Source organism: Engystomops pustulosus, chromosome 4 (genome assembly GCF_040894005.1).
Source record: "Engystomops pustulosus chromosome 4, aEngPut4.maternal, whole genome shotgun sequence".
Lineage (NCBI taxonomy): Eukaryota > Metazoa > Chordata > Amphibia > Anura > Leptodactylidae > Engystomops > Engystomops pustulosus.
Genome location: NC_092414.1, coordinates 184,627,974 through 184,772,152, shown reverse-complemented (window position 1 = coordinate 184,772,152; position 144,179 = coordinate 184,627,974). Strand labels below are relative to the sequence as shown.

Here is a 144,179-nt window from a genome sequence, read left to right as displayed (position 1 = left end):
ATGAATGGCAGTCAGTATGCAACCCAGCTTTCTCAAGGTCCTGAAAAAAACCTTCGGATCAGGGATTAAACAAAATGTTTCTGCATCAGTGTAACTACAGCATTCTTAAGGTATGTTTGGTTCACAATGTATGAAAACAAATGGTAGATTTCCTTTAACTATAGCCTGTGCCAATTTCCTGGTGCAGATTATAGCGGGGCGGGGGGAACACAATACTCTAGCTTTTGTTCAATTTCCCTTTATTTTTTTAGTAACATAGTTTTTAGTATCAATAGATCACTCTATAACTTGTAGACTTGTCCTTTTTTCCTGCAGTACCGGCATAGTGTCACCTATACTCATGAGAAGACTGAGAAGACTGATGGCTGCCAGCATGAGTGTTAGGAGGTGCGTTAGCATTTCTGTATAACAGGTCATTTGTGGTGTGAGCAGTGATTCAACTGTGTAAAATATCAATCACTTTCTGGAGAAGTAGATTACTGCTTCATGTACTGGATGTGGTGTATGACAGGATATTGAAATGTCCTAGAGGAAAAATTTTGAAAATGACACTTGTGGTTGTTTCATACATGATGCGATTGATTATTGTACCTTCCCTAGATGAGAAAAGACTCGGGAAGTCCGTACAAGCGCTTACCCCAGAGAGGTACCTGGCAGAGTCATCAATCAAAGCTTCTGTCAATTTCATTGTAGGGTTACTATACTGTACATGGATTTGTAACAAAACTATATATTGTCTTTAGTGCATATCTAGGCAAAAAAATCTACTAGCCCCAAAAATTTTGTTTAAATTGTAGGAATGAGTGGACAGACCGGTGATGTTTCTGTAAAATAAACGTTTTATTTGTCCAACCAACTGCTCAAGTTCCTTCCTCTCCATCCTATTCTCTCTACAACCCAATCACATCTGCCGAAGCAAAACTTTGAATCTGAAATGCTAAAATATGGCACTGGAATCATAAAATAGCTGTGGTGACTGCATGTCCCAAACCCATCACCTCAGCCACGTAAACTAAACTATCTGCCTTAGGCCCCTTTCACACTAATGCATTAAAACGGTTGTGTGCTACCTATACCGTACCGACGTAATACGGGTAGCACACAGACACATTCACTACAATTGGCAATACGCTCATCCATTTAAATTGCCGTATTGCCCATCGTTCCATACCGTGAGCGAGACGTAAAAAAATATAGGGCATGTCCTATTTTCTTCTGTAGTTCTGTTCCGTACAGAAGCCTGGGTATGTTGGTTGGGAATGTTTAAAATATGTGTTCCATAGGTTGTTCACTGTATGCTTTCGTAAATAAGTGTAGTATCCAGGGATTTTGGGCTTGAGCGAGCTTGCAACATCATTTGCCAATCCATGGAACGTATACAGTGCCATACGTGCACATACGGTTAAAAAACGTCATGTATATACGGCCAAATACAGCACTAAAATAAGTGACTGACAAAAGCATACGTTCGTGTTGAAGGGGCCTTATGGTAAGTTACGATGTAACAACCACTTTGATTCCGGGAATGACCCACCTGCGCCCTTCTGTCTTATCGAATATGTTGATGTATCAATGTGCTAGAAAAGGACTAAGCTAGAGAAATATTGAGTCAGAGGGGCCACATGCTGCACTTCTGCCGCACAGGGTATGTACAAGCTTTTAGGTAAGCAAGGGAAAGCTCAGGAGTGATTCTCCAGCACAAGGTGACTTTAGACCTTTTATTGTGAAGTAAAGTGTGACCCTGCTTGTCGAAGATTGTAACCATCAAGCTTTTTAGTAGACTGTGCCATGAGAAGCCCCTATAAAGGGAACTTGTCATGTCCAAGCCCCTTAAATAAACTCAAAACAGCACTTTATAGGCAATGGTAATTGTTATGTAATGATGCCAGTGTGGCTCCAATGCGTTGGTGCTTCGGCACAAAAAATCATTTTGTTGCCCATCGTTTTCTTCTTAGATCCAGTCAAGGAGGCAGGAGAGCTCTTCGTTACAGTCAGGCTCTTCCACCTCCTCAGGGCATCAGGGTGAAATCCACCCCCTTGCACACCCCTAGTCAAAACTGTAAGCCCCACAACACTATAACTGGGCTCAAAAATTCTGCTCATGTGAGATTATTGTGTGCAACTTCGGCTGCTGGTGACAGACAGCTGGCACCGCGCACAATACTTGCACATGCGTTGGGGGCCTAGCATTCTAACTTTCCCTTGGCCAATTCCACCAATGCATCACACATGTCTGTCACTTGCACGACCCAGTTGTAGTGTCGTGGGGCTGGGGGCTGTGACAAGGTGTGTGCAGAAGGGTGGATTTTACTAGGCAAAGCGGCCGTGAGGAGGAGGGGAGCCTGGCTGCATCCAAGGTCTCTCACAACTCACAACATAATGGGCAATTAAAGGATTTTTTTGTGCTGAAGCACTAATGCATTGAAACCACACTGGCATCATTACACATCAATTACACTTATCTACCATACCTATCCCTATCATTCACAAAGAACAAAGTACGTTACAACCACCTGCGTCTTATGACTGCTTTAAGTTTTCAGTGCACGGAGGTCGGGGCTGATCCAGTTTTTAAAATCCAAAGACAAAACAAGGGAGTCCAGCATCCAGGCATAAACATTTCGAAAATGGAATAAAAACATTTCCTTTACTAATTCATGTTAAAAACATTGAAATGACACCAAAGCTAATGCTAGCTCTAGGGATCAAGTATTATATGCAACATATAAAAAGGAATTTATATGGCGATAATACACAGGTCACAAGATTATAAACTAGTGGCACAAGTTATAAAACACATCTGCCCATATTGCTGGATCCTTTATTACAGGACATACTAAAATCAGGATGGAGATTTTCCACTAGGAATTCTACTACATTAGGATTTATCTTGTCTCCTAATTTGTTTTTATTATCTAGGTATGACTGGTCACTGGTTAACCCTTACCGGAAGTTACAAGTGTGCACAGCCCAGATGCAATGTGTGCAAGAAACTAAATCTGTGTCATGGAACAGTAATGGGAGTACTTGTAAAATTTGTTCTTTTATTAACCGTGACACTCAGGGCCGGATTAAGGGTGGTGGGGGCCCCTGGGTGCAAATTGGTGGGGACCCTTCCAACAATGTTTTTGGAAGTATATAGCCTGCCAGCTCCCTGTAGTATATAGCCTGCCAGCCCCCTGTAGTATATAGCTGCCAGCCCCCTGTAATATATAGCCACCAGACCCCTGTAGTATACAGCCACCAGCCCCCTGTAGAATATAGCCGCCAGTCCCCTGTAGAAAATGGCCACAAAATAATAAACTTCATACTTACCTCACCTTGCCTTCCAGGCTCTTTTTCGCTCTTCGGGCAGCTGGCGGCCACTGAAGACACAGCTGCCATCGCTGGGGGAGATCGGCGATGCACTGTTTTGGCGGCAACATGTAGTGATCGGACACCAACAGCGTAACGTCATCACTTGCCACCGACGTCCCATCACAACCTGCTGCCGCCAAAACAGAGCATCGGCGACCTTAGAACCCTGACATCCTGGACCCCTATGTGCAATGTGGCCGGCCACAGCCCGCTGCGCGTCACACACAGAGACAGTCAGCGACTCACAGAGACAGTCGCTGACTGTTGGAAACTGGTGGGGGCCCCTTAAAAAGTGAAAGTGGTGGGGGCCCCGGGGCTCGAGCCCCAGCAGCCCATCCTTTAATCCGGCCCTGGTGACACTACATATATTGTTTATTCACTCTGCTTTATAATTTGTAATTTACAATATATAGGCAGCACAAAACGCCAATTACAAAAATCAGGTCTCGGGAACATACATCCAGTGCTAATCCTAATCCGCAAACCACTACTACCATACGTAACATTTCTACAGTGTCCAAACATTGCAGAGATACTCTCTTAGGAGACACTACATGTTTACAGGGTTACACCCCCCCAAAGGGGAGGAGATTGGGTTAAGGCTCTTAACCCAATCTATAAATTAGTTTTCTTTAACTCACATCTGGACAGTCCTTATCCTTTAATATACTATTTTATACATTTGTATACTATTTTGATTATTAATCTCTCATTCACCAATAGTTGCGGAGCCACCTACTCCAAGCACATCAAACATAGTTTTTTTCAAAATTATCATGAAAATTTTTCCACTTCTAGGAACCTGATTTAGTGGATATCAAATGTAGCACAGAAAACCCTTTATTCACTTGCTTTGTACTTTGCAGTTGTCCATAATTTGGTTCCTGTCGGAACAGGACGGTATTCTCTGTCTTCCCATTCTTCTCCTTCACTCCTCATCTTCAATTAGCCTCCGTGCTGAAAGTTGTGGCCTTTCGCTGCCTATGACATTTATCACCTCTTTCTTGTCCTCACTCATTATTTCCCAGAGATCGCATCTGGGAGATCATCGAGTTCTCGGGATCAGAACATGTATTTTTCTCAGCTGTCATCAGCAGGTACAATAACAGGTCTCCATCAAGCAACAGAATGGGGGTAAATGCACAGATAATAGTTTTTTTGACCTAACTGTCCTAATGACTGCAATGAGTCCTAATTATTGTTTAGAGTTCTTGCAGACTGAGGAAGATGTGTAAGAGCATGGGATTTATTCATTAAAAATCTTTCTGGTTTGTAGGTTTTGCTTAACCCCTTAACGACCTGGCCCTTTTTTGTTTTTTCATTTCCATTTTTCACTCCCCACCTTCAAAAATCGATACGTTTTTTACTTTTACACTTTTGCACTTCATAGTGCAAGTATTTAATATCCCATGGCGTGTACTAGAAAGCGGTAAAAAAAAAAAATTCCAAAGGCAGTGAAAATGGTGAAAAACGCATTCAAGCCATATTCTTGAGGGCTTGGATTTTACGGCTTTCACTGTGCACCCCAATTGACATGTCTACTTTATTCTTTGGGTCGGTACAATCACAGGGATAACAAATTTGTATAGGTTTTATAATGTTTTCATAAATTTACAAAAATTAAAACCTCTGTACAAAAAATTTGGGAGGGATTTTGCCATCTTCTGGCCCTAAAACCTTTTTCATACTTTGGTGTACGGAGCTGTGGGTGGTGGAATTTTATGCAACTTTTGATGACGTTTACACTGCTACCATTTTTAAGACTCTATGACTTTTTAAAAAAAAAATTTGAAAATGGCATTTTTACTGATTATTTATATTTATATCAATTCTAGGGAAAGGGCGGTTATTTGAATTTTTTTTTTTTTTATTCTAAATCTTTTTTTTTACTTTTTTATTTTTACTAATTTTTTGAAATCCTAGGGTACTTTAACCCTAGGTTGTCTGATCGATCTTACCATATACTGCCATGCTCCAATACTCATACATTACAATGTGCAAATTGTAACTTGTAATGAATGGGTTAAAACGAGACAGACTCGGGTCTTCGGAAGACCCGAGGTTGCCATGACAACCTATCGCCGCCCCACCAATGACATCACGGGAAGCAACGTCACCAAGATGGCGGCAACCATATACCGCCATTTTTTTTAAGGCAGTGGTGATCGGCGGGATAACACCAGCGATTGGTGCTAGGACCAATCACGGGTGTTACCAGCAAAGACTTAGTGGCTGTGGAAAGGGCTGAGCCCGTGAGCCCTCTCCATGCACCCGCATCCGACCCATGACGTACTATTGCAGCGTGTGTCGTTAAGTGGTTAAAGGGAACCATCGCATTAAACAGACATTCTGCTGGCCACATTTTACAAAGCTGAGGCTGCGGTCACATGTTGCAGTTACAACTGTACCGCTTTCAGTTTCGAGGTGGTTTTAGGTGCAGTTTTGGTAATTTAACAGGTGAAAGACATGAACTGAACGGGTGAATTTGATTTTGAAGAGGAAAACTGTTCAACAAACATCTTACATTTGTGTTACCTGCAGCAAACACCCGCCGGTAACACCCATGGTTGGTGCTGGCACCGACCCAAAGAGACATGTCATTTGGGGAGCACAGTGAAATTCATAAAATCCAGGCCCACATGAAAATTCTGCAAATGTGTTTATTTCAATTTCACTGAATTTGGAATTTTCTACCCGCTTCCCAGTACATGGCATGGAATATTAAATACCGTCTCTATGAAGTGCAATTTTTTACGGAGAAAACAAGCTGTCACACAGCTCTTTACATGGAAAAATGTTATAGATTTTGGAAGGTGGGGAGTAAAAAATGGAAACTTAAAAACGAAAAAGGGCCTTGGCAGGAAGGGGTTAAATTAACAAAACTGCACCAAAACCACCTCAAGGCTGATTGCAATGCAGTTTTAACTGCAACGTGTGACTGCACCCTGAAGGAGCTGAGCTAATTTACAGAATAGTTTTGTGGGAGAAAATATGTAGTTTTTATAGGGGTTGGCTACTTTACTTCCTGTTTTTTGTAATGTGTGTGTGTAAGTGTGGTGGGCAGGATATCAGGTATTTTACCAATTAACATCTATTAAAAGTTCTGCTCCGCTTTCTTATTATGTAAAGTGGAGCCTCCTGTCTTTTACCTCGTCAGCGAGACTGTCCATTCCTGTCCATAAAATGTTGGTAGATGAAGGGTCATGTGATGTCTATCTGTCCATGAGCAATCGCCAATTAGAGATCACATGACCCTCCATCGGTGGCCATTTTATGGCTGCAGATCACAAGAGACAGATCACAAGTGAACTGATACCGTATGTAGTGTCTGTAGGCACTACTCTTCATTCAACTGTTTACCCGTTTTGTTTGTGTCTCCCTAGGTTATTTTTTCAGGGGAAGCTTGGTGACCTCACAGATACCCATGCTATACTCTTATTCTCTTTCTGGTAGTAGAATGAGGCCCTTTTTTTCACCTGAAAAACATGGAATCTGGTGAGTGCATCACACATCTATATTATTCACATTCTCCTCTGTGATTGCAATGTTTCTGCAAGTCCGTTCTTCCGACATTCTTGCTGTATTATATGCAGGGTTGCTTGTCTCGGAGCACTTATATTCCGTCAGATTTTTTAGCAATTTGCCTTCATCCACTCAAACCTTTGCCATTGTGCTTAGATTATGTGCATTCAAGAAACACATTTTATGACAGATCATGTTCCCAACATCAAGAGTCGATATTAACCTAAGCATTTTCACTGCTCCAAACGCTCCGGTAAATCTAGAGGTGTTTCATTTTTGTGCACAAGTCCGCCCAGTGTACTGTACTAGAGACAAAACTTAATACCGAGGCCAGATACATCTGCTCTGTGATATTCAGGGCTCAATTTTTACTTTTGCAAATATTTATTCCCCTAATGCAGACCAGACTAGCTTTTTGATTAAGATATTGGATGACCTGTGTGTGTTTACTATGGGGCCTGTAATCCTCTGCGGTGAATTCAATCTCTCCATTAATCCTCTAATCGACACATCCTCAGGCAAACCCGCAGTGTCATATAGCAAGCTCAACAGACTGAAAATGTCTCTGCATTCCATGCATCTCTGCGACATATGGAAATTGCATCATCCTGAAGGTAGAGATTAATCTTTTTTTTTTATCCTATACACAATTCCTACATTAGGATAGACTATACTTTTGCACATCACCATTTACTCTCTTTCAGTCTTCTTTGAAATTGGCTCAATTATCACTTTAGACCATGCTACGATTTTCTGCACTTCGCAACCGGAGGGGAATACTGATCAAGCATGGGGCATGTCTAAAAAAGTGTCAGGAGCTAAATTTGATTTGCTCCTGACCACCCTTCATGACCTCCAGGCCAAACACAAACAATACCTACACCACCCTCCGAGAACTCATAGCAGTTAGGCTCAATAAGGTCATTGAAGCAAAACAACAAAGACTCTGACACTTGTGCTCCCGATTGTAATACAAGTGGGGGAACAAACCCGGTAAACTATTAGCTAGAGCCCTACGAGACAGGAAAGCTTGTACCTACATAGCCTTGGTTAGGAATCATACAAAAACCCTGAGGACTTGTCTTCTGAGACTGAGACTGACTTGTCTTCTCGCCGGCTTCTCTAGATTTAATGCGCCAGCGCTTCATTAATTGGCACTGGGCATTTTCAGAAAACGCATATAAGCCTGCCTCTTCCTGCATACCCTGCCGGATCTTCGTGCCTTGTGCCCTAGAGAAAGCTTTGTCTGACGTCCTCCGCTATTATTGTGATTTCCCATTGTGACCCCAGTTCAGTTCCTGATTATGCTCCTCCGCTGCCTGCCTGCCTTGACCTATTGCTATGTCCCTGACTCTGATACCGTGCTGCCTTTCCTGACCTCCTGCCTGTCCCTGACTACTATATTACCTGCCATTCCTGTTCCACGTCCTTGGCTGCCACCACGGACAAGTCACGCCTGTGGAATGACCTGTTGGTACCACACCACAGCAAGTCCAACCCGCTCAGCTGAAAACCCTGTGCCACTTAGATTCCGGTCCCAGTTGTTGGCTTGGGTCATCGTCTGCGGTGGTTCAGAGGATCCACTACCTCCGATCCTGACATAAACTACTAAATACTTAAGCAACCATAAGGTCAATGTTACTAAAAGTGTAGCAATATCTGCAATATATTCCAATTCCAGAATCCTGGATTGGTTTCATAATAGGACACACAAACTATGTGTAGAGCTGGAGGACCACCTCTCTCCGTCTCCCCTAACTACACTGCCATGGTCCTATACATATACACTCACCGGCCACTTTATTAGGTACACCATGCTAGTAACGGGTTGGACCCCCTTTTGCCTTCAGAACTGCCTCAATTCTTCGTGGCATAGATTCAACAAGGTGCTGGAAGCATTCCTCAGAGATTTTGGTCCATATTGACATGATGGCATCACACAGTTGCCGCAGATTTGTCGGCTGCACATCCATGAAGCGAATCTCCCGTTCCACCACATCCCAAAGATGCTCTATTGGATTGAGATCTGGTGACTGTGGAGGCCATTTGAGTACAGTGAACTCGTTGTAATGTTCAAGAAACCAGTCTGAGATGATTCCAGCTTTATGACATGGCGCATTATCCTGCTGAAAGTAGCCATCAGATGTTGGGTACATTGTGGTCATAAAGGGATGGACATGGTCAGCAACAATACTCAGGTAGGCTGTGGCGTTGCAACGATGCTCAATTGGTACCAAGGGGCCCAAAGAGTGCCAAGAAAATATTCCCCACACCATGACACCACCACCACCAGCCTGAACCGTTGATACAAGGCAGGATGGATCCATGCTTTCATGTTGTTGACGCCAAATTCCGACCCTACCATCCAAATGTCGCAGCAGAAATCGAGACCCATCAGACCAGGCAACGTTTTTCCAATCTTCTACTGTCCAATTTCGATGAGCTTGTGCAAATTGTAGCCTCAGTTTCCTGTTCTTAGCTGAAAGGAGTGGCACCCGGTGTGGTCTTCTGCTGGTGTAGCCAATCTGCCTCAAAGTTCGACGTACTGTGCATTCAGAGATGCTCTTCTGCCTAACTTGGTTGTAACGGGTGGCGATTTGAATCACTGTTGCCTTTCTATCAACTCGAACCAGTCTGCCCATTCTCCTCTGACCTCTGGCATCAACAAGGCATTTCCGCCCACAGAACTGCCGCTCACTGGATGTTTTTTCTTTTTCGGACCATTCTCTGTAAACCCTAGAGATGGTTGTGCGTGAAAATCCCAGTAGATCAGCAGTTTCTGAAATACTCAGACCAGCCCTTCTGGCACCAACAACCATGCCATGTTCAAAGGCCTGAAATCACCTTTCTTCCCCATACTGATGCTCGGTTTGAACTGCAGGAGATTGTCTTGACCATGTCTACATGCCTAAATGCACTGAGTTGCCGCCATGTGATTGGCTGATTAGAAATTAATTGTTAACGAGCAGTTGGACAGGTGTACCTAATAAAGTGGCCGGTGAGTGTATATGTCCCCCTTCTATTTAGGACATTTATATAGGATTCCTCTCTCTAGCCGTATAAGTCCCCACAAATGCCATGGGAATATACTCAGCTGACCCCCGTCTACAACACCAATAAAAGCCGTCGTCATTGCGAGCTTACTGCTTTTGAACTTTTGTGTGCGTCTTCTACTGAAATACCCTGTTACTGGACCATGGGTAAGCTACACTCTTTCTAAACTACCTGTCCAGCCGAATGGACGTCTGAATCCACATCAAAGTGAACTGTCTTGGCTCTCACCAAGTGAGCTGAACCCCTACAATATATATGTAAATTATATTTTTGTATCTAATGTATATATACTGAGGGGTTATTTATCATATACCGGGCACGAGGCTGAAGCCTCTTGATGTATCCGGCGTGGTGCTGCGCAGTGTTCATTTCTAACTCCCTTCACACCCCACTGGCGTTAAGGTGGTGGAGTGGGCCGAATAATTGCAAGTGCTAGCAATAAGCCCCAGTGTGTGTATGTGTATATAAGATGGGTATATACTGTATGTATGAGTATATAAATGTATATATAAATGTGTATTCATGAGTTTATAAATGTGTGTATGAGCGTCAAAGTGTATGTGTGTATGTATATAATTATTTACATGTGTGTGTGCAAATATGTATATTTTATTTAAGGGGATGGGGTGTCCATGCAGAAGTCTTCTATGGGGCCTAGCCTCTCCTAGTTACACCCCTGGAGGAGGGAGGAGGCGGGCAATAAGTTCTAAAAAGGGGCATGAATAATTAAAAGACAACAGTGATGCCGCAGAGTCCCTCGGGCTCATTTGCATAATTTTAAGAGTCAGTTTTAAGCAAAACAAGGGCCCTCCATCAACTTCTAAAAAGGAGACCCTGGAAGCCTAAAATTTGGGGTGTCTTCTGCTGTACCACTGGGGTCTAGTACTGGGTTAGAGCCTGGGCCCACTGAAGGGTCCTCTGGTGGCCAGGATGACATTGCCTTCAGTGATAGTTGAGATATTGTCATATGTACCAGTGTCTAACTGGTAGATGGGACCACTGGCACCTTAAAAGCATCTTTCTGTCATGTGGTAGGTGGCTTTTAAGAGAACGCTCACATATTTCATGGCAATTAGTGGGGGATTGTTAGAAAGACATACAGGGGTGCAAGGCGCTCATGTTCTATTTTTGTATGAGAGCCCTTGTACTCCAGGAATATAACTGTTCTCTTTGTGAATCTCCACCTTCCCACAGGCACCTTGTACCCATTGTAAGACAGATCAGACAAAGGCAGCACATAAACATGCTAAACAACTCTATAATTGCTGCCATCAGCCCAGCAGGTCGGATCCTGCATATTCCTATCACATTAGGGAGATCCTACTGTGAATGTACATGTGATGAGAAAAATACAAAAACCTATGAGCTACAGCTCAAGTATTCCTGTCATCATGTAGAAGAGACACAAGCAATCTTCCTAGGAAGACAAAAAGCCTCGTGTATAAAATGGGGGCTGATAAAAGGGCAAAGTCTGCCCAAAGCATTTATTAAGAATTCAGCTGTCCTTCTGTTTTACGCAAATAATTGATATTGTTTGTATAATGTTATACAATTTTCCGATATACTTTCTGTATCAATTCCTTATTGTTTTCTAGATCTCTGCTTGCTGTCATTCTATAGGAAGCTTTATTCTTTACTTCCAGTGAATAAAAACCACCCAGACAGTGGACACCAAAACTGCAAAAGTCCCAAGTATGAGTATGAATAGCACTTGTTCTGCACTGCGCATGCTGCAGCCAGGGATATCCTGCATACAATGGAGATCTATCCTTATATTTCTTGTAATATTTGACATATGACAATGGCCTCCATTTATCAACAATAGTGCAAGCTGCACTATATGCGGTTTACCTGTAGAGGGTGCAGGGAGCGACAGATTCATGAAATGTGTCACACGGTTTTTCAATTTTTTTTTCTGTTTTTTCTTGGTATACTTTGTTCATACCATAGAATTGCAGCGCACTTTGGACAGAATTGTAACGCGCGGTCCAACTGTGCGTCGGAACACCCCTTTAGGTGCACATTTTTTCTTTCTTGTCGGACACAGGGCAGCCGCGACACAAAACTGGTGCAGACAATACATGTTTGCACGTTATTTCTAGTGCAAATTTAGACAGAAAACAGGCGCAGACACTTAATGACAGATAAATGTGGGCCGAAGTCTTACTTAGTATGTTCATTGCTTGTTTGCTAGTCTACATTAACAATCCAAGCTGACAAAACTGTAAGTTTTTCAAAGTTTTTTCTTTTCAGTAGTCAATATTTCCCTATCAACACCTACCAACCTGTGCTTCTATCTATGACACCATTACAAACCAACTCAGATTAAATTAAAGGAAATCTACCATTTGTTTTCATACCTGGAGAATGCTGTATCTACACTGATGCAGAAACATTTCTTGTTTAATCCGTGATCCCAGTGGTTTTGCTCAATAACAATTATAAAATTCAGGACCTTGGGAAAGCAGGGTTGCATGCTGGCTGCTATTCATGAACAAATTACACGGAGCTTCCTGAACTGTCCTGAACTGTCCACGGAGCTTCCTGAGCTGGATGACTTATACACAGCAGCTGGAGGATGGTTCAGCAATTGATTACTTCTGCCTGTCAGGGACAACAGTGATTACATCATTCTCTGGTGCAGTGCATACTTAAAGGGGTTGTCCGAGTTCTTGAAAAAAAGCTAAAAGTGGCCGCGACAGGGCTGCTTAAAAAAAATAAAGTCCTACTTACCTTCCGGTGCCCTCCGGTATCCTGCTGTCACTCCGGTCCGGGCGCCATGTAAACAAACATGGCCTCCGGAGCAGCGCTGGACTCAGTTCCGGCCGGACGCGACAACCTTCCGGCCCCCATACACAATGCTGTGTATAGGGACGGATAGGCGTGCCCGGCCACAGCCGGCCGGAAGCTGAATCCAGCGCTGCTCCGGCGGCCATGTTTGTTTACATGGCGCCCGGACCGGAGTGACAGCAGCGCTGGATACCAGAGGGCACCGGAAGGTAAGTACATCTTTATTTTTTTTAAGCAGCCCTGTCCCGGCCACTTTTAGCTTTTTTTCAAGAACTCGGACAACCCCTTTAGTGTGAGAGGAGAAGGGCCAGTCACAGGAGCACAGAGCCTCATTATCAAAATTTTATAATTGTTTTTTCACCAAAACCACTCAGCTCATGGATTAAATAAGATATGTTTCTGTATCAGTGTAGCTACAGTATTCTCAAGGTATGTTTGGTTCATAATGCATGAAAACAAATGGTAGGTTTCCTTTAAATTCACCTTTTCAAACGTTTGTGGTAGCCTCTCCTTTCAAATAGACTTTCTGTTCCATGTACTGTGCATTGTATGACCACCTTGACCAATTCTCCTACTCAAGGAAGGTTCATGTTAAGCCAGTGTCAATACACTTCTGTGCATAATTTAGGATATTCTCTAATGTCAGCATTGCATTCCCTTCCCATATTAGTTATTCCCATACTTCTCAACAAGCAAAGTCACTGCTATTGACATGTAATTTTATTTCTCCCTTGTAACCCAATTACTTTATTCCTGGACTGATCTGTTATAAATAAGTATTAATAAAGTTTGTTTTAAATTTAGAGATCATTTCATTCATTCTAGGTAGCATTTGTCTCAATGATTAAAAAAGATCAAATGTTTTCTTTTCTTTTTCATGAGCTGCAGCTTGACTATAACCTAACCCTTTGCTATCTTTGTCTTGAAAAAGTGTTTTTTCTGCTCATACATACAAATTTAATTGATTGATGACACTTGGGACCTACACAGATCTGCTATCATATTCACCTAGAATCAATTCAGAGCAGAAACCATATTATTGATCAGTAGTGTCAGTCCAGTGTTGGGGTCCCATACTCTGGACCCCACTAGTTAACTGATTTTGCAGCCTCTGACACCAGAAACAACAGGGGGACCAGGATGAGGCAGGCTCAGTTACCATTTAAAGGGGTATTCCCAGGAAGTTTCTTCAATGTACTCCAGGTAACAAAATAGCACTCTAGTCCCACTCCCTACAGTCCAGGACGGAGCTCACACTGATACATACACTGACATCCTGCCTGCAGCAGCATGAGAAGTACTACAAGCTACAGACAGATAAGTACTGGGAGGAAGCCACAGGAGATCTAGTGTGTTGTGGAATTGCAGAGATGTAGAAGAGCTGACGTTGTGTGTAATATGCATCTCATGGATCTAATCCTCTCTGATCTGTCTCATCTCTTTTTCTATGTGTCAGATACTAGTCCATTGTTCAGAAGGTGTAGATGGAAGTGTATATAAACCTGTACCCTGATAACCTAAGATAACCTAACCACACTGTCATGAAGTGTCTGCTTAGAGAGTCCCCGCTCACACTCTGGAATCTTACATTGACCATCATTGAGTGATAGGAGCTAAAACAGCAATAAAACAGAGTATAAATATCAAGTAAAGGGTTAAAAATAATCTTTATTGTGTTAACATCACTAGGGGGTTGAGATTTGAGAATTTTCTTTCATGGGAAAACCCCTTTAAGTGTTAAGAGTTGAGCTGTTGCTTGTTCAGATGATTCTGATGCTGGAGGCAACTGTTATCATGTGATCAGTGGGGGTTGCAAATGTTCAAAGAAAATAAAACATGTTTTTAAAATCAATATAAAATCATCAAAAACATATTATGGGTCAGGGCAAGAGCAGCTGCTGTAATCTATTTCCCCTCACAAGCGATGCGGCTAAATTGTTAGGATTTTATAAGAAATCTCAAAGCATGTGTGCTTGACTTCTTAGGTTGATAAAATTCCTCATTAGTAATAATGTGAGCGCGTAGCTGGCTACAGCTAGGAGCAGTGCGGCCATGACAGGCAGGGCTGATAAGGAAGTAAATGATGGGTGGAGTAGTAGGAGGTTGGAGTTATGTTAGTGTGTGGTGTTTGGGGGTTTTAAAGAGAGCGGTGGAGCTGATTAGGGGTTTATATAGGAGTGATAAGAAGGGGAAGCCATACTTTTGGCTCGAGAAAATTGGCCCGTCCACCCTCCCCATAGTTGTTTATGTATTAGTGCCACTTATGTGATTTAGGGGAGGAGGTATACAAGCAGTCTTAAGTTTTTTGTGAGGAACGGGTACCTTATCAGGCTAGGGCAGTGGTGGCGAACCTATGGCACGGGTGCCAGAGGTGGCACTCGGAGCCCTTTCCGTGGGCACCCGGGCCATCACTCCAGCACAGAGTTTGCCAGCTAGGACTCAAGGCTTTCTCCTGTAATCCAATACAGCCCAGTGCTATTTTAAAGCAACATCCTCACAAGAAGGTGTGGATAGAGACAGATTATTGTTGAAGCTCCTGCTCTGGCTCCCCTCATTCTTCCCCTTCAGGGGACCCTGGAGGGAAGCTACAATCCAAATTTCTCCATCATCTTTCTATTGTATTGGTGAACTCAGGACGCCAATACGATTAAAGCCTCTGATACAGCAGGGATCAATAAGTTACTGCTTAAATTGTCATGTTGGCACTTTGTGACATATAAGAGGGTTTTGGTTGTAGTTTGGGCACTCTGTCTCCAAAAGGTTCACCATCAATGGGGTAGAGCAGTGATGGCGAACCTTTTCGAGATCAAGTGCCCAAAATGAGACCCAAAAACCACTAGCTTTTCCCAAAGTGCCAACACAGCAATTTAGGCAGTAACAAACTTGTTGCTACCAGAATTTTGGAGCTCCAATCCGACCCTGTCCACACCTTTTCTCTCTTCGGACAGGACCAAGCAGCACAGGAGGGGTCACTTTAAAATATCAGGGCACTACTTGGACTGCCCGAGACTGCAGGAAGATGCCATTTCTGGCAAACTCTGTGCCTAGGAGACAGCCCGTGTGCCCACAGAGAGGCCTCCGAGTGCCATCTCTGGCACTAGTGCCATAGGTTCGCCACCACTGGTAGGGTATAGGAATTGTGAGGTGAGGGCGGGTTCTTGAAAGCATATACATTTTAAAAGGTGGTAAGGTTGAAAAAGTCCAGATTTGGTAGATGTGGCCTTGGCACGCCGAGCGTATCTTCTGAGCGTTGGTATGGTTAAAAAATAACGTAATAACATGTTGAGTATTTGAATTGATGTTGAGTGAATTTTGGGCTGTTGTCAAGAACTTTGCCTTCTTTAGCATTTAAAACGTGTACAATGTTCATTTATGTTTCATGTTAATAAAGTTTTGTATCTTTCAGATTTAAAATAATAAGATTACAATAAAGCTGTGACCAATTCACCTTTCCAACAAAAGATTGTTGTCAGTGTCATTTTTTATAGAGAGGGTTGGGCAGGCCGTTCATTTTTGCCCTGAGTCAGCCGTTGCCTGGGTCATGATCCTCTCGAGTGTTTCTTTATTAAATGTAAACCCCAAAGAACCCCAGTTACTAATACTCCCTAAAGCTCCTGACCTAGTGCCCAAATAGTAACACTATTCTCCTTGTGACCCCAAAAAGTTATAGTGCCCCATTTTGTCCCATCGTTTCACGCACCCATGTTTTTTACTATTGGTAAAAATACTGCCTGCACTAATAACAATGCACCCAGATTGTGCACTCAGCACCCAGAGCAGGGCCACCCCTTGCTTCTCACAAGATAACTCTCTTGTTATATGACAGAGAGGGAAGAGGTCAAAGCATGAATATAGCACTGCTCCCGGTGCTGAGGTTTCACTAGGCCCCTGGGCGACAGAGTCTCAGTAGGGCCCTTTGCAGTGATCTCATTGACATTAAAGGGGTATTCCAGATATCAGAATAATTCATATAGAAATGGGTACTTAAAATATAAGCTAATATGTAATTAGTTATTATTTAAAATGTTGCTCCCTTTAGCAAAAAAAAATGCTGTTGACATACACTATGATAGAGAATTAAAATGCTACTGTCCCTTTAATTAGTCTGTTGATTTCGTCCAAGCGGAGCAAACACAGGACAGAAGATGGCCGCTAGTCTCATGGCCACATCACATGGCCTGCACCTGCCTGGGCAGGTCATGTGATCACCACTATGTTTGGCTGTAGTTAGTTGGTTGCAGTGCATCCAGTATGGCCAGTGTTGTGGTGATGGCAGTTACACACATCATTACTATGGTAACAGAGCAGGACATCATGTTACATCATCACTGGGAGCAGAGTATAAGACGGAGGAGGAGTTACTGAGAACTAAAGGATCATGGAACTTGTAGTTTCCAGTGGCGGCCATCTTAGTGATAACTCCACCTACTTTAGAGAGGTCATAAAAGTTTGTGAATCATAAAATTAAACTATTTAAGCTGCATTTTGTGACTAATGACATTGAGTTTTGTTATATTCATATATTTATATCATCATGGGTTTTTGCATCAGGCGTTCATATTCCCATAATACCCCTTTAAGAATTCTGAAGCTAAAACAGTCTCCTGTTCCCTAAAATATTTCCTAGTTTATCATACCAAACAGCCCCATCATGGTTATTTTATATAAAGCCCACCTTACCCCCTATGGATCCAGTATGTGGGCCCCCCCAGCAGCTCTGGGCCCCAGCACTTTCCCAGGTGTGCCCAGTGCTTGCGCCGGCCCTATATATGACTACAGCACCCACCTCTAGACTAAATTATAGAAACTCAATTACTGCAAGCTCCCAAGCAGAGGAGTAACTTGAAGGTACCAGACGCTCAACTACAATCTACCGTTTATAACATTTGATTTTTTATGTGAGGAAGAGATGCCTTATGGACCTAAGTTTATACCGTGCAACCCTCAAATTATTCTACTGTCAACTACAGGTAGCAAGAATGTTCTTTGCTAAATTTATGTCTATTTAGATCTGGATCTCTATATAAGAACAATGGGGTGTGATAGCTATTATGGTAAAATAAGGTCACTTTTTGTAATAGATTATCTAAAGTAATATCTAATCAACTTTAGTCAAAATGAAAAAAATCGCATAAAATATGTATTTCCTTCTCCTCCCCATTTTTTCATATCCATCTAATGCTATTTGGATATCACTTTGCAACATTAGTGGGAGCAGAGGCTGCAAAGTGACAATTACCGTTACTGTGATTCAATAAATGAAAACTATTCTCAATGCGTTTGATAATAACTAGTGCACCTGCACGTCATGTACGAACGTCACCAAGATGAAACCGCAAAATTTCTTAGCAATGTGTTCTATCCTTTGTCTTCCGCACATCTGGTGTCTGGCACAGGAATAATGACTTACTGCCTTAATTAGCCACCATCGACATTCATGATGGTCAGAAGATATAGCTCTGTCCTTACTGTATGTACCCTCAGAAGATAAAATGCAGTCTGCTGTTTCTAATGGAAATTCATTTACATAAATTCCGCACACGGATATTGTTAGGTTGGGGTGCTTTACTGCCTGGAAGCACTTAAAGTATATTTTTAGCTTTTTCTCGTTTAGCATAATAGTGAAAAACAAGAGCTTGAGTATTATGTCTGGTGGGTGCTTTTAGTTATGGGAGATGTAGATGTTCCTAAATTAGAACCACGTTACCAGAGGGAGATTAAACGATCTAAGGACTCATTCACACGGCCGTATGGGGGGACGTACATATGGCTGCATATACAGTACGTCCCAACAGACGGCAATGGAGGCGGTACAGTGCAACATATTGGGGGTCATTTACTAAGGGCCCGATTCGCATTTTCCCGACGTGTTACCCGAATATTTCCAATTTGCACCGATTTTCCCTGTATTGCCCCGGGATTTTGGTGCACGCGATTGGATTGTGGCGCATCGGCGCTGACATGCACGCGACGGAAATCGGGGGCGTGGCGAATGGAAACCCGACGGATTTGGAAAAACCGCCGCATTTTTTTAAAAAAAGTGTCGCGGGACTTGCGCTTACCTGCACCAGGAATAGGCCGGTGAACTTCAGTGCATTACGGCGGGCCTCGGGGAACTACCTTAGTGAATCGCCGCTGGATTGCGAATGGGCCGGGTAAGTAAATCTGCCCCATTGTGTCACCGTTCCGCGCCATACACCGGAAAAAGATGGAAAAAGATAGAACATGCTCTATCTTTTTCTGGTGTACGGCTGTGCACCGCTGTTCTCTATGAAGGGAGGAAGGGCCACCTCCTCCTCCTCTCCAGCACACGGCAGTATGTATGAACCCTAACCATGGTAGAGACTTTATGCTAGGGGATATATATATATACCTTTCTTGAGATCCATATATTGACTGTAACAAAAGTATAAAACTCTTGTGGGTTACGGTAAGAAATAGATTGGCCTTCCCTCATTAACTTGACACAAAAAGCAGGATATCTACTTAAAGGGAACCTGTAAACACCACACTATTTAATGGTTTTCACATGATCCAAAAGCCTATAACATGTGTGCTTTTGTCATGTTGGTGGGATGTGTAGATCAGATAATATAGGCATTATACTAAGTACTCGGCCCCTGCTTACGTCCCTGAACTCCAGGGGGCTGGGATTAAAATTCAAAAAATGTCTACTCCTGGATCACATCAGCCCACACGTCAAATTCCATCCCCTCCGTGATGTCAGCTCACTGCTGAAAGCGTTGCCAGCTCTCGTGCCGTGAACGCCATCTGTCTGACATGCGCAGAGAGAGTCTCGTCTCCAGCGAGATACAGCTTACTGCACAAGCACGTTGGTGACAGGTTCACTTTAAGGTGGACCACAACCACAGCCACTTCCACTGACAATTTTGGTTAACGGCTTCCGCTACCTGGCTGGGCCACAGTGCAAGTCAAGTAGATCTCATGATCTCAGGCTCTAGTCCACTCACAAACAAGCAGATTTAGCCATGGATGTAAATACTTTTTTCATAGCAGATTATGATATGGACAATCTGGGTTGTGTTACCTTTTCCTTCACAGAGACTTTGATTGATGCATTTCATAGGACCTATATGTTTCTGACCCAAAGCTCAGTACAGATGGACACAGCAGGGACAATAGATGTTCATGTTATTATGTCTGACTGTTTTTGCTGCTTTCTGGCCTAAAGTCAATGTAGATGTCCGGGTAGGATACAAAGGGAAGTATTCACATTGTGGAATTCTCCTAATGAGGTCTTCATCTTTCTCAATATGTTCTAGACATTAGTGAAATACATTGAGTTACAACCAGCTGTACACAAAAGTATAAATAAAATATTGCAAAAAGTCTATTAGGCGCTAAAAAAATAACAACTTACAGACCCCAATGGGACAGGTCTACTGTTATGAGGACACAATATCCATACAGATTGTAAATAGGTCAGTATTTCACAACTCCAGACTATCAGACCTGTCATCAGATAATAAATACTTTAACAAGGATGTCATATTATAAAGAGTATGTAGGTCACTTACCTACCATATAAAAGGACTTCTCCAATTGCATAACTAGAAACCTGGACCCCCAATATATCTCTCACTGACCTGAGGCACGAAGCCTGACTTTAAAACCCTCCCTCTCTTAACCTGACCTAATTGCACATTAAAATCTGATAACCCAAATACTAAAAACTAAGTGTAGCAAGCGTGTTATGTCTAGTTAGTGTTAGTATGTTTAACTGTTCTATTTGAATGTTACTGTCAAGTATTTTTGCATATCAGGCTACTTGTACATTGGAATACTGTCATATTTTACATCTTTTATGAATATTGTATGTATGTAACCTGATTTATGCACTCATTAATAAAACTGAGTTTAAAAAAAAAAAAAAGGACTTCTCCTAGAGGCACAGGACCATTAAAATCTCAAGAGGGTCAAGAGGATTCTGAATTTTGTGTGTAAATTGCATGTATGGGGAATATGCGATGTAATAGATTGTGGTGAAAAAGTTTGGAATGAACTTGTTTAGAAAAACTTCAATTTCTTCAATTGTCTGGAAATTCTTGACACTTAAAGAGAACCTGTTGTGCAAATTAAACCACCCCAAATAAATTTTAAAAAAAACATTGTTTCAGGGCTATGATATTCTGCTGTATGGAACATTGAGAGAGAGATCACTAGGCACTCAAAGTCAAGTGACCAGGATGACCTAATCTAAGGTCCTCCCACATCTGCAACATTTACCTCATGTATATATCTGATCAAATGAAATCACAGCAACCTACGTGGTGGATGAGCAGGAGTAGTAGTCCATGGAGGCATGCAGTGTTTTCATGTGATCAGATATATGCATGGTGTACAGTTAGGAGGCTAAAGGACCTGTGATGATGTCACCCTGGTCACATGACATGCTTAGAAGATGCATGGGACATGAGGAGGAGTAGATGGGAAGGGCTGGCTGAGCATGACAAGCCTTCTCTGATGCCAGGGAATAAAATATAAAGTTGATTTATGTGGTGACAGGTTATTTTTAAGAAGTATTCTGGAATGTGTAGATTAATAACCTTTAAGGATAATATTTGGTTGTCGGAGGTCCGACATCATGAACTTCCAACAATTAATAGAGGCCATGGCCTCAAACATTTGATTTCTAGACTCAGTATCAGGCACAACGCCATATGCATCCTATGTAGCAGTTTAGACAAAAATTGAGAAATGAGCTGTAGCTGGTCTTTTTTGGCATCAAAGACTCCTCTGGGAATAAGGGAATGGCAAATTGGTCATGCAAGTGCCCTGGGAGGATTTAGAGGTCTGATTTTAATGGCTTATGGGGTTCTGACAATTATTCCTTATCAGAATGTACCTGGGCAAGGGGTTCCCTAAGCACAAATTCACCTTCTGAATTGTTCTAATGCACTTAGACCCCGAACTATTACTTATGCAGAGTTTTTGAGGATTTCTTTCCTTTCTTAGTGTTTGTGTTTGCGCATTTCCATTCCATCTGATTATTATTTCAGTCAGTAAGCTGCACCAAATGTTGATTCTCTTTCATTGTGCAAATCCAAGTGATGATGATAGCGGATAACAGCACCTGGCAGATCCCTACTGTCTGCCCACCTAATGCCAATTAACTGATTGTGTTCCCTTGTGACAGTGCTTTGCATACAGCAGGTGCCCAAATTCTGAAAATAAACCACGTTTCATCATTCCATATATACCTTCACCTCTACCTGTAGCCATCAATTATTTATATATATTCATCACATAATGAAACCAAATACATAAGTTGGTGTTTTGGATATGTTTTTCTTCTGTCATCCCATTAACATCAGTAGAAAGAAAAACATTAATAGGGAATAAGTTGAATGATGGATGGAAAGCAATCATCTTCTTCTTGCCGTCAGCTGTTGCAATGCATCGCTTGAGACAAAAATGGAGGATTTTATTACAATAGAATGTGATTGATAGCAGTGAGGAGCTGTGTCATCAATACAAATGGCACTAGATAAACTCAATATCAAGTTTATAGGAACCTTGTAAAGTGTTGTTATCAAATAAAGGTTTTATCACAGAACTATAGCTATGATCAGTTTATTATGCCCACTCCCCCCCACCACCACCACCACCACCACCACCACCACCATTGTAAATATGTGTCTTACTTAGGATGATCTCAAACCTCACCAATTTTTCAACTTTTCGCTAACAGCTGGCACTGTTCCTTCTTCCTTTACACATGCAATTCTTAAACCCATCCTAAATATACCATCTCTTGACCGGTCTTCCCTGCTGAACTACTGCCCCATCACTATATATGTTTGCTTCATAGCTCCTTGAAAAAGATGTCTACCTGGAACTATCCCCCTACGTATTCTCTAACTCAGTCTTCGACAAGTTACAATCTGGTTCTCAACCCCATTAGTCCATTGAGACTGCCCTAACCAAAGTCTATGATGACCAACACATCTACTCTGCTCTCCTACTTCTTGATCTGTCATCTGACTTTTTATATTGTTGACCATTCTTACCTGCTACAGATGCTATCATCCCTTAGCCTCATACATCTGACCATTTCTGGGATCTCCTCATACCTCTCCAATGGCTCATTCAGTGTCACCCATATACAACCTCTTCATCTTGTTCCCTCTTTGTTGGTGTTCCACAATGCCTGGTCCCAGAGACCCTACCCTTCTCCATCTACATATCTGGTCTAGGACAGCTCATTGAGTCCCAAGGCTTTCAGTATATTCCTATACTGATGACCTATACATGACTCACCTAAAGAACATCTCTCGCAATCTATCCTTCCTCATCTCTGAGATTACAAAATTACTAGTCCATGCCTTCATTATCTCTCACCTGGACTCCTGCACATTCCTCTCCATAGTCTCCTAGCTAACTCTCTAACACCCCTAACTCTGCTGCCTACAACCCTCAGTAATCACACTCTTATGCTCCCTCACCCACCTTCCCATATAGATTGTGAGCCCTCAAGGCCAGGGTCATCCTCCCCCTGTTTCAGTTCAGTCCAGTTTTGTGTCTTGTACTTGTTTAACTTCTCAGAGGGGAAGCCAAGCATAGGCAGAAAATGCAGTGTTGGGGTGAGAGGAATACATATAGCATTTGCCGCCTAGTCAGAAGCACAAGGACCTAAACAATAACAATGTTTCTCCAACTGTTCTCTGGCAAGGTGACCCCTGGACAATCAAAGTCATGGCTAGTTACTAGGGGCATTAATATGAGGTAGAGTTAAAAACTCTGACCGGAGCTCCCAATGTTTCCAATACGTCTGCCTTCCAATATTCCTTCGATAAATCTTCAATTGTATTCTACCGATGGAAAGATCTTTTCAACAAGATGTAGGTCAGTATTCAGAACATCCTTATGGTGCGTTTTTTTCTTCCTTAAATCCACTCAGTAGTGTGGTAGAAAAAACTAGAAGAAAATACAAGCACCAAATAGCGTAGTATGTTCCTAAAATCTTGAATTTTATTCTTAAAAGTTATACTCACAAGAGCATATTAAAAATGCGCATGAAACAGTATACAAATGGGACATCAGCTCCACTTGCGTGGGCTTCCGGGGCGTGTGCCGGAAGAAGCTGATAACGACGAAACCCAGGGTCGGGTCATGCTACGCTATTTGGTGCTTATATTTTCTTCTAGTTTTTTCTACCACACTACTGAGTGGATTTAAGGAAGAAAAAACCGCACCGTAAGGATGTTCTGAATAGTGACCTACATCTTGTTGAAAAGATCTTTCCATCGGTAGAATACAATTGAAGATTTATTGAAGGAGTATTGGAAGGCAGACATTGGAAACATTGGGAGCTCCAGTCAGAGTTTTTAACTCTTCTTTTTTGCTGTTTAATGTGGGACTTGTTGGACCGGTCCTGGACTGTGGTGTAGCTCTCGTGGTGTGGAAGTGTGCTGCATTGTGTATTTGTTTTTATTAATTTGAGGTGTTGGCTTTTCGGCAGCCAATACAGCAATATGTCCGGGTTGTGCGGTGTGCACCCAACCCCAAACCTAAATGGGAAGTTTAGGTCCTTTCATCTCTATCTAAGAATTTATATTCTCAGGGATATTCCTGTAGATAGCCAGCAGTGTTCTAATTACAATTTATTACTTAGATCACCACTCATTGGCTTGTTTATGGGTTAACAATTTTATGGATACCACAAATGGGGTTTCCTCGTTCAAGACACCTCTTTATCGGACAGTTTGTGAGATGATAGATCTGGTTACGCTGGTGGAAGGGAGGACAAACTTCGTTCTTACAAAGCTATCGTATGTTCATCTGTGGTAGATGTCCAAAGACTTCAAGCAATGAAAAGATGCGGAAAATATATAGGGAATAAATTAGATGTTGTACAAGTTGTCCCCTACTTAAGAACACTCGACTTACAGACAATCCCCAGTTACAAACGGACCTCTGGATGTTAGTAATTTTACTGTGATCAGCTATAACAGTTATCACAGGTGTCTGTAATGAAGAGTTATTATTAATCCTGATTCTGATGACAACCCAACATTTTTAAAATCCAATTGTCACAGAGACCAAAATAAATTTGGCTGGGATTACAATTATAAAATATACAGTTCCGACTTACATACAAATTCAACTTGAGAACAAATCTACAGAACAATCTTGTACGTAACCCGGGGACTGCCTGTACTGTACTGTTCTGCTACAGAACATGCATGTCAAACACTGGAGGAACAGTGATCTGTGGTCAGATATTTTCTAATAAAACACATGTACTGGTGTTATCCACACACATATATATATATACTGCAGTTTAACAATGGTTAATCCGCTGGGTCCAGAGCTTTGTTCTAGATGAGCTTGTTGGGCCTGCCATGTATAATCAGATCCATCACAAAGAGTAGCTTTATTAAGGCTGACATTTTGTTACACCAGTCTTGTTCTCTCCAGTTCCACAGTGAGATATTCCTAATTTATTAAGAGCCATGAGCCTCCCCTTTTTCATAGCCTAGGATGTCGAATCAATGGCAGCTAGGAGCTGGTGCAGATCTGAGTTTTAATTTACATAATTTTGAGGTGTGAGTTGTGGTAAATCTGCTTGGAGGCAGGAGGTCATGTCCCATCAGACAGAGCCTAGCTACGAAAATTAGTATACCCTTGTGTACACATTTGTCACACATTTTAACATAAATACTGCTATTCAGGGCGTAACTATAGTGGTAACAGCCATAGCAGCTGTTACAGGGCCTGGCAGTGCCAGGGGCCCGTCCCAAAACAAATATAGCGTGGAGCAGCTCACAATTTACCACTTCACTTAGCCGTCGACTCGGTGGAGAAGATGGCAGGACCAGGCCCGCTGCTGTCTAATTCTTACATGTGGATCAAGCTTCTGGGCTACACGCAGTCTAGTCTGTGGCCTTCTGACCCCATTGAGAGTATAATGTACTGTATGTGTGTATATGGGCATATAATATTCTGCATACAATATGTATACGGGTGTATAATATCCTGTATGTATGTATATGTGTGTATTGATTTTGGTGTTTAATGTACACTATGCGTGTATATGGGTGTATAATGTGATATGCTGTATGCCAGTGTATATAATGTACACTCACCAGCCACTTTATTAGGTACACCATGCTAGTAACGGGTTGGACCCCCTTTTGCCTTCAGAACTGCCTAAATTCTTCGTGGCATAGATTCAACAAGGTGCAGGAAGCATTCCTCAGAGATTTTGGTCCATATTGACATGATGGCATCACACAGTTGCCGCAGATTTGTCGGCTGCACATCCATGATGCGAATCTCCCGTTCCACCACATCCCAAAGATCCTCTATTGGATTGAGATCTGGTGACTGTGGAGGCCATTTGAGTACAGTGAACTCATTGTCATGTTCAAGAAACCAGTCTGAGATGATTCCAGCTTAATGACATGGCGCATTATCCTGCTGAAAGTAGCCATCAGATGTTGGGTACATTGTGCTCATAAAGGGATGGACATGGTCAGCAACAATACTCAGGTAGGCTGTGGTGTTGCAACGATGCTCAATTGGTACCAAGGGGCCCAAAGAGTGCCAAGAAAATATTCCCCACACCATGACACCACCACCACCAGCCTGAGCCGCTGATACAAGGCAGGATGGATCCATGCTTTCATGTTGTTGACGCCAAAATTCTGACCCTACCATCCGAATGTCGCAGCAGAAATCGAGACTTATCAGACCAGGCAACATTTTTCCAATCTTCTACTGTCCAATTTCGATGAGCTTGTGCAAATTGTAGCCTCAGTTTCCTGTTCTGAGCTGAAAGGAGTGGCACCCGGTGTGGTCTTCTGCTGCTGTAGCCCATCTGCCTCAAAGTTTGACGTACTGTGCGTTCAGAGATGCTCTTCTGCCTACCTTGGTTGTAACGGGTGGCGATTTGAGTCACTGTTGCCTTTCTATCAGCTCGAACCAGTCTGCCCATTCTCCTCTGACCTCTGGCATCAACAAGGCAGAACTGCCGCCCACAGAACTGCCGCTCACTGGATGTTTTTTCTTTTTTGGACCATTCTCTGTAAACCCTAGAGATGGTTGTGCGTTAAAATCCCAGTAGATCAGCAGTTTCTGAAATACTCAGACCAGCCCTTCTGGCACCAACAACCATGCCACGTTCAAAGGCAATCAAATCACCTTTCTTCCCCATACTGATGCTCGGTTTGAACTGCAGGAGATTGTCTTGACCATGTCTACATGCCTAAATGCACTGAGTTGCCGCCATGTGATTGGCTGATTAGAAATTAAGTGTTAACGAGCAGTTGGACAGGTGTACCTAATAAAGTGGCCGGTGAGTGTATAATCATTCATACTGCTATGGTCAGTTAGTGTCAGACCGACCATAGTACAGAGCACGGGATATATGATGTATGAAGTCCCAGTTTCCCCCATTGATCACAGTTTAGTGTTGCATATCTAGAGGGTTCTCCTGTATTATATATCACTGTATTGCATGACATTTGTAAGGATAAGGGGGGCCACTTGCAGAAGTTTGCTATAGGACCCCTCCTCTCCTACTTACAGCACTGTGGCCATGTACCAAAATGTTCACATTTGTTCACAATGTTCCATATACAGTATATCCACACTCCTCTCCTTTCATCCATATACAGTATATCCCCACTCCTCTCCTTTCATCCATATACAGTATCCCCACACTCAGCTCCAGCTAGCCATGTATAGTATCCTTGTATTTAGATTTAGCTGTCCATTTATAGGATATGCATATTTAGGTCCTACCAGCTACTTATGGACCAGTGACTGGACCACAGATGGGGTGGAGATTAGAGCTGAGCTGACCCAACGATTCAGTTGGCTGACCTGAACATATTGCTGGATTAGCGACCCAACACCCATGGCTAGTTTGCTAGGATTGGCTGTTCAGCCACCAATCCAGCAATATGCCCTGGTCAGACGCCAAACACGACCATCGGCCCTGCAGTAGATCGGCCCTCCATGTAGATCCTTTGGATAAAATAATTATACCTATTTTTTGTGATATCTGGGGCACTTAAAAAGAAATTAAACCCAAAAAGCCCATTTAATTATGAATCCTTACCAAATATTTACAAATCATTACAACTTATAGCAATGAAACCCAATAAAGCAAGAACAGAAATACTGCTGGTTTCCACAAGATGGCAGCATTTCCCAGATATATGAAGTGTACATTGTAAGACACTAATATTATAGTTACTAACTACATTATATTATTATTAGAGATGAGCGAACATGCTCGTCCGAGCTTGATGCTCGGTCGAGCATTAGGGTACTCGAAACTGCTCGTTACTCGGACGAATACTTCGCCCGCTCGAGAAAATGGCAGCTCCCGCCGTTTTGCTTTTTGGCGGCCAGAAACAGAGCCAATCACAAGCCAGGAGACTCTGCACTCCACCCAGCATGACGTGGTACCCTTACACGTCGATAGCAGTGGTTGGCTGGCCAGATCAGGTGACCCTGGGATAGACTAGCCGCTGGCCGCGCTGCTCGGATCATTCTGTCTCTGGATGCCGCTAGGGAGAGAGCTGCTGCTGCTCAGGGAAAGCGTTAGGGTGTTCTATTAGCTTACTGTTAGGCAGGAGTGATTCTCAAAGAACCCAACAGCCCTTCTTAGGGCTACAATAACGTTCTACTTTTTTTATTTTAATTTGCATCTTTTACCATTTTGTGAGGAATTAGCAGGGGGACTTGCTACCGTTGTGTTTAGCTCTTAGTGGCACACATATCCATAGCAAAGACCGAAGTGGGAAAATTCAGTAGGGGTTGGATTTCTATTAGGCAATAACTCAGTGTCATCTCATCTGGCATAGTAGTGTGCTTCCTTTGATACTTGGCTAGAAAATAGCCATAGGAGAATACAAACAGCTTCTTGAAGCCTACAGTAGCGTTCTATATATTTGATTTCTGGTTGATCTGCTGGTGGCTGTAGTTTCTGCAGTGCATGTACTTGCCAATTCTGAGCAATTTGTAGTGAGACTTGCGACCGCTGTGTTCTGCGCTTAGTGGCGCACATATCCATAGCAAAGGCTGAAGTGGCAAAATTCAGTAGGGGTTGGATTTCTATTAGGCAATAACTCAGTGTCATCTCATCTGGCATAGTACTGTGCTTCCTTTGATACTTGGCTAGAAAATAGCCATAGGAGAATACAAACAGCTTCTTGAAGCCTACAGTAGCGTTCTATATATTTGATTTCTGGTTGATCTGCTGGTGGCTGTAGTTTCTGCAGTGCATGTACTTGCCAATTCTGAGCAATTTGTAGTGAGACTTGCGACCGCTGTGTTCTGCGCTTAGTGGCGCACATATCCATAGCAAAGGCTGAAGTGGCAAAATTCAGTAGGGGTTGGATTTCTATTAGGCAATAACTCAATGTCATCTCATCTGGCATAGTACTGTGCTTCCTTTGATACTTGGCTAGAAAATAGCCATAGGAGAATACAAACAGCTTCTTGAAGCCTACAGTAGCGTTCTATATATTTGATTTCTGGTTGATCTGCTGGTGGCTGTAGTTTCTGCAGTGCATGTACTTGCCAATTCTGAGCAATTTGTAGTGAGACTTGCGACCGCTGTGTTCTGCGCTTAGTGGCGCACATATCCATAGCAAAGGCTGAAGTGGCAAAATTCAGTAGGGGTTGGATTTCTATTAGGCAATAACTCAGTGTCATCTCATCTGGCATAGTACTGTGCTTCCTTTGATACTTGGCTAGAAAATAGCCATAGGAGAATACAAACAGCTTCTTGAAGCCTACAGTAGCGTTCTATATATTTGATTTCTGGTTGATCTGCTGGTGGCTGTAGTTTCTGCAGTGCATGTACTTGCCAATTCTGAGCAATTTGTAGTGGGACTTGCGACCGCTGTGTTCTGCGCTTAGTGGCGCACATATCCATAGCAAAGGCCGAAGTGGCAAAATTCAGTAGGGGTTGGATTTCTATTAGGCAATAACTCAGTGTCATCTCATCCGGCATAGTACTGTGCTTCCTTTGATACTTGGCTAGAAAATAGCCATAGGAGAATACAAACAGCTTCTTGATCTTGAAGCCTACAGTAGCGTTCTATATATTTGATTTCTGGTTGATCTGCTGGTGGCTGTAGTTTCTGCAGTGCATGTACTTGCCAATTCTGAGCAATTTGTAGTGGGACTTGCGACCGCTGTGTTCTGCGCTTAGTGGCGCACATATCCATAGCAAAGGCTGAAGTGGCAAAATTCAGTAGGGGTTGGATTTCTATTAGGCAATAACTCAGTGTCATCTCATCCGGCATAGTACTGTGCTTCCTTTGATACTTGGCTAGAAAATAGCCATAGGAGAATACAAACAGCTTCTTGATCTTGAAGCCTACAGTAGCGTTCTATATATTTGATTTCTGGTTGATCTGCTGGTGGCTGTAGTTTCTGCAGTGCATGTACTTGCCAATTCTGAGCAATTTGTAGTGGGACTTGCGACCGCTGTGTTCTGCGCTTAGTGGCGCACATATCCATAGCAAAGGCCGAAGTGGCAAAATTCAGTAGGGGTTGGATTTCTATTAGGCAATAACTCAGTGTCATCTCATCTGGCATAGTACTGTGCTTCCTTTGATACTTGGCTAGAAAATAGCCATAGCAATAGGATAGCATTGTTTGGTTTTAAAAACTCAAAAAAAAACAAAAAACACAAAAAAAAAAAAACACAAAAAAAAACAAAAAAAAGTAAAAAAAAAAATAAAGTTATAACTCTCATTTTAAAAATGTTTAACCCGAGGGCTAGGGGTAGAGGACGAGGGCGGGGACGTGGGCGTCCAACTACTGCAGGGGTCAGAGGCCGTGGTCCTGGGCGGGGTGAGACACCACCTGCTGATGAGGGAGCAGGGGAACGCCGCAGAGCTACACTCCCTAGGTTCATGTCTGAAGTTACTGGGACTCGTGGTAGAGCACTGTTGAGGCCAGAACAGTGCGAACAGGTGATGTCGTGGATTGCTGACAATGCTTCGAGCAATTTGTCCACCACCAGTCAGTCTTCCACGCAGTCCACCCATGTCACCGAAATCGCCACTCCTCCAGCTCCTGCACCTCAGCCTCCTCCCCCCCAGTCTGCCCCCTCCCAGGAAAATTTGGCATTTGAACCGGCATACTCTGAGGAACTGTTTTCTGGACCCTTCCCACAGTCACAAACCACTTGTCCGGTTGCTGCTGAGCAATTTTCCGATGCCCAGGTTTTCCACCAGTCACAGTCTGTGGGTGATGATGACCTTCTTGACGTAGTGGAAGTGTGTAAAGAGGTGTCCGACGATGAGGAGACACGGTTGTCAGACAGTGGGGAAGTTGTTGTCAGGGCAGGAAGTCCGAGGGGGGAGCAGACTGAGGGATCGGAGGATGATGAGGTGACAGACCCAAGCTGGGCTGAGAGGCCGGGTGAACACAGTGCTTCTGAGACGGAGGAGAGTCCTCGACCTGAACAGGTTGGAAGAGGCAGTGGTGGGGCCAGACGGAGAGGCAGGGCCAGAGCTGGTGCATCAGCGCCACTGTCAACTAGTGAAGCTCCCGTGGTGAGGGCTCTTGCGGCGAGGGCTAGATCTTCAGAAGTGTGGAGGTTCTTTAAGGAAACACCGGATGACCGACGGACTGTGGTGTGCAACATTTGCCAAACCAGGCTCAGCAGGGGTTCCACCACTACTAGCTTAACTACCACCAGTATGCGCAGGCATATGAATGCTAAGCACCCCACTCAGTGGCAACAAGCCCGTTCACCTCCGGCCGTGCACACCACTGCTCCTTCCCCTGTGTCAGCTGCTAGTCAGCCCCCTGCCCAGGACCCTGCCACAAAAACCCCATCGTCGCCTCCACGATCCTCCACAGCATCCACCAGCGTTCAGCTCTCCATACCGCAGACGCTGGAGCGGAAACGCAAATATAGTGCAACCCACCCGCACGCCCAAGCCCTTAATGTGCACATCTCCAGATTGCTTAGCCTGGAGATGCTGCCCTATAGGCTAGTAGAGACCGAGGCCTTTCGCAACCTCATGGCGGCGGCCGCCCCTCGGTATTCGGTCCCCAGCCGCCACTACTTTTCCCGATGTGCCGTCCCAGCCCTGCACCAGCACGTGTCAGACAACATCATCCGTGCCCTGACCAACGCCGTTTCTGACAAGGTCCACCTGACCACGGACACGTGGACGAGTGCTGCCGGGCAGGGCCACTATATATCGCTGACGGCACATTGGGTTAACTTGGTGGAGGCTGGGACCGAGTCTGACCCTGGGGCTGCTCATATACTGCCGACGCCGAGGATTGCGGGGCCTACCTCGGTCCAGGTGTTTCAGGCCTACTATGCCTCCTCCTCCTCCCACCCCTCCTCCACCTCCTCCTCCGAACTACCATCCGTGGGCACGGCGCCATCAGTCGGTAGCTCTAGGCACAGCAGCAGTGCCGTCGCTAAGCACACCGCCCAAGAGCTATTACAGGGCATCACGGCGCAGACTGATCTGTGGCTGGCACCGCTGAACCTCAAGCCGGGAATGGTTGTGTGTGACAACGGCCGTAACCTGGTGGCGGCTCTGCAACTCGGCAGACTGACACATGTGCCATGCCTGGCCCATGTGTTAAATCTGATAGTGCAGCGTTTCCTCAAGACATACCCCAATCTGTCTGATTTGCTCACGAAGGTGCGCCGCATCTGTGCGCATTTCAGGAAGTCCAGCCCAGATGCTGCCACTCTCAGGGCAGCGCAGCGCCGCCTCCAACTGCCCGCTCACCGACTGTTGTGCGACGTGCCCACGAGGTGGAATTCAACACTGACCATGTTATCCAGAGTTTACCAGCAGCGCAGAGCGATTGTAGACTGCCAGATGTCAACTTCCACCAGAACTGGTAGTCAGGTCAGTCAGCTTCCTCAAGTCTACAATGAGGAGTGGACGTGGATGTCTGATATCTGTCAGGTGCTGAGTAACTTTGAGGAGTCAACACAGATGGTCAGTGGCGATGCCGCCATCATCAGCCTCACCATCCCGCTGCTTGGCCTGTTGAAAAACTCTCTGGTCAGCATGAAGTCGGAAGCTTTGCGCTCGTCACAAGAGACGGGGGAAGAATATTCCCTTGTTGATAGCCAAAGCACCCTGAGGTCTGTTTCTCAGCGCATATCGGAGGAGGTGGAGGTGGAGGAGGATGAGGAGGAAGAGGAGGAGAATGTTGGCGAGACACAAGAGGGGACCATTGTTGAGTCCTTCACTGTTCAGCGTGTATGGGCAGAAGAAGAGGAGTTGGAGGAGTTGGAGGAGGAGGAAATGGACAGTCAGGCCAGTGAGGGGAGTGAATTCTTACGCGTTGGTACTCTGGCGCATATGGCAGATTTCATGCTAGGCTGCCTATCCCGTGACCCTCGCGTTCAAAGAATTTATTCCAGCACCGATTACTGGGTGTTCACTCTCCTGGACCCACGGTACAAGCAAAATCTTCCCACTCTCATCCCTGGAGAGGAAAGGAGTGTGAGAATGCATGAATACCAGCAGGCCCTGGTGCACAAGCTGAAACAGTATTTCCCTTCTGACAGCGCTAGCGGCAGAGTGCGTAGTTCTGCGGGACAAGTAGCGAGGGAGAGTAGGCGAGCAGGCAGCTTGTCCAGCACTGGCAAGGGTACGCTTTACAAGGCTTTTGCCAGCTTTATGTCACCCCAGCAAGACACTGTCACCTGTCCCCAGTCTCGGCAGAGTAGGGCTGATCTTTACAGAAAGATGGTGAGGGAGTACGTAGCTGACCATACCATCGTCCTAAATGATCACACAGCTCCCTACAACTACTGGGTTTCAAAGCTGGACATGTGGCACGAACTGGCGCTGTACGCCTTGGAGGTTCTTGCCTGCCCTGCCGCTAGCGTCTTGTCCGAGCGGGTTTTCAGTGCAGCTGGTGGCATCATCACCGATAAGCGTACACGCCTGTCGACTGACAGCGCTGACAGGCTGACGCTTATTAAAATGAATAAAGGCTGGATTTCTCAGAATTTCCAATCTCCACCAGGTGAAGGAAGCTCAACCTGAATAATTGATCCACTCCTCCTCCTCCTCCTCATTTTCCTCCTTCTCCTCCTCTTTGTACAGTAAAGCAGAGGAAACTGGCTATTTTTTGACAGGGCCCACTGGCTCTTGCTATAGTACTTCATGCATTTAATTTTTCTGGAGGGCCACCTACCCGGTCCTCTGTTTGAAACAATTTTTGTGAGTGCCACATACAGGCACTCAATCTATTCCATTTTACTGCAGGGCCACCTACCTGCTCCTCTGGTTTGAACAATTTTTGGGACTGCCACATACAGGCACTCAATCTATTCCATTTTACTGGAGGGCCACCTACCTGCTCCTCTGGTTTGAAACATTTTTGGGACTGCCACATACAGGCACTCAATCTATTCCATTTTACTGCAGGGCCACCTACCTGCTCCTCTGGTTTGAACAATTTTTGGGACTGCCACATACAGGCACTCAATCTATTCCATTTTACTGGAGGGCCACCTACCTGCTCCTCTGGTTTGAACAATTTTTGGGACTGCCACATACAGGCACTCAATCTATTCCATTTTACTGGAGGGCCACCTACCTGCTCCTCTGGTTTGAAACATTTTTGGGACTGCCACATACAGGCACTCAATCTATTCCATTTTACTGCAGGGCCACCTACCTGCTCCTCTGGTTTGAACAATTTTTGGGACTGCCACATACAGGCACTCAATCTATTCCATTTTACTGGAGGGCCACCTACCTGCTCCTCTGGTTTGAACAATTTTTGGGACTGCCACATACAGGCACTCAATCTATTCCATTTTACTGGAGGGCCACCTACCTGCTCCTCTGGTTTGAAACATTTTTGGGACTGCCACATACAGGCACTCAATCTATTCCATTTTACTGCAGGGCCACCTACCTGCTCCTCTGGTTTGAACAATTTTTGGGACTGCCACATACAGGCACTCAATCTATTCCATTTTACTGCAGGGCCACCTACCTGCTCCTCTGGTTTGAACAATTTTTGGGACTGCCACATACAGGCACTCAATCTATTCCATTTTACTGCAGGGCCACCTACCTGCTCCTCTGGTTTGAACAATTTTTGGGACTGCCACATACAGGCACTCAATCTATTCCATTTTACTGGAGGGCCACCTACCTGCTCCTCTGGTTTGAACAATTTTTGGGACTGCCACATACAGGCACTCAATCTATTCCATTTTACTGGAGGGCCACCTACCTGCTCCTCTGGTTTGAACAATTTTTGGGACTGCCACATACAGGCACTCAATCTATTCCATTTTACTGGAGGGCCACCTACCTGCTCCTCTGGTTTGAAACATTTTTGGGACTGCCACATACAGGCACTCAATCTATTCCATTTTACTGCAGGGCCACCTACCTGCTCCTCTGGTTTGAACAATTTTTGGGACTGCCACATACAGGCACTCAATCTATTCCATTTTACTGCAGGGCCACCTACCTGCTCCTCTGGTTTGAACAATTTTTGGGACTGCCACATACAGGCACTCAATCTATTCCATTTTACTGCAGGGCCACCTACCTGCTCCTCTGGTTTGAAACATTTTTGGGACTGCCACATACAGGCACTCAATCTATTCCATTTTACTGGAGGGCCACCTACCTGCTCCTCTGGTTTGAAAAATTTTTGGGACTGCCACATACAGGCACTCAATCTATTCCATTTTACTGCAGGGCCACCTACCTGCTCCTCTGGTTTGAAACATTTTTGGGACTGCCACATACAGGCACTCAATCTATTCCATTATACTGGAGGGCCACCTACCTGCTCCTCTGGTTTGAAAAATTTTTGGGACTGCCACATACAGGCACTCAATCTATTCCATTTTACTGGAGGGCCACCTACCTGCTCCTCTGGTTTGAAACATTTTTGGGACTGCCACATACAGGCACTCAATCTATTCCATTTTACTGCAGGGCCACCTACCTGCTCCTCTGGTTTGAAACATTTTTGGGACTGCCACATACAGGCACTCAATCTATCCCATTTTACTGGAGGGCCACCTACCTGCTCCTCTGGTTTGAAAAATGTTTGGGACTGCCACATACAGGCACTATCCAAATTAAATTGTCTCCATAGCAGCCTCCACACGTTGTCTCCATTGCTACCTCCAAAAGTCGTCCATATAGCTGCCTCCATACATCGTCCCTTTATCAAACGAGGTGTGTCAGGCAGAAATTTGGGTTGTTTTCATGGATTCCACATCAAAGTTGTTAACTTTGTCGCCACCCTGCTGTGTTATCCACAAAATATACTGGCAAACTTTTACCATTTAGGGATATTATTTCAGCGCTTCTTGCGCATCTGTTTACATTCCCCTCACCCGGCATATCCTAAACTTATAAGAACGCTACTACACTTGATCTTATACAAAAGGTTCTTAGAAGTGCTGTTTGGGGAGTAGCCTAGAGACAGGGGCTTGGATTGGCGAAAGCTCGCCTGGCAGCGGAACGCCAGCTCCATGCGCATCATGCGCTTCTTGCGCATCTGTTTACATTCCCCTCACCCGCCATATCCCAAACTTATAAGAACGCTACTACACTTAACTTGGTGCAGGCTGGGACCGAGTCTGACCCTGGGGCTGGTCATATACTGCCGACGCAGAGAATTGCGGGGCCTACCTCGGTCCAGGTCTCAAAGGCCTACTATACCTCCTCCCACCCCTCCTCCACCTCCTCCTCCTCCGAATTACCATCCGTGGGCATGGCGCCATCAGTCGGTAGCTCTAGGCACAGCAGCAGTGCCGTCGCTAAGCGACAGCAGGCGGTGCTGAAACTGCTGAGCCTAGGCGATAAAAGGCACACCGCCCAAGAGCTATTACAGGGCATTCCACATCAAAGTTGTTAACTTTGTCGCCACCCTGCTGTGTAATCCCCAAAATATACTTGCAAACTTTTACCATTTAGGGATATTATTTCAGCGCTTCTTGCGCATCTGTTTACATTCCCCTCACCCGGCATATCCTAAACTTATAAGAACGCTACTACACTTGATCTTATACAAAAGGTTCTTAGAAGTGCTGTTTGGGGAGTAGCCTAGAGACAGGGGCTTGGATTGGCGAAAGCTCGCCTGGCAGCGGAGCGCCAGCTCCATGCCAAGATCCAACTAACATAGTTTTAACTGCAGCACCTTTAATCTACTACTAGTTCACTGCCTCCATACATGGTCCCCTTATCAAACGAGCTGTGTCAGGCAGAATTTTGGGTTGTTTTCATGGCTTCCATGTTAACTTTGTCGCCACCCTGCTGTGTAATCCACAAAATATACTGGCAAACTTTTATCATGTACCGATATTATTTGAGCGCTTCTTGCTCACCTCCTTTGGTTCCTCTCTGCCACCCATTGGTTTGAAGCCTGAGTCCATTTAGGGTATGTCGCCATGCCACTCTCTAGCCTGCTGCCGCTGCCTCTGCATGCCGTCCCCTATAGTGTCAGGGTCAATTATTGGATGTTTTAGATGCTATCTAGCTTCATTCTGTCACTCTGTCATGGCCATGCTGTTGCCCATAATTTTGGCATAATGGTGCGATTATGCAGCCTCAGAGGCATCCATGCATGCTGCCCCTGCTGTTTCCTGTCCATTTCCGTGGTGTTTCCATCCTTTTCTGAGGTTCCCAGGTGTTTGGCCAAGCTTCCCTGTGCAGAGCCTTGGTCCCCTTGAAAAATGCTCGAGTCTCCCATTGACTTCAATGGGGTTCGTTATTCGAGACGAGCACTCGAGCATCGGGAAAAGTTCGTCTCGAATAACGAGTACCCGAGCATTTTAGTGTTCGCTCATCTCTAATTATTATATTATGTATAGCTTATACATATACAAGATATTTCCATAAAAAATCCTCTGTCAGAACATTGTTTCAGTAATAGTTAACCCTGCAATAAATTGTCTATTATGTATAATTCACTATATACAAGCACATCACCCCGAGTGGCACTGCAGAGACCTCCCTGAACTAGCAGTTATCTCTGACGGGACCAGCTCAGAATCTCATCATTCTCTTCAAGGAAATTGAAAAATTACCCTGAAGTCACTGAAATCAAAGGGTTTCTGCCAGAAAATCAACAGTCACTCTCTGCAGTGGTTTTTTGTCTCTTTCTATCAAAGGGATCCCTTATCACCCAGCTAATCCATTACACACCATCTATCACAATATTTTGGAAATTGAAGTTGACAGATCTCCATGGATGGGTCCAAACAGCGTTCTTTTTTAACCGGATTTACTAGTAGGAATAAAAGTTATTTCTTATATGATCTGTTTATTAAATGGAAACTGTCATTGGGATTTCACATTTTCACCTAATGACAGGTTCCCATAACCTTTTTTAATACTAATTCCCAATCTGCTTTTAAAATTACCATTATTGGTTATACTCATCTAAAATTACTCCTGGCTCACTGCTCCAGGGGTGTTCCAGTCCCTATGTCATCATCATTATCTCCCCACATATCTCTTAGCTCTCCTTCCTCCCCTCTTTTCCCTCATGCTGATGTGAGCTGACCATGTGCTGCAATCAAGTCTCTGTTGGGTCATGTCAGCAGGAGGGAGGGCAGAAGAGGAGGAGGGAGAGCTATGAGGAGATAATGATGATGACACAGGGACTCACTGCATTGTGCTGGAAGGGAGCCAGGTACACAATAATATACTATCAAAAGTGAATGGTACTAGTAATGTTAAAGGAAATCTACCATCAAACATGATAAACTAGGGCACCGTGGCACTGTGGCTGTGGTAATCTCCTTATATTTGTTATCCATGGTCATCTTCCTTCTAAAATCAACTTTTAAAACTATGCCAATAAGCCTGAAGTTGTTGGAGTTGTTAGCCGGTGAAGCTACACCATAGGCAGGCCCTGGTAACACCCCTCAGAGCCTTTCTGCCTCATTACCATAACTATAACATTTGTTTTTAGAAGTACAGAGGCCATGGATTAGCACTGTCATAGCGCCTGGATCTATGTCCTTGTAAGTGTCCTTGGTTTATCATGATGGTTTTTGATGGTAGATTTCCTTTAATTATAAAAGCAGATGGGGTATTAGTATTAAAAAAGATATGGGAGTCGGTCACTAGGTAAAATTTTAAAAATCCTGATAACAGATTCCGAACATTTGCAGCACTGGTGATAGAAGCTGCCAGTATGACATCAACAAATGTCCCTCATGTCTAAAAGCTATTCATACACAGCTACAAAAACCATCTACATCTATAATATTCCTCATAGTATTTTTTATGTGCGTTTTACTCATTTGAACTATACCAATAGTTTTGGTTTTTTTTTAAAAAAATCCTCTTCTTTTGTTGTGGAGTCTGAGATTTATTTTTCATATTTTTCCATCACTGATGCTGGATGAAGGTGATGGGGGCATTGCAGGATGAGCCCTACTTATGATTGTTACCATTCTAACGTACAGGTGCTTCTCAATAAATTAGAATATCATGGGCGCCGCCATGTTTCCTCCGATCGTTGCTCCCCCGAACGTCATCTTTCCAAGATTCTATGATCTATTGTTTAGGTTGTACTTTCCAACCTCTGAAGAACCTTTTCCAACCTTTCAGAGAACCTATGGAAGTTCCGCCTCGTGCCAGTAGATGTCACTATTTCTCCTTTTGGATGTTTATTTATCCATTTGATACATTGTACCAACTTTGTAAATGATAGTGTCCATATCCATCAATATTACCCTTACGGAGCCCTGGTTTAATCTGATCAATAGCCCAGAACCTAAGATGGATCATGTCACCCCCATGTTTCGATTTTACGTGCTCTGCCAGAGGCGTGTCCTTATGAGTGCCAACTGTACTCAGGTGTGATGATATTAGTCTTCACAACTCCTGAATTGTCTTACCTACTTAAATTTTTGGACATGCACATTGCGGTACATAAACAACACATGTAACTTTTATAGTTCAGTTTGGTGTTGAAAGCCATTTCTTCTTCTACCACATTAAAGTGACTATGTACAAGTCTATCTTTAATGTTTCTCCCCCTGCGATAAGTGACACTTGAATATCTAATAATTATTCCACAAATCTTCATCGGCCTGAAACAGCGGCCAGTATTTTCTTAGGATGTTAAAAATATCATATGCCTATGAATTATGTGGGCCAATACAACGTACCAGCTTATTCTCATCCCTCTTACCTAAAGGAGATCAGGGAGTCTCTTTTGGCAAACTTGGCTCTTCTTGTTTCAGGGTCCTCACAGGATACCCCATTTGCATGAAATGTTCATACAAGAGTTTAAATTCTTTTTCAAAATCCTCCTCTTTGGAGCAGTTTCTTCTAGCACGAAGATATTGGCCAACAGGAATTCCCCTTCTAAGGGGCTGTGGGCACCAACTACCCCAGTTTAACAGGCTATTAGTGGAAGTGTTTTTTCCATTTATTCTGTTATGCCCAAATCACCAGAATCACCAATGTTAATTGTAAGGTCTAGACAAATAATCCTAGATGGATGAATTTCCGGTGTAAATTTCATCTTCATTTCATTATTGTTCAAAATATTAACCAGTCGTTTAAAAGTTTCCTCATCTCCATCCCAGAAGTGAGGATGTCATCAATGTATCTGAATACCCAAAATAAAATGTGATCTGTTTAACAAGTGTTCTTTTCATTGAAAACATTAACAGACTCCCAGCACCTGAGAAAAAGGTTCACATAAGGAGGTGCACAGTCTGTGCCCTTAGCGGTACCTTTCATATATAGTGTGTTTAGTATTTTAGCAAGCAGTGTTGGGAGCAATCATATAATATTGTGATGAGGATCAGAGTGCCTTAGTCAGGACTTGGGTAGTGTCGGCACTGTCGGTGTGATTAGGAGCCGATACAAGTGTTTTGTAGCTAACAGACTCACTCCATCTAGCCTCATATGAAGAGACAAACAAGTGATGTGTTGTGTAGGAATTACATATGGAGTGCTTTATTACACACTACAATAAAATAGGAAATCAGATTTGGAAGTTTGCTATTCCCTAGTGCAGTGATGGCCGAGTGCCCAAACTACAACCAAGACCCACTTATTTATCGCAAAGTGCCAACACAGAAATTTAATTTGTGATTTATACTCCCTTCTCTGTCACCGCTTTCATTGATACCAGCACCCTGAGGACAACAATAAAATTTAGATGAGCATTGTAGCTTCCCTCCAGGATCCCATTATTATTATTATTATTATTATTCATCTCTGGTGATGGCCTGAGTTCCCACAGAAATGTCTCTGAGTGGCACCTCTGGCACCAGTGCCATAGGTTAGCCACCACTGCCCTAGTGCAGTGATGGTGAACCTTTTAGTGGCCGAGTGCCCAAAACCCCCCTTATTTATCGCGAGGTGCCAACCAAAACTTAAAGCAGTAACTTATTGCTCCCTGTTCTTCAACAACTTTCAGTCGTATTGGCCTCCTGAGGACAGCAACACAGTAGAAAAATGCATAAATTTGCATCATTTTAGCTTCTTTCTAGTGACCCTCTGTACACAGAGAATCGTAGGGCCAGCAAGAGGTCCTCCAAAGATAATGCAGCCATGTCTATTCATTCTCCCTCTTCCTACAGTCCCAAGTAGCAAAGTAAGTATCAAAGTATGACTGAAAGCAGCATCCTTTAAGTCGCTTGGAACTGCAGGAAGTTGTTTTTGAGTCTTGTCTGGTGTGCTGGGACGATGGCCCGGGTGCCCCCAGAAAGGGCTCTGAGTGCCGCCTCTGGCACCAGTGCCATAGGTTCGCCACCACTGCCCTAGTGTATTCTACTCGTGGACGTATTTGAACATCCATGATAGTGAACGCTATCATTTACAAAGTTGGTACAATGTATCAAGTGTATAAATAAACATAGTAGCTCTTCCATAAGGAGAAATAGTGACATCTACTGGCACAAGGCGGAACTTCCAGAAATTCTGTGTGGAAAGAACAACCTAAACAATAGATTATAGAATCTTTGGAAAGGTCACTTAGAGTGTATAGAAAACTGTGACGAAACTGTGGTGTCAATCATATATAAAACACCAAATCTGATATATACACTGTGAGACCAATTGCACCTATACACTATAATCTTCATGTATACACACATATCACCCCTTCATATGAGATATATAGATAGATAGTTAATTTTTAAGTAGTTAAGGAAATAATGAAAGTATACAACAAATCTGGATTTTTAATATTGTAAAAAATTAAATTGATGTTTTTAACAAAAAGTTTAAAGGGTTTCAATGAGGTCATTTAGACCTTTTATTGACATTGTGGGGTACATTTTTCATGACTCTGATGCCCCCTGCACGGCTCTGACAGAGTGCACTAACTTTTTTTGGTGCACCTTTAACAAATTTTACTTACCCGGTCCCTTGGAGTTCCCCTGAAAGTGCACTGTCCTATGACATTGCTCTGTGCCGTGATTCCCTAAGATCGTGCGATCTAAGATCCCGATATCCTGCATGTGTCCCTTCCCGGCTCAGGTCCGAAAGAGTTCACCTTTTTCTTCCTGGTGCATGTAAGTGTATTGGATGAGACACAATTTGAATCTTAAATCCTGCGCTCAGTCCAAATCAGTCGGAACGTCCGATGGCCCAGCTGCGCCAAAATACGACCGCATGCAACACAATCCCCAGTTAAATACCTGTCACAGCTGTGCAAATCCTGAAAACTGCAAAAATCCGACGAAAGTGCGATCCGCAGACCCTTAGTAAATAAGCCCCAATGTCCAACTGTGCACCAGAACACCTCTTTCAGTGCGGGATTTTTTGTCAATTCGGGAATAGAGCAAATATGTCACAGACATTTTATAAATACATGTACAAGCAGTTTGCATGTTCTTTTCAATGCAGTCAAAAAACTGGAGCAAACACTTAAATAAATGTGGGACAGTGGACCTATACCGGCAGATGACATGGCTCCCCAAACCATCACCTTAATTTCCAAATGAAAAGCAAAATTTACTTTCAGCTGAAAATAACACACTAGACCACTAAGCAACTGTCCAGTTCTTTTTCTCCTTGGCCCAGGTAAGACGCTTATGGCGTTGTCTATTGGTGATGAGTGGCCTCACAAATGGAATGTGACACTTGTAGCCCATGTCCTGGATACGTCTGTGTGTGGTGGAAGCAATGACTCCAGCAGCAGTCTACACTTTGTGAATCTTTCTGAATCAAGGTACCTTTTTCCTTCCACTCAACTTTCCATTAATATGCTTTGATATATCAGTCTGTGAATAGCCGGCTTTGTTAGCATTGACCTTTTGTGGCTCACCCTCCTTGTGGAGTCTGTCAACGACTGCCTTCTAGCCATCTGTCAAGTCAGCAGTCTTCTCCATGATTGTGTCAACTTCTGAAACAGACTAAACGCGTATTCACATTGACATATGCCTGCACGGCTACGGACGGAGGGCATACATCCAGCACCATGGAGAGGTGGAGGTGTGACCCCTCACCTCTCCATAGAGATCCACGGCGCATGGACGCAACACAGGGAAAAATAGGACATGTCCTCTTGCTACCACCAGAGCCTATACCCAGCTACCTCTTCTATTGCAGATCGTGCTTGACCAAGGTCGATTCAGACCGAAACGTCGCTAAAAGAAATCTTGTGATCTGTTGTTACAATATATGATTCTTACAAACTTTTGGTGGAGCTGTAAATATAAACTATATGATATGAATTAAAAGAAAATCCCAAAAAATCAACAAAGGATGTGTGCTACGTTCTTCTACTATCTTTTCCCCGTCTACAGAGCGGTCCATGCGGCCATTGCCGTCTATGGGGGACATATGTACTGCCGCAAGCTTGCTGACATACATACGTCCCCCTACGGTCGTGTGAGTGCGGCCTAAGGGAACTTTTAAAATGCTTAGGAAGACTTTGCAAGTATTTTGGGTTAACTATGCAAATTTTCTGAGATAATTAATGACATATATATCAAGTGCCGTAATCTCTGCTGTTGTGGTTTCCAACTAGCTGTAATGAGGTACATATTTAATTTTGTGGCGTTTATTAGATAATTTTTCTTTTTCTGGGACCATTTTGTGTCCTGAGCACCACAAATGTGTGCAGTGGTCAGAGAATCTGCTGAGGAGCCGCAGCAATGGCCACTGCTATAACTTTGTCAACTTTGTCCACCAGATTATCAGTACCCGAACTTCCACAGGTGGAGAGCTGTGACTAGGCAGACTTCTAAATGAAGGTTTGTATTCTGCTAGGCAAATTTCTCTGCCACTTTCTAGCACCAAAACATAAAAAAGACACATATTAATTGTGTCGGAGTTTCCAATCCACGAAAACCACTCCCCTTTTCAGAGCAGAGGCGGAGGAGGCCGAAAATCACATTTCTTCCACTAATAAATGGGTTGGAAAGTGGGATGCCATAAAAAAAAGCAGAAACCCCATAGTAAATGTCCCCCAATGACCTTTGGGTTTTCCTGTAAGCCATAATAATCAACATTGTTGAACTTCCTAAAGACTTTTATTACCTATTTTTCTAGTCTTTTTGGGATGACAATGGGTCTACATATCAGTACCGCAGTCACAGTGTATGGTCGGCATGTCAGAACCTGATATTGGAAGGAAGGTAGACTAGGATGTCTTGGTGGACACAGGGAGTGGGGCTTGAGGAGAATGGGGGACAGTTGGAAACAAGCTCTTTTATGACATATTCACTATTGACCACAACATCTTAGGGGTTAAACACGTATGACTGGCTATATCTCCAATCGCAGGGTGCAGCTGCCATTGCTGAGTGAACCAACTTTCTCTTGTAGAAAAAGAGGGTCTTATATGTATGATGTATGTATGATATGCTCACATATCTAACCTAACCCTACCACATACTGACCCCCCTATATCAGTTATTGAAGTTGTACATGTATGGGTGGAGCATATGTGTGTTGTCATCTGAATTAGTAAGTTTCACTGCTTTTAAGATAAAGCTACTTGTCTACTGAGGTGTCATAACCTCTGCCTGCTCACTTCCCTGCTTGGGTGGCAGAATCCGTAGGCACCGTGTTTGCCCGGTCTATCACTGCCGCTCATTGTTGGATGGAGTTGAACTTTTGTGAGCTTCTAGTAATAAGTGGGAGCGACAGTGATGTTTTGCTTTTATTGTATTTTCCACAATGACTTCATCTAGGAACCTTTAGATCAGTGTTGTGAACATTTAGCCGTGACCCCTAGAGCATTGGCGGATTAACCCTCAGACCTTTGACGGTAGACGCAGAACATAGAGCTCAGTGTGTCCTCTGCCAGAGGAATGTCCAAGGTCTTCCAATGGAAGGATGAAGTCAGGAACATGAAGGAATCAGTGCGACTGACCCCATATTCCCCTATTTCATGGACCCATTCCTTGCCATTGTGTATTAATCATGTGAGATGTGATGTTCAGACTTGGTTCATACTACTCAACATGATATTCTGTGTGGTATATATTCTATACATCCTGTGTTATTTATTATTATATCAAATTCTCAATGTTATATTATGTGACAAGTGGCCGACATGAGACAACATTCAAGTAATGAAGAAAAGCCCTAGTAATAGAGGGCAGAGATATTGAAATATCACCTAGACTCTAGTTCCAGATGATACTTAAAGGGGTTTTCCCACGGGATATGTCCTAACTTGTTGATTAGTGGGGGTCTCAGTGCTGAGACCCCCACATATCACGAAAACGAGGGGTCCCACAAACCTCCATCAGACCCCTTGTCGCTCCGTCAGACTAATGGAGCAGACGTCTGCTCCATTAGTCTGACGGAGCGACAAGGGGTCTGTGGACCCCTCATTTTCATGATCTGTGGGGGTCTCAGCACTAAGACACCCACTGATAAGCAAGTTAGACCCAATCCCGTGGATAGGGCCTAACTTTTGTTTGTGGAAAAACCCCTTTAAGGAGACAGCAGCAATCGTAAAAAGTAACTGATGGTTTGGGGGCTGCATTGTAGATGTAACTATTATATTCCAGGCACATTCTAGATACACCTCTGAAAACAAGTACTATAATGATATAATATAGTGTATAATTGTTGGGTAACCCGTAATATAGATCCAGCGCTAGGGAGCACAGTAATAGCAGTTTTGTCCTAATAATGGCACCAGGTTTGTGAAGCACCTGCTATTTTGTTGCCCATCATCAAACAAGGTCGAAACTAATGTGAGAATTATACTCGGCAATGTATACAGTGGTAAATGTATATTGCTTCTGTATCACTAGGCAGTTGACCATATTATAGGAACTCATTATTATCTCATGGGAAGTGTCAGTATAACTTTGCACAAAATCCCCCACCTCCATATCCTGGTCTACAATCCTCCCTTTTGCTCTAAATACCAGCCAACTGGAGTGACTCAGATATCCATCATGTCTGGGTGAACTGTGTTGACATCAAGAAAAATGGCCCTTTGTTGCTGAAGGTTATCCTAAGAATTACCACCTTTGTTTGTAAAGCAAGTGTAGGCATTTGTGGACCAGATACAATGTTTGCAAGCACTTTTGACTTTCTTACAGTGATTTTTAACCAGTGTGCCGTGGCACACTAGTATGCCGCGACACATGGTCGGGTGTGCAGCGGGGAAAGTTCCCCAAACTATGGTGCCCCCTGTGTTTTGTTTTCCGGCAATGCGCAGCGATGCGCAGTCACGGCTTCTTACAATGTAGGAGACGTGTACAATAACACATGCACAAGCTTTGAACCTCGCACAACAAAATGACGTCACCGAGGCCGGCGCATCATCCTGAGAGCGGAGAGACTCTCGCATTTGCCCACCGCCAAGGTAATGCCCACCAATAATGCTGACTATATGAGCTTTTACCTGAGTAGATGAACTGTTGGCAGAATACTCAGCATATGAGCTGGTACTTGTAGTACTCCAGCAGTATACTGCATATAACAATGAGAAATACTATAGTCATGAGGCTGGAGTACTACAAGTACTTCACATTGTACCCCTTTATTTTGCAGTATATGAGCCACATAATAATGAGCACCATATACTAAAAGCAGGGAGAAACTGAGAACTGTTGGGGAAGAGCTTCGTGTGTGTCTTTCCACCATTCCTGCCAGGATATCCCTTTTGTGTTTTTTGTGTTTATTGAAACAGGTCCAGGATTCACACTGAGTGAGTCAAATAAATTTAGAATCTATATTATTAACTATATGTATAATATGACTGTTTTAGTGTCATTTTGTGCTATTTTGGTTGGTGGTGTGCCCCAGGATTTTCTAAGTATAAAAAGTGCCGCGGCTCAAAAAAGGTTGAAAATCACTGTTCTAGGAATCCTAACTTTAAATATGCAAACACTGATGGTTTAACCTTAAAAGTACCAACGGAACTCATGTGGTGCAACCATTGACAGTCATTGGCCACTCAAAGCCTAAAGTGCATCTCATTGTCCTCAGTGTCAGTTATAGGGTAATTCTCTTTGCTTTGGATTGTGAGTGATTTTTTTTATTTCTAGTAAATGTGAAATGACCTACATAACTTTTGACAATCATATGGCATCACTCCCTAATCTGCCCCCCACAATAGTCTTCTTCACATTAGCTCTCAAAGTTCTTTCTCACCCCACTGGTAGGTTGTTGTTGTTGTTTTTACGCCTAGCAACCAGACTTATCCATATTATTTTAGTTCCATCTTTGCTTTATCCATGGAATCTAACACCAGTGTAGCTAAGGCCAGGATAGTCCTATGACTATAAGACCATAACACAAACCTTTAGAAGGATTCTAGGTAGAATTGTGTAGACTTAAGTGTTTTTTTTTATCTGTCAGATCCACACAAAATTGGACAATAAGGTTATATTTCTAAAAAAAAATATTGTTATATTGTTTGCATATTGAATATTGTTTAAATGGCCCTCGTTTTCCTTCCATTACTTCTCTACAAGGATCTTCAAGGACTTCACTGCAGGAAGGCCGTCAGGTTTATACTGATAACGTTGACCAAGTAAGGTGGGGAGAACGTGGAGTCACTTTTAGGCTGAGGTAAAGGTAGGCAGATTTTGTGTCATCAGAAATCCAGATAATAGGTTAGGACGGGTAGAACAAGATTAGAGTCAAGTCTGAGCCAAGGAACGCACCATCACAGGATCTAGAATGCTGGATGCTTCTAGAGGACCCACACAACCTACAGGCCAGAAGAAACAGCAGGGAAGTCACAGAGTGGTATGTTGTTCACAATGCTCCGCACGGAGCAGGACAATGACATGTAAGAACATGGTGTAAACTATTACATGGGCTTCTAGGAGGGGGAAAGAAATCATTGAGTCAAGGTATCGCTAACTGGTGTCGCTAGTGGTACAACTGCAGGGACACTTAGTGGGTCTATGCAAATGCAGCGCTGAGATACAAGTCCAAGCTGTGCCCCAATTAATGTCACAATGTAGTGTTTTATGTGTATATGTCACTTATGATTTGTAAAGCGCTACCGAATATGATGGCGATATATATACTTAAAGTCTATTATTATAAATAAAGATCATTATTATAAAGAGGATGCTGATGGCTGTGACCATATGTTGCTACAGCTCATTTTTAGCCTGACATTTAATTGAATGGTCCAAGTGTTGAGTTAATTTGTCACTTCTGGGTAGTAAATATAATAATGGTGAAACAAGTTTTAATACATTTTTACATATCGCACATGGTTTTACATTTAGATCTATAGAGTATGTATATAGAAAGTCTAGGAAAAGTGATGACAGCTGACATGCACAGTAGTTGGCAAAGTGTTGGCTTGTCTTCACAGATTTTCTCTTGAGAAGTGACAAGAGTCAGCTATTACTCCAGTTCTTCTGTATTTCTTTATAAAGACTAGTGGAATTCTTTATAGGCCATGGGTATAAAAATCAGACGCCTAAGGGTTTCCTAAATGTTTAGGAACAGTGTACGAGCAATAGAATGGTCCGTCGGGACAAGAACGTAACACCAGACATGATTGTTTGGAGGCCAAGCTTCTTTGTCTTGTAGCTGAGAGCTCCACTTGAATGAGGAAGGACACCATTGTCTTCATCAAAAGGGTTCTCAGCAGATCCAATTTCAAGGGGAAACATCGGCTTCACCTTAATGTGAGGAAAAGGACAAAAAGAGCTGATAACTTTGTTTAGCCTGTAAAGTAACTAGCACTGGTTCACACAGCGATAGGGGCAGAGGGCGACCTTGAGGGTTGTCACCTGTGTTCTAGTCCTAAAGGATACATTTCAGAGAGTGATCAATAGGAAGTCTAGTGTGACATATCGATATCTTTTTAAAGGGTTAATAACACCTTAAATGTTTGCATATCAGCATCTACAATCCCAGGAGGACTGTGTCTTTATAGAGCAACAAATGAAATTTGAGGAACACACTTCCAAAATTACCTTTTACCTCACCTTAATGTTTAAATGGAAATTTGGCAAATCCTTTTGTGTTGGAATTGTAAAGGTTTAAATAAAACATAAAATAAGCCTAAGATTCCAACTATTTTTATATACTATGTATGGAGGCCTTAGTTCTTTGAAATATCAGGTCAATGTTACAGCACCTTATAGGTTCGGGGGTTGGGTCATGGAGCTCCTGCTCTCCTTTATTCAGCTGAGGTCTTAGACCAACATAACAATCAATGAGAGCTCATGAATCAAATAATATCTAAAATCACCAACATTTAATAGATATGCATTTAAATTGAATACCAAAGTGCTGGACACCCCAGAAAAAAACTGAAAAAAAAACTATACTCACCTTTCCAATGCCTCTGTAAGTCCTCTTCTTACATCGGGCTGCTGACATCAGAGTGTGTGGTGGCTGGCAGTACACACAATATGATGGCCAGACTTTCTATATATATACAAGGGGCATGGGCTGGCTAGCTTATATACTATGGGGCATGGGTTGGCTGGCTATATACTGGGGCTAGTGGGCTGGCTATATACTGGGGGCATGGGCTGGCTGGCTATACAATGGGTAATGACTAGTTATATACTGGGCGGCATGGGCTGGCTGGCTATATACTGGGGGCAGGGTGCTGAATAGCTATATAGTGGGGGCTGGGGACCGAATTGCTATATCCTGGGGGCACGGGCTGGCTGTCTATATACAGGGGGCACGGGCTGGCTATATACTAGGGGACAGGGTGCTGGCGAGCTATATACTAAAGAGCATTGTCTTGCTGGCTATATACTGGAGGAAGGGGGCTGAATAGCTATATACTAGCGGGCATGGGCTGGCGGCTATTTACTGGGAGACAGGAGGCTGGATAGCTATATAGTAGAGGGCAGTGGCTGGTTGGCTATATATGGAGGGGGGGCAGGGGGCTGAATAGCTATATACTGGGGGGATGCTGCGACTTGCATTTCCCACCCTAGGCTTATACTCGAGTCAAAAGGTTTTCCCAGTTTTTTGTGGTAAAATTAGACTTATAATCAGGTCGGCTTGTACTCTAGCATATACGGTATGTTCTCATAATAAAAGACCCATAGAGAATATACAACAACATACAGTTTACAGTACAAAAATAACACAAATAATTAAAAAATATCCCCATCTGATATACAGGCAATGACCATGCTATGGTATTACCTGATAAAAATCTATTTTGTTGCAAAACGTGCTCCAACTTTAGGGATGCAGTTATCCCCCAGTCTTTTTGGGTCGGAGATCTTGACCTCAAAAAACTGGTTAAAAACAAAAGGATTCAATAAAGGTGTACATAAAAAATGTATATGGTGCAATTATGCATCACCCAATAAAAATTTCCATTCTACACACACTCAACAAATATTCCCCTTCTCCAAGTTCATCAACTGTAACATGCCCTATGTTATCTATGTGATTAGGTGCACAGCATGCATACAATACATAGGGTGCACTACATGTCCCCTTAAAGTCAGAATCGGGAGACACGTCTGTGATGCAAGTAAGAAAGATGCGGTTAACCCGTCCATGGTGTCGCGCCACTTCCATGGTGTGCGGCGTCCTACCAGAGCAGTACGGTGCCATGAACGCGCGGCACCGTACCGCTCCGTACCCCGTAAGAAGATAGGACATGTCCTATATTTTCAAGGCATACGGCGCCGTGCGTCATATATCCCCATGGAAAGGGGCGCTCTCCTCCTCTCCCCACATGCCGCTGTGTGCCCGCCGTGTGACGGTAAGGTGGGCAACCGGCGTCTGGATGTAGCCTTACCCTGTGTAAATTCCTGTACTTTGGATTATTTTTTAAATGTCTCAATGAATTTTGAGGGGAAATTATATAAAGGAAGCTGGATTTTTTGGTTTTTGGGCCCCATAGAGAATGTATCATTTAGTGAAACAAGAAATGACTGATGGATTTCAACTAATACCTTTAATATTCTATCATTTAGTATTTTGTACACGGTTGTTGGTTTTATTAGCTGCAGAAATTCTACCAGTTCCGGAGTCACATACTTTCAAATGAATTGACTAATGTGTTCATCAAATATAATTGGGATTTATTTTATTGAAAGAGACTTTTATATTTACAACATTTTTAAATGACAATATACAGTATAAAGTACATATACAGGTGGTCCCCTACTTAAGAACAACTGACGTACAAACGACCCCTAGTTACAAACGGACCTCTGGATGTTGGTAATTTACTGTACTTTAGTCTTAGGCTATAATGATCAGCTTTAACAGGTATCTAAGGTGTCTGTAATGAAGCTTTATTATTAATCCTGGTTCTTATGAGAATCCAACATTTTTAAAATCCAGTTGTCACAGAGACCAAAAAAAATTCTGTCTGGGATTACAATAATAAAATATACAGTTCCGATTTACATACAAATTCAACTTAAGAACAAACCTACAGAACCTATCTTGTACGTAACCCGGGGACTGTCTGTACACTTAGAAAATACATCATGAGATTAAGAATGGAAAGTAGAATTCCAATAATATACATATGGAGGAATGTAGACACCATAAAATAGTGTAACACCAGTCATACTGTATTTCTCCTATACAGTTCTGTAAGTTCATTGTACAATAAAAAGTAAAAGGAAGCTGAATAACATCTTTTATCAGGCTGATAGTTTGGGATTTTTACTTGTTATGAATGGAATGGCCTTGACCATTCGTGTGCTGGAATGTGGAAATAATCAATGTGATTATCAGTGTCCTGACCTGACTAATAGTCATGTTTTATTTTAGTCATTCATGAAATAGTTTTATACTTACAAGATGTGATTGGTTTAACATTATGAGAGGATGAAAGGAAAAGTAAATTGTTAGGAATATTATGGTTTCGATACTACTCAACACAGATAATTACCTATTTCCAGGTTCATCCTTGTGTCCTTATTTGATATCAAACCAAAAGCACTTAGCTGGAAGGGCTATGGCCAAGAAATAGATGGAGTATTCATTTTCTTCACTTTGCCATAACCAGGCTAGTTTAAGGCTTAAAGGGGTTGGTCACAGGTCACGTGACCCACTGACTAGAGATAAGCGGACCCAAACTTTCGGTTTGGGTCCGTGGTTCGGGTGATCCATGACATATTGTTGTATTGGTGCAGCCAATCCGGCAAATTGACACCCCTACTTACTAGCCAAGGCTGTGATTGACTGGGGGGCTACACCCGAACCACAGACCCAAACCTAAAAAGTGATCCTGCTCATCTCTACTCAAGACTTCTGTTGGATCAGAGGGCTTATTAACTTATGAATGTACTTGGCATGCCTCAACAACCCCTGACATGGTAGGCCTGGTCATGTGACATCACAGGAAATGCTGGTAAGTCATGTGACCCATGGATACTACAGACAGAAGAGAAACTACAGACTTAGGCTACATTCACACTAACATATGGAGGACGTATATACGGCCGACGTATATACGGCCGATATACGTCCTCCATACACGTCAATGGGCGCACGGCGCCCTACGGGAGTGGTACGGTGCAGCACACGTGCCCCATTACTTCCTATGGAGAGGGGCGGGGGTGAGCTGCGCTCACCTCCTCCTCCTCTCCCCGTACACTGCCGTTGCCCACTACAGTACGGGCGGGCAACGGCAGTGTGAATATAGCCTAAGGCTACATTCACAGGAACCTATGGGCGATGTACACTCACCGGCCACTTTATTAGGTACACCATGCTAGTAACGGGTTGGACCCCCTTTTGCCTTCAGAACTGCCTCAATTCTTCATGGCATAGATTCAACAAGGTGCTGGAAGCATTCCTCAGAGATTTTGGCATGATGGCATCACACAGTTGCCGCAGATTTGTCGGCTGCACATCCATGATGCGAATCTCCCGTTCCACCACATCCCAAAGATGCTCTATCGGATTGAGATCTGGTGACTGTGGAGGACATTTGAGTACAGTGAACTCATTGTCATGTTCAAGAAACCAGTCTGAGATGATTCCAGCTTTATGACATGGCGCATTATCCTGCTGAAAGTAGCCATCAGATTTTGGGTACATTGTGGTCATAAAGGGATGGACATGGTCAGCAACAATACTCAGGTAGGCTGTGGCGTTGTAACGATGCTCAATTGGTACCAAGGGGCCACGAAAATATTCCCCAAACCATGACACCACCACCACCAGCCTGAACCGTTGATACAAGGCAGGATGGATCCATGCTTTCATGTTGTTGGCGCCAAATTCTGACCCTACCATCCGCATGTCGCAGCAGAAATCGAGACTCATCAGACCAGGCAACGTTTTTCCAATCTTCTACTGTCCAATTTCGATGAGCTTGTGCAAATTGTAGCCTCAGTTTCCTGTTCTTAGCTGAAAGGAGTGGCACCCGGTGTGGTCTTCTGCTGCTGTAGCCCATCTGCCTCAAAGTTCGACGTACTGTGCGTTCAGAGATGCTCTTCTGCCTACCTTGGTTGTAACGGGTGGCGATTTGAGTCACTGTTGCCTTTCTATCAGCTCGAACCAGTCTGCCCATTCTCCTCTGACCTCTGGCATCAACAAGGCATTTCCGCCCACAGAACTGCCGCTCACTGGATGTTTTTTCTTTTTCGGACCATTCTTGGTAAACCCTAGAGATGGTTGTGCGTGAAAATCCCAGTAGATCAGCAGTTTCTGAAATACTCAGACCAGCCCTTCTGGCACCAACAACCATGCCACGTTCAAAGGCAATCAAATCACCTTTCTTCCCCATACTGATGCTCGGTTTGAACTGCAGGAGATTGTCTTGACCATGTCTACATGCCTAAATGCACTGAGTTGCCGCCATGTGATTGGCTGATTAGAAATTAATTGTTAACGAGCAGTTGGACAGGTGTACCTAATAAAGTGGCCGGTGAGTGTATATATGGCCGACGTATATATGGCGTATATACATCCCCCATACATCGCAATGGCCTCACGGTACTTTACGGGAGCACACGTGCGGCACCGTACCGTTCCGTAGCCCGTAGAAAGATAGGACATGTCCTATCTTTCGATGGAATATGGTGCCGGGCTCTATGTTAAGCTATGGAGAGCTATATTAAACTTCTTAAAGTAAACCTGTCACTGGGAATTTCATTTTTAGCTGGTGGCAGGTTCCAATATATTATGCAATGCTCGTTTTGAATCATTTTAGTATTTTATAAAACTTTATTTGACACTGCCTAGCTCCCTGCCAGCAGCGTGTGGTGCTCCTTCCCCACGTCCTGTCATGTGCATTGAGCAGGCAGGAGGGAGGATATTGTGGAGAAGAGGAAGAATGCATGAGGAGACTGAGACACAGGCAAGCAGGAAACTGCAGCTGCAGGGAGCCAGGTAATGTTAAATGAAGTTTTATAAAGTACTTAAATGATTCAGAATGCTGACAAAGGCACTTTCAAAATCAGCATAGCATAGGCTGTTGGAACCTGTCAACAGATGAAAATGACATTCCTGGGGACAGGATCACTTTAAAGATGAGCTGCTGTTTGTAAGTTCTCTCTCTCTCTCTCTCTCTCTCTCTCTCTCTCTCTCTCTCTCTCTCTCTCTCTCTATATATATATATATATATATATATATATATATATATATATATAGAGAAAAAGGAAGGTGGAGCGGCACCGTGTAAAAAAATTCGAGGGTGCAGGTCTTCGTCGGGGTCCGACAACCCCGTTAGTCGTAGCAGAAAGACAACAAGTGAAGCAGCACTCCAAATGGTTAAAGTGAAGAAGTGTTTTATTCCACCATGGATAAGGATGCAACGTTTCGTCTTGCTCTATGAAGACATTATCAAGCATGCTTGATAATGTCTTCATAGAGCAAGACGAAACGTTGCATCCTTATCCATGGTGGAATAAAACACTTCTTCACTTTAACCATTTGGAGTGCTGCTTCACTTGTTGTCTTTCTGCTATATATATATATATATATACGCAGTCCCCGGGTTTCATACAAAATAGGGTCCATAGGTTTGTTCTTAAGTTGAATTTGTATGTCGAAACTGTATATTTTATTTTTTTAATCCAGACCAAAAAATTTTTTCCCCAGTGACAATCAAAGTTTCAATTTTTTGCTGTAATGGGACCAAGGATTACCAATAAAGCTTCATTACAGACACCTTACAGCTGATCATTGCAATCTGGGACTATAGTAATGTATCCAGAGAGCTTCACTAGAGGTAACAGTGGGCAGAGGGGTCCGTCTGTAACTAGGGGTCTTCCTGTAGGGGACCGTCTATATATCCATATATATATATATATATATATATATATATATATATATATATATATATTTATATTTACTTTTTCAATAGATACTTTTTGAGGTATTTTTTTGTGTTTCCTCTTGTTCAATATCAAAATATCTTATAGTATCATCCGAGAGAGAACATCTGCAAATTCTTCTTACGTCTCTACATACTCTCAGGAACGATGAATTGAATTAACCACAATGAAAGGCGCAGACAGAAAATTAGTGGTTGAAATCTGAAAAACAAGGATGATTCCTTTGCATATTTACCGTAAAAAATTCTTCCTGGTTAGAATATGTGGGAAAGGCCCTACCAAATATATGTTCATTTCACAATCTAGACAATAAATGTGATGAAATCCACTGTCTGAAGATTTATCTGTAGAGAATGTGTCAATGTCATCCTATGTAAAACTTACTGAATGTACACCATGAGAAACGGCTCATCTCATCATGACGACCCCTCTATTAATAGACAAAAACCAAGTAATGAACTGATTCAGGGATCATTGACAATCAGCTATTATCTGTAGGGGTAACCACAGCCACCCACACATTTCCCTAAATAAGTGGCAGACTATTGCTTAGTCCATTAACAGGCTTGGCCCAATGGTTTATTTCTATACTTATATTATAGACTCATAAAGATGGTCCCTTACAGCGCCGGTTTTATACAAAGTGTGACCCTGGGCAAAACTGAAAGTGGGGTGCCACAATATTGTTCCTTTTCTGACACTCACAACTTTTTCTTTTGGTCGCTCATTGTGGGTGCGTCTTAGTAATCCTGCCTTTTTTTGGCGTAATTCCTGGTGCACAAATAGACAAGTGAAAAGCTGCTCTACCAGGTTCTATTTAACCTTCATAAATGTGATGACAGTTCAGAACCTTTTCGGTCCAAGCCAATTCATTAACCCCTTGCACCGCAATCTAACATTGCAGCGTAAATTGCCAAAAAAACTATAATAATAACTCCTTTATTTATATAGTGCACAGAGCTTGCCAAATCGATCCCTGTCCCCAATGGGGCTTACAATATAATCAGTACCAGTGTGTTTTAGAGTGTGGGAGGAAACTGGAGGACCCGGAAGAAACCACGCAAACAACATACAAACTCTTTGCAGTTGTTGACCCTGGGACTCAAGAAAATGTCAAATCCCATGAGATTTACTGGGGTTTTCCCATTACTACAGGTGACTGCATATCACTAGAATATGGCATTGCTTGCTGAACAGTGACTGTAACTGCAACCAGATCTTTGGCGCATTCATGCATGTGAACTCACACTGATATAATAGTCTCATTATAGGTAGGATCCCCAAATGACCCCAGTGGTTAAACCCCAGAAATCAGACCCTTATCTCATAAATATCATTTTTGGCATCACCCCTTTAATGCTCTTTTATAAAATCCATTATTTGAGGTACTGTACATACAATATGTGGTCACAATGCCAGCAGCAAATGACTAGTGTCCATAGAGTCAATCCGAAATAAATAGTCCACGGAACACCAACGCCCTGCGGATAGAGCCTTTAATTACGACAAGGAATGCAGACTGCCGCCTTTAAGTGCAATCAGTACATTGGGCAGGTTAAGTCTATGACAGGAGACATTACTCAGGGCCAGGTCATAGCTATAGACAATATAGACACTTTTGTAGGTGCCATTATCATCCTGTCCCCACTGCAGGCAACATCCTCTAAACTGTGCCATACATACATGCCTTATACATCATCAATATTATCACACATTTAAAGGGACTCAGTCCCCAGATTTTACACCCAGCTCCCTAATGTAGGGTATGAAATTTCGTTTTTCTCTCTTTTATGTGAAATCTCACCCAATTACCTATAAAAAAAAATCTCCTTCAAAGTCTTATGCAAATGAGCTAAAAAGAGTCAGTTTTTTCCTGAGCTATATCACTTTTAGAGGCTGGAGGGGGTGCGTCACTTCAGATACTTCCATCTTGGACTAGAACCCCATTACGCTTGTGGTTCTGTAGTTTATAAAACCAGAGATACATGCAGCATGATTCCAGGTACTATAGGACCCAAGGTATGTGCATCTAAAGTCAGGGCTCTAAAAATGACTCATCTCAAGCAAAAAGTTTCTCATCTCAAGCTCGACTCAGCACTTTGCAGCTAAATTTCTAGAATATTTCTCAGGATAAACAGATGAGTTTTAGCATAAAAGAGGCAATGATAGAAAGGATATTGTATACTCTACTTAAGAGAGCTGGTAGTTTAGTGGTGTAAAAGCTTTAAAGAACAAAGTTGAGAGAAAATTGATTGCTCCATATGCAGTCATATTTACTAACATCATATCATAGATGAGGGATTGAGGAGTTCACGTATATATTGTTTTATGGAGAAAGATTCAATGTAACTTTATTTGATTGTTTGTCTAAAAGCCTTCTTTTTCAGGCCACAGGAGTCAAGTGGGTGGTCCTACGCAATCATAGACTGCAATCATAACGGTATGCACTGCTCTAATTAACCGATTCCACTATCCCATGGACTTTTCCACTATTGGGTTGTGTACATTACCCAGAAACAGAATTTAGCATCAAGCTAAGACGATGACCTCATACAACAAATCACTCAATACAGGAATCTGTCCTATAGTCTCCTTCCAATACTATAAGGGAAACTGCAAACAACAGAATGGACCAAAATATAACCAAGCCTATGCCTACATGAAATAGGGATCCAATTATCAGTGATTTTTTTTTTCATATAAAAATTTACTTTTAATTAAATGTAACAATTAACCTTGTCTATAGTGTGTTACGTTGTTTAAATCCAGAATTCAGCATTGGGTGCATTACTAGTAACTTTCCACTAGGTGGAGTCTCAGCAATATAAATGGCTCCAGTTCTGTGCACAGGAGAAGCTGCTGGGGATTTACTGTAGGATGAGGATGCAGGTACAAAGTAGTGTCTCCAAACTTTTGTTTCTAAATGGAGTCAGATAATATAAGATATATCCATATCTTATAAGTATGCATTAGTTATATAGTGGTTACTATATCATTTATGTAAGAAATGATGTAGAGTATAATAGTGCAACGATAAAGGTAAGTGGAGTGTAGAAATAATACTAAATGGTGACTACATAAAGTGCCTTATAAGACCCCCGTAATACTCTGTACGTCATTGATATCTCTAAACTGCGATCAAATAGTAGCCCCCATTTTCTATAGCTTAGGCAATACATGCTTTGTCCGGATTGGTGAGCTCTTACTTGATATAAATGTTAATTTACATTTTTATTTTTTTACTTTAATTCTGTTTTTATTTATTCATTTTGTATATTGTATCATTGTATGCCACAGGCAGGTGGGGCTGGGGGGTACAGCAATCTAATAATGTAATTGCCCATATTGGATTCAGAGCCATGTACAGCAGTGACAGAGGAGATGAGAGGACTGCTGGGGGTGCTAAGTATTTCATTTGTTTTTGCATTTAATTTGACAGAAAATGTAAAAAGTGGGAACATAGGAGGGAGAGATCACATACAGGAATAAAGTAGGGGAGCTAAGGAAAGGGGGTATATAAGGTGGGGGCTAAAGAAATGAAGACATAAGGTGGGGGCTAAGTAAAGGGAAGCATAAGGTGGGGGGCTAAATAATGGGGCATAAGGTGGGGGGGGTAAAGAAAGGGGGCATAATGTGGTGGGCATAAAGGGAAGTTTAATGTAGGGGTGAGAATGAAACGGGAGCATGAGGTGGGGGCCACAGAAAGGGGGCATGAGGTATGGGCCAAAAAAGAGGGACATAAGGTGGGTGATACAGAATTGGGAGTATTAGATGTGGGACTACAGAATTGGGAGCATTAGATGTGGGACTACAGAATTGGGAGCATTAGATGTGGGACTACAGAATTGGGAGCGTTAGATGTGGGACTACAGAAATGGGGGCAATAGGTGTGGGACTAAAGAAATGGGGGCATAAGGTGGAGGAAATCAACAAGGGGAGCATGAGGTGTGGGACTACAGAAAGGGGGACATTAGGTGGGGGGGCTACAGAAAGTGGGCATAAGGTGGAGGGGCTATACAAAATGAGGATAAGTTGGGAGCTACAGAAAGAGGGGCATATAGTGGGGGGTACAGATAGGGGGGCATAAGGTGGGGAGCTACAGGAAGTGGAGCATAAGGTGGGCGGCTACAGAAAAGAAGGGGCAATAGAAAGGGGGACATAAGGTGGGGCTATAGAAAGAGTGGCATAATGTAGGGGGATACAGAAAAGGGGCATATTTACAGTAATGGAGGGGCAGCCAAATGTTTGCTATGGGGCCCAATTATTTCTTGTTCCAACCCAAACCAGAAAATAACTAGGTCCCTTAAGGTTACTGAGCCAGGGGCAACCACACCCTCGATCCCCATTTTAAAAAAAACTGTACCTATGTGACCTTAAAATTGACACAAGGCCCTATAATCATATAGCAAGTTTATTATGTGCATAAGAAATACAGTACATGGTGTCTACAAACAAGCTTGTGTACATTGGTGGATGAAGCGGGTGCTACTTCACCTCAGGGTGCTGCATGAATATGGAAACCTGATCACATTGGATAGAATTACCTTAAAATCTATTGCTTTTCACATCTTGTATACGTAACATTACACTGAGCCAACACATTTAGGGAGTAGAATAGTAGGGCATAATAGAGCATGATAGACCCTGTAGACCCTCGACATATCCAGGCAGTTGTCACATATTGAGGTCACTTCCTATCACAATTTACTAATGCTGTCTCTTTAAAAAAATAATTGTCAAATGCCTTCCCTGGTCTCTCCTTGGGGGTTGCCTGTGCCCGGCATGGAGCACATCTCCTGCTAATACATAGCAAAGTCACAGTAATTAAAACTCATTGATTTGTAGTAAGTCCCATCCCTGGGGCGTCCAGAATGAAGGGGCAGCAGCGCTCCCGTGTGTATTCCTGGAAAAATCTTTAATATTATTCATCCTGACATTTTCCACTTTAACCCTTTATATGGCGGCAGCCTATTCCGCATCACTCACTTGTTACCTTGTCCCATGAGCCTTACAATAAATTCCCAATATTTATTCCTTATTTATGGCTCAATTTTAAGCTCCATCCCCAACCTGACTGGGAATCCGAATAAAATAAGCTAAAATAATGATAGTAAATTAAAAAATGAATTATAATTATAAGAGTTTTTATGCTGATGTATGCAAGCCCCACAATGATCCCACGAAAAATGGAGTGGTTGGCATGTTCTTAATATACTCAACTAAATCTATAATCCGTGGTTGCCACTTCTGTTACTCAAAAATATTAGAACCAACCAAGGGGTAGGGGAGAAGAATACAAGCCACAATGAGACTCCTTAATCTAAAAGTGGTACACATACTTTAAAAAATCCAGTTTCTAATGGTAGTAACAGTAAAAACACCAGTCGTATTGATAGAATACCTAAACTCTAGTTGGCATGCCCTGGCATAGGGGCAACAGAGACATGCACTTTAAGGGAAAACTGTCACCAGGTTTTACCCTACTAAACTACCAACCCCCTCAGGTAGGGGATACAAATGTACTTTCTAGAATACCCTCATTTATGTGAAATCTCTCCCCAAAGTTAAGCAAATATGACTCTTCTCATCCATTTTTCATATGAGATGAGTCAAGTTTTGTGGTTGCGGGGGTAGTGTCACTTCAGAAGCCCCTATCTTTTGTTAAGTAGCACCTAAAACACACCTTTGGTGTCATATTAAAGATAAGGATCTCATCTTTTAGATTACATCAGGCTCATGACTGGAGATGCAGACCAGAAATCAAAGCTGCAGATAAAGATCTGGTTCCTGCCTATGTTTTAACTGCCTGTATGTCCAGTTCTGTACCTCACAGAGCCATAAATCTGATGGGAGTCTTATTTTTAATATGACACAAAAGGCATGTTTCTAGGTGCTATAGGGAGATGGGAGCTTCTGAAGTGACATTACCCCTGCAACTGAACTAAACTTGACGTATCTCATATGGAAATTGGGTGAGAAGCATCCTGACTTTGGGGAAGATTTTTTACAGGTCATTGGTTGTGATGTCACATAAAAGAGGACATTTCATACCCTACCTGAGGAGACTAGTGTTTTTTTGGGGTAAAACCTGTTGACAGGTTCCCTTTAAGCTCCGCCTATCTACGCCCTGGTTAAATCAGTGTCATTGAATGTAATCTTCATGAGACAATGATCCAGAAACGGAAGTATAACGTTGGTGGCAAACAACAATAAAATCACCCACGTTCCGTCTGTTTTTTGAACGGATGCCACGCCGCATTGAGATTATTTGAGTGGATCGTGCGATCAATCCGCTAATAACTAGAGCATATCCTAGTCGGAACCGTTTTTAATGGATCAATCACAGACTATACATTATGAGGTTCCGTAAAAAAAACTAAGTCCAGCCTGGAAATACGGACACTATCATCTATTATTTTCGTGTCCAGGTAGTCTAAGAGATTTAGACGACCAATATAAGCTTCATTACAGCTTGCCATCCAGCTTTCCAAGGCTCATGATCCATCTATATTTGCAGGGGACGTGTAGACACATTTCACAATCAGGTATCTGGGAAAGCAGGATGACAGCTCCAGTGCAGTCTATTAGCTGTCACTCAGCTTTTCTGGAGGTAAGAAACTGCTGACATACTACAAGACGATGACTCAGGGACTTTTTTTTTTTCCAATAAATTTCTACCACTTTAAAGATTGTATGACAGGGCAGGAGCGAGTAGTTAGAAAGGGGAAGGGCCTGTAGTCAGAAGTCAGAGCTCTGACACAGGACAGACACTCGCATAGTGCAGCTCTGACTGCTGATCCCAGCTCCTACACAACACAAGTCAACTCAGAGGAAGGCAAAACAAACACCAAGAAGAAGCCTCAGGCACTTCTCCAGAACTGGAAGATTAAAGGGATATCTGCTCGGCTCCACACACCATTGCTTTCCCCCTCATCCCTGGGTCTTACTACTATTACTCTTCCTGGGGCTGATCCGGGATTCATCCTGCTCACATCTTGGATATACTACACCTGACTATCCTCTGAGATTCCAGGATGGATGTCCCATACTCTGCCAATACATTGTAACATTTCCAAGGATCCTTATCCGCCTATCATGTTAATATCGACTGATCTGCTGTGAGATATAATATCCGAATGCTTTGGGCTCTGGTCGGCCGATGGAGGAGACAGCAGCCGATGTGCTTGTAGACTGAATTGGCTGTGACTTACGAGAAGGTGAGTCAGTCACTTGTCGGTGTGAACTAAAGGGTCACCGTCCCATCACCTCTGCTTGGGACTTGGCTGTCCTTTCCGCCACCGCTGGCTATTTGGGATTCCCAGCTGGACAATGCTGCTGTCATCTGCAGGATACATCATGCTGCTTATTTTAGGTAGGTCATATACTGAATTGATAAAACTTGGATTGAATGTCAAAAATTTGGTTACAATTCATAGTGCAGCATCAAAACCTTAACTTGTCAAATTTTTATAAGATCCCCAAAGTATCATGTGCCTTAAGTTATACATCCAGGTACTAGTATGATTGCTCCTACTGGGTCAGAAATAGCTCCATCGATAGGTTCCATATGCATTTTAGGGTTCAATATGTATATTTTGGAGAACCTGTACAATATTCCAGTACTGAAGCTTAGTTGTGACCAGGATGCATGTGGAGACTGACACAGTTTTCTGATTAAATAAGCTTTAAAATTTAATGGCTGCAATCCATAACTTGTAAAATGGCGCACAAGCTACGACCGCTATGATGATCATAGAAACAAATGTTTTCGTCATTCCAATAAATTCGAACTCTTGGACCCTCAGTTATCACCAGACCCGGGTCCTTCAGGTCTCCTGAAGCTTCCCATATGAATAGAGCATGCTTGACCAGCAGTCACACCCCCAGTGATCAGACACCTACCCCATATATTTAACCCATAGATCATTATGTCACTTTCTGTAAATTCCTAGACAGTGCTCCACAACGGAGGTCTGTAAAATAAAGCTGATGTGTACGTGACATGCAGTGAAGCTGGAGGAACTTGCACAGATTATTTTGCAGGTCACAGTAAATCCTGCTATGGTGTGTACTTACTCTACACATCCTTTCTGTTTTCAAATATGCCCATAAAAATGGTGATTTTAAGGTAGGTTGTCCAGAAAAAATACTCATGTTTGCACCCAGTCAATTACAATAGACATATCTATTCATTGTGCCAGTGCAGTAATATTGCTCATATATTGTCCACTTAACACAGTGGGGCACATTTACTTACTCGTCCGCAGCGTTCACCGAAAGTGCATTCTCCAACGATAATGCACTGTGCCGCGATTCACTAAGATCATGCGCCTGATATCCTGCATTTGTCGCTTCCCCGCACAGGTCCACTGGAGTTCACCATCTTCTTAGCAATGAGATGGAAAAAATTAAATAAAGTATGTTATTTTCCAAATCATTCCTAAGAAGGTACCCCCTAAAAGGCACTTCATCTCTGGTGGCTCTGCGGTGGAGTAGGAGTACAATCATTGTTCGCTGGACAAGTCACTGGTCTTAGAGGGGACCACTACATTAATGTCATGTCACTTACCAAACATGTTAGTGTTTAAGTTACACAATCCATTTAATATATAGTCACTAGTCAGTGGTCCAGCATGCCCAACCATGACTCCCTTGATCGCACCATTACCACCGATCATCACATCAAACCACAAAAAAATGTAACTGGGCACCAATCTATAATATAAAATTTACAGTAATGATGTCTTATAAGTACCCTAAATCTCCAGGGCCCATTTTCACTCCCCCAAATTCAAACCTCGGAAACCTACTCTACAGTACACAACCTATGGTTTTCTAGAATAAATGACCATGTAATGTATTGCATATATATTTGCATCGTCTCCCATTTATTGGTCCTAGGTTTGCTATATGATAGATGGTATATCTGGTATATGTGGATCCTATCTCATCGGGGGGGGGGGGGGGGGTTCACTCCTGTATCAAACATTAGCTAAATAGTTGCATGAATGAAGGATTACACAACATGAGTAAGGTTTATACTATGATAATCCTCCAAGCAATGTTATAATCACTACATGGTGATGTCATCACTTATAGATGGAGTCATTAGTCTTTTATAACATAGAATAACAAAGTAGTGTCAGCACCATAGCAGGACTGTCCTCCACCTTCTACTATAGCAATATCCAAATCATACTTTCAATGCACAAGAGACAAGTTGAGGTGTGATCTTGTATGGTCATCTTGGGCGAGGTGTACAATGTCTTGCCCATCCACCTAATTCCTCCACATTACCAATAACCACTCGCTCCATCGGCCATTGTTGCCACCCTCTGACTTACACCCACAGGTGGCTTTCTTGACCTGTACTGAAGGGAATAGAAATTGAAGAGGTTTACCCCAATTGTAACAATTTGTTGCAGTTGATTCTTTTCTGAAATTGAGGTTATTTTGAATAAAACAATTTGGACATTTTGCAAAGAATTGTTTGTTTAGGTTTATGGAAGCATGTGCATCGGCCACAATTGATGATGGTATACCGGACCTTCTTGGTATTTATTGGCTGTTAAAGGAAACCTACCATTTCAAATGGTAGGTGTAAGCTGTAAACACCGAGCACCAGCTCAGGGTGAGCTGGTGCCGGTGCTTAGTTTCGTTAGTGTTAAAACCGCGGTATCGCGGTTTTAACACTTTTTAAACTTTATAGCAGAAGCTACTTCAGCGCTGCGCGCGACCGTGCGCGTGCAAGGCCTGCGGCATTTCCTATGTAGGTGCGCGCACGATCGTGCGCACGCAGCGCCGAAGCAGTTTCTGCTATAAAGTTTAAAAAGTGTTAAAACCGCGATACCGCGGTTTTAACACTAACGAAACTAAGCACCGGCACCAGCTCACCCTGAGCTGGTGCTCGGTGTTTACAGCTTACACCTACCATTTGAAATGGTAGGTTTCCTTTAAAGGGAATCTGTCTCCGAATAAGATCATGATATGCCAATGTCACGGGTATCCCTGCAATCCACATCTCGAGTCGCAGGCACAACCGTGCACCTCTCCGTGGCAGCACCCTCCCCGGCCCTCACTCACCTCTCCATGTTTCTGCTCCCATCCTGGCCGGTTCGCGCGTGCCCCCGCTCCCTAAGGTGCGCGTGCCGGCTCTCGGAGATTAAAAGGGACAGCGCACCGCTGATTGGCGCTGGCCACTTCCGGGTTCTTACCGGCTGCTCCCATCAACCCCAGACAGATCTTTGAGCTACTAGCCTTAGAGCATGCTTCCATTGCTGTTCCTGTTCTAGTTTCTGTTCCTGTACCTCTTCCTGGATTTATCTCCCGTTGTTTCCTCGAAATTGACATTGCACCGTTGTTGCCAGCCCTGACTATCTGCCTGTCCCCGACCTCGAGCTTGCATTGTGATTCTGTAACTCGGCCTTGGTTGCCACCGCGGGCAAGTCACGCCTGTAGAATGACCTGGTGGTATCCTCTGGTGAAGAGCGGGTGCCACTTAGATTCCTATCCAAAGTGTCGGCTTGCGTCATCGCCCACGGTGGTCCAAGGGGTTCACTGACCCCGAGCCCTGACAGTCAATTCTATGTCTATGGGGGTTTATGACTGTTTCATGGTTATCCATATTCTATGGATCTTGTCCGCAAGTCGCACCTAAATATGGGATAGAGGTCAACTAATGCATCTATTATAATGGGACATGAGTTGAGTTTACATCCCCGGCCCTACTTATCTCATGGGACACATTAGAATTAGATAAGAATCCACCTTGTGAGATCACCACTCCCTTCCTAAATCAAGCCTGTATTAAATTATGTTGGATCAGCAGATAAAATCATCTATGGTGTAATCTATAATTATCCTATGTCAGAAACTATGTACCCCAGGGGTTCCTCAGTGATTCGAAGCCTCCTTTTTGATCCGCCTCTGGCATTCTAAATTTCTGTGACAGATCAACAGGAAACAACAGGTATAGAGCCTATGCTTCCAGTGAAAACAATCCGTGAATAGTTCACATTGATAACATTTCTGAGCACATATTTAACAATTAAAGAACATCTCGCCCAAGCAAACACCTATAGGAACATTAAGGTTATCCATCAAGATAGAAGAAAGATAGAAATCAGAAAGCACATTGATATTGTCCCTTGAAAAATGTAAAAAAATATCCTAAAATTTTTTTTTTTTGCAGTTGCTTTTATAAATTTTCACATGCGTCTTTCATCGCAAACAGTTAAAAAGCAAGAAAAGTATACTTTTCTCAGATATTGGCCTATAGGGAGTCCACCAGTAGTTTTGGACAAACAAAGCTACAAACAGTGTTAGGTATTGACCCCAGTGATCTATGTAACCATAACTTTTTGAGTCTTGTTATTAGCAATAGGAAAATGGATTTAGATTTTAGGTTTGTAGGTGGAGTTGGAGAACACTGCTGTGCTGATATCTTTTTACATTGAGAAGCTCCACACTCCCTTCATTTTGCTATGAGTAAAAGCAGTAGGAGGTTTCTGGTTGAGCACTACAGCTGTAACTCAGAGCATGGGGCAGTTCAATGCAGAGAGATAAGAGTACAGCAGTGAGGCATCGAGTGCAAGGGGAGAATCTATAATCCTGGAATAAAAATGCTTTTTTCGCTCTGCTCTGAGTAAAAGCTGCAGAAGATTTCCAGTTAAACACTACAGCTGTAACTCAGAGCATTGTGCAAAACTATGCAGAGAGCTAAGAGCACTGCAGTTAAGCCTCTTGTTCATTGAAATAAGCTACAATCCTGGAATCCATGGGTTTCAGGCTGAACACTGCAGCTGTAAATCAGAGTATAGTTCAGCTCAATGCAGAGAGCTACGGACACAGCAGTGAGGCCTCCAGTGCACTGGAAGAAGCTACAATCGTTAATAAAAATGCATTTTCACAGTCCTTCTACTGTGCTCTGAGTAAACACTTCAACAGGTTTCCGGTTAAACACAGCTGTATAGTGCATTGTATAGTGCAGCTCGATGCAGACAGCTAAGAGCACAGCATTGCTGTCTCTAGTGCACTGAAAAAAATACAATTTTTCATTGTGTTGCTGCAACTTACACAAAGTTAAACAAGAAACAAAGAAGCCGTTCTAGCCCCAATACGGGTGCAAGCTTTAACAGACCTGACCCAAAGGGCACTGCAAAATAATCCAACCCTACTCCATGAAAACAGCGCTCCAGCATTATCTTGATGACAGATTGTTTTTTATTCTCCCATATTAAAAGATACATTTAAGTTCCTCATTTGAGCTTAAAAATATCTCCAATGAGGAGACGAATCATTGTATCTTATTCTATGTGTGAATAAAAAAGCACTTTATTGCCAAGATAACGCTGGAACGCTGCTCTGAAGGAGTTTGGTTGGATTAGTAAAAACAGCTGCTAGACTCCCTTTAAGATGGGGTATATGTAGGCACGTGCTGATAATAATTCCTTTATTTATATAGCGCACGCACATTACGCAGCTACACAGAGCTTGCCAAATCATTCCCTGTCCCCAATGGGGCTCACAATCTAATCAACCTACCAGTATGTTTTGGAGTGTGGGAGGAAACCGGAGGACCCGGAAGAAACCCACATAAACATGAAGCATGAGCACTATGTTATGGATGCCATGTGGGTACAGGGGCACCACTACATCTTATACTACTCCACCCTATAAAGTCTGAACGTTTCCTAGAGTCAGGCAGGAATAGCAGCAATGTAATGTGTAGGGGCAGCCTTAGGGTTAAGGTTTGGATGAGAAGTTGTATTACTGGTCATTAATTGCTCTTGTAATCTCAGTAAAGTGACTGCTTATTTTACTACCCGGCCTGCAGCTCCTACCTTCAATGAATAATGATACTCCACCTGGAAATCTCATAATAATCCCAGTAATGATTTTTGTACTTCCCAGATGAGTAAGAATGAACATAATTGGGTGCAATGTCATAAAAAGTCTCATGATACCCTGGAAAATTATAACAGCGCACATCCTCCTCCAGGGCCGGTGCTAGCACTGGACATAGGACCATTAAACCGGGCCCAGAGCTGCTGGGGGGGCCACATAAGACTGTACATAAGGAATCCTTGGGATTGAGGGGGCTGCATCTAATGAATCCATAGGGTGTGTGGGGGGCTTATATAAAATAACCATTAGGGGCCAAGGGGGATCTGTATCTAATGAATCCATAGGGGGTGAGGGGGGCTTTATCTAATGAATCCATAGGGGGCAAAGGGGGGGCTGTATCTAATGAATCCATAGGGGGTGAGCGGGGCTGTATCTAATGAATCCATAGGGGTGAAGGGGGCTGTATCTAATTAATCCATTGGGGGTGAGGGATGCTTAAATAAAATAACCATGAGCTGTTTTGTATGATAAACTAGGGAATATTTTAGGGAACAGGAGGCTGTTTTGGTTTCTGAATTTTTAATGCCGCCACATTAGTTTACTGCAAAGGGGCCCACTGAGGCTCTGTCGCCCAGGGGCCTACTGAAACCTGGAGCCGACCCTGTCTTCCCCCATCAACCACCAGCTAATTTTGTACTGGGAAACATAACACTTCTATTTCCTTGGTGGCATCTCCCGGTGACTCAGAGAAAGGATGACAGGAGAGGTGCGGCTCCTTCTCTCTTGTTTGTTTTTTAATTCGGTGATATTAAAACCAGCAATCATCCTGGAGAGGAAATTAACCCCTGACCTTCTGCAGCTACCTGTAAGCATTAACCATATAAATTCCCTGGCCCTCACGCTGTGGTCAAAAAGGGTCAGGTGGCATTAGATTTGCAATCCGTAACACAAGCATATGCACCTTTTGTGCATGTTTCCTGGATAGATAGAAGCTAAACGCTTAGTTCGGTATGATCCTGGGTTCTGGGTGTAACATATGGATACAGACAATTCAATATGGCTACCATGTCTGACCTTACGTAGTGCTCAGAATACCTGTATAGGACACTATCCATCTACAGATAAGCAATACCGAGTGAGATACTTGTCGATTTTTATTACAGTGTAAAACTTAATTAAAGGTAATACTATGCGGTGGGGTTGTTCAGTGCACAGATCATGAGATTATACCCCAAATGAACAGATTAGCCAGTGGCTCATATGCCTGCTGCTCTATTCATGTCTTTGACATTGACGGAGATAGCTGAACGCAGTAACCGGGTACTTCCATTAGTACCATAGACAGTGAATGGGGTCCACATGTCTAACAGGACATCCCATTTATTTGTTGTACAACAGACCCTCAGAGGTCCCACCGATCAGCAAGTCATCCACTATCCTATGGATTTTGTAACTGGACAATGGGGCACATTTACTAAGGGTCCGAACACCGCATTTCCGTCGGGTTTCCCAACTTTTTACCGTTTTGCCCTGAATTGCCCCGGGTTTTTGGCATATCGGCGCCGGCTTGCATGCGACACAAATCGGGGGGCGTGGACGTTGGACAAACTGACTGATTTGGAAAAACCGTAAGATGTCGTAATCTTACGTGTCGTGTTGTGTCGCAAGATTAGCACTCACATGCACCGGGAAGAAGAAGGTGAACTCCGGTGGACCTCAGCGGGGGAAGTGATAGGTGCAGGAAATTGGACGCACAATCTTAGTGAATCGCGGCAGCTCCGAATCCTCGTCGGACAACGCACCTCGGGGATCGCGACGGGATGGGTAAGTAAATGTGCCCCAATATTTTAAATCACTAGATAATCCTCTGTGTCAATGTGAAATGCTGGGGAATTTCAGCTCTGAAGCCTGCAGAAGTAAGAGTGCAGCTCCGGAGTGGAAGAGATGCTGTAATTCAAGTTCAGATTGAGATAAGTAATACCGTGTATTCATATCTCTCGATGTACGGCCCACCTTTACTAAAGTTTTCTGACGGACTTTGCACGTTATTTCATGTGCACATGTATTTAAGAAGTGTCTGCACCACATAAGTGTTGCACACAACCCTTTCGTGTTGCGGTTGCACTATTCTTCGTGCGAAACAACTTTTGCCACTGAAACTTGGCTTTACTCCCTGCCATAATATACTGGTGACAAGAGGCGAGTTACTAAGTGGCGACACTTTGGATTATTAAAGTTCTTAAAGAAACTTCTATTTATTGAATGTAATATACCGTGCTGTAAGTTTGGTTGGGAGCTACACTTCACTAGAAGTCTTCTAAAGCAAAGAACCACTACTTATAGGGGCAACCACAGGTGGATCATGACTGCCATGGGCCCTGGGCTGTATGAATATTATAGGCTCTACAAGTCTGGAAGTCACTTCCTACATATGGTACTAGAATCAGCTTCATGATGTATGGAGGATGCGTCCCTTCTGCCTGCTTTTAATCTTCAGTCTCAGGACCTTAGTAGGACCTTTAATGGTCCTGAAATGGCTCTAGTGTACATGTGTATTGCGAGCAGGAACAGATGTACAAGGATTTCATTGGTCTTTCTGAGTATAAAATTGGGGTGTTTGGGTGGCCATGGGCCCTGGGCTACCGCCCATATTATAATCCACTACTGGGGGAAACCCACTTCATAATACATCTCTAAACAATACCATGATGTGAGACCAATGTACGTTATAAAAGATAAGCAATGGTGCCTCCAATAATAACCTTTTTAATGTAAAACTTCAGGACTCCTTTCATTCAAAGATAGGGATGTTATATGCTTGAGATACAGAAAAGCCGCAACCTTGTTTTGGTTACATATGAAAGGCTATTCCATCCAAACCCCCATACAAATGTGCAGCCGAGTGTGCATGTGTTCTCAATAGAGAGAGGAAGAAGTAGCTGTATCTACTTTTGAGGGAGAATCCAAATACCTCCATACTGAAATTTTCTGGTTCAAATAACATTCATCAGTGTATGGACACATCTGGACTCAAAAAATAGACAACATATTTAACCAGCTTTTGCTCCCCATTTCCGCAGACCAGCCCCCCACATTGCTTTGTGTAGACTGGCTGTGGATCCAATGACCCTTGCGGCCGACCAGTGGTGTCTGGAACATGAATGGTGACACTGAACGTCATTGTTCCCCCTTATGTGACCTTTGGGGCCACATATCGGCTATTTTATTTATTTTTATCATCCGCCTGCCCCTTTAAAGGAAATCAAAATCAAGCATGATAAACTGGGGACACCAGAAAGTATCAGGACACCGTGGGAGGGGGTAAGTGTCCCTGGCTTGTTTTCCTTTACGAATAGATCATCAATTTGTAATCAATACGTGTCCACCCCCCCGAATGGGTTATGGCCCTGAATAGACATAAAAGGACTCCTTCTGCTTAAAGGAGCTTTTTCCTTTTTGGGATGAGGAGTTCATCTCAACTGATCACTTGATAAACTTTTCAGTATATGTTTAGCATAGCCGAATTCTTCTCCTTTGATAAATGATGAGGATTGGTGTATAGTGTGCAGGATGTTGGACTGTGTGCGTGTTTGGTCCTGTATGAATATCTTCACTACCCACAGATTTTTGGTCACTAAATGTACAACATTTGTGCCCCCCCTTCCCTCCTTCCTTGAAGTCCAGGGATAGTTCCAGGTTTTTGTGAATTGCTTGGTATCACTTTACATCTCTGAGTCTTATAATGTAATGTACATGAGGAAGGAACCATTGAGAACCATACAATGGGCCTTGGCGTAATGATACCTAGTCATTGTATGGCGCCTCTCCTGAGGGCTACCGAATATTATATTGTAAGGCATTTCCTGGTGTGACAGGACTATATATTATCTAAAAGTATCTAAAAAGAACCTATCAGCCTCCCAATGATATGTACTTTTCTGAAAATATTCTTGGTATTTTTTGATACAGGTTACAATAACATACCAGTAGCTGTTGTACATAAGAGGCACATTATTGGCTTTATAATAGGAAACACAACATAGTGTGGGGTCAGTGATCCGAAAAACACCACCAGGAACCAATGGCACCCAGCCCATTCATTATATTACAGCTCACCTGGTAAATCCTCTACCTGTCCAATGAGGACATCATTTGTAGTAAATCCTATAGTAGCTGAGGCCAGTGATTGGTTACAGCAGTCACATGTAGCAGCTCGGAAACAGTGTAGGATTTCCCACATGAATTGTTTTTTTTTTCAACACATTTCCAACTTTCAGGGTTTTTAGCAGTTTTTATGGATTAACTCAAAAATTCAGTCACAAATGTATAAGACTTTCCAGACAGTAGTACAGGCGGTCCCCTACTTAAGGACACCTGACTTACAGACGGCCCCTAGTTACAGACGGACGGTGAAGCTCTCTGGATATTACTATAGTCCCAGATGGCAATAGTCAGCTTAAAAGTGTTTTTAATGAAACTTTATTTATAATTCTTGGTCCCATTATATCAAAAAAGTTTGAAACTTTAATTGTCACTTGGGCAAAAAAAAATAATTTGTCTGGAGCTACAATTATAAAATATACAATTTTGACTTACATACAAATTCAACCTAAGAACAAACCTATGGACCCTATCTTGTACGTAACCCGGGGACTGCCTGTAGTTTCTCAGCTAGAGCATTTTAACACTTCCTGGTATCGTGTTTTAGGGCACCTTGTAAAAACTGCAACATTTTGCAATGGTTTTGTGAACGCTGAGGCAGGTAATGCAAACTAACTACAAAGAGAGAAAGAACATACAAGCTGCAGACCACTGATAGGAATATGGAAATTATCTACAATTGTACACCTCTCTGTGTAGCCATGTACACAGGGTCGGCTCCAGGTTTCAGTAGGCCCCTGAGCGACGGTGGGCCCCTTTGCAATGAACTCACATGGCGGCATTAAAAATTCCAAAACTAAAACAGTCTCCTGTTATCTGAAATATTCCCTAATCATACCAATCGGCCCCCGCATGGTTATTTTATATACAGCCCCACATGGTTATTTTATATACAGCCCCACATGGCTATTTTATATAAAGCCCTCCTCATCCCTTATGGAATTATTAGATACAGCCCCCCTGACCTCCATGGATTCCTTATGTACAGCTCTGGGCCCCGGCACTTGCCCAGGTATGCGCTGCACCGGACCTTCTTGTACAGTATTATATTGTAATTGTAACATTGTTGTTTTTCTCAAAAACTAACTATTAGAAGCAAAAAGAAGAACAGATTCTGTTTCAGGAGGTACACGCCAGTATGTATGTGTGCTTGGTTTACAGGTGTTTCATCCGTGTGGTAAATTTCCTTCAAATCTATGGCTAGCTTTTAAAACTTTGGAGATTGAGTTTCTCTGCCCGTAGCTCAGTTACATACAGGATCACTACCCCACATTTTATGAAAGAATAGTCCTTTTTTTTACCATCTTATAACACGGCATAAAACGAGTGACGCGCACCAGCAGATGTTAGGGTTTTATAGGACCGGCCCAGTAAAATGTGAAAGCGCCTGTAATGTGTGAGTGTCAGCTAATATCCCAGTCAGGCAGAGTCCCTCCCAAGGTTTAGAGAAGTCATGATAATGGTATGTTTATTATGTTCAGGTGACTGGAGAACATAAAAATGTATATTACGGTGTGTATATATATATACATAGCTAAACAGTCTTGTATGACTCTCCTGGAATACCAATACAATGGTGTTATTGGAGGCCTGTTAAATATTTAGAGATTTTTGTGTAAAATTATATTATAGTCCACCCATTAGTTACACATGCTGGAGGCAGCCATTTACTCAGCCTAGTTAGTATTAGTGGAACAATGGCTGACAATCCCAAATAGGGCTGCCAACTCTGCCACTCAAAAATACCATGGGGCGGAACTAAAATGTCCCTACCTCAATGGGTTTTGGGACATAATGGGCGAACACATCAGAATAATGACTTTGAAAGGAGGAAGAAAAAGATATAGGAACATATAGCTTTTGGTTATCGGGGCAGGTATTCTCTCCGTGTTTGCGTGGGTTTCCTCTGGGTCCTCCGGTTTCCTCCCACACTCCTAAACATACTGGTAGGTTGATTAGATTGTGAGCCTCATTGGGACAAGGACTGATTTGGCAAACTCTGTGCACCGCTGCATAATCTGTGTGCTCTTTATAAATAAAGGAATTGTTATTATTAGGTATTGTGGTGCATTGTTAGTGACAGTGAGGCCTTCTGTATTGATGAGCTAAAAGCTTATGGGAAAAGACACCGCCTATATTGGAAGGCTCCTTTAAGCTATTCCAATATGACGGGTTTGACTCACAATGGCGGCAATATTCATGTAACCTGTTAAGCTTTTCTCCTAGTGATGCAACATTCATCATGAACCCATAGTCTGTGAGTCCAGTGGATTGATGAGTACACAGCATATCTTCTTGGGAACGGGAAATATTCTGTGACAAATCTAGACCTGTCTACCCCTCGTTGACTTGCGAAAGATGGAATGTATTCATGGTGGTGACATAATGGCCGTTCCCACATGACCCAACTTTCCTCGGAACAGACGAATGTGCGGAATAGAATACGGTTGAATACATAATGACTGATAGATTTTTTTTTGTAGGAAATGTGTTTTTCCGTGTAAGTGGATACAGAGTATAGCAGTAATAGCAGTAATTTCAGGCTGCTGGCTCATGCGTTCTCCTGCTGAGCCGGGTGGGAATGTCTCACCTAGACTTGTGCATTCCTCTGATAGCAGTTTCTCACAGGTTTCTCTGTCCTGGAAGCACGTGGCTGGGAGGCGGTCAGGGAGACAATGTTTAGTGACAACTCCCCTCTTTGGGAATGAGAGCAGAGGGCGGTGTATCTGGCTTGAGTCACCGGTGGGAGTGGACTGTCTGCAGAACCGTGTCCAGGTCCCACACCTTACAGCTCATGGCGGTGACATGAGAGGTGCTATACAAAGTAACCTGTTTAGTATTGAGCACAACAAGGATACAAAGGTCAGCGAAGAGACGCTCCGCTGTTACTTTGTAGTCAATACGTAGTATTTATAGACAGAGTGAAATTGACCTTTATGTTGTTTTAGTTGCTGTCACATCACTTTTCTTGCACATCGGGGTGTGTAGTGATCATAGACCGTTCATTCAAGAGGCAGAACATAGTCCAAAGTGAAATCACTCATTTACTACTTTATGCCATGCACAGGAATCGTTGTGGACTTGGAGTCAAAACTAGAAGTCAATTACCAATAAGAAAATTACGATCTTACCTTTATACGTTCTATTTTATTATGACATTGGAGGAGACTTTTTATAGGTAAATGTGTGAGATTTTACATGAAATAGGGAATTCTATAAGGGATATTTTATACCCTACCTGAACCTGAGGGTTCCCTTTAAGTTTAGAGGTGACTCATGATTTGACTGCTTATCGCATATGATATGATAAATGTACACTTTCCATAAATTCTAGGGAAGCAGGTGACCCCCTAATACTATATTGGCTACCTCTCGGCTGGGTAGGACTGACAAAAGGCCATTTGTGGGCCACAGTTTTCCTAGAGTCTTAGCGGTAAACAGTACATACATCACAAATATAAAAGATGACTGTAAGGGAGGAAATTCATTCAAGCCAAGACGTCTAGTTTTCTGTTTGTGAAATGAGAGTTAAAAGACTTCTAAGTAAATCCTCAAAGTGTTCCAGCTCTGTCCAGATTGTATACAGTGTCCTATCTGCAGGCAGCATGTTATAGAGAAGGAGGAGCTGAGCAGATTGTACATAGTGTCCTATCTGCAGGCAGCATGTTATAGAGCAGGAGGAGCTGAGCAGATTGTACATAGTGTCCTATCTACAGGCAGCATGTTATAGAGCAGGAGGAGCTGAGCAGATTGTACATAGTGTCCTACCTGCAGGCAGCATGTTTTAGAGCAGGGGGGAGCTGAGCAGATTGTACATAGTGTCCTATCTACAGGCAGCATGTTATAGAGAAGGAGGAGGTGAGCAGATTGTACATAGTGTCCTATCTACAGGCAGCATGTTATAGAGCAGGGGGGAGCTGAGCAGATTGTACATAGTGTCCTATCTGCAGGCAGCATGTTATAGAGCAGGGGGGAGCTGAGCAGATTGTACATAGTGTCCTATCTGCAGGCAGCAGGTTATAGAGCAAGGGGAACTGAGCAGATTGTTCACAGTGTCCTATCTGCAGGCAGCATGTTATAGAGCAGGGGGGAGCTGAGCAGATTGTACATAGCGTCCTATCTGCAGGCAGCATGTTATAGAGCAGGGAAACAGTTTGTAAATTAGTGATTGGAATTCTGGCTTTTATTAGTGATCTGTATCATTAGGCTCCGCTCACTAATAAGAGCCGAGTCTTCTGGCTCCTGAACTGCTCCATATTAAATATATTATAGTTAGCCTCAGTCCAGCAAGTCACTAACACCACACCACTTTTAACCCAATTTTATTGATTTAAAGAGGGCGTGGTGAGCCTATTAGGGGCAGCGTTAAGTGAGTCATCTGCCTGAAGATAGGGCACTGTGTACAATCTGCTCAGCTCCTCCTGCTCTATAACAAACTACCTGCAGATAGGACACTATGTACAATCTGCTCAACTCCTTCTGCTCTATAACATGCTGCCTGCAGTAGTGATAGGAATTCCGTCTCTTCTTAGTGATCTGGGTCATTAGGTTCAGCTCACTAAGAAGAGCCGGCTCTTCCGGCTCCTGAACGGTTTCCTATATTCCCGATATTTCCGGGTTAAAGGGGGCGTGGTGAGCCATTTAGGGGCGGGGTTTTAGTTCACATGAATGAGCTGGTTTTTTGTGCCGGCTTGTTCGCGAACGACCCATCACTAGCCTGCAGATAGGATACTGTTCAAATGTGCTCTGCTCCTGCTGCTTTATAACATGCTGCCCATAGATAAGGCATATATAAGATTATCGACAACCTACCAGGTTCCTTTAAAAGTGGGTGTTTGATGACTAAACATCATTTTTTATGGAGATTCATATCCTGTATGGATTAGTTTGGGTCTTATGGGTGCTTTCTGCGTGTTACTGGTAAACCATTGATTTTGCTATTTGTCTTTGTAAACCTTTGTTATATTCTGTGATTATCTAAGAAAGTACATCACACTGACAGATCCCATTTGGAGACAGTTTATTACATCAGGAGACAGGCCAGCTAGATGGTCAAGCAAGTGAGATTAATTTCTCTGCTGTCTCTTTAAATTGCAGATCTGATGCTACTACACGTGATACCTGTCAAATAATTGCTACCTTTCATGGCATTTGATCTGAGACTGTGGAATGTTATCTGTCAAGCTTGTTAGACAGAATTTCATACATGCAAATTATAGTCGGTGTTTTGCTGTCACTCATCTTCTGAATGCATGGCCTGGAATTCAACGGGAAAATTGCCTGTACATAATATTAGGGAAGAGCTGTGTGTGCGACATTGGCTGGATTGTCTCCAGAGTAAACTAGATCAGAGGACGGGAGCTTAGCGACTTTCCGAAATTGCAGGTGATTTTCCTTCATAAAAACAGTCATTACATCTGTGAGACTGCCAACTTTTCCTTGGATCATCATAAACTGGGACGGGTGGATAGCACTGAAGAGATGCTGTGATTGATGAAGGACGAATGGCTTACTTTTGGTACTTGGCTAGAATTAGATGTTTTGCTGGACTAAGATCAAATTGAGCAAATCAGATCGATTACATATAATAAGTGTTAAATGGAACCTGTCATCAGAAATGGACCTAATAAACCATTGCCAGAATATTGTCAAGCAGCAGAACACCTTCCAGTTATTGTTTCTTTCATGGTCCAGGGTGGTGGCATCAACCAGAAAATCAACTTTGAAGCGATGTGTGAATTGGTTGTATAAAGTCAAGGAGTAGGAGAGTTTGACACTGAAGTCAAGGAAGGGAGCTCAGAACGCCTTCTCCTCTGTGATCAATTACATTAAAGGAGGCTTTCTGAGGAACAGAAACCGCTTGACTTCAGTGTTAAAATCTCCGCCTCCTTGACTTTATGCAACCAATGTACATTTCACTTCAAAGTTGATTTTCTGGATGATGCCACCACACTGGGTCATGAAAGAAACATGATGAGATGGTGGGAATCTGATGTATGCCTGAACCCAATGGGGGTCATTTACTAAGGGCCCGATTCGCGTTTTCCCGACGTGTTACCCGAATATTTCCGATTTGCGCCAATTTTCCCTGAATTGCCCCGGGATTTTGGCGCACACGATCGGTTTGTGGCGCATCGGCGCTGGCATGCACGCGACGGAAATCGGGGGCGTGGCCGTCGGAAAACCCGACGGATTCGGAAAAACTGCCGCATTTAAAAAAAAAATTGGTCGCACGGGTCATACCCACATGCACCACGATGAAGATGATTAACTCCGGGGCACCTCGGCGGACTTCGGTGCAGCAGTGACACCTGGTGGACATCGGGCGCAGGACCTTCATGAATCACCGGAAGACCCGAACACTCGTCGGAGAAGCCACCGCCGGAATGCGAATGGACCGGGTAAGTAAATGTGCCCCAATGGGTTCAGAAGATGTGCACACTTAGCTTTGTGTTGTCTGTACAAAGCCCTACATTATTACCTTAGGCACCGTCCAAGGTTTTCTCTATCTCTTCTTCACTGAGCTATAACCAGGCCTTGTTATCGATGGCCATGACAATACAGTCCTGGCGAAAGCAGAGGCCACGCTCAAGAGCTGAACATTGGAGCTTGATGTCAGATCTAATATTAAAGGGTATGGCCATGCTTTTTGTAATGTACTTGTAGGTACTTAAAATTTTTGCTCTGCTTTTTTGATATGTAAAGTGAAGCCTCCTGTCTTTTGCCTCATCATCCAGACATCCTGTCCATAAAATGGCCTCAGATGGAGGGTCATGTGATCTCTGCCAATGAGCAATCACCCTGCCATGACCTTATGATAGTATTTATCAGATTAAGGTCCTGGCAAGGCAGTTGTTATCATCACATGACCCTCCATCTGCAGCCATTTTATGGTCAGGAATCTCTGGCTGATGAGGTAAAAGACCGGAGGCTTCACTTTACATATCAAAAAAGCGGAGCAGAACAATTAATAGATGTATATTGGTAAATTATCTAATAGCCTGCCCCCCATACTTACACACACATTACAAAAAGCATGAGGTCAAGTTGCCAACCCCTTTAATGACCTTTCCTAAGGGTAGGATTGAAGGGTTGAAGACCACCATAAACTTCTTTTCTTCTTCCAACTACAGATCATATGATAATGATGCCTAATCGGTTATTTGTGAATCTACCCATAAATGACTGGCACCAAACTCAGCACCAACAGATACTTTTGAGGGTCTTTAATACTGTGGTGGAATGGCCCCACCATACATTCGAGTACTAGTAAGAAGACTTGCATCTTTCTTATGCAGTGTCCCTGGGAACATAATGCACATTATGTAATACGTACAATCTGGGATTAAGCTGGTATTTAAAAACTAGTTTCTCTACTATGTAAATGAATGGGATACTTCTGAGAATTACAGCGTTAAAAGTGACCTTACCTTTAACAGTCAGGTAATGACTTAGCTATAAAGCTGCTCACTCATCGCCTATATAACTAAAAAAAATATGGATCCCTTCCAACCTGTGAAAGAGTTAAATCACATCACCTAAATCTATATGATTTTTTTTTTTTTTGGATGCAGCCTACTGCGTTGCGCTTGCACTCAAAACATACCCGTCAAGAGACATAAACTTCTTCACAACTTGGCACAAGCCAGGTCCAACCACTTCAAAGGCGCGGAGCAGAAGCCCTGAGCCACCTCTCCAGCAGTTACATGCAGCACAAGTAAACCAGGACCTTTCTCCTTCTCCTGTTTGGCTTGGCTAATGGTGGCAATGTAATTAGCTGAAGGAGACGGTGGAAGAAAAATGATCGCTCCATGGAGTTAGTTTTACCTGATGAAATAAAATGAGCACATTAAGGGAATCGTTCACTCGGAAGGAGACATTTGGCACAACATTAGGGAGGTGTATATCTATAGCCTGTGAATGGAAGTTCAAAAATTTGGGAAAGAGATTTCAGAAATTGGATCAGCAGCGGTGTTAGTTTTTTAGTAGATTTCAAGGCAACTGAAAATAAGCCATTTGCCTGAATCATGACCTTAAATATAACATAAGCACCTCATTGTGTGGCTAAAAACGGTCCATCTTTAGCGTAGAAGAATCTAACCAATGTTTAATGCCTTGGAGACTTAAACTTTCAAGAGCCATGTAAGAGCTATTTTTCAGGACAGATGTAACATCAGTGCCTGTTGGAGCTCTAGTGTTATCCAGTACCATCCAGTGCTGTCAACTTTGATTTTCGACTTACTTAATGTCTTTCTTGCACTAGTCTGAATTCTGCCTTATTACACTCCTGGCTGGCTTAACTTAAGTCCACTACATCCATCTGTTTCCTGGGCTGCAGATGGTTGAGCTAGTTGTGATGAGCAGATGCTTACTCCATTGACTACTGGTCCATTTTCTATTTGGGTAGAGGTTGGGGGAAGCTGATCCAATCAGGCCTACACTGGGACTCTTACATCCCATAAGAAGTTAATTTTCCCTCTTATTTGTGTTTGCTATAAGTCTTCTCTGGAGAGCATTTTCTGTATTACTTTGGGTCTTGCTGATCTTTGCTCATCTCCTTACCAGCTGTTTGATTCTTTACATGTTCTGAGTAGTCATCTTTGTTTTCTCCCATATTGGTAAAACCTTCCTGTGTTTTGTTTTGCCCTGTTTTCGTGTCTGTGTTTCATGTTGATGCAGGAAGGGAACATCGCCCAATTTTCACCTACCATCTAGGGTAGGAGTGGCAAGTAGGTAGGGACAGATGTGTGGGTTTACCGTTAGGGCTCAGCAGCTGCATCTTCCCTTACTTTTTCATTAGTTTGTACATTCAGCAGCATAAATGTAATTTAAAAAATAATAATTTGTTGGGTGGAATGGTTAAAAATCATTATTTCGTTTTTACATTATACACTACGGGGCACATTTACTAATAACAGTGCAAACTGCACTATGTATATGGATTTCTGAATTTGGCACCTTCTGCACTGCTCCGACAGAGTGCACTTTTTTGCTGCACCTCTAACATGGGCCGTGCGACACACTTCAGTCTGACTTTGCATGTTGAATCTGGGGCGCCAGAGCACCGGAAAGCCCCCTTCAGTGCAAAAATTTGTGCCGCATTAAGAATAGTGCAGCAGCAACACAAAATGGTTGCAGGAACTTCTTAAACACCTATGCAAACAGTTTGCACCTAAAGGAACAAGCAAAATCCAACAGAAAACTGGCACCGTTAGGAAATGTGCCCCTATGTCAGTGATAGCGAACCTTTTGGAGACAGAGTGCCCAGGCTACAACCAAAACCCACTTATGTTGCAAATTGCCAATAAGACAATTTAAGTAGTAACTTACTGATCCCTGCTGTATCACAGATTTTAATCATATTGGCGACCTGAGTTCACCAACACAATAGAAAGATGATGGAGAAATTGGATTGTAGCTTCCCTTCAGGGTCCCCTAAAGAGGAAGGATCAGGGGACCCAGAGCAGGAGCTTCAAAGACAATCCATCTCTGTCCACACCTTCTTGCTCCTCCTTTAGTCCTAGCAGCCAAATAGCGCTGAGCATGTAACGTATTGGATCACAGGAGGAAGCCTTGAGTCCTAGCTGGCAAATTCTGTGTTGGGGTGAAGACCTGGGTGCCCACAGAAAAGGCTCCGAGTGCCACCTGTGCCATAGGTTCACCACCACTGCCCTATGTGATAAAAATGACAATTAAAATGTGTTCCAAAGTAGTAAAAATGTGGTGCCATCTTCTGACACCAATAACTTTTGCTACCATGTTAATAATACGAATATCTAAAGTTGGACCTGAGGTTTCCACTCGGCCCCTAGCTGTCATAATAGGAGGGAACCCTGTTGCCCGGATGCTGTGGTATCTACAAAGGATGGCATATTAGAACTTAAACTATCGGGGTCAGCTATAGATCATCTCCAGCAGAAAGTTTATGTATAAACAGATATGTAAATGTAGAAAATATGATGAATAGGAGAACTTGTGTTATATGATCACTTTAAGTCCTTATATGTGCTCAGTGTTTTCTTGCATGTTAAGTGGCGTGCTTAATTATATTAATTGAGCTAACATTAGCATATTTTCAATATCTCATTAGTGTGACACAGAAGATAATTAGTAACCGACAGAGGTTTTCCCAACCGAATTCGATGCAGCGTAGATGGCTGTGTCTTCCATGTCTATGCAACTAAGTAACATAGTAATAACATCTATACGAATTCAAAAACTTGAACATGAACTTTTTCATACTACGTTTTCAGTGGTCCCAGGAATATTTGCATAGAGGCCAATGGCAGCCAGCTGTGATATGTTTAAAGGGTTAAATACAGCATTAAAAATAGGATTAAACTGCTAGCTGGGAATTTTCTTCACCTTAAGGGGAAACATCCAAACAGATTTCTTGGCGAGAGATCAAACTGTTGCCGTTTAATGTCTAGAAGGTTTAGATCGCTATGCTCGGGAGAAAAAATGAAGTTTATATTGTCCTCACCTGACTTCCTCCATTAAGACAATAGGAAATATAATTATGATTTTATGGGCTTTCTACAGATTAGCTTTGGTGGTTTGTGCATAGATCATATTATAAGATGTGTAACTTGCTAACGTATTTTGAATGAATAGGCAACATTTACCACCAAGTCACCGTAACTACTAACATGTAGAACGTGTGCAGCCTGTGGAAATGAACCCGCATGTTGATATCAACCCTAGGACTGAAAAACATTGATCCTTGCAACATAAGAAATATGATGCAAGGACTCTGTGCTGTTTTTGTAAGAACTGATATAGTTCCAGCAGTGCACAGTGCAGAGGAAGAGTCCTTGCATCATATTTCTGTCCGATGCATGCAGTCCGTTTGATCAGACCAACATACGTGTCCTTTTCCATTGTTGAAACAGCTGGCCTGGAACAGTTTTTTCCCAAAAAACCCTAAGACTAGGAATTTTTCTTCTTGAATTTTGAGTAAACCATGCTTTGTCAAGTGTCAATATATCAAAATCGGAGTGAATCTTGATTTGGACACTCCAAACACTCCACGCTCCAAAGTTATTCTTATTACAGTATTGGAAAGTTTCTTACCAAAAAGTTAATCAAAAAGTGTCCACATACCAGAAACCCATCAATGAACCGTAAACTGTGTTGAAACTTCAGATGTAAATGTTCAATATTTGTAAGTTATAAAATGGAAATTGTCCCAATTTCCAATTTCTGCACCTAGGACAATAGGTTGTCCATATATGCAGGACATGACAAGTTCTCCAATGTGTGAGGCAATCTTTGTTATCCTGACACCATGAAGAATTGCCCAACCAACTAAATGAAGAAGTTTTATATTAATCGCCCTCTGAAGAATATCAGATAAGATTGTGGTCTTCATCGCACTTGATCCATAAACTTGCTGTACAAATGTGTGATTATGGTTCTACCTTCACACAAACGTTTGGGGACGTATATATACGTCCGACGTATAGATACACATATACGTCCCCCATAGACGGCAATGGGTGCCATGAATGTAGCCTAACATTAATCAAATCTTCCTATCAACCATGTCTATTTCTCAATAAGTTTATTCTGCCTTTTATAATGATCGTTTAATTTCAGTTTTTGGCTTTTCAAAAACTTGGCTGGGAAGGTCTCGATGTAGACTGTACAAGCAACAACACAGACATCATGATGACTCCATCTTGGCATAAAGTGGAAAACAAACATTACATATTATACAGTATAAGTCCCTAGAGGGAGATTGAAGGAGCCACGTTTCACTCATCTCGGGCTTTACGTATGATAGATGACTGGTAGTAACAAACTTCACAGCTGGGTTTCCCTCCTGGGCGACCGATGCAAGTAATTTTTTAATAATGAGAATTCCTGGATTACCCCTTTGAGTTAGACAGTCTAAATATGCATGAGATTTACTATCCATGATCAACAAACAGGTGCATTTTTAAGTTTGATATTATATTTATATTATATTATATAATCTATCTATTGTTAAAGTAAATCTAACTTTATCTACAAAATAAAGCATAGCTAAACCAGGGACACTTACTCACAGATCCAACCACTGTGACTGTGGTAACTTTCTAATATTTGTTATCCATGCTCTCCTTGCTTCTAAAAATCAACTTTTAAAATGATGCTAATGAGTCTGAAGGGCTCATGGGGGGAGTTACCAGAGCCTTTCTGTGCTGTAGCTTCATAGGCTGTTGTACAGTCATGGTGCCTGGATCTACAAGTAAGTGCCCCTGGTTTATCATGTTTGATTTTGATGGTAGATTTCCTTTAACTGTAGGCAACATTTTGTATAATATAAAGAAAAGTTATTAGGAATATAAGACAATTCAATATTTGTGATTATTCAAGATATGAGGTTCTAATTTCCTCTTACTATGGTGACATTGTGTATTATCAGTAGAATGACTGGTTACGTTCTGGGATTATTGGTTGAGTGAATATGAATATCTTGGTTTGTGTACTTCCTATAATGTATATTGATTGAAGGATTTGTTCTTTCCTCTAGGTATTCTTTTAGCTGCCTGCCATGCATTGGAAAACACAACAGATACAACTACAGTTAGTGGTAAGTAACAATCCAAAATATATCTTTATAATAATTCCGCAGCGCTGCACAGAGCTTTCCAAACTGGTCCCTGTACCCAATGGGGCTCACAATCTAATCAACCTACCAGTGTGTTTTGGAGTGTGGAAGGAAACAGAAGGACCCGGAGAAAACCCACGCAAACACTGATAAAACATACAAACTGTTTGCAGATGTTGACCCTGGGACTTGAAGCCAGGTCCGCAGCGCTGCAAGGCTGTAATGCTAACCACTAAGCCACATCTTCTATGAATCTCCCTTCTATGTTTATGTATCCATTGCAGACGAGAACCTGTGTAGGATATGCCTTCAGTCCGGACACCCTTTCCATGTGGACCTATTTACTGTAAGGGTTGTGTATCTTTGTATGATTCTACAAATCATAGCAGTAAAAGTGGGATCTCTCAGGACATATCCAGTTATTTTGGACCTACACAAGGTTTTCCTCAATGCGAAAGCCACCACATCCACCATAAGTCCTTGACACGTATGTACGTGGCTCTCCCTAATCACTTCTTTAAGAGTTATGGAAAGAGCTGACCGGTCATACCAGGCAGGATGAGCCCCCCCCCCTGTTCTTCATACATGTATGGGCCCCAGAGGTGCACCCTATGTCAGGTGTTTATGGCCTATCCTTCATTCACTCACCTGTCCACACACCTGTCACTCACCTGTTGAAAAGGAAGCATTACTTGTAGACATTGGAACTTTATCTGATCTGTACCTAGAAGAGTGAGATCTCTATTCTGTTTCTCAAGAATTCAGAGCATGGGGCACGCACTAAGTATACAAATATTCAGAAGGAGCGTTCTGTGGCGACATTAGCTTTGTGTTTGATTTTCATATTCTCTACTTTTTTGTAATATACATGTATTTGTTAATGATCGTGTTGTAGTTAATAAAGCAAAAATATAATATTAATCACTTGATTAATATCAGTGGGTATCATGAAAGAAAGGTAAATTGCCTCTAACGACTAAGGTTACCCTGGTTGGGCTAGAGCCACCCTCATGTATGGTAGAATAGTTACATAAAAAATCTTTTTAAGGGAGACGCAGCAATTTAAAGGGAACCTACCACCCCGATTCTACCTATAAAGGTAGAAGGGGTGGTAGGTGGATGAATGGGACGTGAGGATAGCCCTTTTTGGGCTAATCCCCACGTCCCGGCTATCTTTTAAAAAAGTTTATTGCGGGCATATGGAAATTTATTTATGCGGCTACTGGGGCGTGGAGTAGCCGGACATAAGGCTACTAGTCGCAACTACTCCACGCCCCAGTAGCCACATTACTCCGCCTACCATTTAATCTTCGGCGCGCAGCTCCTCATAGCTGCACGCCCTCGTCCGAGTCCCACGGCTACTGCGCATGCGCAGAACCCATGCCTGTGGCTGCGCAGCCGCGGCTCCGGGGCCAGAGCTACTGCGCATGCGCAGTAGGCCGCAGATGCCGGGGGACTCGGACGAGGGTGCGCAGCTACGAGGAGCTGCACGCCGAAGATTAAATGGTAGGCGGAGTAATGTGGCTACTGGGGTGTGGAGTAGCCGCGACTAGTAGCCTCATGTCCGGCTACTCCACGCCCCAGTAGCCGCATAAATAAATTTGCATATGCCCGCAATAAACTTTTCTAAAAGATAGCCGGGACGTGAGGATTAGCCCAAAAAGGGCTATCCTCACGTCCCATTCATCCACCTACCACCCCTTCTACCTTTATAGGTAGAATCGGGGTGGTAGGTTCCCTTTAAAAGTTTATGTAGCATGTTAAAAAAGCAGGTGGAGCTGAGCAGATTGTATATAGTGTCCTATCTACAGGCAGCATGTTATAGAGCAGGAGGAGCTGAGCAGATTATGCATAGTGTCCTATTTACAAGCTGCATGTTATAGAGCAGGAGGAGTTGGAAAGATGATATAAACTGTCCTATGTGCTGGCAGCATGTTATAGAGCAGGAAGAACTAAGCAGATTATGCATAGTGTCCTATCTACAAGCTGCATGTTATAGAGCAGGAGGAGCTGAGCAGATTATGCATAGTGTCCTATCTACAAGCTGCATGTTATAGAGCAGGAGAAGCTGGGAAGATTATACATAATGTCCTATGTGCAGGTGGCAAGTTATGGAGCAGGAAGATCTGAGCAAATTATGCATAGTGTCATATCTACAAGCATCATGTTATAGGATAGGAGGATCTGATCAGATTATGCATAGTGTCTTATCTACAATCTACATGTTATAGAGCGGGAGGAGATGAGCAGATTATACATAGTATCCTATCTACAAGCAGCATGTTATAGAGCAGGAGGAGCTGGGAAGATTGCAGATAGTGTCATATCTGCAGGCAGCATGTTATAGAGCAGGAGGAGCTGAGCAGTTTATGAATAGTGTTCTGTCTACAAGTAGGATGTTATAGAGCAGGAGGCAATGAGAAGATTATGCATATTGTCATATGTGCAGGCAGCATGTTATAAATTCGGATTTGCTGTGCAGACGTGCAATCTCACAACTTTCTTCAATGCTTATTCTGATAACACCATAGTTAGTGGAAAGGGTTAAACCTAGAGCAACCACAGATTTTCACCAGTGAATTGGCAGAGCAAATAATGACAGCTACATGAAAGGCGCACTCTCATGTGAGCTTGTTCACGTGTACTTAACCAGCCAGATCTGCAAGCCTTCCCCCGACTGAGGATTTTATACGTTTTCTTTCTTTGGAGCGATTTGTCTCAGAGGACACATTGTAACTGTGTTGTTCCGTATTGACGTTCCAGCTGTATGGAACAAGTTGATCCTGTCTTCTTATATGGAGAGAATTGTACTGTATAAAACAGTGCGGCTATTTGAAAGAAGATGCTGATTTACTAAAAGTGAAATATTATTTTCACTTTTTATGTTTAATAACTATTGGAAACTGGAAAGCTGACATAGGAAATAATGGTACATAGAGTACATGCAGCTCCATATTGCTAAGCCACTCTATGTGCCACCATATGGTGCTTCATACAGGGGAATATTACTAAGGTATAACTATACAGGAGTACAGTAAGGCCCAATAGAGGTGTATGGCTCCCATATTACACATATTCTAAATTTCATCAGCTTAGATGGTACCAGAGAATTCATGAGACAGTGACCCATTTATATGTCCAACATAAAATAATTATGCTGTAGTGCTCAAAGAACGTTAGTGTTATGGTTATAGGTAGTAGTCTATTCATAAACTTGTGCCCTATAACACATATGTTGGGAAAGTTCTCTAATAATTTCCAGGGGGGAGTAATGTAAAAGGACTTTAAAGGAGAATCTACCGGGTTCTTTCACGTCGCTAAAAGCAGTTCTGCCGGAACATGACAGTGAAGAAAATTTTAGAGGGATTCTAGTAGTCTGTTCTTGGGGTAAAGATCATCAATGTTAAAGGGGTTGTCTAAGTCAAATATATTTCAGCTTGACCACAGCAAATCCTAAAAAATTCTAATCTTTAACGTACAAATCTGTTGAACTCAAAGGTCTAGAACCTGATGTAAGTCCATGTTGTGCCTATGTAGAGGTCACTACCATAGCAGAAGGATCTAAAAGAGCTCCAGTGGTGGTTACCAAGAACCTGTGGGGAGAACAGATATTTTTCTTTTTTTTTCAAATTGGACATGTCTTTTTGGGTCATCATGGTCCTCTTTAACATGTTTTTCATCTCTACAGGCAAAATTGTTGACACGGTTGGCATATCCATTGTAGACATCAGATATAGTTAAACCCCCTCTCGGAGCCACAGCAGAAAGTAAATTTTATGAGCCTTTTATAATATATATATATATATATATATATATATATATATATATATATATATTATCGAGCAACAAAGTCCTATCCATTTATTGAAATTTGGTACAAAGGAGAGTCACCAATTACTCTCATCCTATACACAATGGCCACCTATATGATGTATAGTAACCTTCACTCAGTGCGGTACATTAGCATACGCTGCCATGTTACCCATAAAACAATTTAGTGTTTGGGGATCATGAATGAATGAATCGGCTTTTAATTCTAATTTTAGATATCCCCGTAATTTGTCGAGTCTCCTTTCTCCTTCCTGCAATCATTCTTATCCCTGATAATCCTCCGCCTAAACTGATTGGAGGAATACGTGCAGTTAGTGCAAAGGAAATTATGTCTGAGGATTTCATAGAGACGGGGATAGGACGTGGCTTTATAGGAAGCTGAGGGAATTTCCAGTGCTCCATATGAAACTGTTGGTGTGTTCCAGATGGGTGATGCCGAATGTAACGCTCATAATCGCTCTCAGACCTATGACCTGGCCTGCACTCCAACTAATTCAGTAATGGAAAATTGAGTTCTGTGCAGAAAACTGGGTGGCCATCATTGTATTGTACGTCACTATGCTGATGACACATATAACTTACCAGCTGGTGGCAAAGTAAATTGCCAACTTTAGACATGACCTAATATAGTGACTGTGATCTTGTCTTTATAAGGGTTTTCTTATATGTAGGCCAATTTTGGTCCTGTTGATCGGGATTTACCCATAAAGCAAGTTACTGATAAACTTGTTCTGTAGATTTATGATTGGTGGTCCAGGTCCCATCAAACCCGCACAGACTTTTGGAGGCTACCCGGGGCGATTGAGCAGTCAAGTGTTTAGCGGAAAGCGTCTAGCAGTATTTACCTCTTCTGTCTTCTAAGGTTCTTCATACACAGCTCTCGATCAAGTCCATTGCTCCTATTTATCCCTGTGATCATGTGATCAAAAAAGTGATCATCTGGATTCTGGTCATCTGGATTCTGGGTTCTACACCCAGGACAGCCAAGACAATAACAATATTAGTGTACTTTATTCAACTGTAGTGGGGGCTGCACAAAAACCCTAGTTTCAATAGAGCAAAGTAAAGTGTAAAAAATGTTTTTTTAAATAAAGTTATGACCTTTGAGGGTACGAACGTAATAATAAGAAATAAAAGTAAAAAAACAAACTGTATACCGGTAATTTAAAAAAAATTCATAACATAATAAATCCCACCCATCCAGTAACTATAAGTTTTACCCTATGATAATAATGACAAGGTTTTTGTAAACTGCTATTATGTTTTATGAATTAACGTGAAGTCACCTTCCTGAGCTAAGACAGCCTGGCAGCTCAGAGGTTTTGTATAAAGTCCTTTCAAAGACATGATTAATGACCCTAAGCCTATTTGATGTGGTCAAAAGTGGAAAATTGGGACGTAATTGTCATGGATCAAAGCAGACAATCTGTCCCACCTAGGATCAAAGTTGAGGGTATGATATAGAATTCTATAGGATTGTACAAAAAAAAAAATATCCTCTTCAAAGTATTTCTCAGTGAATTATTAGCGTGCGGATTCACAATATTGTTACTGGTCCAGTGTGAAGTATCCTTCAATTCCTGTTATTGATAATCTATAATTTACTATTGGGTCTCTGTTGTAGGAGGGGGGGGGTCCATCATTTTACCAGTCTAAAAAGTATAATTAATCTATGACATAGCCCAAAACTATCTCAAACTATAATAGCAAGGAAGATAGAAAATGGGAGTTCTCATATCTCCATATTTGTTTTTCGGCAATGTTTTGCCTGCTTTTTGGCAATCTTCATTCATAAATTGCCCTCAGAAGATGGAGCACTTGAATTTTCTTTTCTTGCTGCATCCAAAGCATTGGCACATGGTGGCTTTCATTTTATTCCACTGTGCTGGATCTACACTGCACCCAAAAAGGCCTAACGATTCAAAAGCAGGCTGCCCACTTTCCAAAAATAATTGATATAGTTAGTGTTACAAAAAAAGTTATTGAAACGCAACAATTGCTCACAGTTTTCTAGATCTCTGCTTGCTGACATTCAACAGGAAGCTTCATTGTTTACTTCCTGTGGATAAAAATGTCTCCCTGGTCATGTGATGTCACACAGTTGCCCGGCTTGTTATATATCACACAGCTCTGATTACTGTAACAAGCCGTGCACCTGTGACATCACATCACCAGGGACCGGTCTTTTTCTACAGGAAGTAAACAATGCAACTTCCTGTTGAATGACCGCAAGCAGAGATCTAGAAACTGTGAGGAATTGATACAGAGAGAATATTGGAAAACTTTGGATAACTTTTCAAACATTATAAATTATAAAGTTTTTTTATTATGAGCCACAAGTGGTATAAAAATAACAAGCTATACTCACCTCACTCTGGTGCTCCAGTATAGTGCAACACCTCGTGTACCTGCTGGTGTCTGTATACAGAGGTGATGTACAGTCTCCAGTGCGCGCCTGCTTCATGCATTGGTTTTTGCCTGTATTTGGCTGCAATGATTGCTCACTGAAGAGGTGCTGTCACTGCTAAGCCCCTGTATACAGAGAGTGGCGGTGACAATGCACCATGTTGTCCCGGAGTGCAGAAGAGAGGTAAGTGAGTGTTTTATACTATGTTACTATACCTAGCGTCAGCTCCAGGTTTCAGTAGGCCCCTCGGCGACAGAGCCTCAGTAGGCCCTTTTGTAGTGAACTCACGTGGCAGCATTAAAGGGCACCTACCACCACAAATCTACCTATAAAGGTAGATCGGGTGGTAGGTGAATCAATGGGACGTGAGGATAGCCCTTTTAAGGGCTAATCCTCACGTCCCCGCACTGTTTTGTAAACTTTTATTACCCTAATATGTTAATTTACTTATGCGGCTACTGGGGCGTGGAGTAGCCGCATCTGAGGTTACACGAGGCGGTTACTCCACGCCCCGGTAGCCACTTTTCCCCTCCTACTCACCATGTTCGGCGCGCAGCTGCTCGTAGCTGCGCGCCCTCGTCCGCCGATCCTGCCGTCTGCGCATGCGCAGAACAGCAGGCCCCCGCCTGCGCAGCCCCGGCTTCGGAGCAGTGACCGCGCAGGCGCGGGCCTGCTGTTCTGCGCAGACGGCAGGATCGGCGAACGAGGGCGCGCAGCTACGAGCAGCTGCGCGCCGAACATGGTGAGTAGGAGGGGAAAAGTGGCTACCGGGGCGTGGAGTAGCCGCCTCGTGTAACCTCAGATGCGGCTACTCCACGCCCCAGTAGCCGCAAAAGTAAATTAACATATTAGGGTAATAAAAGTTTACAAAACAGTGCGGGGACGTGAGGATTAGCCCTTAAAAGGGCTATCCTCACGTCCCATTGATTCACCTACCACCCGATCTACCTTTATAGGTAGATTTGTGGTGGTAGGTTTCCTTTAAAGCATTAAAAATTCTGAAACTAAAAAAGTCTCCTGTTCCCTAAAATAGTGTCTATTTTATCATCACAAACATCCCCCTCATAGTTAATTAATATAAAGCCCCCTCACACCCTGTGGATTCAATAGATGTAGCACCCCTCACCCCCATGGATTCCTTGTGTACAGCCTCATGTGCCCCCCCCCCCAGCAGCACTGGGCCCTGGTATATGCCCAGGTTTGCCCACTGCTGGTGCCAGCCCTTATTATACCCCTCTGGGCTCATATAAAAAAAATCCAAGTGATTTATTAAGACTGGCACAATTGAGATGCCCCCAGAGGTGACAAGTTCATTCGAAATTGGACTACAAGAAAGGCTAGTATTTTTATTTGGTGTGTGAAGTCCTGCCCCTCTGTTCATTCACAGCTTGGCTATATTTTGGGTGAAAATTGACAAGTCTTGTCAGCACCCATCAAAGTAAAGGAACTCATAAAAAGTAAAAGAACCTTAAATGGAGATAAATACACAAGTAAATGCTTCAAACTTCAATGTGAGTCTTAAAAAACAACAAACTTAAAATCCTAAAGTCCGTCCTCTCGCTTTCCTAACCTTTTCCCTACCATCACTGACACCCACCATTGAGATGTGCAGTGATATGGCTGCCAGGGCTCCGGCACAGATAACATTACTGTAGTATAATGGGCCATTAGGATTTTTGTGGCCTAATGCTTCCTATGAGTTTTCAGTGCAGTATAATGACAGGTGAGGTGCCTCCACACATACACGCTGCGCTATCACTGACTTCATTCATAAACCACTGCTCACAAGTCAGGAGCTGAAACCTGAAACTCCCAACCGTCCTGTGTTTCCGATTATACGGCGCCTGCCTAAGTAAAAAAAAAGGGTGTTCACATTCACCCTCCTCTTTAATAAATATGCAGAAATAAGAGAAATTAAAATAAAAACTGGATAAGCCTCTGTATTCTCCATTCACGCCCCCCCCCACTTGGGGTGAAATGGGGGGATGGTTATAAATGCAAAATTTCCAGCCTTCTTCTCAGCCCGTGCACTGAGGCGATACAAGGGAGGCGTGTATTCTTGTTTGTAGTCAAATTATTTTTCCACAGGGTTCAAAGAGCGTTTCATTAAGAGCGCAGCTTGTTTGCTCAGCGTGATGTTGAAAAGTAGGCCGTGTCTTTTGGAAGATTTGTCTGCAAATATGTCGGCTGCCAGTAAAATAAATAGGCTGTTTTTTTTTAAGTTTGGGGCAACCTATGCCGCCGAGGTAAAAGGGTAACGTTGGAACTTAGAGGTTTATTGATAAACAAGACAGAGTTTATTCCGAATCTTATCCATTAATACCTCTAATAAGGAATTATTGTTCTCTGAGTCAGTAATTTTCCCATCTCAGTCACTTGTCTTGTACGGACACAGTGGGGCACATTTACTTACCCGATCCCTCGGAGTTCCCGAAAGTGCATTGTCCGCCCGGAATGCACTGTGCTGCGATTCACTAAGATTGTGCGCCCGATTTCCTGCATCTGTCGCTTCCCTGCTCAGGTCCAACAGAGTTCACCTTCTTCCTCCCTTTGCATGTAAGTGCTTGGCTTGGGACACAATTTTGAAGTTAAATTCCGCGGTTTGTCTGAATCTGCTGGATCATCCGACGGCCCGCCCCCCGATTTCTGTCGCATGAAAGCCGGCGTGATTGTGCCAAAATTTGATCACATGCGGCAAAATGGAAATCGTCGGGATGTCTGACGAAAGTGCGGTCCGTGGGGCCCTTAGTAAATGAGCCCCAGTTGCTTTGAATGATCCATGAGTTTGTGACCTTATGATTTCACCTCCTCTATAGAACTAGACCTACAGACTCTCTGGAAAGTTACATTGTGGATTACTTCACCTGGAAATTAGTCACATGTCAGTATCGGACAGGGGGTCTTTGGAGAAATCTGAAGAAAGGAAAGCCAGATCCGAACCCCCATTTCATTAATACAAGGTCTAAAAGCTTAGGTCTGAATCAAAGTGCTATTCCATATTGGCAGGGGATTGACTCCAAAGACAGCTCCATATTGGATTGTTGTCTTCTGGACCATTGGTGACTTTTGTTGTATTCAAGCCAGTGTCAATTGCAGGATACTCTGGTGCTCTAGTAGACAGGTCTTTGTTGGAAATGATAGATTACTTTATAATTCCCCAAATTAAATCAGACCAAAGACATAAGATTGAGGTCAGATCCAGGGCAGAACCAGACAGCCATCTGATGTGTATGGGAACCTACCAACCTATCTCATGATGGAAAAATATACAAGAATTTAAATTAGGCCATTGGAAACCGCTTCCAAACATACTTAGACTAATCTGAGTGTACATGTGTTAAGGAAATAAGGAAAAGATAAGTTAAATGTTATCAAATGATCTTGGCCAGCCTAAGGAGAATATATAAGAGAGATTATAAAAGCAAAGAGGTAGACTAAGCAGGTATAAAACATAGGAAGACATGTACCTTTGTTTTGGCTTTGAGCTCCTGGCTGTTTCATTTTCTGTTTTTCTGTTGGTCAGATGTGTCTTAGGAGTTTTGCTTCTTTAATACATCTGAGTTAAAAGTGTATTCTCACCTGGGCATTAACATTTAATTTAATTCATATGCCAAATGTATACAGTTCTTCAATTACAAGTTAAAAAAATGTACCTGTGTGAAGATAATTTTTATATATGTAGCCATTTTGTCCCTTAGAAATAAGATGTCTGTCCTTGGATACGACCACCCCTACACTCTAGCAGTGACAACACATGCGCTATTGAGGTGCCTGACCAACTGCATCCAGCTTCAAGTCATTTCATATGCTAAAATTATTAGTATTTCTGCACAATCTCTCCAGAAGTCGTGGTCGTATCCAAGGACAGCTGTCCTCTGCTTCTAAGGAAAATTATCTTCACACAGATACATTAATAACATCCAACTGAAGAAATGTAGTTATATGGTAGATTAATTAAATGAGAATATTCAGATGAAAATAACCCTTTAAGGTTCCCAAAAAGTGGTAAACACCTGGCAAAAACGTATGTATTTGCAAGTTCCTTTCAACTTTTTTTGCTACTTTTTATACTTCAACATCTGAAATCAGGTGAAGACTCAAAGAATACTGGAGAAAACCAGACAATGGCAAACTTTGAAGGGAAGTGGCAAACGTGCACATGCGCCACGAAAAATCACAAAAAAAAGAAGCAAAAGCCAAGCCAAAAACAAAGGTATTCATACCTCATAGTGATGCAAGGGTTAAGCCCATCACAGTATATTGATAAATCAGGTTATTGTATGGAGAAGAAGACTTCAAAGAGAAAAACATCTGTGATAAAGTTCAAAGCGGCTGTAAACAGGTGGTCACAAAAAGTTCAGGGTTTAATCACTCCTGGAATAATAAGGTGTGGAGTGAGGGGGCAGGGAAGACAATGCACCTGGTAGGTGGCCGGGTACACAGGCCAAGACCACCAGGGCACAGCATACCGGGAAGAAATAAAAGGGACATTTGGATACAAGTACAATATAATAAAATGGGAAATGTTCCAGTTTCCGGTGTCTTCAAATGACCTGACAATGCCTGGTATTTATACCTGTCACAGATGGGGAATAAGGATAAAACCCAAGCTTTACCTACTAGCGTATATATTATATAGAATATAGTGCAATTAAAGTAGTACATTTTACAGCATGACCGGAACCGAAAGGTTATCAGTGATCCGACAGCTGTTCTTTCCAACTCCCCCATACACACGCACACTCGGTTCGGCAGAGCATTCATGGTTTTCTGTTATTAGCCAAAAACATCTGGCTGTAGCTTTTAAGCTCTAAGAACAAAAGGATCGGCATTGAAATTGTGTGTGAACCTGTAGATACCTCCTTCCATTGACATCATGTATACATCAGATAGTGGTTATAGTCCCCAGGGGCGTAACTAGGAGAGACAGGGCCCCATAGCAGGCTTCTGAATGGGACCCTCCTTCCCACTTAAAAAATATACATATTTGTATATATGCGAGTTTCAATCAAACATTCATATACTTCTGCGCCCACATACAGAGCATATACACACATACAGTGCCATATACAAACATACAATATATATACACACATACAGTGCCATATACAAACATACAATAGATATACACATACAATATATATACACACATACAGTGCCATATACAAACATACAATAGATATACACATACAATATATATACACACATACAGTGCCATATACAAACATACAACAGATATACACATACAGAGCATATACACACACATACAGTGCCATATACAAACATACAATATATATATATATATATATATACAGTATATATACACACATACAGTGCCATATACAAACATACCATATATACACATAAAGTATATACACACATACAGTGCCATATACAAACATACAATATATACACATACTGTATATATACACACATAAAGTGCCATAAACAAACATACAATATATACACACATACAGTATATATATATACACATACAATATATACACACATACTATATATATATATATATATATATATATATATATATGCACACATACAATATATACACACACATACAGTGCCATATACAAACATACCATATATATACACATAAAGTATATATACACACATACAGTGCCGTATACAAACATACAATATATACACATAATGTATATATACACACATACAGTGCCATAAACAAACATACAATATAAACACACATACAGTATATATACACACATACAGTGCCATATACAAACATACAATATATATATACACATACAGTATATACACACACATACAGTGCCATATACAAACATACAGTATACATACACATTCAGTATATATACACACATACAGTGCCTTATACAAATATACAATATATATACACATTCAGTATATATACACACATACAGTGCCAAATACAAACATAATATACATACAATATATGTAAACACATACGGTGCCATATACTAACATACAGCACATACAGTGTATACACACCATACACCTTATATACATACACCATGTACACATCACAGATATAGCATACATACATCACATACATGTTCGTATAAATATTATGCTGCACAATGTGCAGCATAATATGTATATAATGGTACACATCCTCCACTCTTTAGTGTGTCAGGTTGGATTACGAGCCCCCTGACACTGTGGGCCCCATAGCAGCTGCTATGGCTGCTATCTCTGTAGTTACGTCCCTGGTAGTCCCTCTGAAATCAGTGCAATGGGGGCATTTGTGTATCATTTATTATGCTTTTATGACACAGAATCTCTTGTGGATCTTGAACTGACAAGTCTGTCTTTTGCACATGTTTATTATAATAGATAAAGGGAAATATCAAGGATTTGGTGGTGTCTAATAAAATTGGTCTTGTATACCTCTGCATCCAGACTTGTGCAGCAATACCTTATGGATTACACGTCACTGTATAAGCTCCACCAGTCACTGATTCAGTAGACCGTCCCCACCTACGCCTATATACCAATATTTGTCAGATCTCCTCTGATAGCAGCTCCTAATGGGTTCTGGGTGACACTGACCCCATAATCTTGAGAAAACAAGAAGTATCTTTGTGGAATGTCCTGGTTTCTCCCTGTGCTCATAAAACCATTACTTATTTGTCAGCTCCCCTCACCCAGGGAATTTCTAAGCTGTTTAGCAAATTCCAATATAACCACAAAGTGAGGCCAAGATGACTGCAGGTACAGCAAAGTTAACCCATCAAATTAAAGAAATTGACTGAAAGTTGATATTTTTCCTAAATCCATCCTAGAGGTCTTCATTACGTTAGTAGTTACAGTACATGCAGCCTGTTGTCATGGCTGACGGCTCATTTCTAAGTACAAGGATTATCCCCAAGAGCTTGATCTCTAATGGATGTGACGGTCATTGTGTGAGAGCAGCTGATTCCTAGTGAGTTCTTATAATCTTCCTTCTGGTCCTGGTATCAACCTTTAAAGGAGTTGTCTGGGCTTTTTAAAAATTTTAAATAATAAGGCTTTGGGGGGGGGGGCTATAGAAAGAAAAATTACAGTATTTTTCAGACTATAAGGCGCACAAAAAATTATTTGATTTTCTCAGAAATCAAAGGTGCGCCTTATAGTCCAGTGCACCTTATATATGAACTGTTGAACTGTGCACAGGTCTGCCATCTGCTGGTCATTCATCCTTATTATCAGGTGCGCCTTATAGTCCGGTGCGCCTTATATATGAACCATACTTACAGACAACAGCTGCCTTGAACTGTGCACAGGTCTGCCACCTGCTGGTCATTCACCCTTATAATCAGGTGTGCCTTATATATGAACCTAGACGTTTTAGCAGGCATTTATTGATGGTGCGCCTTATAATCCGGTGCGCCTTGTAGTCCGAAAAATACAGTATACACTCACCTCCTTTGGTGCTGTCCATCACTTCCGCGTCTTGTTTGTTTACTGGGTGGCTGAGCGGCTGCTACACATTGAAACTGATGTTGTAGTAAGTGTGTGGCAGCGGTTGGACCGTCCGAATCGGGGATCGCAACTGGACTAGGTAAGTAAATTTGCCCCAATCTGTTAAATAAAGTGGCCATGTGAAATGTTACCACACAACAGCATGAGAATAAGCCCTATGTCATGGGCACGACAAAAACCTGGCGTAGTAACATTGAATTGCTAATATCATCCTTTAGTACCTACTTACATGAGCTCATGCTACATGGGGAGCGCGTTTTATAGAAACTATCTGTATTTGGGTTCTGGATTTGATATTTACAGGCAATGACATAACTACAGATGTCAGCCATGACATCACTGGTCCCAGGATCTATGGACGTATTTACAGGATATATAAATGCTCCTCTTGTGATCTGAGTCACAGTTTATCCTTGTTGCGTAGTTACGACACAGCTTTCTGGGGCTTTTACTATAGCATAATGTTTTTTTTCTGTAGATTTTTTGTGTGATATATGATGTGAGATGTTGATTTTCTTCATTAGGTAATGTAGGGTTACGTGTTAAGAATGATATATATTGAGATCGGAGTGTAATGGTTATTATGCTGGTGAGAATTGTGATTCTTGGAATGGATTATATTGTATGGTGAGCTGGGTGTGAAAGTCAAAGGCAGGAGGCCGGGCGGGGGATAAGATGGCCATATACATTACATTAAAGGGACTTTGTCAACAGATTTTAACCCATTAAACACTAGGACCCTAAGGTAGAGTATGTCCTTTCTAGAATTCCCTCTTTTATGTAAAATCTTACCTGTTCACCTCTAAAAAATCACCCTCCAAAGTCATGTGAAAATGAGCAGAGAAGAGTCATATTTTGAAGAACATTTGCTCACCTTCCCTTAGTCTTACCTAATGTGATGCGATAGGCACGGGCCACCTTGCTGCTTAGGTATATCAGAATCCATAAAATGAGGTCACAGTCCAGCCAAAATTCCTAGTTTTACATATCTTTATTAGGTAAATCACCAGTGACAATACATAAATATGTCTACGCGTTTCAGGAGGATAGTGTGTTATATTTATGTATTAGTCATGATTTTATGAAGAGTCATATTTTGCCTAAGATATGTCAAGTTTAGAGGCTGCAGGAAGAGTGTCACTCTAGACCAGTGATGGCTAACCTATGGCACTGGTGCCAGAGGTGGCACTCAGAGACCTTTCTGTGGGCACCCAGGCCATCACCAGAGATGACTCCAGGTATCTTCCTGCAGTCCCACACAGCCCAGGACTTGCTGTACAAAGAGGTATTTTAAAGTGACAGCTCAACCTGGGACTATCACCTGCTTTATTGGTGTCCTCAGGTGCTGGTATCAATGAAAACTGTGACAGAGAAGGGAGTATAAATCACACATTACATTTCTGTGTTGGCACTTTGCAATAAATAAGCGGGTCTTTGTTGTAGTTTGGGCACTCGGTCTCTAAAAGGTTCGCCATCACTGCTCTAGACGCTCCCAGCTTCGGTTCTATTATACCTAGAAATATGCTTGTCACAAGAAAGATAAGAATCTCATCTTCCGGATCTCATTAGGCTTATGGTTCTCTGAACTACAGAACCAAATACACAGGTAGTTAAAAACATCGTTGGAAATGTAGTCTGCAGATAAGGATCCAGTTCCGCCTATTTCTTCAACTTCCTGTATCTACAGTTCTGTAGATCACGAAAACCACAAGCCTGATGTGATGTGAAAGATAAGATTCTTATCTTTAATGTGACACCAAAAAGAATGTTCCTAGGTACTACAGAACTAGGGTACTAAAATGAGGGGCGTCTGAAGTGACACTCCCGCTGCAGCCTCATAAGTTGATTCAGAGTTAAAATATGACTCTTCTCTGCTCATTTTTACGACTTTGGAGGAGATTTTTTTTCTAGGTTAATGGGTAAGATGTCAAATAAAAAGGATATTTCATATCCTACCGGAGTGGGCCAGTAGTTTAGCAGGGTAAAATCTGGTTCCATGATGGGACAACTATATGGGATCCTCGCAACTCATTTGTTGGAGGAAAGGATTAAGAATGCCAAACAATATCAAAGACATATGCCCCTGTTACAGGTGTCTGGAAGGATCTTTCTCTTCTCTCCCCATCATGTACATCTAGACAAAGTGGGCACCGGCACAATCACAGAGTTCGCCAGACCGGACTCAAGGCCTCTTGCAGACCCTGGAAGGAAACTCCAATGATTTCTACTGTATTGGTGTCCTCAGGAGCCTTTGCAATTTAAACCTGTGACAGAGCAAGGAATAATAAGTTACTGCTTTAATTGTCGCATTGGCACTTTGCGAAAAATATGTTGGTTTTGGTTGTAGTTTGGGTACTCAGTGTCTAAAAGGATTGCCATCACTGCATTAGATGGTATGCATAGGATGCATAGGAATTTGCTTGTTTTTTTTGTCACTGATTTGATATGTATGAGAACATAAGGCAGCATATTCCTGACATGTTACAAAGGTATACTCCACTAGGAACGTGGCACTACACTTAGGTAACATATGTGGGGGCATTAATTTTTAGCTTTGCACCGGTTTTTTGGCAGCCAGATTTTTTTTGTAAAAAAATGTGCGTCTTATTTATCAAACGTCGTCGCCACAATTTATCTTCTTTACCTAAACGCACAACTTTTTGTTATGGTGCTCAATTTGGGCACAGCTTTTGAACCCCATCACTTTTCCTGCACTTCTAGTTTCCCCAAAAATGTTTGGGTGCACTTTTTGGCACAATATTAGACCAACAAAAAGCAAGTCTACCACGCTGTAAATGAATGTGGTTTGTCATTTCTGACATTTGTTCTTCTAACGGTGCACCAAATACATTATGGTCAAGCGCCACAATATAACATCACAGTGCAAAACACTGCTAAAATTGGGGGCACCAAAAAAGCAACACCTCACGCCAAAAATAAGAAATGCCCCCATGGTGTCAGACTGAGTGACTCCTTCATACGGAACTTTGTACCGAATGTGATGAATATGTCATGTGAAGAATATATGTTCCAGAAATCCCCTCATTCATCCCATAAAACCTTTATGAACATTATCCAATAGTGAAACCTCTTTGATATAACTACCCAAAATTGAAAACTTCAGCAATGCATAATGTGCATAAAATATGGTTGAACTGAACCTCTATCTCAGGAAAAATAAGGGGTATTGCCTTATTAGTGGGTGTATAAGTACTTTAACTTATATATTATAACTATCTGAAATATATAGCAAAATACATCTAAAAGAACTGATGCATCGATGTTGGACCATTATTTTGAACAGGTTTTTGTCTTTTGCAGATCCTCCTGTTGCAGCGGCAGTGAGATCTCACTTTCTGGATTGTCCAGATGCTCACATCAATTTCTGTTTCCATGGAACTTGCAGGTATCTCGTACAAGAAGAGGAACCGGCCTGTGTGTAAGTTGACATTTACATCATTGCTTTTCCTCTTCTAATGACATAACTACATGAAGGATATGTTGAATGTATTGAGGGATATTTACATTGGAAACCGCAGTGTCAGAGAAGTTGGCTAAAGACGCATACAGAGAGTCCCTAAGACTAGTAACATACGAGCTCAGATGTTTTCTTATATTTTTCCCATGGAAATTTTTGCACAGCAAAACTTAGTAAAATTAAATATTTGCACTGTGATGCATGGGATGTGTAGTGGTAACAAGGGAGGGTGTATGCAACCAAGGCAAACTAGACGGTGAGCCTTAGAAATTTGTTGTTGGATAGAAATGTCTACGTTACTGTGTGAGTAACAGTAACAGACCTACAGTGATTCCAGCTTTGCATAAAATTTTACAGTTTACACCACATATTAACAAAAAAATTTAACAACTTTCCAGATACATTTGGGGGAATTCATTAACAGTGGCGCAGGGGCCTTTATTTTGATGCACAATTGTGCAGTAATTTAGGCTACATTCAGACTGTAGTATAGGGGAAACGTATAAATGGTCAACGTTTATACGGCGTATAAACATCCCCCATAAACGGAATGGGCGTATGGGAGTGATACAGTGAAGCACATGGGCAGCACCGTACCGTTCCGTAGCCGGGAGAAAGATAGGACATGTCCTATCTTTTCCCGGAATACGGCGCCGTGCCCCATGTATCTCTATGGAGAGGGGCGGGGGTAAGCGCTCCTCTCCCCAGCGCCGACGTGTGCCCGCCATGCTACAGCAGATCCCCTCTGGCAGGATCTGCTCTTCTTTTAGCTTCTCATTTTTAAGAAAAAAAAAGGCTTTAAAATTATGCAAATGAGTCATAGGTCCAGGGAATAAGAAGATAAAAGTAGAGCAGATGCTGCACACACCAGTATGTCAGTGTGCTTGTTTTACAATCCTTCATCCTGGTGGTAGATTTCCTTTAACATCGAATTAAAACAATATGTGACGATAAAAATGTATTAATAGAAAAGTTCAATATCATTTATTACATAAAATAATAATATGACACAACAGAATAATATATTACAAGATCTAGTAATGTTTAAATCTCCTGCAATGTGTCTCCATAGTAACAGACTACAAACAAAGTTATGCAAACACAGTTTTTATCTTTGCAATGGTTTCTTCCTGTCATTGGATGTTATAAATGCTCTGTGCAGTAGTTAGTCAATAGGCCAATGCTTCATAGGAAGTAAATGAATGGATCTTATGGTCTCCTTCTACCACACTTATATGGAAAATATACAAGGTCATACAAGTTTTTCCTTCTGACTATCAGAAAGGACTTCAAACCTGCTGCCTCATCTACGCTCCTTGAGATAACTGTACGAAGCAGATAACCTTTCATATTCTCGGCATTCATGGAATAACTGGGAAAGACCAGATCTGATAACAATATGCGTAGATGTACGTCATTTCTTTGACAGTTTTACCTGGTTGACTTCTAGCCATAAAACATAAAAACTTTCCAGAATCATGGACTACCACATGCAGAATAAGGCCTGAACTGCCATGTAAAGAAGCTTAGGTGATACCCTATACTGTACATAGACTGCAGCTGACATTGATACCTCATTTTGTCTTCTAGATGTCTTCCCGGCTTTGCTGGCAAACGCTGTGAGCACGCCGACCTCCTGGCAGTGGTGGCAGCAAGTCAGAAGAAAAACACCATCACAGCACTGGTGGCAGTGTCAGTGATATGCACAGGTCTTCTCATTGTGGGGTGTATATTAATGCAGTAAGTAGGACAACATTATCCTTTAATACTTTAACCATTAGTATTGTTATGGAAATTCCAAGAAGAGTCCACTGTTTGGACAAAGTGAACGGGTCTTGCCATATTTGTACTCCATGTCATGTCCATCCCCCCCCCCCACCCGGAGTGGGACGTGCTGTGGTACCATTTACAGCCACGTGGGCAAATGGTTTTGTCCGTGAGCTCCCCTAATGTTCAGACAACTACTCCCTGCTCCGCCTACATTTTAATTGTATTGGCATCCTGTGAATGCCAATGCAATTTAAAGCAGGCAAGAAGGATGTACAGTAAGTCAGTATCTCACGAGTTCCTCAAACCAACTATTTTATTAACAACCACTTTGGGTTTTGTGGGCCTCCCATGATCCTTGGGATGCCTAGCAATTTCGTTGTTTGTTTTATGGATAAATCTACTCCTATGTTCAATGAAGGAGACACTGCGTCCACAGATGAGATCCCAGAGTTCACTTTGATCCAATCATAGCAAGATATATTTATTCTCCTGTAAAAATATAGCTGAATATATTGTATATTTCTAGGATGGTCACAGTATGTGTGCATAGCCACATGTGAATTATGGGCTTAACTTACGGTCCCAAGAGAATTCAGTGAAAAACAGTGGGGGGAAGTCATCAATGTGTTTTTTGTCTATGTTTGGTGTTGTTTTGGCGCAGTTGTGGTACAAATGCTGTTTTGTGACTTTCCATTGCACCAAATTCATTATTTGTATAGACTGGTTTTCACAAAACTGAACTGAATTCATGATTTGCGATTTGGCGCAAATTTATGTTTACGCACAAAATGGGGGATATTTATCAGGACCTCTGCGCACCGCCAGTGGCGCAGAGGCCCTGAAATAATCGCAAATGCTAGCTTATTGCTAGCTTTTGCGATTATTTTCCCCAATCCGCCACCTTCACGCCAGTGGGGCGTGAAGGGGGGGGGGGCGCTTCCGGACGGGAGTGGGCCGGGGCGTGGCGTTACAGTCAAACGTTACAGTCGCCGGTTGTGTTTTTTCTACGCCAGGCAGCTGGCAGCCCGATACATCAAGAGGCAGAAGCCTCTTCATGTATCGGGCTGCGAATTTGTAGCGGCGGGGCTGTATCCCCCAATAACTCCGTTCACCCCCTGGAGTAGAAATAGGAGAAAAACCACCACCAAATTTATCAAGACATCAAGGGAAATGTGCACCAAAAGAAGAACATTTTGCAAATAACGCAAAAAAAATACCACTATTACGAGACCAAAAAAAAACCCCAAACCACATAGAACCTTAACTGGCCTTAACATTAAGTATTAGAATTTGATCATCACCTTGAATCAAAGGCACCAAAGTACGGTTTAGCCATGAAGAAATAATAATAACCCTCCCATGCAATGAAATTGGCCTTTTGTCTTACAGTTGCTGCAGCTGGAAAAAGTATCGGGAGTGGTGTCGGTCTGTTATGTGTCGGCAGGAGAAACCAGATGGACTCTTCAAGGGGGGAGCGTCCTGCTGCAAGTCAGAGACAGGTAACTATAACGTTAGAATGACGTGAGAATGAGGTGGAGGGCGATGGATGGATCATTTTATGCTTCTTAGCTAAACTAATGTCATAAGTGTTAGTGTACAAATTACAAACCTGATGTCATAGCCTTTAATTGCTTGACAACCAGTTAGAAGATGAGTGAACCATAATTACAAGGAGATTAAGAAAATGGACATCACACCCTTGCATAGCTGATGAGTGCGAAGGACGTATATACGTGTGGCAGCTCCATAACTTCAGTTTCTAAACGCAGGCATAGAAGGTCCAGTTGTTCAGCTATCTGACCAATACTGAGTAGGGGAATTACTTGCCGGCATCTATAGGTTTTTTCTCTTACTACCAGGTTGGCCTTCAGTTGATTGTAATTTGTGCCATTATAAAAGCTTGGCCACGTTTGAGATATAGTGACACGATCTTCATGTTAAGACCATAAAGATCTGTTCCACCCATCAAGTATATACTTTAAGATTTACTGATGGTAAATGCCCCGAACTTACTTGCTCATCCTGTTTGTGAGAGGATGATCTTGGTCTTATGAAGTCCTAAGACATCGACATTGTTCTAAAAAAGACTTTATTAAAGATATGAGCCGAAGGCGCTCAGAGCTATGTCACCCGAGTGCCTCTCGGCTCCACCTACTGCTAGTATATGCACGCCCCCCTCCGTGTTCTTGGTGCCTGCCCCCACCGATTGATCCTCTGATATTAAAATACTGATGACCTATCCGTTTCCAGGCCCAATACCTGGAAATCCACCAATCTGCTGTTTAAAGGGTAGAGTTACTCCCCTGAGGACCACCTATGATGCTATATTTATCAGTCACATGGTCTGTCTGAAGCTCCGTCCCATTTAATTGAATCGGGTTGAGTTGTTATACCAGGCAGAGCTGCTACACAACTTGATGTCATGACATAATCTGCATTCCCGCCTTTAGGAATAAGATTGAGATGAACTTCTTGTTAGACAGATTGTGGTTTCCTACCACCATTCAGAAATTGGAAGCACAAGCGTGTATGGTTGTTATGGATTGTAGTTCATACCTATTTATGAAGCAATTATAATGAACATCCTCAAGAGTAGTTAGTAAACTGCTCTGTAAATTATCTTTGATGTTCTTCTGACTCAGGAGGCTCTCATGATACCCGATAATAATCCTTCATTTATCCACTGGAAAACAACAGGTGTGACTTGGCTGATGTCAAGAGACGGGACACATACGAAACATACTCAGCCCCTACTTTGCGTTTACAGCAGATCCTCATGTGGGTGAGGAGTCTTTCCATCTCTCCACATGTTTCCATAGGAGACAAAGTGACTCTGTGCACGTCCCCAGCTTACACAGCGGCACAATGGCTGCGTTGTCTTCACGTCCACAGTCGGACGAAACAACACTGCGGATACTGTAAACTTTCAGCGCCGCTGTTCACTGATTTTAAATTGCATCTGGCAGGAGGCCACAGATTTATGGTCTGAGCTGCCCTTTTCAACCCCAAAACCCAAAACCTCCCTGGTTTCCAAGCTTCATCATATAGAACATCCTGTTTCCACTTTATATAAAAGAGAAGGAAAACTGGCTGAACAAAGTAATTCATCAAATATATTTATCTTATGTCATGTGTCAACATTTCAGGACCAGATCACAAAATAAGCAGATAATGAGGAATCGTTTTCTAAAATCTTACACTCGACCCTTGGCCAAGGAACAAGTTTAGGAACTAGTCTCCTGTGGAAACTATATAAAGTTTTAAAGACCTGACATTAAGGTCCAAAATCTATTCCTTCCAGACCACACATACATAGATTGAGCAGTGCTTGTGTTTTAAATGGTAGGGGCAGTGAAAGTTTTCTCCAGTTTTGGAGCAGACCCAACACACTTAGGGTCCATTCACACGCGGTATGCACGCCGTGTGGTCCTACCGCCGTGTGCTGGAGAGGAGGAGGAGGTGACCCCTCCTCCCTCCATAGAGAATAGCGGTGCACAGACGCCGAAAGATAGAGCGTGCTCTATCTTTTTGCAGTGTGCAGGTCGGATTGGTGCCACACATGTGTGGCACAGTATCTGCGCCGCTATTGTCGTCTATGGGGACGTACATGCGGCAGCAAATTTGTGGATGCATGTACGTCCCCGCAGACGGCCATGTGAATGTGCCCTTAGTAGGAAGAGACAGGAAGATCCATAGTTACCTAGTAAGGTTGAAATAAGACACAAGTTCGTTGAGTCCAACTACTGTGGGGCCAAGAGGAAGGTAAATTCCATAAAAGACAGCAATTTTTGGATCCTCTGAACCACTGCGGTCGATGACACAAGCCACTACCTGGGACCGGAGTCTAAGTGGCACCCGGTTTTCACCAGAGCCCGCCGCAAAGCGGGTTGGACTTGCCGCGACGTGGTACCACCAGGTCATTCCACAGGCGTGACGTGTCTGCAGTGGCAGCCAAGGTCGAGGTACAGAAACGGCAGGCAATCTCATAGTTGGGGACAGGCAGGAGGTCAGGGCGGGCAACACAAGGTTCAAAGTTGGAGACGTAGCAACAGGTCAGGGCAGATGGCAAAGGAGTGAAGTCAGAAACGGAACCGGGGTCACATATGGGTTGTGGGACCACACGTGACACCCACCATCTTTAGCACAAAATAATTCCCTTTAATTCAAGAGGACACACTACTTTTAGCAATAATGAGAATCTAGGGTAATGAGTTATTCATGCTCAGTTGGTATCCAATCCATAAAACAGCCATCAACATGATGTACCCTTATGTAATTTGTCAGATTTTGGAAAATAGTTAATATATGCCGTCCATGGTCAGACAAACCCATCAGGGTGTGAGAGGATCCTCCAGTGGGCCAAGGCTGTATAAAAATAATAGAGCTCAAAAATCCAACAAACGGCAGATCTCTGAAGGCTACTCAGGTTCATTTTTTAGGGTTTGATGTGGCGGAGTCTAATAGTTTTTATGTGGTGGTCCTCCAGTCTAACATTGATGTTGCATATAGTGGCACCATTGCTATTAAAAGGGTTGTCCCAACTTAGGAAGTTATCCCTAATCCACGGGGAGGTTCCAACAGCTGGAACTCCCATGATCATAACCGCAATAAACCCCAGCAATTAGGAGAACCCGTTCTCATCAATGGGTGGTACAGCAGGCTGAGCATGTTGCTGCTGCTTTATTCAATTCTATTAGAGCAACCTGAAGTTTGCGGAGCACAGTGCTCCAGATGGTCCAGTAGAACTGAATAATTCTCCGTTCTTCCAATTGCTGGATGTCCCGTGCTCATGATCGTGGGGGGTACCGGCTGATGGACCATCACCAATTAGGAAGTTATTCCCAATCCTATGGTTATGTAAATGAAAAATTACTGTTATCAGAACCTAAATAGTAATATGTTAATTGAAACAATCTTCAAAGAGTCTTGAGTTTGTAACTTTCACAGGAAGCCACTGTAGTGTTTGCGTATAGAGGTTGCAGTATGAAGGTCATTGGTAAACTGCAGTATCATCTATGGTCAGCAAATTCTAGTAATATATATCGATAACCTTTAAGCTGTTGTTCTACCTTCTGACGCTGTCATCTTGATAATTTTTTTTTTTCATTTTTTGTCATTTTCTAATACTTTCTATTGCTTTCCAGTGGTCTGAAAGGATCTTTAGAAAATGAAGGCACTCGCCAGCTATGGAGCAACTTTCTTGACCCATCCTGCTCAATTCACATCTCAGACTACAACTGGGACACATATTCTTAACAAGGCACAAGCTGATCCTTCCCAAAGACAGGGGACTGTACCCAATGTGTCTTGAATAATGTGAAGCAGTGAAGAATGGAGAAGGACAACACTTCACACTGGAAATTGAGATATATTTGGATTCCACGTACTTTACGAGTGTGTGTCCAGCATAGGAAAGACTTGACGCTTGAAGACTTGAAGTGTTGAACCTGTTTGTTACAAAAGTATCTACTATGGGCCAGACTAATATCTTAATTCTAATACTGCCAGTTGGGTCTTCAATGTGTAAGTCAATGTGTTAAGGGCCTATCTGTTGGTAACATTTACTTTTTTTTATTACTTTGACACTCTGAAAGTGTTGCTTCTAATGGACCATTCTCTTATATACCATGCTGCTGGCATTTCAGTATATTCATAGATGTATATCTAGGGACAGCTTGGTGATATCCACGGGAATAGAAAATTCATCCTAAAGTCGATATGTTGACATGTTCAAACTTGAGGAGAAAAAAAAAGTTATTTTTGTATATTTAAGAAGCAAATTACCTATACAGTGCATTAGTATTACTTTTCTTAAGTATCTTTGGTCTAGTAAATCTACGAGAAGACATTGAGCCAATTAATCCAAAATTGAATGGCCAACTGGAATTTTTTTTTTTGGGCCTATCACTCATCGTTCATCAACACTACTCACTGAATGGCTTGGATGATGGGCGCTAATCCAATGGACTCTCTATTCTTCAGATCTTGTATTGTTTCATTGCCTATTTTTTTAATAAGTGCTCTGGAAGACTATCATGTATGGCAAGAAGAATTAACATGGTGTCCTAATTATTGGCTTCCACCGTAGACAATGATGAGAATGTGAGTCATTATGAGATAAGGGTTTCGATCTCACAATCCCATGTCTGGAGTCATATAAAAACAGCTGTGCATGGCATGAGACTGACATGGTCTACATTCCTCAGCTCAGCTCTTACCGAAGATTTCAAGCAGATGATGTGCAAAGCAGGTTTTAGCATGTGTTGTGTAGTCAGACTAAAGGAAATCAATCATTAAAAATGACTCATTTCTAGGGTTTTTATTATTTTGCCCACTAAAGGTCACACAATCGGCCACCAGAATACAATACATGGATGTTCATAGGAAGTACAATCATTAAATTATCGCTCGAAGGCTTGTAATGACTGAATGGAAGTCAATAGCGATGGAGCATATATTAATATTAGAAGAAAAATGAGAAGAGCTGGATATGATAAAACATGAGAAGCTGAGTACTGGGATATATAAGTTTATATCATTTGGAGAAGAATAGTAAATTCTGGCCGGACTCCTAGGAGAGACAGTAAGAGTCCTGATGACCCCGCCTACACAGACTTCTCTATATACACACAAATACAGAGAGAGCTGTCAATCACTGTGTATGGGCGGAGTAATCTGAGCTCTCACTATATCTCTTAGGGTGCGTTCACATGTTCAGTTTTTTCAGATGCAGTTTAGATGTCCAAACCAGGAGTGGAGTGAAAAAAAAGTGAAGGAGTAGTAGCACCACTCAACAATATGTTCTCATCCAATATGATCCACACCTGATTTTGGCTTTGAAAACTTCATCTAAAAAACTGAACGCACCCTCAAGAGTCTTGCTTAATATGCTAATAAGTATTGGTCTGTACATATGGTCCTCCCTCTAGTGAAGCAGCGATACCCAAGGAGTCTGTATGAGACTGTTAGAGTCTTGGCACTTCCTATATGGTCAATGCTGTCGTTTATTTTGTATAAAATAAAAAAAACTAAACATTAATTAAACATTAACTAAAAATAATAAATTTCCTTAAGAGTTTAGTGCACTTTAGCAGATATTGGATGGCTGTAAGAGCTGCCAAAGATATTGAATTTCTGATGCAACATGTTTGGTTGAGTTTTGGAAGATATGCTTTATTTACAAGTGAAATACTCCCCAATACTGAGCTTTATTTATTTTATGTTTATTTTATGTACATCTACAGGAAAATCTGGGAAATTAGATTTTACTTTAATTATTTATGACACCATCAAACCCTTTGTGTATTTGTCTATGACTTCTATCCCCTCATGAAAGGGTTTACCTAAGAATAGGATATGTGTCTGATTTGTGGAATTACCCCTGTTGGGACTCCACTAATCTGAAAAATGGGGGTCCTCCATATCACCTTTGTGATAAATTCACTGCAGTGCATTGTGGTCCATGGATGGAGAACTACGAGACAGATGACTCAGTCCCCCAGGTCTCGCAATCTATGTGGTACCAGCAGTTGGACCTCTAGATATCACTTATTCCTAATCTCGTTTTAAAGGCCGATTGCCCACGAGCCAGTTCAATCCCAGAAACTCACTCCAAGGGCTGGTGGGATTTCCAAGACTGAATGACTAGATTGAATTGAAATGCTGACAACAGCGCAATTATTCAGCTTCACTTTGGGAAATCCCTCCAGCACATGGAACGAGTTTCCCAAACTGAACTTGCTCATGGGCAATCAGCCAAAGGCATTAGTGTTATTTATCGTAAACCTCTTTTAAAACACTCTTTTAACCAAAATGTGTCCCTTTGGAGCTCATGCTGATGACCATGTCCAATAGAAGCTCTGCCTTGCTATTGATCAATAATACAAATTTTAGCCCACTGCTGATTATATGTATTCTGTCAATGTTTTCGAAACTCTTCTAAAACAACTTGTATTTAATAATTAAGTGAAGAGCCTGCAGGGGAAAAGAAATTGTGCAGAATGACTTCCTAGTATATCCGGGAAACCATGGAAGTCATTGTCTTCAGAGAACCCAATATATGTCCAATAGTAACTATAACAAACTTATAGTCAAAAAGTGGCCAAAAACTTCTAAGGAAAAGAAGGATTTCCTTTTTTTTATGAAGGTTTTAGATATCGGTAAAAGTAAGAATACTTCTGATCATTGATCTGTCATAGGTTAATGTATGTATTACATAGGGCTGGTGTATCACAGTAGAGAGCAGGACAATCCAGCCACTGTCAGGGTATTTCAGGGCTGAGATCGCCTCAGCCATAAGGTAACAAAGAAAAAAAATCATGGATTGAAGTTGCTATATATAACTATAGTCTAATCTTAGTTGTGTTCGGTACTTTTTCTAGAAACGGAGACTCAAAAAGTTTAGAAAAACAACGGATTTTTGCATAGCTGGAGTAAAATGGTCAATAACTTTGTAGGTTCTATCTCAACACTACATGTAGTCTATTAAATTCTGAAACCGTACACTTATTATTGCACTACAGAAACTTTTCTCAACTTCAGTAGTTTCTTTCTGGCCAAGTATTGTTATTTGGAGATAAAGTACTTTATAATAGCCAACCATTGTCTACTGACTAAATTAGGACAAATACATTAGAAGCGGAAAAATCAGCCACCGAGAATTTGCCTGCATCTCATGACATTGTCTGAACTATCCAATTCTTTGCTCATTACTATACCTGCTTGAATCCCCTTCCCAACTTATTTTCCCTTCTCTACCCCTTGACTGCTCTTATTGTCTACTACACTCACAGAACTCAGAAAAGTCACATCATTCAAGTCTATGGAGAGGGGAGTAGGAGAAAGACACTGTTGGAGGGGGGATGTAGAATCTGCAGAATATCCATTGATTTGATACCATATGGAGGTAAAGCTATCTTTAGACACTCCAGCCCGGGCTCATGATCTCCCATTCCCTTCCAGGAGCTCATCATCCTTCTTCTCCCCTCTCCATAGACTTGCATCTTTAGTTACATTTTAGTTTTTTTTCCCTTTTCAGGTATTTGGAGCTTTAGTGGATATTCAGTTAAAGGACACTCATGAAATATCATCTGGACTTAAAGTCTCTTGTTTTATACTATGCCATAAATACAACCTACATGTTCTCCGCATTTTCTTTTCGCTATGTTGATTTACTCTTTATACACAGCAATGCCACATCCAATGACCAGAGATTTTATTGTAAACCATTCCCCACTTGTTTTTTTAGCAATTATTGCCGTTCTGCAGGTTACACTTTATGGCATGATGAAAAGTGGCCAAAAGAAAAATGCAAAAAAAAACAAGTGTTATAAAAGTGCATCTATGGTGTTTTCAGAATTGTTCTTTATGGAAACTGTAAATGTGATGAATATTTAGGCAAAGTCTATGAACCCATAATTATTTTTCTCATAAATCTTCACATTTGATTATGTTTTGAACCTGTGTTTGAGGTCTTCACCTTTGGCTAGGAAATTAACGTTTTATAAGAAATACCAAAATATATCCATGGTGGTCTGGTGGTCTGGTAGGGCATGTGCTCTGGGTGCTGGTAGCCAGAAGAGGGCACTACAAACCACTCTGTCATCGCTGGGGTATTTAGATACTGGGCAAAGGCAACAACTGTGATATATCTAATGCGAATCGATGACTTACTCCAACTCCAAAGCTGAAGGCTTCATACGCAAGTGAAAACATAGGCCCCATTTTTATGGATTTTATACCTGCCTCCTTTGGTCATCAATGTTTTTGATGCTTTTTATTTTTTTGCATATACAGTAATTTAAAACCTGACGCCGAACCTTGAACCCGGTTGATACTGTGCTCGTCTGACCCACCGAGCTTCAATACCAACCCACGTTCAATGTTTTCCAAGACTCTTTTGTATTCTAGCCGAGAGCCGTCACTTTGTAGAAATGGAAACTTTAATGTATATCTTGCACTGAAAGAGAAGGTGATATTTAAAACTTAATTTATTTGTATTCTAAATTAATTGCAATTTTGTGTGATTGGCTGGATATTAGTTATTTAAAAGGAACCCTTGGATATTAAACATAATTTTTGTACTCATCTGTCGTGATTCGTTCTTTTTTATTTCAATGAAAATTAGTATCTGCCTCTCTGACGTAAAACCGATATCTTATGCTAAGGGTGGAGGAACATCTGGTCACGGGATGCAGCCAAAGAAATCCTATGCTCGCCTTTCCCATTTTTGGAGGTTTCTAAAGACAGGGGGCCATTATAACTGCTGGGGGCTAGAAAATGGGGTAATTATAATGCTCCCTTTTCTTTAGCTCCCTTTTTTAATAATTCTTTTTATGAAGTTCCCTCCTCATAATGCAGAATCCATAAATCTAATAATTTCTGGAGGATTCTGGATTAGTAGATTTCCCTATCCTATCGACTTTTCCATTCTCTATTTTCTCCTATTTTACAGAAAACTCCCTAAAAGGTTTTTTGATGTTATATATCATACATACATGTTATAAAGCATCTATTGTAAGTTAAAACTTTATGTGCACAATTATGTATAACTAACATAGCAGAGCAAACAAGTGTATGGGGGGAGTTCTTAAAGCAGAAGCACAATAATCCAATGGATGGTGGATATTCTGAAAAGCAGAGGATGGATACAATAAGCTAATGGATGGGGGTGGATATTCTGAAAAGCAGAGGATGGATACAATAAGTTAATGGATGGGGGTGGAAATTCTTAAAGCAGAGGATGGACACAATAAGCTAATGGTGGATATTCTTTGAGTACTGTCGGCCTTCCAGTTTCTAAAGGTCTTAGTAGACTAACACATTACACTTTAATAATACACATTACATAATAGTCATCTGACCCCTCCTTTTATTTAGATGTTCAAACGACTTTCTTGGATTAGATGTGTTAAATTTCCAGATCGCAAATCCTATGTTCACTAGTGAGTTATATGTAGCACTCACGGGGACTTAGGCTCAGTTCACACCTTCATTTTGGCGTTTCTCTTACACACTATGGGATAGTGTAAAAGGTAAGTAAACTGAATGTCTCCTTTCACATTCCATCCCCCATTGGCTTCAATTTACTGAAGGTTGCTTTCCCTTACTATTTGCTATTTCATAATTTAAGGGTGAACAGAACCTGACAAACACACGTGTAAACTGAGCTTTACTTTCCTCCAGTTTCGGACTGGCCCACCAGAGTACCAGGGGATCCACTGGTGGGCCTAGGGTCTAAACTAATAATGGATCCAATAGATATAGCGGGAGACATGGAGGCTACTAGGGTCTGTTTCCTGACGGATTATGTAATGGGCTGTGAGCACTCTTTTTTTTATCTGGTGGACCCAATGAACCTCAGTCCAACACTGCTTTCCTTTATTCAATGGGGATTCCTTAAATTACTTTTAATAATCAAAAGTTGATTGTGGGAGCCCCCTTCCCCACACCTTTAACTGTTTGGTGAAGCATAAACAGCATGGAGCCAAAAATAGGCAGTCCTGTGTCCCTGTAGCAGCTGGGTGCCGAAACTACTCCTATTCACTTATAACGGTCATGAAGAAATCCAACCACTGGTATATGGCGGGAGATTAATGTAACCGGCAATAGCCCGATGGAAAAACAGGACGTTCTGGTGGCCCGGGTATAGACAGGATTCCCAGAGGTATAAATCTATTTATTGATGAAAACAAAACATACAACACGTTTCACTCCTCTACAGGGGGTGCTTCATCAGGTCTACACAATGATAAAGAATAAAACATAGAAGCTAAAAGGTAAAAATGTTCTAAAAAATAAAGACAATCATGACACAAGTAATAATGATATCTAGTTCTTATATATAAGAGTCATTTCTTGCAAATCTCTTTAAGAAACACAAAGACCTTTATCTCACTGATATGAATGTGTATGGAAGGTTGAGAGATATAGCTGATGGCCAAATAGTCTTCCTTAATGACTGATGTCTTATATTTTCACCAGAGAAAACCCCTTTAAAATCAGAGCATCATCATAAATCCATTGCTTTATCTGGGTAAAAGCATGGACCAGTACCAGGTCCAGGCCAGGTCCACAGGATTAGGAGCTGTTTTTCGTCAGACCTCCTTCAGGACAACTTATAACTTTCAGAGAACCTCTAAGATAAAATGTTTCTTCTTGTCCCAGGCTGCCAAACCACAGTATATTTTGGTTAAGCATCTTTTAGAATGTGGTTTAGCTTTCCATCCATCATTACATCATCAGGTTTATTAATGGTTTTTCGTAATCAGAGCTCTTCTTTTGGACAGTGTCAAGGTGTTGCCCATTCTGCCAGCGCCATGACCTGGGCTATAAATTTTGTGGCCATAAAGGAAAGTTATGTCATTGGGATATTCAATAACCCAAACAGCATGTTTAGTCTTATTGAAAGTGAGGAACCACTAACAGGGTTTACTCTGTATTTTATATTGCCAACAAGTGTTTTTTTATATGATTGACCCACGGTTAGGACATGTCTCTGGAAATCTGCACCTTGAAGGACATTTGCATTTACAAACAGTGTTCTGGGATAGAAAAGGTCAACTTTTGAGCATGAATCTTGAAAACAGTCTTATCATGTATTAGGGATTAATCCCATGCTGCCCCAGCACAACAGTTCTGTATAAAGTCAGAACCATCTCAGAACCATCAGAGCGGCAAATTAGAAGAAATTATTATTGGTTATCAAGAGACTGTGTGGTCATGAGCAGTGACACATATCACTCCATAGATTCAAATATAGAAGGTGTTTCACTGGAAGCAGATTCACACCATCACAATGTGCTATATATATATATATATATATATATATATATATATATACACATATATATATGTGTGTGTATATATATATATATATATATATATATATATATATACAGCAAGAAAAAGAACGCACAAAGGAAGAAAACTTTAAATAACACAACTGGCTTACTTATGAATAGAGATGATCGGACCTGTAATTTTAGTTTGGGTTCACGACATGCGACCCAGACATATTGCTGAATTGACAGCTGAACAGCATCTGAAAAAATTGACGCCACTTGCTGCTAACCATATCCATAATTGACCACCCAGATGTATTGCCTGATTGGTGGCTGAACTGCCAAAACAGCAAATTGACGTCCCCTGATGCTAGCCAATCATAGGCATGTCTAGTAGCAAGGGGCATCAATTTGCCGGATTCGGCTGCCAATCCGACAATACGTCTGGGAACTATTGCCAAACACGAAAAACGAACCCGAACTTAAGCCACTTAAGCTATGGGTCCACATATGTCTACTCACAACTTGTATGTGTACTTCCTTGCTTAGTAACACAGTACAGGCGGTCCCCTACTTAAGAACACTCGACTTACATACCACCCCTAGTTACAAACGGACCTCTAGATATTGGTAATTTATTGTACTTCAGTCCTAGGCTACAATAATCAGCTGTAACAGTTATCACAGGCGTCTGTAATGAAGCTTTAGTGTTAATCATGATTCTTATGACAACCCAACATTTTTAAAATCCAATTGTCACAGAGACCAAAAAAGTTCTGGCTGGGATTACAATGATAAAATATACAGTTCTGACTTACATACAAATTCAACTTAAGAACAAACCTACAGACCCTATCTTGTATGTAACCCGGGGACTGCCTGTATAGCGAAGCGACACATGCGCAGTGAGCTGCTACACTGTGTGCCTCACTGCTAGCTGCGCATGTCGGAATTTAAAGCCTCATTGTGCAACTCCCAGAACTTGGGAGTGTGGGCTGGCAGGGAGCCGGGTTAAGTTTACAAGTGCATATTTCTAAAACAAAGTAACGTAGAGAATAGTTAAAATCATATTTGCTATGTACTGTTCAGTTTCGATTGGGACCTGTCACCAGTAAAAAAAAGAGCCCTTCAGGTTCCCTTAAAGACTAAAAAAAATCATGGATTGTCCTGCATTCTCTGATATATGTAACCCATGTACTGCATTGTCCGGTCTAGTTAGCTCAGGATTCAGGCTTGCAGCCCACTATAATGATATCATGGGCAATCGATATGTAGAATAGAGGCAATATAGATCCCATTCATGTCTGAATGACATTGCCTTTTCACAGTATAAAAAATAACTCTCTGAATCAATGGACCAACACAGTTTTGCCTTTATCAGTCCCATATAACTCGGTACTGTAGCCATCAGACATTTTATATGTATTATTGCAAGTAAAAGTGGCCACATATGGAATATACTTCATCTATATGATCTTTCTCAGGTAAAGATAAACAGCACCACTCATGTCCACAGGCTGCATCTGGTACTACAGCTCATCCTCATTCTACTACAGGCTGTCCCCGGGTTACATACAAGATAGGTTCCATAGGTTTGTTCTTTGTATTGAATGTTGAATTTGTATGTAAGTCGATACTGTATATTTTATAATTGTAGATCCAGACCAAATTTTTTTCCCACAGTGACAATTGGGGGTGTCAAAATTTTTTGCTGTAATTGGACCAAGGATTATCAATAAATCTTCATTTTAGACAATTTACAACTGAGCATTGCAGTCTGGGACTATAGTAAAGCATTCAGAGAGCTTCACTGGATGTCACCGGTGGCAGACGGGTCCGTCAGTGGACATTGTGACAAAGTGACAAATAACATAAATACACAGTAATGAATGCTAGAGCTATTATTCATAGGAAATAACCCAACCAACGATAATGATCCCGTGCCCTGTCTAGACATGATCAATACCTGTACACCAGGGATGTAGAAGTTAATATAGTAATAAAACATATGTGAATAATTTCAGCCGTCTCTGAAGGTAGAATAGTCATAGTGCCAAATCCCTGGAATCACCCGTTCCTATGAAATGTATTGTATCCGTTTCCAGACAATTCCGCACTTCTCAGAATTATTTCCTGCAGTTACATTATTGTTTGATGTTCTAGTTATGTGGCACATGAAGGTGACGCGGCCTAGAGCCAGACAATGATAATGTTGTTTTATGCTGCAGAAGTGTATACTGTATATATCATTACTTTTATTATAACAATTTTAAAGGACATCTACCACCAAATTTAGGGGTGGTAGACTGTCACCAAATGCACGTTCATTACCTCAGGGGTTAATTGGGAGTCCGTCTGGCACTTTCTGTAACGTCTGCTATCCTAACATATCCACTTTAGAGATGGGTGAATCGATATTGTAATGATGTTTTGCAGTTAGACTATGTCAGTGATGGCTAACCTATGGCACTGGTGCCAGAGGTGGCACTCAGAGCCCTTTCTGTGGGCACTCAGGGCATCACCAGAGAGGACTCCAGGTATCTTCCTGCAGTCCCAGACAGCCCAGGACTTGCTGTGCACAGAGCTATATTAAAGTGACAGCTCTACCTGGGACTATTTTCTGCTTTATTGTTGTCCTCAGGTGCTGGTATCAATGAAAACTGTGACAGAGAAGGGAGTATAAATCACAAATTACATTTCTGTGTTGGCACTTTGCAATAAATAAGTGGGTCTTTGTTGTAGTTTGGGCACCCGGCCTCTAAAAGGTTTGCCATCACTGGACTATGTGATTGTATGATGCATTACACAGATGCCATGGGGTCAGATTATAGGGCTAGAGTATGTATGATGCATTATACAGACACTATGGCAGTGATGGCAAACCTTTTAGAGACCGAGTGCCCAAACTATAACCAAAATCCATTTATTTACCGCAAAGTGCCAACATTGCATTTTAGGCAGTAACTTATTGTCACCTGCTCTTCAACATCTTTCAATCGTATCGGCCCATTGAGGCCACTAATACAGTTGAAAGAAGGAGGGCACATTCAGACTATGATTGTAGCTTCTCACCAGGGTCTCTCTGTACATGAAGGGATGGTGGGTCCAGTACAATGCACTTCTATCAGCACCTTCTCACTTTTCCCCCAGTTCCAAACAGGCAATGAAGTGTTGTTTTAAAATAGCGCTGATTGCAGCATCTCATAAATTGCCTGGGACAGCAGGAAGATTTGGTGGATAGGGATGGAGCATATATCATGTATTATACAGATGCTATGGGGTCAGGTTATAGGGATGTAGTATATATGATGCATTATACAGACACTATGGGGTCAGGTTATAGGGATGGAGTATGTATGATGCATTATACAGGTGCTATGGGGTCAGGTTATAGGGATGGAGTATGTATGATGCATTATACAGATGCTATGGGGTCAGATTATAGGTATAGAGTATGTATGATACATTATACAGATGATATGGGGTCAGATTATAGGTATAGAGTATATATGATGCATTATACAGATGCTATGGGGTCAGGTTATAGGGATAGAGTATATATCATGTATTATACAGATGCTATGGGGTCAGATTATAGGGATAGAGTATATATAATGTATTATACAGAAACTATGGGGTCAGGTTATAGGGATACAGTATGTATGATGCATTATACAGATGCTATGGGGTCAGGTTAAAGTGATGGAGTATGTATGATGTATGTAGCAGAGTACTATACACCCTATCACCTGTACTGACTTTCCATGCCAGTCCCACCTTCCATTGTCCCTGTGGTTCGGATATTTCCTTATTTGTTTATCCATGTATTCCTTATTTCCTGTGTGCATTAGCGGCAGCAATCCCATCACACTTGTGGCTAGTGCTGTGTAATGTGATCTTTCTCACACTGAGTCACTTTGAGGATCTGCGTATGATAGTTACCTGCTAAACTGCATAAAAGGCTATTTTAGTGTTATTTATTGTGCTATTTATAGTGCTTTTATGTTGTCATTGTCACCAAAGCCACAGGAAAGTCAACACTTTCATGAGTACAACCATCTGACAATGTTCTCACAGGTACAGTATAGGGGACCACAGCATATTTTTATGCCCAATTGCACAAATGTCATTGTCCAGGGCACAGATCACTGTCCCCATATCGATGTGACGAGACTTTACACGCTGACATTTTAGTGTCTTTGTTCTGCAGGAAGCAGACGATTATGTACGTGATTGATGTTCAGACATGTATAGGGGGTTCATATACAGGGGCGTAACTTGAGGGGGTGCAGAGGTTGCGGTCGCACCAGGGCCCAAGTGGTTTAGGGGGCCCTTATGGTGTCACTTTCCCATATAAGAAGCTATTACTATAAACCATACATTATAGTCAGGGACCTGGCACAGACTTTGCACTGGGGCCCATCAGCCTCTAGTTACGCCACTGTTCATATATATTTCGTATATAAAGGATTTGTAATTATTGCAATTAGGGGCAGATGCTTTGCCCTTAGGACCACTTTAGACAATTATTTTTGCTGGATTGGCCTACTTCTGAATTACCACACACAACTTGGGGACAAGTGTGGCCACAAAAAAATTTCATTCCAATCCCCCACCCTTTCGTAAGGCTCTATTTACACATGTGCTTCCAGGAATCTCTACTTTCTACAATGTGTTTTTCTGGGCTTGTACTTCTATGGAGTGCACAGAGCTGCAGTATAAAGCATGGAGGAAGGATGGAGAAGCAAACATGAATAGACACTGCTGGTTCATATTCTCTTATAGCTGTGTGCTGGGCTGCTCTTCTGGTTTTCCTTCATGACAAAATGGGACAAATGCATCATAAGTCTGGTTTTGTGCGCCTGCTTTTTTGGGGGGCTTTTCTGCTGGTCAGATGTATCTTAGTGGTTTTTACTTATTGATAGGAAAGATTAAAACAACTAGATTTATTTAGTCTGGAAAAGAGACGACTACGAGGGGACATGATTAATTTATATAAATATATGAATGGTCCATACAAAAAATATGGGGGTAACAAGGTTTAATCACCTGAGGCGACGGGGCTTTTTTTACTATGAGAACTGTCAATCTGTGGCCTGCCTCAGGCGTTGGTCACAGCAGGGACAGCAGAGAGCTTCAAGAAGGGTTTAGATATTGGTTATGTTATACAGGCGGTCCCCTACTTAAGGACACCCGACTTACAGACAACCCATAGTTACAGACGGACCCCTCTGCCCACTGTGACCTCTGGTGAAGGTCTCTGGATGCTTTAGTATAATCCCAGACTGCAATGATCAGCTGTAAGGTGTCTGTAATGAGGTTTTATTGATAATCCTTGGTCCAATTACAGCAAAAATTTTGAAACTCCAATTGTCACTGGGGCAAAAGAAAAATATTTGTCTAAAACTTCAATTATAAAATATACAGTTTCGACTTACATACAAATTAAACTTAAGAACAAACCTCCGGACCCTATCTTGTATGTAACCCAGGGACTGCCTCTATAGAATTGTTTCCCATAAATCTCTTCCTCATCCAATCCCTTCCTTTCCATGGTTGAACTTGATGGACAAGTGTGTTTCTTCAACTGTATAAACTATGATACTATAATACTATTATACATGGAGACTTTTTTTCTTTAGCAAATTTCCGACTTTTGAAAACAAAAGTCACAAAAAATCTCCAAAAGTCACAATCACCTCTAAGCTCATTTGTACACCAGGTTGGGGGGAGGGGCAGCCTGGATTTTCGCCAAAACTTGCAACTTTCACATCTGGATTCAGATGATAACTTAGGGAACACTGCAGAAAACTAGACAATAACCAACTTTAAAGGGAACCTGTCACCAGTAATGTGATATAGCTGGCGAAGGATTCCTATGCTATGCTGATTTTAAAAATGTCTTTGTCAGCATTCTGAAGCAGTTCAGTAGTTTAATTTACATTACTTGGCTCCTTGCGAGCAGCATGTGGTGAGTCCCCGGGGAGGGGCAGCTGCAGCCTGTGTCTCAGTCTCCTCTCCACCACACTCATCCAGCTCCCTCAATCCTCCACACCTAATGTCATGTACATTGAATAGGCAGGGGAGAAGTAGATGGAAGAACCCGCTGAGCAGGACACATCACCACGTATGGCAGGTAGCATAGCATAAAGTTAATTTTATGGGGATGTGAAGGAAATAATTTTTAGGGAAAATAAATGTGGTGACCGGTTTCCTTTAAATCCTGTGATCGGCTGTGCATTGTGGCGGGCGATTAAGAATAGAAGACGACTTGCCATGTGCCTAGGGTTTTTTGCTTAACACTGCAACAAGTAAAATAGTACACCTAATAGGATAAGGGGCAGAAAAGGAAAGAAATGATTAAACAATGGCTATTTACTAAGAATGGGAACAAAATAAGGGGATACTTATTAAAAAGGAGAGGGCTCATCAAGAAACAGGGCTAAACAGTTACTAAAAAAGTGGCTACATACTTAGAAAGGGGGCACTAACAATTGGGCCAAGAAATAGAGCACTAACTATAAAAAGGGAATCTACTAACAAAGAGAAACTAAGTATGGGGGGGGGGGGGTGCACTAAGAAAGTCACCTACTAAAAAAGGGGGCAATAAGAATGGGGAAAAAGATGCCACTAGCTCTAAAAGGGGGCACTTGGGAAGAAAGGAAGGAGACACTGAAGATCCAAGAGGGCAGAGGGTGCCTAACGATGGCACTAAACTAAATTTTGGTAGGTAGGGGATCCTGTTTGGGGCCCAGTGCACTTTAGTTACCCCACTGTATGTATTCCTTTCTGGTACACATGCCTGTCTTATCGCTGTGCTGGGTATGTTACATACCTATCTCTCATATATACACATTATTACCCTCTGTTTGGCTGAATCAGTAGTGGCTCATAGAAACCACAGGAGGTTACATTTCTGCACAGGTTACTGAACTAGGAATCCTTATCTATTTGGCAAACACATTATGTAATAAGGCCCAGCCTGAAAAAGGAATGCAGGACAGAGAGTTCTGTGTATCGAGGTTATATCCAGGTAGGATCAGCGATCATTATAGGGCCGTCCATTCTCACCCCACACCGACAGCAAAACTATAATAACACATGAGATTATTAAGAAAGTCAAAGACGTCACAATTATTACTGACACTTTATTGTTAAATAGCTATTAAAACTCTATACATAACAGTCAGGTTAAGGGGAGAGTATTCCTTGTCAAATAACCTGACAAATAAGGATTTGCCCAGAATTTCCTAATAAAAGCACGACCATCTAACATGAGAAGGAATGTATCAGCGGTATATAAAAGCGGATCAGGGATCACTGGGATCACATTGTTATAGGGATTTTCCTGGCACCGTTCTGCATATAGTTGTTTGTCAGCGGAAACTCTGTGCAGTTATTAAGGAATGGCATTACCCATTCCCCATTCATGAACGCTGACACAGCACAATAGCGATAGAGATACATAGAGAGAGAAGTTACTGTATATTCTAGAGACCCAGTTCTATAAATTCCACAAGTACCAAAGATCAAACATTGACATTAGAATTTATTGCATTTATACAGTTATGGCTTCTTATATAGAAGCTGTGCCAGAGAAACAGAGGAACCCGGTGCATACTGGACTCCTGCTGTAATGGCCAAGGTCAATGTTATCGCGGATCAAAGACATTTAACCCTTTAAAAGTACGGCAGCAGTCCCCACCACTTCTATCCATGTTTCCTAAAAAAAAAAAAAAAAAGGAATAAAGGTAAAAGTGACTGGTAACCAAAATTCTTAAAAATTAAAAAAAAAAAAAACCTTCATCTTGTCCTGATAAAAAATAAGGGGGTTATGCATATTGACCAAACAATAAAAAAAATGTTATAACCCTTAGATTGTAGTGACAAATATGAAAAACATTCATGTCTAAAATAACATAGTTACCAAAAGTTCTAAAACATAACTTTTAATTAACTTTTAATTAATGAGAAAAAGAGGGCATTTAAAAAATATAAATCTGATGGGTCACCTGAGGCTTTCAATACTTACAAAAAAATTACCAAAATCTGCAAAAAGGAAATTAAATCAGCCAAAATACAAAATGAAAGACAGGTGGCTAAAGATAGCAAAACAAATTTTTTAAGTATATCAATGCAAAAAAAATTGGTCAGAACAGGTTGGATACCTTTATTCTGAAAATGGGGCATCGGTGACTGGAGACCAAGAGAAGGCGGAGATACTTAATAGGTTTTTTTAGCTCTGTTTATACGATAGAAGAAAGAACTTCTGACATGGGCGGTGCCAGTGCAAGTCGTGCTTCCTGTAATATACTAGACTGGCTAAATGTAGACATTATCCAATCTAAGCTCAATAAAATCAATGTGTACAAGGCTCCTGGACCAGATGGGTTACACCCCAGAGTTCTTAAAGAACTCAGTTCTGTTATTGCTGTACCACTGTCTAAAATCTTCAGAGATTCCCTAGTGTCTGGTGTGGTGCCAAGTGACTGGCGCAAGGCAAATGTGGTGCCAATATATAAAAAGAGCTCTAGAACTTTGCCAGGCAATTACAGGCCTGTAAGCTTAACTTCCACTGTGGGGAACATATTGGAAGGGTTAGTAATAGACTATATACTGAAGTATGTGACATAAAATAGTATAATATTTGACAGCCAGCATGGGTTTACTAAGAATAGAAGTTGTCAAACTAACCTGATCTGCTTCTATGAAGAGGTGAGCAGGTGCCTGGATGGAGGAGCTGCTGTGGATATTGTGTTCTTGGACTTTGCAAAGGCATTTGACACTGTCCCTCATAGACGCCTGATGGGTAAAATTAGGGCTATTGGTTTGGCAGAAATCATTTGCAATTGGATTGAGAACTGGCTGAAGGATCGTATCCAGAGAGTTGTGGTCAATGATTCCTACTCGGAATGGTCACCAGTTATGAGTGGTGTACCTCAGGGTTCTGTGCTTGGCCCACTACTATTTAATATATTTATTAATGATATAGAGATAGGAATTAATAGCACTGTGTCTATTTTTGCAGATGACACCAAGCTGTGTAGTGTAATACAGTCTATGGAGGATGTTCATAGGCTGCAGGGTGACTTGGACAAACTGAGTGTTTGGTCGACCACTTGGCAAATGAGGTTCAATGTGGATAAATGTAATGTTATGCACCTGGGGGGTAATAATCCAAAGGCAAAATATGTCCTTGGGGGAGTAAATCTGGGAGAGTCCCTTGTTGAGAAGGACCTGGGGGTACTAGTGGAGCATAAATTGAATAACAGCATGCAATGTCAATCAGCTGCCTCTAAAGCCAGTGGGATCTTGTCATGTATCAAAAGTGGTATGGACTCTCGTGATAGGGATGTAATATTACCACTGTACAAGGCATTGGTTCGGCCTCACCTGGAATATGCCATCCAGTTCTGGGCTCCGATCCATAAAAAGGATGCCCTGGAGCTGAAGAGGGTTCAACGTAGAGCCACAAAACTGATAAGGGGTATGAAGGGTCTTAGTTATGAGGAAAGATTAAAACAACTAGATTTATTTAGTCTGGAAAAGAGACGACTACGAGGGGACATGATTAATTTATATAAATATATAAATGGTCCATACAAAAAATTATGGTGGCAAGTTGTTTCAGATTAAATCAAATCAAAAGGTGAGAGGGCACTGTCTCCGTTTGGAGAAACCAAGGTTTAATCACCGGAGGCGACAGGGCTTTTTTACTATGAGAACTGTCAATATGTGGAATAGCCTGCCTCAGGCGCTGGTCACAGCAGGGACAGCAGAGAGATTCAAGAAGGGTCTAGATGCCTTTTTACACCTAAATAATAGTGATGGTTATGTTATATAGAATTGTTTCCCCTAAATCTCTTCCTCATGCAATCCCTTCCCTTCCTTGGTTGAACTTGATGGAACGTCTACGTTTGACTTACTACACTAGGATAGCACTCTGTGTCGCCATTTTTCCTTACATTGCTTGTATTTGGCCCCCAAGCAGTTTTCCGGTGTTTTTTCCCAGAACATGAGGAGGAACCTTCAGCAGAATTTCATAATGTCAGCGGTGAAAGCACAAACACTGAGCAGTTTTCATTTTAGGAGTATTTTTGGTTGTTATAGGTAACCAGGACAGTTATTGCATGTGTTGGGCCTTGATGGCCCAGGGATGTGTGTACACATGATAACCATACATTATGGCTTCTTCACATGATAAGGGGCAACCAATGGGACAGATGCATTCATAGGGACAGTTATTGGATGATGCCCCCTTGAGATAACTGTGTGATATGTGATATGTACAGACCCTGAATCAAACCAAAAAAAATACAAAACGCACATCATGGCCAAATCCTTATTTATAAACCCAATCCCATGGCAGACCCCAGACTCACAAGGAGTCACCCTTCAGCACTCAGGAGGAAACCTCTAAGGATCCATGGCTGAAGGATTGCCCTTCCCTCTGGCTTAGAGGGTTAATGCCAATAAAGATCTGTCCCCCAATTAATGGAAGAATAATTTTGTTGATCTGGTGACAGACAACCCCTTGAATAGGATGGCAGTGCTGTGGTGATGAGATGCCGTGGTCAAGTTCAAGAAGCTTTGGCACAAAATGGCAGCAGACACAGAAGAGGACAGTTTTTATGGAGTCTTCAATAACGGTAATGTCTGACCAGTGCAAGTGTCATCCATTATCATGTCACACACTAGATTCTGAAGGCATAATCCTTTAAGAGTAGGAAATATTTCCAACTACGGGAGGGATTAATCCATAATTGTACCTTGCATTGCAGTCATGCCATAAGTAATATAAATTGGGATCTGAGAGTGGGCCCCACTGACATTTTAAATCCATTGTATTACATTATGAAGGAACCAAATTGGATTTTTTTCCGAAAAAAGGGACAAAGGTGATGAAATGTGATTTTTAAGATGGTGCAGTCCTGGTTTAATTTTCTTATTGCTGCTGATAGGTTCCCTTTAAAAAATATCCCAACAAGAACCAAGAACTTTTATTTTTTGAACCAATTGATAATCCAGATGTCTTCTTCTTTACCTTTCCACTAGTCCGTGTATGTTAAGATAAGTGGCATGAGATAAGCAGCTTTTCAAGACAACATTGTTTTCCCAAATTGTATCATAAAGTTAATCTATGTGTGTGTGTTCCCCCAGTTGATTTAATATATGAAAGTCAAAAAGACAAAAGTCTTACAGGGTTTCCCATCTCAGAGTAAAGTTTATTGAGCATAGCGACGTCTCTAATCAAACATAGAGAGGAAAAGACCTATCAATCATCAATATAAGCAGATAGAAGGGAATCTGCTAACTGATGTCCTTTAAAGAGACCTCCTAGGTGCTGCTTAATAAAGAAGACAGCTTCCTAGCCCTACTCCAGGTGTAGCAGTGTTAAACTGTGAGCTTTATCAGAACCTTCCGATAAAGCTAGCAAACACTGTACAGACGGTCCCCTACTTAAGAACACTCGACTTACATACGACCCCTAGTTACAAACGGACCTCTGGATATTGGTCATTTATTGTACTTTAGTCCTAGCCTACAATGAACAGCTTTAACATTTATCACAGGTGTCTGCAATGAAGCTTTAGTGTTAATATTGATTCATCCATTTTTAAAATCCAATTGTCACAGAGACCAAAAAAGTTCTGTTTGGGATTACAATGATAAAATATACAGTTCCGACTTACATACAAATTCAACTTAAGAACAAACCTACAGACCCTATCTTGTATGTAATCCGGGGACTGCCTGTATTGCATAGCGCTGCCAACGCAGGACCAAGCTTACAGTGGTCCGGCGTATTCATGAGGGGGTAGTCCGAGGTGCTGCCTTCTCCTCTGCTTCTCCCCCGGACTGCCCCTCCTGCACCATTGGCTGTCGGTGACTGTCAGGCTTCATATGGCAGTCACCGCCTCCACAGACCGACCCTCATGAATACGCCGGAGCGCTCTAAGCGTGGTCCGGTGTTGGCAGCGCTATGTAGTGCAGTGTTTGCTAACTTTATCGAAAGGTTCTGATAAAGCTCGCAGTTTAACACTGCTACACCTGGGGTAGGGCTAGGAAGCTGCCTACTTTAGTAAGCATTTCCTAGGGGGTTTATACAGGGTGACAGGTCCTCTTTAATTTCTATACTGCTGCTATATGCTATATACCCCATTCCTCCACTCATGTATACTATACACCCCATTCCTCCACTCATGTATACTATACACCTCAGTCCTCCACTCAGGTATACTATACATCCCATTCCTCCACTCATGTATACTATACACCCCATTCCCCCAATTATGTATACTATACACCCCATTCCCCCAATCAGGTATACTATACACCCCATTCCTCCACTCAGGTATACTATACACCCCATTCCTCCACTCAGGTATACTATACACCCCATTCCCCCAATAATGTATACTATACACCCCATTCCCCCAATCAGGTATACTATACACCCCATTCCTCCACTCAGGTATACTATACACCCCATTCCCCCAATAATGTATACTATACACCCCATTCCCCCAATCAGGTATACTATACACACCATTCCCCCACTCAGGTATACTATACACCCCATTCCTCCACTCAGGTATACTATACACCCCATTCCTCCACTCAGGTATACTATACACCCCATTCCCCCAATAATGTATACTATACACCCCATTCCCCCAATCAGGTATACTATACATCCCATTCCTCCAATCATGTATATTGTATAGTATAGACCTCAATCCTCCACTCATGTATACTATACACGCCATTCCCCCACTCAGGTATACTATACACCCCATTCCTCCACTCATGTATACTATAAACCCCATTCCCGCACTCAGGTATACTATACACCCCATTCCCCCACTCAGGTATACTATACACCCCATTCCCCACTCATGTATACTATACACGCCATTTCTCCACTAATATATACTATACACCCCATTCTTCCACTCATGTATGCTCATGTATGCTATTAACCCTATGATAGCCCCGTCGCTGCTTGATTTATCTGGTGGGGGCCTGCACAGCGTTCATTTCTAAAAAGTAAATGCAGCCACAAATTTTCACATATGTGCCCCTGTTATAAAGGTGGCGATTGGGGACATTAATCACAAGTGCTAGCAACCTGTGGTGCAGGAGCCCTGATAAATATGCCCCTATACACTCACCAGCCACTTTATTAGGTACACCTGTCCAACTGCTCGTTAACACTTAATTTCTAATCAGCCAATCACATGGCAGCAACTCAGTGCATTTAGGCATGTAGACATGGTCAAGACAATCTCCTGCAGTTCAAACCGAGCATCAGTATGGGGAAGAAAGGTGATTTGAGGCCTTTGAACGTGGCATGGTTGTTGGTGCCAGAAGGGCTGGTCTGAATATTTCAGAAACTGCTGATCTACTGGGATTTTCACGCACAACCATCTCTAGGGTTTACAGAGAATGGTCCGAAAAAGAAAAAACATCCAGTGAGCAGCAGTTCTGTGGGCGGAAATGCCTTGTTAATGCCAGAGGTCAGAGGAGAATGGGCAGACTGGTTCGAGCTGATAGAAAGGCAACAGTGACTCAAATCGCCACCCGTTACAACCAAGGTAGGCAGAAGAGCATCTCTGAACGCACAGTACATCGAAATTTGAGGCAGATGGGCTACAGCAGCAGAAGACCACACCGGGTGCCACTCCTTTCAGCTAAGAACATGAAACTGAGGCTACAATTTGCACAAGGTCATCGAAATTGGACAGTAGAAGATTGGAAAAACGTTGCCTGGTCTGATCAGTCTCGATTTCTGCTGCGACATTCGGATGGTAGGGTCAGAATTTGGGGTCAACAACATGAAAGCATGGATCCATCCTGCCTTGTATCAACGGTTCAGGCTGCTGGCGGTGGTGTCATGGTGTAGGGAATATTTTCTTGGCACTCTTTGGGGCCCTTGGTACCAATTGAGCATCGTTGCAACGCCACAGCCTACCTGAGTATTGTTGGTGACCATGTCCATCCCTTTATGAGCACAATGTACCCAACATCTGATGGCTACTTTCAGCAGGATAATGCGCCATGTCATAAAGCTGGAATCATCTCAGACTGGTTTCTTGAACATGACAATGAGTTCGCTGTACTCAAATAGCCTCCACAGTCACCATATCTCAATGCAATAGAGCATCTTTGGGATGTGGTGGAACGGGAGATTCGCATCATGGATGTGCAGCCGACAAATCTGCGGCAAATGTGTGATGCCATCATGTCAATATGGACCAAAGTCTCTGAGGAATGCTTCCAGCACCTTGTTGAATCTATGCCACGAAGAATTGAGGCAGTTCTGAAGGCAAAAGGGGGTCCAACCCGTTACTAGCATGGTGTACCTAATAAAGTGGCCAGTGAGTGTATGTCTATACACACAGATGTATCACCTGGGAACATTTTCTAATACTGTTGTATGTACAGCACTTTATCGGTTTAACCATTCAAAGAGAACCAGCCACTTAAATTAACCCACTCAAAATAAATACTTCATTAAAACTATGATTAAAAAGCATTGCCCTCATCCTTGAATGGTTCCTCTCTATGGCTGCAATGTTAATATGTAACTCACCTGATGTGGGTCCATCCCGCTAAGGCGTTCTGGGGCCACAAATTTGGGTGTTGCATGTAGCATTGCAATGGAGAAGGGTGAGCAGCGCTCACCCCTCCACCTTTCCAGCTGAATGTGTGCGACGGCTAGGTCCTGCACCGGGCTTGGCAAACGTTCATGTGAAAGTAACCTAACTTTCCTGCATAGTAAATTTTACTTGCAGTGCTCGGCCTCCTTGTTCCTGATTGAAAGGTCTCACTGCCAGGATACGCTGCTGTGTGGAACATTAAGAGAGACATCTGTTACATCATTGGGCACTTCATGTCATGTGAACAGGGTGATGTCATCTAAGGTTCTTTAGCCAGCTGTATTTGCAGCATCTACCCCATGAGGAGGAGTATAAGTCCATGGAGGCATGCTGTGATTACATGTGATCAGAAACATACATGGAGTGGACATTGCAAATGTAACTGGGTAAAGGACCTTAGATGATATCACCCTGGTCACATGACATGATGTGCTGAATGATGACAAAAGGCATGGGGAGGAGTAAATGGGAGGGGTTGGCCAAACAATATACAGTATAGTTAAAGTTGATTTATGGGGATGGAAGGGAAACCATTTTTAGTTTAAAGAAGGGTGTCAATTAGTTAGTAGGACTCTACGAGAACCTACGAATCACTGGCTGTATTTGTAGAAATGCGGTGACATGTTCCATTAACCCAATGAAATATACTTAAAAACCATGACTTTTAGGAACACATTTAGAAAAAGGTAAGATGGCTAGTGCGGTTTCAAATTTATTTCCTTCTGTTTATCCACAAATGATGGATCCAGCCAATTAGAAGAAGCCAAACTGGGACTACGTCCACTATAAAGATGTGTAGAGCTCTGTAGTAGAATTGTAGGCAGGCTGCCATACTATGAATAAACATTGCGGCTTTGCTTGGTCCCCATTAGATATCTCATATGAATTAACAATTTGGAGCCAGGTTATTTCCAACAGAAAACTATTATGTATAGCAGAAAGAAGGTATTATCTTGTGAATGGATCTGATGACCGGAGCTTCTTAGTTGGATAAAATTAGCATCATAAATACACAAGCCACAAGGAAAGAGACAGGATGGAAGATTTCGTACATGTTAAACCATCAGGATATTGCTGTAGAAGAATATGTGGTGCAGATTGGGATAAGGTGTGTATAGATAAACGGGTTCAGCTGCAATATCACACACTACAATTGGACAAGAGGGGCGCTGTTTCTTGGGGTGGGGGGGAAGGATCTTCTTAAAGAACTTATACAATCAATTTATTATCAATGGTAGCCAATAGTCATAGGTTTATAGTAATCCTATTACTTCCAATAGAAGGATAGCCAGATATTTGCATCATTGCATAATAGGCTTTAGTTTTCTTTGTGTGGCTTGTACAGGTTTAAAAAACGGATTCCTAAAATTGCCTGTATCGTCCAAAAAACAGTATAAGGAATGGATGAGGCCCATTGTGTCAGTGGTCAAATCCCTATGATTCTAGCTTATAAAGGCCATGGGGGGTCTGGTGAATTGACCCCACTTTGGCACATGCACAATGCACACGCTCTGAACATGGACCTCAGAGCTGCCATGACAACGAACGCCCCCTGCCCCAAATACGGCATGTGGGGGAGGGATGATTGTGGGGCAGAGATCCCAAGAAGGCAGTTTAAGTGTTTCACTGGTTAAACACCCGCGATCGGAGCCCACTCCGACCACGCGTGTTACACTGGGATGTCAGCTACTGGCTACAGCTGAAACCAGTGTATCCCGATGCCAGCTCTGTTCTGATCTAGAACTGAGCCGCCATCAGCTTTGTGTTCGATATATATCAGATGCTGAGCATAAAGTCACTGCGCTCAATGCCCAATATATCAGACGCAGAGCGTGAAGCGGTTAATAATCTCTAGAAATAATTGCAGCTGGTGACTTTTCATGCCCTGCACCAGCACATTCCCCACCTGCCAGACTCACCTTCCTGATGGTCGTGCCCTTTCCCCTCACGCCCTTCTACACCCCCTGGCACTAAAGTGGCGAATTGGGGAAAATAATAAGCAATAAGCTAGCATTTGCAAATATTTCAGAGCCCTTGTGGTTCATTAACATAATTTTAAAAGTAGATTTTAGAAGGGAGGAGGCGTGGATAACAACTATAAGAAGATTACCACAGTCACAGTGCCTGGATCTATGAGGAAGTGTCTCTGGTTGATCGTTTTGATGGTAGATATCCTTTCAATAGTGTTTCATCTATAGCCATGGTGGCGAACCTATGGCACTCTGAGCCCTCTCTGTGGGCACCCATACTATCATCAGCACAAAGGTCACCATTCAGGACTCAAGACCTCCTCCTGCATTCACAGGCAGCCCAGGATGTGCCACATCCAGCACTATTTTAAAGTGACTTGAAAAGCAGGAGGAGCCCCTTGTAGCCCCTGCCCCGCATCAGTGATTCATCCTGTTAAGGGGACCCTAGAGGGAAACTACAATAATAATCTAAATTACTCCTTCTTTCTACTGTTTTGGTGTCCTTATGACGCTAATGCATGTAAAACCTGTGAGTTGCTTTAATTTGGCACTTTGTGAAAAATATGTGTCTTTTGCTTTTTGGCACTCAGTCCCTAAAAGGTTCGCCATCACTGATCTATAGGATAGATCATTGAAGTGCGTGAGCGCTGCTCCTGTACTGCGGTTGGATGAGCAGAGGTTCTGTATATTCATCCAACTCTGTTTTTTAGTCTTTTAGTGACAACTCCATGAACATCTTCAGACAATTCTACGCCCAGATAACTGATCATGAGCGTGAATACTGTTTCTTCCAGCTAGACAGGATCATTTGTGCTGAGTTTATGCTAAAATCAGCAGAATGCTGTTGGGGGGACCAAAAGTAGATGAATACATGTAGAAATGGTGCACTGAACACAGACGATTACAATGAAATGCCCCTCCATTGCACATAGCCCTATCTCCCAGCATCTCAAGCAGATGGCGGATAAGAGGATATTCAGTTTGTCAAGTGTCTTAGCAGAATCCTAAAAAGCATCATGATCTCCTAAAGCCACCGTTTTAGTATGCAGCCTTGTAATTCTCTTATGTGCTAAGCAGTTATTTGTCTTCTTACTGTACAGGATCTCTCCATAATCAAAGCTCACAAAGCCGGCACACAGACCAATGTGATATATGCTGCTAGATTTACTAGAGAACGGGTGGATTTGTACTTGTGTCTAATCTGCTTGTCATTGTATAGATTACATGGGGGATGGAGAAAAAGAATCAGAATCATGATGTGTGATGTGAATTACATATACATATGGGTACTTGGATATTATATTAAAAATAAATAGAGATCCAGTAGCATCTTCTGGATTGAATTTGACCAGAAATGCAAATAGTTCTAGTGGTAGTGTGAGGTAACACTGAAGCACATAGGTCTAAGACTGGTAGTGTAAGTTAACTCTGATACAAATATTTCTCAAACTGGTAGCATGAAGTAACAGTGGTGCAAATGTTCCTAAGTCTTCTATGTTACGGTAACACTGACATAAATAATCTCAGGTCCCGAGCTCAACCGTGCCCCGCTGCGGTCGCCAGCACTGCAGTCCTGCGGCTTACCTCTCTCCGCCCCTGATTCCAGAGCTCGGGCCATGTGCACCCCCCCCCCTAGGGCGCACCGTTAATTGGTGCTGGCCATTTTACAGAATTCTAAATAAATCTGCTTCTCCCTGCACACACTGCCGGATCTTTGAACCCCAGATTGGACTTGACCTTGCATCTCTGCCACCTGCCCTGACCCTGTGCCTGAACCTGACCGCGAGACTGTCTCCTGCAAAGGTACCTCGACCTCGGCTGCCACCGTGGACTAGTCGCACCTGTGGAACGACCTGGTGGTAGCACGCCGCAGCAGGTCCATCCCACTTTCCGGCAGGCTCTGGTAAAGACCAGGTGCCACTTAGATTCCGGTCCCAGGTGGCGGCTAGTACCACCTCCCGCGGTGGTCCAGAGGATCCACTGATCCTGAATCCTGACACTAAGACTGGTATTTTAATGTAACACTGTATGATGAGGAACTGCAAATTGTAGAGGCTGTGCCTTTAAGATAATGCTGGATGATGATAGAAATGCAAACTGTACTGAGACTGCGCCTTTATGATATTACTGTATGATGCTAGAATTGCAAACTATTCTGGAAATGCTAATACTACTAGGTCTGTTGGATGATAATGTAAATGCGGATAGTAGTTCGCCTGGCTCTATAGCAGGCTATCAGTAGCATAATTCCGTTTTTCACAGTGTCTAAAAAGAGCATTTTTCCAGACTTCCACCTGTCCCTAATCACAGCATTGGTATTTGAATTGTTAATACCAAAGAAAGATAACCCAATACCCAATGTACACCTCCTAATACTGACAAAAAATCATGCAATACCAAAAAAAGTATATAGGATACCAAACTAAATAAATAATAGATCATATAATTTCATACTCAATCTGTAAATCAATACACAGCTTTATTTAATTGGCCATCAAAAAACATACGGTGCTGTGGCGGTGGTCAGATTTACTACTCTTAAACAATCTTTTGGCTACTTACAACACTCTGGTGGGTAATATAACTGATTACAGCCTAATTGTGTATACTGTTGTCTGTTTGGTATCTTTAATGCATTTGTCATGTACTGTACTACTATGACCACCGCCGCACCTTTGTGGTTTTATGTGTGTTTTTAACCGTATGTATTTTGATGGCCGATTAAATAAAGCTGTGTATTGATTTACAGATTGAGTATGAAATGATATGATCTATTATTTATTTAGTTTGGTATCCTACATACTTTTTTTGGTATTGCTTGGTATTTGAATTGTGCCTGCTTGTCTGACAGATCGTACGAAGAACAGAAACCTCTCCCTGTCTCCTCTGTCTCCTATCCGTAATGTAGTCTGAAATTGGGAATCAGAGAATCCCTACATAATGTTGAAATGCAGCATATTCACTCAGAGCAGGGAGGGGGTGTCCTCAGACTCCTCGTTTCCTAAACCTATTCTGATATTTCCCATGGGCCTTAATCGGCCAGCATTTATTCCTCCTTCAGTTATGATATTTTATTGCCCTACCACTGAAGTGATGGACTGATAAAACATGGAAACCAGTCTTCCACCAGTTCCTTAACTGGTTTCAATCGGTGGCCTAGCATATCATAAACAAGCCGTCAAGAACAGTAGACCTGTAGTAGAAGGGTTGGCTCGCATCATAAAATGTTAGGCGGACTTTGATAAGGTAAGATCTGGTCTCCTTGCCAGATATGTCAAAAGTCAGGTAAGTACACGGGAGCAGCATCCACTCAGCTCATTGACTCCTTCCCTTGTAGTACAAAGTTTTCTGTTATTGAAATCTGATAAAAGAGAGCAGATAACAATGGCTACTACGCCAGGAGGAAGGAACGTGAGACGGCCCAGGTGTGACATGGCTTTGATCTCCGATGTGCTGACAGGTTTTATGGGTGAAGGGAGGTGGGGCTCTGTCCAATTTCATGTTGGTACATACATTACAAAGTGTCAATGTATATACCGGGAGCACCTGTTATACCTACAGATTTCTCAGATCCATTATTATAATACACCTTATATAATAGATCTTGCATAATAATTGGATATAGCAAAACATCGCTCATCTCAGTCATCATCTGTCAAGTAGTTAAAAATTATATTTAGCCATTTCTTCTGTTTCTAGAATCAGTATGGTAGTTCTTTTTCAAAAATGTAGAACACGGAATAACTTGGTCTGGGTGTCAATGCCAGGAGGAAGAAGAAAAGGGCTTTTTTTATTGTTTAAAATGTAATATTTGCTAAACAATGTTTTAATTCAATTGTAAGGGTCATAACGGATGTGGCAATGAATTCCTGCCTTTCTTCTCTAGGACACCGCAGAACTCCTGCTGTTTTTTATAGTATTTCTTCCATACACTGCGCTCCCGACCAGCTCTTGGGGCAGATAACAAGAGGAGCCGGAAGGGGATCATTTTATTTAAGTGACACTGGTACAATTGATCTGGGGGCCAAATTTTTTCTTTGGCGCCCGGGTAAGCCGTGTGCTGGCGCCGCGGCCTGCTCTTAATTCATGTGATGGGCAGGATGCTTAGCGATCAGGCCACCAGCTATGAGCATCCATTACACTATAGGTAGGAGATAAGCGAATATATTGTGGGAAAAGCCATTTCTTTTATGTGTATCATCGTTCATGCAGTGTGAATTACAGCCGAGAAACAGTGATACCGTAATGTAATTCTTTGTCATCAATAGCTCTAGGTGTGATGTGCAATAGACTTCTAATTTGTAAAAAGGGCATCACAATGGTCTCCCTATACGCTGAAAGCAGTGAAGTTCACCGCAAAGGTTCAGGTACTTGTTCCTATAGACATATAATGTGGCACAACAGAGACGGTAGGATCTGTCTGCCCATGATAAGGTTTGGTGGTGACAGACTGGAAGGGTAGAGGGTGACCGGGGACACTGTGATCTAGTACAAAAGTAGTGCTGTAAGTGATCTGTGGCTTTGTGCATTGTGGGAGAAACATGTCCCCTTTCTACCATTTCACACGCCCCAGTGTCTTCCTACCTCAATACCAAGCACTCTCCTTCTGGCATCCCCCGAGACCACCCTGTCACCATTTACTAGCCTAAAATAAAGGCTTGCTGTCTTTTCATTAATACCATATCAATTTCCTTCTCTCTTGCCTCTATTCAGCCGAGCTCTTTATCATCCCCCTTTCCCAAAAGAGGCTTTAACGCCCAAAGGCCTGACAGTAGAATTCCAATGCAGAACTATCCAGAATGCGGCCATTTATCAGATAAGATCTGAGGTTTTACGAAATAAGGAGGACAAAAGAGTGGTAGCGGGGACAATGCCTCTTTTTGAGAATTCTGGGAAGTGTTCAAGGAACTGAAAATGCCATGTAAATGCCGTACCTGCTGCAGTCACATTACACTATACACTATGTACACATTTGGTAAGGGAAACTACCAGTATTTTTGACCATGTAAAACTGCATAAAGTGTTAGGTAGAAGCAGTAATAAACCGCATCTCCCTGGGGTTTCTGGGGGTCTCTGACACACGAAGACCGGGCCCCTGCTCCCAGGCCCAACTCTGCAGACACAGACCTGCACCCATTGACATCTAAAGTCAGCAGGCCAGCAGGGAGGTAAAAGGATCAATGGTAAAAAGGATCAATGTAAACGAAAACCAGTTTCAAAGCTCTAAAATAGTCCATAGCACTGGCTCAATGTTCTGTTGTTGAGTGTTTGCAGAGTCCCTGAACTGCTAACAAGCCCAGAAATAATACCTGCTCCAAGTTTTGTGGCCCGGGGCAGGATGGTGATCATTTGTACCAGTGTCTTAAAGCGACAATGGTACAATTGATCAGGGGGCCCGGGTGGGGCCCCTCCAGCACCATTGAGCCCGGCACTTGCCCAGGTTAGCCGGGAGCTGGCACCGGGCCTGAGCATATATATGAACCCATAGAAATGCAAGGGGACGAGTGCTAACCACAGAAACAATGGCTATTACACGTCCCCAAACAATGCCCAAGGGGGTTTGCCCATGAAACAAATTTTAAAGCTCATTTATAACACCTTTATTTCACAATTTATTGTTGGTTTTACTCCTATCACTCAGCGATGGTCAGTGTAATATTCCAGAGTGTGGGCGGGGATTCTCTAAGCAGACACTTCATGATCCCTCTGTGCTATGAGATGCTGTGTGCTGACAAAGTGCTTAGATTATCAGGGTAGAGGGTTTATCCTCAGTTTTATTTAGCTTCTGAACATTCTACTAGTATCCGACAGATAGAAAAAAAGAGATGAGACATATCAGACATGAGAGATGATGAGATCCATGAGTAGTATATAACACACAATGACACACTTCAGCACTGCTACATTTCAGCTGTAACACACACTGTCAGCTCTGCCACATCTCAGCTATAACACACAGAGTGCATCCCTCCCCTGGATAAGCCCTTATCTGTCTGTAGCTTGCACAGTAAGTCTCTGCACACTGCTGTTTGCAGGGAGGAAGTGCCTGTGTCTGAGCTGGTCTTGTAATGGAGGGGGGAGGGGCTGGATGCAGAGAGTACTTTTGTATGCAGATAGCAGAAGCTATTCATAAGAAGAATCTGCCCTGCCTGACCATAGTCTGAAGATTTACTGTTGGATCTCGGGGCAACTGAAATTGTGTACACCTGGACTGATGGAGAAAGGTTGTAATTATATCTTTGAAATGCTGTATTTTTGTTGATACCCTGTTTCCCCGAAAATAAGACAGTGTCTTATATTAATTTTTGCTCTTAAAGAGGCACTAGGTCTTATTTTCAGGGGATGTCTTATTTTTCCATTAACAAGAAATTACATTTATCATTGAACAAAAAATCATCTAACCTCCTTATGACTCTCCAAGCTCTGAATTTCATGCTGTACCATATTTTCCGGGCCATTAGGCGCACCGGAATATAAGGCGCATCAGTCCGATGCGCCTTATATATGTAATAATTCCATATATAAGGCGCATTGGACTATAAGGCGCAGGGTCCGGGGGCGTGGCGGAGGTCCGGGGGTGGAGCGGATACCCGACGAGAACAGAAGCGTCGCGACCCGAAGACGAGACCCGACGAAACGCGGCAACGCGGGGAAGGTGAGCGGGGAAGGTGAGGGGGAGGTGGAGGAGGGCAGCGGACCATACTTACATAGGTCCCCGCTACCGGAGACAGCAGATCTCCAGCGGGAACTGCAGACCGACGCGGCAGAAGTTGTTCGTGCCGCGTGGTCTGCAGTTCCCGCTGGAGATCTGCTGTCTCCGGTAGCGGGGACCTATGTCCGCTGTCCTACTATAGGGCGCACCGGACTATAAGGCGCACTTTGGATTTCCAAGGAAATCCAAGGCTTTTATGTGCGCCTTATAGTCCGGAAAATACGGTATTTCTTATGATCTATTTCTATTAGAACCATTGGCCCCAATCTCTCATGTTTAGTAAAAGCACTTTCCATAAATGACCCTTCTTATCCTTGTAGCTGCTGGTATCACATTTGCGGCACAACAGTCAGTGATTTACTTCCATGAAATCTTCCCCATGTCACAACCTTCTGCAGCATCTAAAAGATTTCCTAATACTAATGTATGGCGTGGGGGAAGCTGCCGCAATGGCGGCTGCTAGGTCTTATTTTCAGAGGAGGCCTTATATTTCTAAGTAAAAAAAAAATTGTACTAGGTCTTATTTTCCGGGGGTGTCTTATTTTAGGGGAAACAGGGTAACAGTGAATTAGAAAATGTATTATTTTGTTATCCTGAGTATATTTAAGAATCTTGTCTTCATGGGAATACCCCTTTTAAGTATGTTTTTTTTTGTAAAGACTACCTCAGAAAAAACATACTATGCTCAATTTTTGATACAGAAATGATTAACACCTCGTTTTTGCCAGCGTTATATAGACACATCGGGTCCATGGATCAGAGGAGTATTGAACTTTGGACATTTGTGGACATTTGAATATTTCTCACATAGAAAGTCATCAGTTTATTTTACATAAAGGGTTAACTTGAATTAATATGTAGTGTTTTGTTCTATACATTAGTACTGAGGCATTTCTTACTGTGTATCTCTAACTAAAGAGAAGCTAGCTTACAGGAGAAAAGCAGACTCATTTACCCGAAAAGCAGACAGTCTGACCTTTAAAATGATAGGTGCTGTCTAGAAAGTTGTTTACCACTTTAGAACCTTTCTGCCATAGAATATTATGGGGACTCAGTGTAAGTCTATGGGAGAAGCTTTGTCATTGTTTGGGCTGAAATAGAAGGTATATAAAGAGAACAGTCCCAGTCCTTAGTGCCTTGCAGTTATGGAACAGAGTATGGAGGAGAAGACTGTCAGTCTACATGAGCAACCAGAAGAAGAAGCTGAGATGGGATTATCTGCCATAAACCCTGGGCTCCTGGCCTGTGACCAGGCTACCAGCCTTCTAAATAAAGAGAGGGACAGCTAGCCCATCTCCTGATGCCTCTGAATTTGGGAAGGGGGTAGAGAATATCAGCAGGCTGTGATTGGCTTTCCCCAGTGATGTCACTGTCCTAATATGGACAGTGACATCACTGAGGACCTCCCACCTGATGATCGATGTATGTGCTCAGGCTAGGAGAAGTTACAGTACTGCTGCAATTGTCCCCTACTCTCATAGCTTTCAACTGCCTCGTTTGGGGTGTGACATCTGGAATCAGGTCATAACTTAGAGGACACAACTTTGGCGATGCTCAAAGTTAGGCACAAAAAAGTCACAAAATTGCACATGCGCCACAAATATTCACAAAAAAAGAGGAAAAATCCAAGCCAAAACAAAGGTACATGTAAAATAAAATTAATTTGATAAGAATTAATTAATAAGAATAATTTTTAATACAAAGAATATAATTTTTTTTTAAAACATCCCAAAATTTTTTTAAATTGGATTTACTGTATTTCAATAAATCCATCATAAACATAAAACAATGAACTATTAAGAGAAAGCTGCACATCAAGGGGGTTCACCACAGTAGAAGATAAAAAGAATTCCCAGCGCCACAGTTAGTAATGGAAGCCTCCTAATTCCTTACTGGAGCATCCATTCTATGATAAATGGAGCCGTGGAAATCTGCGTGTGATTTTCTCTCCAGCGCAGACACCAAGTTCTGACAGCTCGCACGGTCTGATTGTTGTAGTCAAGTTATGGTGTCACATCACATCACCGTCATCCCTGGAGAAGTCTCCAGCTCTATGTATATTTTCTATACAAATGTCTCCCTGCAGTAAAATCATCTTATCTTTTTAATTCCTCTGAGGAGTGTGGAAAATGTTACCGTAAAAGGATTGTCAGCACTAAGTGTGACATTTACCCCAGAAAATAAAAGCGCATTTCACCGACATTGTACACAAAAGCCGCCATAGGAAGGGAGCAAGTACTGAAATAGCTGAGCTGACTGTGTCATCTAGACATCTAGAGATACACCGTGTTCTTATCTGTGGAGAAAACTGCAGGTAAACCCGTTGTCAGGGGCGTTACTTGACGGGGTTCAGAGGCTTTGGTTGCAAGTGGGCCCGAGAGGCTTAGGGGGCCCATAAGATGTCACTTTCCTATATGAGAAGACTAAGCATTATGAAGTTCTACAGTGGCTGAGGTGTGTATCATGATTTTCTGCAGCAGCTGGGGTTTGTGTTGTGATGTTCTGCAGCATCTGAGGTGTGTGTTGTGATGTTCTACAGCTACTGAGGTGTGTATTATGAGATCCTGCAGCAGCTGAGAGCTGAATTATAATGTATAGCATGTATTGTGAGTTTCTGTAGCAGCTGATGTATGTATTATGAGGTTCTGCAGCAGATACTGGGGGTCATTTACTAAGGGCCCGATTCGCGTTTTCCCGACGTGTTACCCGAATATTTCCGATTTGCGCCGATTTCCCCTGTACTGCCCCGGGATTTTGGCGCACGCGATCGGATTGGGGCGCATCGGCGCCGGCATGCACGTGACGGAAATCGGGGGGCGTGGCCGAGCGAAAACCCGACGGATTCGGAAAAACCGCCGCATTTAAAAAAAGAAATGTGTCGCTTGGGACGCGCTCACCTTCACTTGGTCCAGCCCGGTGAACTCCAGCGGGTTCAGATGCTTTTCAGCGCAGCAGCGCCACCTGGTGGACGGCGGAGGAACTACCTTGATGAATCCCGGCCGGACCCGAATCCTGTGCAGAGAACGCGCCACTGGATCGCGAACGGACCGGGTAAGTAAATCTGCCCCACTGTGTCTATTATGATATTCTGCAGCCGCTGAGTTGTGTATTATTATGTTCTGCAGCAGACCACGTTTATATCATGAGTTCCTGCAGCAGCTGAGTTGGGAATTATGAGTTTTCTGATAAGTAGTTATTTGATGGTGCTTGTCAGGATCGGAGGTGGTGGACCAACAGAACCACCGAGAGCGATGAAGTAATCCGACACCTAGGAGCAGAGTCTAAGTGGTACCCGGTACTCACCAAAGCGTGCCGCTGAGCCCACCAGGGGCTTGGAAAACACCAAAGAAGATCCACCAGAGAAGTCATGGTGGATACAGGATGAAGTAACACATATTCTCCTGTCATCGTCTGGAGCGCTCTTGGGGTGTCAGACGAGCTTTATCCACCTGCATGGTCTCCTCTGCAGCAGACAAGTCCTGATCTGCGCCTATTCAAGGCGCTGCTCCTCCAGGCGCTCCAAAAACCGGATGTCAATGACGTAAGCCGACACCTGGGAGCGGAGTCCAGGAGGCACCCGGTATTCACCAGAGCCCGCCGCAAAGCGGGCTGGACTTGCTGCGGCGGGATACCACCAGGTCGCTCTACATTCACTACTTGCTCTTGGTAGTGGCCAAGGTGAGCTACAGAAACGGCAGGCAGAATCGGAGTCGTAGTCAGGTAAGAGTTCAGTACAGGCGACATAGGATCGAGGTCAGGAAATGCAGCAAGGGTCACAAGAGTAGGTTCACAATAGCTGAAGCCGTCACTGGAGCGCGGACAGGTAAGAGTGATTGTCGCGCGTGGGTGCCACTACACGGGGGCACTTGTGTGACCCGTGACATGGGTCACAGGAGCACCTGTGACAGCGCTATAAAAATACAGAATTTTATAATAAATTTATTTATTCAGTATCAATTTTTGGTCATTACTGTTACTCAGAATTAATTGGGGGCTCCCACCAGTGTCTTACGCCCAGTGGCCTCCAAAGTCTCTAATTTGGCTGGCCCAGTTACAGGGGGAGTAAACAATAAAATAATAAAACTT

General features: G+C 42.4%; 1 protein-coding gene across 1 annotated transcript; it reads left to right on the top strand.

The window, feature by feature from the left end:
- Positions 1-62,118: 62,118 nt before the first annotated feature.
- Positions 62,119-114,052, top strand: TGFA (transforming growth factor alpha). Its single transcript, XM_072148857.1, has 6 exons — positions 62,119-62,774; positions 84,927-84,986; positions 102,040-102,157; positions 103,787-103,936; positions 105,356-105,465; positions 109,111-114,052. Exons 1-6 carry the CDS (start codon positions 62,732-62,734, stop codon positions 109,116-109,118), a joined length of 489 nt encoding a protein of 162 aa, XP_072004958.1. The 5' UTR covers positions 62,119-62,731; the 3' UTR covers positions 109,119-114,052.
- The last annotated feature ends 30,127 nt before the right edge of the window (positions 114,053-144,179 follow it).

What these genes read in the sequence shown, in the direction of transcription:
- TGFA (XM_072148857.1), top strand. Translation starts at nt 62,732, where the DNA reads ATGCTGCTGTCATCTGCAGGATACATCATGCTGCTTATTTTAG. An exon ending in CATCATGCTGCTTATTTTAG is followed by an intron (nt 62,775 to 84,926) that starts GTAGGTCATATA and finishes TCTTTCCTCTAG; the next exon opens with GTATTCTTTTAGCTGCCTGC. An exon ending in AGATACAACTACAGTTAGTG is followed by an intron (nt 84,987 to 102,039) that starts GTAAGTAACAAT and finishes TGTCTTTTGCAG; the next exon opens with ATCCTCCTGTTGCAGCGGCA.